The sequence below is a fragment of the Marmota monax genome, unplaced genomic scaffold (assembly GCF_021218885.2).
Source record: "Marmota monax isolate L192 unplaced genomic scaffold, Marmota_monax_Labrador192_F-V1.1 WCK01_AAM20220418_F8-fsc00084, whole genome shotgun sequence".
Lineage (NCBI taxonomy): Eukaryota > Metazoa > Chordata > Mammalia > Rodentia > Sciuridae > Marmota > Marmota monax.
This window is the reverse complement of record NW_026694575.1, coordinates 7,161,222-7,287,500: the sequence shown is the minus strand read 5'-3', so window position 1 is coordinate 7,287,500 and position 126,279 is coordinate 7,161,222. Positions and strand designations below refer to the sequence as shown.

At 53.3% G+C, this 126,279-nt stretch overlaps 2 protein-coding genes across 3 annotated transcripts; both read right to left on the bottom strand.

Moving 5' to 3' along the window:
- Window positions 1–25,267: 25,267 nt before the first annotated feature.
- Rpl26l1 (ribosomal protein L26 like 1) lies at window positions 25,268–31,652 on the bottom strand. Its single transcript, XM_046421404.2, has 4 exons — window positions 31,590–31,652; window positions 31,149–31,325; window positions 27,178–27,318; window positions 25,268–25,584 (listed from the first exon to the last, which is right to left on the bottom strand). The coding sequence occupies exons 2-4, from the start codon at window positions 31,314–31,316 to the stop codon at window positions 25,456–25,458; spliced, it is 438 nt and encodes a 145-aa protein (XP_046277360.1). The 5' UTR covers window positions 31,317–31,325; window positions 31,590–31,652; the 3' UTR covers window positions 25,268–25,455.
- Window positions 31,653–39,650: 7,998 nt separating this feature from the next.
- Window positions 39,651–114,612, bottom strand: Ergic1 (endoplasmic reticulum-golgi intermediate compartment 1). 2 transcript variants are annotated; one of them, XM_046421338.2, is made up of 10 exons: window positions 114,499–114,612; window positions 83,613–83,674; window positions 82,296–82,368; window positions 72,737–72,831; window positions 67,640–67,764; window positions 59,808–59,912; window positions 58,394–58,454; window positions 54,284–54,384; window positions 52,546–52,668; window positions 39,651–41,509 (listed from the first exon to the last, which is right to left on the bottom strand). In XM_046421338.2, the coding sequence occupies exons 1-10, from the start codon at window positions 114,516–114,518 to the stop codon at window positions 41,402–41,404; spliced, it is 873 nt and encodes a 290-aa protein (XP_046277294.1). In that variant the 5' UTR covers window positions 114,519–114,612; the 3' UTR covers window positions 39,651–41,401. The 2 variants fall into 2 exon arrangements, with proteins under 2 accessions (XP_046277294.1, XP_058427820.1); XM_058571837.1 differs by lacking the exons at window positions 39,651–41,509; window positions 114,499–114,612 and adding exons at window positions 47,325–47,579; window positions 88,383–88,533.
- Between the last annotated feature and the right edge of the window lie 11,667 nt (window positions 114,613–126,279).

Below are 126,279 nucleotides of genomic sequence, written 5' to 3'. Positions count from 1 at the left end.
TTGCACTGGATTCGGCTCCTGGAGGTCTATTGGGGTCCCATGAATCTGGCATTACACTTGAAGGGTTTACTTGCCCAGAACAGTGAAAGAAAAAACTGCTTGTATGTGAATTTCTGCAGACTGTGAACTTCTGAGCCCCTCCCCTTACATGCTGAGTATAAAATTCTGAAACTACCTGAATTCAGGGTTCAGGGGGTTGATTGATTACAGCAAAAGCTGTGCCCTCTGAACCTGGCTGCAGCCAAATAAAACTGTAGCCTGCTATCTTTGGTACCTTGCCTCATCTGTCCCTAGAACAGTGTCGATTCATAAGTAAAAAAAAAAAAGAAAAGAAGAAGAACTCTAGGACTCATCAGAAGCAAGGCACAAGCAAAGATGTATTTCAGAACAGCAAGGGTGTACAGACCTCAAAGGCAGAGGGTAGGCTACCCTTGCCTCTCAGAGAAGATAAGCAATGCTCTCAACATTGAGCCCTTGGGCTGAATATTTCTGATCACATACATGATTTTCATGGAAAGAAATGTACAAGTTTTTAGGCAAACTCTTTAAAAGTCAGGTGACAGGACAATCATATGATTACTGAAGTTTAGAATGTCTTTCTTTGGTTACAGACTAATCATAAGTCATTTGTGGGCACATTGTGTAAGTCTTTGGTGATGTTTAAATTCATTATGTTTCGGTACACGCATGTGATCTTGGTGACTTGGGAGGCTGAGGCAGGAGGATTGTAAGTTCAGTGAGCCTGGGAAACTTAGCAAAACCCTGTCTCAAAATAGAAAAGGGGCTGGGGATGTAGCTCAGAATTAGAGTGCCCCTGGGTTCAATTCCCAGGACCACTAAATTAACTAATTGTGGTCTTTGTTCTAGTTGATCTGTGGAAGCCCATGGTGGAGGATTTGATCATCTAACTATGCGGACAAACAGGGTTGGTTCTGCTCGTAGATCTGGGTCCATCCACTGATGGCTCTTTTTGTCTCTCCTGGAGAGCCCAAGCATCACGCTGCAACTGGGCTATGCTCCCAGTCCTTGAACTGTTTTAAAAACTCTTATAAATAATAATAATGAAGGGCTGGGGATATAGCTCAGTATATATGGTAGAGTGCTTGCCTTGGGGTTCAATCCTCAGCACCACAAAATAATAATATAATAATAATAATAATGAACGAGCTGGGTGTGGTGGCACCTGTTCAGGTATGCTGTGGAGACGGGCTGTGCCCTGCAGGGCTACTCTGTGATGTGGGGAGCAGCAGCGTCAGGCTGTGCCGAGTCACTCCATTGGGGAAAGCAGTAGTGCCATCTGCTATGACATTTCCAGCACAGGCACCAAGGTAGAATTGGAAGAAACAAGCTCACTATCCAAACCAGGAATAGACTGAGAGCCAAAAGTTACAGAGAAGCAAGGCTTTAACTGACCGTCTTGCAAGATCTGGCGTCTGGGTGAGCAGGCACCCCAGAGCAGCTACGATCAGCGTTCTGCCTCTCCCCGGTTCCTTGCTGGCTGAGTGCTGGGGGGTTCCCAGACTTCTAGAATGTCACCTAGGTTTTACTGACTCCTATTGGGTTATTTAAAGACATGTACCTTTAGTTGTCCCACCTCCTGTGTTCTCTGGTGACTTCTGGGACTGAACTGGTAGCAGGCAGTGGGTCTCCTTTGGTCAGGCTGGCCCCTTCCTGTCTGCCAAGGAGCTGTGACTCTGTCACACTCCAGTGTGACTTTCCATTCTGTTTTCCCTTCTTGCTGCCCTTCTTACATCCAAGTTTACATTTAAGGATCAATACTGTGCTCTGCACATGCACCACCAGACTCTACTTCTCACAGAAGGACTCCACTCCTTGTGGATAGAGTGCACAATTGCCATCCACTCAGCAGGACCGGGAAGCATGAACTGATAAATAACTTCCCTGTGTCAATTTGCCAATCTAAATCTAGGAGTGCACGGACATCCCATGTCTGGAACACCAGACATGGGAGCTTATCAACCGCCCCAGATGCAGCCCCCTCATCTAACCCCCTGCTCTTCCGTGTTAGAGGGGAGCTTGGGGACACCATGATGGCAGAGGCAGGGTCTTAGAAAGAAACTGCAGGAGGACAAGACAAGGAGACAAGTCCTGTCTATTTTCAGTGGTCCCGTTACCATGACAACTCCAGCCATGACAACTCCCACCAGGTTCAAATTTTAAAATGACTCATGGGGGTCAAGTGGGCAGAATTCTAATTAGGTTTTCTGAAGTAATCCATGGGGGTGGAGATTGGAAGCATTCTTATCAGGTACCATAGGGTAACGGGGGGGGGGGATAATGGGGTAAGGTCTTCAAACAGGTCCCGATAGATAAGAGAACGCACCATAGCTCAGGACATAAGACCCTAATTTCAAGTCCTTGGGACCTTGAGCCGCCCTCACGCTCTGCCCACGTGGTTCTACCTGATGGGTGCCATCTTCACCTGCGATATATCTGAACTCTGTTACTTCTGTGTGTCTTGCTTAGTTCTTTGTTCGGGATGCCAAGGACCTGGACTTCAGAAGATTCTGTAGAACTGGTTCATTAAAGTCCTTGTCTGATCTCCTGCCAAGGCTCGGACTCTGCATTCCTCCCTCTGCCTGTGCTCTAGGCTCAGCACCCTGTCACCCTGTGGTTGTCTCACCCTCTTAGTTTCTTTCTTTTTTTAAAAAAAAAATATTTATATGTTCTAATTTGTTACATATGACAGCAGAATGCATTTCAATTCATAGTACACATATGGAGCACAATTTTTTAAGTCACTGGTTGTACACAAAGTAGAGTCATACCACTCGTGTCTTCATCCATGTACTTAGGACAATGACGTCCATCTCATTGCACCATCTTTCCTACCCCCTGCCCCCTCCCTTCCCCTTCCTCCCCTTTGCCCTACCCAAAGTTCCTCCATTCTTCCCATGTCCCCCCTCTTCGTTATGGATCAGCATCCTCATATCAGAGAAAACAGTTGGACTTTGGTTTTTTGGGATTGGCTAACTTCACTTAGCATTGTATTATCCAATTCCAACCATTTACCTGCAAATGCCACGATTTTATTCTCTGTTTTGCTGAGTAATAATCCATTGTGTACCACAGATTCTTTATCCATTCATCTATTGAAGGGCCTCTAGGTTGGTTCCACAATTGAGTTATTGTGAATTATGCTGCTATAAACTTTGATGTGGCTGTGTCCCTGTAGTATGTTGTTTTTAAGACCTTTGGTGCCGGGTTTCTGTTCTCGAGACTAAAAGGCTCAGGGGTCACTCCAGGGAAACTGGGCTGACTGGGCTGCATGAAATAATCACACAAGAGACACAATACCTTTTTCTTTGGGGTCGCTGTGATGGCTCCTCTGACCTTAAGGGTCCGAAGAAAGAAAGAGAGAGCGAGAGCACGCGCTGACCCCTTTTATTGAGGAGAAGTTATTTAAATGAGGCAAGGGGTCAGGTTTCAGGGGGCTGAGTCTATCTTCATGATGTCCACTGTCAGCAGGTTGACTGACACCTGGGTAGGACACACCCAAGGGCATAGTAAGAGAAGGGGACACACACAAGGCACTTCCATGGAAGATTCTATCCTAAACAGGGCAAGGTGTTATATTACAAAGGAACAGATGAGCATAGCTTCACCCATGGGGCTGTAGCAAGACATACCCATGCATGAGACACCGACCCTCAGACCCAAGAAGGGTGGGGAAAACTCTGCCACATTTCTGCAACTGAGCGCCTCAGCACCCAACTGGGGAGTGTAACCCAGTCATGTGTAAGGTTGGTCTCCCACACTTTGGGTATAGACTGAGGAATGGGATAGCTGGGTCAAATGGTGGTTCCATTCCAAGTTTTACAAGGAATCTCCATACTGCTTTCCAGATTGGTTGTACCAATTTGCAATCCCACCAGTAATGTATGAGTGTGCCTTTTTCTGCACATCCTTGCCAACACTTATTGTTGTTTGTGTTCTTAATAGCTGCCATCTGACTGGTGTGAGATGAAATCTTAGAGTAGTTTTGATTTACATTTCTCTAATTACTAAAAGATGTTGAACATTTTTTTCATGTATTTATTGATCAATTGTTTTTTTAAATTTAATTTTATGTTTTATTATTATTAGTTGTTCAAAACATTACAAAGCTCTTGACATATTTATTGATCAATTGTATATCATCTTCTGAGAAGTGTCTGTTCAGTTCCTTGTCCCATTTCATGACTGAGGTTTTTTTTTTTGGTGTTTAGTTTTTCGTATTCTTTATATACCCTAGAGATTAGCACTCTTGATGTGTGATGGGTAAAGATTTATTCCCAACACATAGGCTCTCTATTCACCTCACTGATTGTTTCTTTTTCTGAGAAAAAGATTTTCAGTTTGAATCCATCCCATTAATTGATTCTTGACTTTATTTCTTTATTTCTTGCACTATAGGGGTCTTGTTAAGGACCTACTTTCTCATATCTTTAATGCAGGGTCTCTGTCTAATTCCTAGGTCCTTGATCTACTTCGAGTTGAGTTTTGTGCATGGTGAAGATAGGGGCTTAATTTCATTTTACTGCATATGGATTTCCAGTTTTTCCAGCACCATTTGTTGAAGAGGCTATCTTTTCTCCAATATATGTTTTTAGCACCTTTGTCTAGTATGAGATAACTGTAGTTATGTGGGTTAGTCTCTGTGTCCTCTATTCTGTATCATTGGTCTATTTTGGTGCCAATACCATGCTCTTTTTTTTTTTGCTATTGTTCTGTAGTATAGTTGAAGGTCTGGTGTAGTGATGCCTCCTGCTTCACTCTTCTTGTTAAGGATTACTTTGCCTATTCTGGGTCTCTTATTTTTCCAGATGAATTTCATGACTGCTTTTTCTATTTCTATGAGGAATGTCATTGGGATTTTTATTGGAACTGCATTAAATCTGTATACTACTTTGGTAGTATTGTCCTTTTGACAATATAAATTCTGTCTATCCAAGAACAAGGTAGATCTTTTAAGGTCTTCTTTAATTTATTTCTTTAGCGATCTATAAGTTTTTAAGAAATATTTTTAGATGTATGGACCTTTTATTTTATTCATTTATTTCTATGGATGCTGAGAATCAAACCTAGTGCCTCACACATGCTAGGTGAGCAACTCTACCACTGAGCCACAGCCTCATCCAGTGTTCTGTAGTTTTCATTGTAGAAGATCTTTCACCTCTTTTGTTGATTTCCAAGTATTTTTTTTTTTTGAGGCTATTGTAAATGGGGTGGTTTTCCTAGTTTCTCTGATGATTTGTCACTGGTGTACAGAAATGCCTTTGATTTATGAGTGTTGATTTTATATCCTGCTACTTTGCTGAATTCATTTATTAGTTCAAGAAGTTTTCTGGTGGAATTTTTGGATACTCTAAGTATAGAATTATGTCATTGGCAAATAGCGATAGCTTGAGTTCTTCTTTTTCCTATCCATATCCCTTTAATTTCTTTTATCTAATTCAAGAACTATGTTAAATAGAAGTGGTGAAGGAGGGTATCACTGTCTTGTCCAGTTTTTAGAGGGAATGCTTTCAATTTTTCTCCATTTAGAATGATGTTGGCCTTGGGTTTAGCATATACAGCTTTTACAATGTTGAGGTATGTTCCTACTATCCCTAGTTTTTCTAGTGTTTTGAACATGAAGGGTGCTGGATTTTGTCAAATGCTTTTTCTGCATCTATTGAGATGATCATATGATTCTTATCTTTAAATATTTTAAATATTTTTTAAGTTGTTGATAGATTTTTATTTTATTCATTTATTTATATGTGGTGCTAAGAATCGAACCCAGTGCACACATGTCAGGCAAGCGCTCTACCACTGAGCCACAATTCCAGCCCCTTTTAAGTCTATTGATGTGATACATTACATTTATTGATTTCTGTATGTTGAACCAACCTTGCATCCCAACCCCATTTGTTCCTGGTGCACTATCTTTTTAATAGTTTTTGTATTCAATTTGCCAGAATTTTATTGAGAATTTTTGCATCTATGTTCATTAGAGATATTGGTCTGAAATTTTCTTTCTTTGATGTCTTTGTCTGGTTTTGAAATCAGGGTGATATTGGCCTCATAGAATGAGTTTGGAAGTGCTCCCTCTTTTTCTATTTCATGGAATAACTTGAGAAGTATTGCTATTAGTTCTTCTTTGAAGTTCTTATAGAATTCAGCTGTGTGTCCATCTGGTCCTGGGCTTTTCTTGGTTGGTAGGCTTCTGATGGTGTCTTTTATTTCATTGCTTGAAATTGATCCATTTAACTTGTGTATATCATCCTGATTCAATATGGGTAAATCATATGATTCTAGAAATTTATCCATGTCTTGGATACATTCTATTTTATTGGAGTACAAATTTTCAAAATAATTTCTAATTATCCTCTGTATTTCTGTAGTATTGGTCATGATATTTTCTTTTTTTATCACAGATTCTAGTAATTTGAGTTTTCTCTTGCTGGGAGCCATTAGCCAAGTAAGTATGACAATTTCCTTGCCAGCGTACCCCATGTTGCTGACATGTTGCAGTGACATTGAATGTAAGTGACCTTGCTCAAGGACCAAGGCAGATTAGGGTGTTCCCGGTTTTAAGATAATCTTGTTTAGGGCGTTCCCAGTTTAGGTTCCAGGTTTAAGGTTTAAGATTATTCCTGCTGGGAATAGGGCGTATCCTGCTGCCTGAGTTCCCCTTGAGTTCTCACGGGATTCAGACAATATATTTTGGAGATAGAAGCCCAGTGGAGGAGAATTTGGGCAGAGAACGTGGATTTGGGAAGAGAACGTGGATTTCCCCAGAACGTGATTGTAGACGGCTGGTGTGAGTTCGGGAATAAAGAGTTGCTGTTTGAATCTACAAGCTGTGTGGTGGCTCGTGATTGTGTGCCCAGCCAGACTGTGGCATTTTGTGCCCAGCCAGACTGTGGCATTTGGCGGCTCGTACGGGGAACTTCTGAAGCTTAGAGGTAAGTGAAATTGCTCGCCCCTGAGGAAGAGCGAAAGAATGGGTGACCAACTCAAAAAACAATGTGTTATTGTTTTGATTTATCTTGTTTTTGTTTCAAGCTGCCTATCCCTAGAAATTTCTCAGGCAAACTGGAAAAAATGGTTGACTAAAGGTTTGAAGTTTGTCGGCCCTGAGGAAGAGAAAATTGATACAACGATTTTTTATTCCGTTTTTGTTTCATTCAGTTTCGGCTTTGTTTTGTGCTATCTTATTGGGTTGCGTTATCTTTATAGTAGATTAGAAATTAGTAAAAAACAAACCGAAAAGATGTTAAGTAAATTGTTAGAGGTTCAGACCATGGAGAAAGACATTTTAGATCAAGCAAAAGAGAAGGTCTCTCGAGCTAGTCAGACAGAGGAAGAAAATTTAAAGGAAAAGGGGTTGTTAGGAAAAAGGCCACAACAGGAGGCTGTTACTAACTCCATTTTATCACAAGAGGGCGTAATTCAACCAACAGCCCCACCGATGGAGACAGCTGAGTGGCCCTCAAACCCCGTAGTTGATAAATGGGATCCTGAGACAGGACCTCAAAGATTAGCATGCCCTGTACTTGAACAGGCAGGAGGGCAGCGAATTCACCGTGCTTTAGATTTTAAAACAGTGAAGCAGTTAAAGGAGGCTGTAACAACCTACGGGCCACAAGCTCCCTTCACGGTAAGCATGGTCGAGTCCATTACTAACTTGGACATGACGCCAGCAGATTGGGCTAGCATGTGTAAATCTGTACTAAATGGAGGACAATATTTGTTATGGAAGGTTGCCAATGAGGAATTTTGCACGGAGACAGCTAGGCGAAATGCAGCAGCCGGTTATCCTCAAAGAAATCTAGATATGTTGTTAGGAAAAGGACCTTATGAGGGTCAACGGCAACAAATTGAATATGATCCTGCTATATATGCACAAATTGCTGCAGACGCAGTTAGGGCATGGAAGACTTTACAAGGACATGGAGATTTACAAGGTCAGCTATCTAAGGTAATACAGAGAGCTAATGAACCTTACGCTGACTTTGTAGATAGGCTAATTCAAACGGCTGCCAAAATTTTTGGGGATACAGAACAAGCAATGCCATTAATAAAACAACTGGCTTATGACCAAGCAAATCGTTGCTGCAGAGAGGTTATTAGACCATGGAGACATGAAGATTTAAACACATATATTAAATTATGTAGAGATATTAATGAACAAGGACAAGTCTTGGCAGCTGCAGTACAACAGGCTTTAGATGCCAGGCCAAAAACATGCTATGATTGTGAACAAACAGGACATTTTAAAAGGAATTGCCCCATAGGAGGAGGGTTTAACAAAAGTAGGTATCAAAGGAATAGAATACCAGGTATTTGCCCACGATGCCGTAGAGGGAGACATTGGGCTAATGAATGCCGTTCTCAAACCACCATAGAAGGTACTCCCTTATCAAAAAACGGACAAAGACCAGGTATTTATCCAAGATATCGTGGAGAAAGGCATCAGGCTCCATTGCCAAAAAACGGACAGGGGGGCCCAATGCTCCGGGGCCCACAACCACAAATATACGGGGCAGTGGAGGATCCCAGCAACACCATCAGGGTAGTGCCCAGGACACATTGTCCATTAAATCCCTCATCAGACAAACCCGAGGGAGCGCAGGGTTGGACATCTGTGCCTCTGCCAGAGCAGTATTAACTCCAGAGATGGGAGTTCAAATCATTCCCACAGGAGTAAAAGGACCTCTTCCCCAAGGAACAGTAGGCTTATTACTGGGACGTAGTTCATCTACATTAAAAGGACTTATGATAAGTCCTGGGGTAATTGATCCCGATTATGTAGGTGAAATAAAAATTATAGCTAGTTCTCCAAGAGGTATATCAGTAATTTCACCTGGAGATAGAATAGCACAGTTGTTAATAATACCCAGCCTACATAATAAATTTCCTAGTCATAGTGTAGAAAGAGGTTCCAGAGGATTAGGCTCCACAGGTGTAGATTGGGCTATGTTGTCTTTAAATTTAGATTCTCGCCCAATGCTAAAACTAAATATTCAAGGTCATGAGTTTAATGGGCTACTGGACACAGGAGCTGACCTTAGCATCATATCTCGTCAAGAATGGCCAAAACATTGGCCATTACAACAAGCCACTCAAACGCTTCGAGGCCTAGGAGTGGCGACTAATCCCCATAGAAGTTCTATGATATTAGATTGGAAGGATCCTGAAGGATGTGAAGGAACTATACAGCCATATGTATTGGATCATCTTCCTATAAATTTATGGGGACGAGATGTCCTAGATCAATTAGGTTTGACGTTAACAAATAATATCAATCCTAATGTGCCCACTACTAGAGCTAGACAAGGCTTTAGGAAAGAAAAAAGATTAGGAAAACAAGGGCAAGGTATAGCAGCACCAGTACAAATAGATCAAGGAACAGACAGACATGGGTTGGATTTTCAGAAAGGGCCACTGAGACAATCAAAATTACTTGGAAATCAGAAAGACCAGTGTGGGTTCCTCAGTGGCCCCTGACTAAAGAAAAGATACAAGTAGCCCATGATCTGGTCAAACAACAATTAACGGAAGGACATATACAACCTTCCATATCTCCCCATAATACTCCCATTTTTGTCATCAAAAAGAAATCTGGTAAATGGAGATTATTGCAAGATTTAAGAGCCATTAATAATGAGATGGTTGTTATGGGACCTGTTCAATCAGGGATTCCTCAATTGTCTGCTTTGCCAAAAACCTGGCATGTTTTAGCTATAGATATTAAAGATTGTTTTTTTTCAATTCCAATTCATCCCGAGGATAGTCCACGTTTTGCATTTACTATCCCTGCATTAAATCATGAAGGTCCTGATCAGAGATATGAATGGAAAGTACTCCCTCAAGGGATGGCTAACAGTCCAACTATGTGTCAAATATATGTTAACAAAGCAATCCAGCCACTTAGAAATCAAAATCCTGAACTACAAATATTTCACTATATGGATGATGTATTATTGGCACATAAAGATAAAAACATATTGCTGGAATGTTATGCCACACTTACAAACTTATTAAAAAATTATAATCTAGAGATAGCAATAGATAAAGTACAATTAAATTTTCCAATTAATTATTTAGGAGTTCTATTATCCTCAACCATGGTCCGTCCACCAAAAATTCAAATACGAGTAGATCAACTCAAATCACTTAACGACTTTCAAAAGTTATTGGGAGACATAAATTGGATAAGGCCTTATCTAGGTATACCAACAGGAGAATTGGGACCTTTATTTGATATTCTAAAAGGTCCATCAGATCCAAATTCACCCCGCATGTTAACTCCTAAAGCAAGAAAGGCATTAAAAATTATTGAAACATATATGGAAAACATACATTTGGATAGAATTGATATAAGTTTGCCTTTATTATTTATTGTACTACCAACAAAAAATATTCCTACAGGAGTATTTTGGCAAGAAGGTCCATTATTGTGGATACATTTATCTTATTCTCCTAACACTATTCTTACTAGGTATCCTGAGGCTGTAGGACAATTAATACTCAAAGGAATAAAAGCAGCGAAGGGAGTGTTTGGAATTTCTCCCAATAAAATTATTACTCCATATACTATGGATCAAATTGATGAGTTAGCTAATGAGTTAAATACTTGGGCAATAATCATGTGTAAATCTAATGTTTCATTTGATAATCATTTACCATCTAATCCTTTGTTGTCTTTTTGGTCTAAGCATCCTGTAGTTTTTCCTAAAATGACAAGAAAAACACCTATCATGAATGCTCCAAATATATTCACTGATGGGTCAAATAATGGTACAGCAGCAGTAGTTACCCCTGATCAAACTTTTACATTTTTAGTACCCAAACAATCAGCTCAAAAGGTAGAGCTTAATGCAGTTTTACAAGCTTTTGTGATGTTTAAAGATTCTGTATTTAATTTATTTTCTGATAGTCAGTATGTAGTTAATGCTATAGTATCTCTTGAAGATGCTGGTAGGATTTCCCCTTCTTCTACTGTTTTCTCTTTGTTTTCCACTATACAAAGTCTAATCTGGGACAGAAAAGATCCATTCTTTATAGGACATATTAGGGCACATACAGGATTGCCTGGAGCCCTTAGTTTAGGCAATGATTTAGCAGATAAAACTACACATGACATACATATTTTCTCTACATTTGAAGAAGCTACAAATTTTCATAAAAGGTTTCATGTTAATGCTAATACTTTACAAAAGCGTTTTAAAATAACTAAGGAACAAGCCAGACATATAATAAAACAATGTCAAAATTGTGTGACATTTTTACCACAAGTTAATCTTGGAGTCAATCCTAGAGGACTGATACCTAACCATATTTGGCAGATGGACGTCACACACTTGCCAGAATTTGGAAAATTAAAATATTTACATGTTACAGTCGATACTTCTTCTGGATTTTTGATGGGCTCCCTTCATGCCGGAGAAAAAACTAAAGATGTTATAGCTCATTGCTTACAAAATTTTGCCACTGTGGGCGTTCCTAAACAGTTAAAAACCGATAATGGTCCTGGCTATACCTCTACCTCTTTTAAACAATTTTGCTCATCATTTGGTATTACTCATATAACAGGAATCCCATACAATCCACAGGGACAAGGCATAGTTGAAAGAGCTCATCAAACTATTAAAACATACTTATTAAAGCAAAAAGAGGGAATTGGAAGGGGGTATATATCCCCCAAAGATAAACTTAAAATAACGCCTTTTACTCTAAACTTTTTAAATTTGGATTCATCAGGACTTAGTGCTGCGGAAAGGCATATGTATCCAAAAAATGTACATAAGCCTAAAGTACTTTGGAAAGATATTCTAACAGGACAATGGAAAGGTCCTGACCCAGTGATTGTCTGGAGTCGGGGGTCTGTTTGTGTTTTTCCACAGGGAGAACAGCAGCCCATTTGGATTCCAGAGAGATTAACTAAAACAGTTTCTACAGATCGAAAAGAAGATGATTTGACTCAAATCCATAACAGCTGATATCCAGAGCTCCAGCTTGGCCATTCTTACATCTGCGACAGTGATTAACCAGGATGCTTTTTTCAATAGCTATTTTATTATTGCATTTTTCCACATCATAAGGTTCTATTTTTATTTTTTGAGCTCATACAAACCTAGGTTAATGTTTTTCTGATCAGTTTTATTTTTTGACTGTGGAGTTTTTAAACATTGCAATGGAGATTTCACCTAGGTAAAGCTACAAGGCCTTTACTATTTTCTTATGTGTTGTACGTTTGTGTACACTCTTGTGTGTTTTGTGTTGTATGTCTGTATATGCGTATGTCCATATTTCTTATATGAGGAGCGCTCATGAAAAAATGGATCCGAATTATTATTATTTTTTTATTCACGTGATTTAAATGGTTTAATTTAAATTAGGTAAACAGCTGTTAAGGATTGTTTTTAAAGGTGGTTAACAGATCTGTTTACTAATTTAAATTAGGTAAAAAGCTGTTAAGGATTGTTTTTAAAGTAGGTTAACAGATCTGTTTGTTTACTTTCACCTTTCCTTTTCATTATATTTAATAATTCTTTTCAGGATAATGTCTCTTTAGCATCATTGCCAGAATTCCTATCTCCATCCCAGTGCCGGTGAAGAACTCAACAAGTAATGCTCAAAGAGTCAACTTACTTTGGGAGGAAACGGATTTTGGGAGGAAATGGACATATTGATAGATTCCTCTGCTTTGAACTGCTTGCAGAACTTGCCTGGACTATGTAACTATCGTTTGATGGTGTCACTAGTGATGCAATTTTTATTTCCTTGCCAGCGCACCCCATGTTAATTGTGGTAGTGCTGACATATCTTTGCTGATGGTGTCACCAGTGATGCAATTTTTCCCAAGGAGCCGTCAATTGGCTTGGTGTCGTGGCATTTCTGTATCCTCCTCCCTTCTGCTAGTGATGGTCTAAAATTTGGGGGCCAATGGCTTATGCTGGACCGGTAGTCAGTGACGGGTATGATCCAATTGCAGTGGTATCAACCTAAGACAGGAGGCTGACGCCTAAAGGTCAGTTTTCCGATGACGGGTAAGAACCATATGTTGAATTGGACAACCTACCAGGCACGGTCCATAAGCCACATTAACCTCAATCCCCCACTGGCACCAAGGCCAAATTTGGGGGCCAACAGAGGTGAGGCAAAGAACCTCACCCCCCCACTGGTGCATAGACCTATCCACAAGTATGGCTGTATGCTGGACCGGTAGTCAGTGACGGGTATGATTCAATTGCAGTGGTATCAACCTAAGACAGGAGGCTGACGCCTAAAGGTCAGTTTTTCCCATGACGGGTAAGAACCATATGTTGAATTGGACAACCTACCAGGCACGGTCCTTAAGCCACATTGCTTGTTGTTTAATTAATCAGAAGGGGGGAGATGCTGGGAGCCATTAGCCAAGTAAGTATGACAATTTCCTTGCCAGCGTACCCCATGTTGCTGACATGTTGCAGTGACATTGAATGTAAGTGACCTTGCTCAAGGACCAAGGCAGATTAGGGTGTTCCCGGTTTTAAGATAATCTTGTTTAGGGCGTTCCCAGTTTAGGTTCCAGGTTTAAGGTTTAAGATTATTCCTGCTGGGAATAGGGCGTATCCTGCTGCCTGAGTTCCCCTTGAGTTCTCACGGGATTCAGACAATATATTTTGGAGATAGAAGCCCAGTGGAGGAGAATTTGGGCAGAGAACGTGGATTTGGGAAGAGAACGTGGATTTCCCCAGAACGTGATTGTAGACGGCTGGTGTGAGTTCGGGAATAAAGAGTTGCTGTTTGAATCTACAAGCTGTGTGGTGGCTCGTGATTGTGTGCCCAGCCAGACTGTGGCATTTTGTGCCCAGCCAGACTGTGGCATTCTCTCTCCTTCTTTTCATTTGCTTGGCTAAGGGTTTATCAATTTTATTTATTTTTTCAAAGAACCAAATTTTTGTTTTGTCAATTTTTTCAATTGTTTCTCTTGTTTCAATTTCATTGACTTCAGCTCTGATTTTAATTATTTCCTGTCTTCTACTGCTTTTGGTGTTGATTTGTTCTTCTTTTTCTAGGGCTTTGAGATGTAATGTTAGGTCATTTATTTGTTGACTTTTTCTTTTTTTTAAGGAACAAACTCCATGCAATGAACTTTCCTCTTCCTACTGCCTTCATAGCATCCCAGAGATTTGGATACGTTGTATCTATGTTCTCATTCACCTCTAAGAATCTTTTAATGCCCTCTTTGATGTCTTCTGCCATCCATGTTCATTCAATAGCATATTATTTAGTCTCCAGGTGTTGGAGTAGCTTCTATTTTTTTTAATTTTATCACTGATTTCTAATTCCATTCCATTATCATCTGATAGACTGCCAGGTAGTATCTCTACTTTTTTGTATTTGCTTAAGAGTTGCTTTGTGATATAATTATATGGTCTATTCTAGAAAAAGATTGATATGCTGCTGAGAAGAAAGTGTATTCATTTGTTGATGGATGAAATGTTCTACACATGTCAGTTAAGTCTAAGTTATTGATGTCCTCAGTTGAGGTCCCTCTCTTTGGGAACTTCTCAGACCTGGGATGATATCGTTACCAGAGACTCTGATGTGAGCTGAAACCTACGTGCTGGACCAGACCCCTTAATGGGGAAATACGATCTTGTTGGAGAGTTCCCAGTCCCAGGGAGTCCAGTCCCTTTGGATCATACATATTCTACCTAAGGATGTATCCTAATAAAAACCTGGCCCTAAGCCCTGCCACACATCAGGCTCGAGATAGCCTCGCTCTGCCCGGGTGCACACCCTCACCTCCCCGTTTCTAATTAAACTTTTCCTCTCTACGCTAAAACATGACACATCCTTAAGTTATTTTCTGTGATGTGTTCAAGAGCATAAAAAATCCCACTAGAGGTCTCCTCTGCCTCTAAGGGACCTCCTTGGATGCCTTACAAGGTGACAGTCACAGTTACTCGGGAGACTGAGGTAGGAGAATTATAAATTCATAAGTTCTTTTCTTTTAATAAGTTCGAGGTCAGCCTGGGCAACTGAGGGAGACTTTATCACACACACACACACACAAAGGCTGGGGATGTAGCTCAGTGGCACCGCACCTCTGGGTTCAATCCCCCGCAGTTAATTCACTAATCAAATAAGTAAAATAAAGTCATAATGAACAGAGGTCCAAGTCTACCCAGAGGGGAACCTGCTGAGTTGCGGGGTCCGTGGAGAGTGGTGGAGCCCTGCTCAGTGTCAGTCTGGTTCCTGGAAGGGTCAGTTGCTTGCCTACCCTCCTCGCATCAGAAGCTCCTGGCCATGCACCTCAGGCTAGGGGATGTGAAAGCAGACTTTGGAAGCAGTTATCAGCAGCTTCGCAGTCTGCAGGTTCCCATGGGAGCACAAGGCAATGGACATCGGGAGACCTGAGGAGGTCAGGAGGAAACGCTTGCTTCATTCATCCCAGCTACCAAGCAGGCACCCAGCTCAACAGGAAGGTCCCTCTTTCCTGAGCCTCCAGATCATCTCACACTGCCCCTAAACCCTCCTTCTCCTTCGGAAACCAGCATTTGTCTGAAGGCCCTTGAGAATCCTTCCCTGTGTTCCTGCGAACAAATCCACCACCTACCAACTTCCTGAACGAAGATGGTCAAACCTCCCGAGCTCTGCTTTATTTTCAGTGTCCTGGGTAAGCCTGGCAAACCACACAGTAGGTTCCAGGTTTGTATCCATTTCACAAGTGACAAAACTGAGGTTTTGAGAGGTTAAGCAATTTGCTCCAGGTCATGTACCTAGGAACTGACGGATACCTAGGGGCTGGGAAAGATAAGATTAGAACTGTTTGAGGTTGAGTTCCTGCCCTTTTTTGTAGTCCTGGGAGCTACCACAGGTGCTCATGCATGCTAGACAGGCACTCCACAGGGCTGCCAGCCTGAGCTCCTGCTCTCCTCGATCACGCCCTACTCGGCACTTGGCTCTGTATCAGCAGCCTGGGGTGATCTGGATGCCTCTGAGAGGATTACAGCCCCAAACCTGTTATCCACCATTTGTACTGGAATAAGTTGCTGGAGATAAGCCAAATCTGATTCCTAAATGTCATGATTTAAATTTCTGTAATAAATTTATGTAATGGCTGGAGCCTAGGGCTCAGATCAGGTGTTAGACTACACAGTAAAGAGCTGTTAAGTTTAATCCAGTATGAAATCTTTTAGACAACTTTTCTTTCTTTTTTTTTTTAAGCACTAGGTATTGAAACAAAGGCCTCATGTACGCTAGGCAGGCGTCAAACTGCTGAGCTCAATTGCCGCAGTCTGGCTGGGCACAAATGCCGCAGTCTGGCTGGGCACACAATCACGAGCCACCACACAGCTTGTAGATTCAAACAGCAACTCTTTATTCCCGAACTCACACCAGCTGTCTACAATCACGTTCTGGGGAAATCCATGTTCTCTGCCCAAATCCACGTTCTCTGCCCAAATCCACATTCTCTGCCCAAAATCACCTCCACTGGGCTTCTATCTCCAAAATATACTGTCTGAATCCCGTGAGAACTCAAGGGGAACTCAGGCAGCAGGATACGCCCTATTCCCAGCAGGAATAATCTTAAACCTTAAACCTGGAACCTAAACTGGGAACGCCCTAAACAGGATTATCTTAAAACCGGGAACACCCTAATCTGCCTTGGTCCTTGAGCAAGGTCACTTACATTCAATGTCACTGCAACATGGGGTACGCTGGCAAGGAAATTGTCATACTTACTTGGCTAATGGCTCCCAGCATCTCCCCCCTTCTGATTAATTAAACAACAAGCAATGTGGCTTAAGGACCGTGCCTGGTAGGTTGTCCAATTCAACATATGGTTCTTACCCGTCATCGGAAAACTGACCTTTAGGCGTCAGCCTCCTGTCTTAGGTTGATACCACTGCAATTGAATCATACCCGTCACTGACTACCGGTCCAGCATACAGCCATACTTGTGGATAGGTCTATGCACCAGTGGGGGGGTGAGGTTCTTTGCCTCACCTCTGTTGGCCCCCAAATTTGGCCTTGGTGCCAGTGGGGGAGTGAGGTTAATGTGGCTTAAGGACCGTGCCTGGTAGGTTGTCCAATTCAACATATGGTTCTTACCCGTCATCGGAAAACTGACCTTTAGGCGTCAGCCTCCTGTCTTAGGTTGATACCACTGCAATTGGATCATACCCGTCACTGACTACCGGTCCAGCATAAGCCATTGGCCCCCAAATTTTAGACCATCACTAGCAGAAGGGAGGAGGATACAGAAATGCCACGACACCAAGCCAATTGACGGCTCCTTGGGAAAAATGCATCACTGGTGACACCATCAGCAAAGATATGTCAGCACTACCACAATTAACATGGGGTGCACTGGCAAGGAAATAAAAATTGCATCACTGGTTAATCACTGTCGCAGATGTAAGAATGGCCAAGCTGGAGTTCTGGATATCAGCTGTTATGGATTTGAGTCAAATTATCTTCTTTTCTATCTGTAGAAATTGTTTTAGTTAATCTCTCTGGAATCCAAATCGGCTGCTGTTCTCCCTGTGGAAACACACAAACAAAACCCCGACTCCAGACAATCACTGGGTCAGGACCTTTCCATTGTCCTGTTAGAATATCTTTCCAAAGTACCTTAGGCTTATGTACATTTTTTGGATACATATGCCTTTCCGCAGCACTAAGTCCTGATGAATCCAAATTTAAAAAGTTTAGAGTAAAAAGGGTTATTTTAAGTTTATCTATGGGGGATATATACCCCTTTCCAATTCCCTCTTTTTGCTTTAATAAGTATGTCTATATCTAATAGTTGTCTTAGCTTTTTGCATTTTCTATCTGTGTAATACCTTACTTGACATTTTCAACCATTTTCTATCTTATTTCTATCTTCTAGTTTTTTTTTTCCTAAGGTTTGTATTTTTACCCTTAGTTGCTTATTTTCCTCCTAGTTTTTTTTTTTTTATTTTGTGGGTTTAAAATTCTTGTCTTCCTACATTTTTTTTATCTTTCTACATCTTCTTTATCTTTTTTCTTTTTAACTTTCTATACTTCTGTCTTTAAAGTTTTTCACTTTAAATTTTTAATCTTCTTTATCTAAATATCTTTTATCCTATTATCTTCCCATTTTTTTAAAGTAATGCCTTTAAGATTAACTAGGCTTCGAATGATACAATAAAGCAATCTTTTTTCCGCCATGAAGGTATCTCGACCACCTTCAATTTAACCTTTTAATTATCATCTATACTGTACTTTTAAATGTACTTTTTCACCACCTACAACTTCACTCTTTTAAACGAGGCTTAGATTTTGTTTAAATCGCTTTAATGTTAGTTTATATGGCTGCCCTTCAACCAAAGGCTTTTTTTTTTTAACTCCATTGAGAAGCTTTGTCTCAATCTGCCATGTACAAATACCTTTTTTTCTTTCTTCCTTTCTCAAGCTTTTAAAGTAAGTCTAGTTTCCTCAAAATCTTTTTAAATGGCATTTTACACCTTTTTACTTTACCACACAGAGATTATCTCATCTAGAAACATTTCTTTTTCCTTTAACCTTTTATATTAAAATATATTTCCACATCTTGAATCTTTTTCTCTCTTTTTTAACCGTTAACCCTTTTTACAAATTCATATTTTGAAACAACTCTTATAAAATTTCTGATTTAGACAAATTACTCCACTTTAATAAGATGAAAGACTTTCATGTTTTTTGATACTATAATACTACAATTGAAACCCAACTGAAAATTCTTATACTCTTTGTATATAAATTACACATGATAGAATCTTAACACTTAGTAACCTTGTTTCAGCAAAGACATAGACCAAAGCAATATTAAACCTTTTTTCCATTCACCAATTTATGAAAACACACATAATGTTTAAATATATTACCTTATGGAACTTAATAAGTAAAGAGTACTTGATCTTATATTTAGTGGTTGATTTAACACTTTACCTTTGTAAATTAATCAGATGTCTGTAAAAACCAAGATCTTAGACAAGTGTAGTAAACAGAACTAACCATCTTTTTCTTGAAGAAAAATCCTTCTATAGGATACCATGATGGTCCCATTGATATACTTAATAACTCGTCTTTAAAAAGCCATTTGCTACATTTTTGTATTTTATCAACATATGCCTTAACTGTTCTTGGTCTTACTGGGGTGCCTCCTTTCTCTAACAATTTCTCTTCCTCTGAGGCGAACAACTTCAAACCTTGAGTCAACCATTTTCCCCAGTTTGCCTGAGAAAGTTCTACGAACAGGCAACTTGAAATAAAAACAAAATAAATCAAAACAGGAACACATTGTTTTTTGAATTGATCACCCATTCTCTCGCCTTCCCTCAGGGGCGAGCAATTTCACTTACCTCCAAGCTTCAGAAGTTCCCCGTACGGGCCACCAAATGCCGCAGTCTGGCTGGGCACAAATGCCGCAGTCTGGCTGGGCACACAATCACGAGCCACCACACAGCTTGTAGATTCAAACAGCAACTCTTTATTCCCGAACTCACACCAGCTGTCTACAATCACGTTCTGGGGAAATCCATGTTCTCTGCCCAAATCCACGTTCTCTGCCCAAATCCACATTCTCTGCCCAAAATCACCTCCACTGGGCTTCTATCTCCAAAATATACTGTCTGAATCCCGTGAGAACTCAAGGGGAACTCAGGCAGCAGGATACGCCCTATTCCCAGCAGGAATAATCTTAAACCTTAAACCTGGAACCTAAACTGGGAACGCCCTAAACAGGATTATCTTAAAACCGGGAACACCCTAATCTGCCTTGGTCCTTGAGCAAGGTCACTTACATTCAATGTCACTGCAACATGGGGTACGCTGGCAAGGAAATTGTCATACTTACTTGGCTAATGGCTCCCAGCACTCAATCTCTAGCAGTCATATGCAACTCCTGGAGTCCTAGAACATGTGGGTTGACAATAAAGACAAAATTCAAATTAGAAAATACAAACTACAGAATTTTTGGGCTGACCTATTCATGACACCCCTTGATGTAGACTTCAGCCTGTGTTTAGTTGGCTTTTTCCCTGCTGTGACTAAAGGACATGACCAGAACAGTTTTAGAAGAGGAAGTGTTTATTTGGGGACTCAGGGTTTCAGAGGTCCATAGAAGGCTGGCTCCATTCCTCAGGGCTCAAGGTGAGGCAGGACATCCTGGCAGAAGAGTGTGGCAGAGGAAAGCAGCTCATGGTGACCAGAAAGCAGAGGGAGAGTCTGCACACCACTGCCCCCAATGAACCACGCCCTCCAGCTATCCCACCTGCCTACAATTACCAGTTAACCCCATCAGGGATTAATTAGCTGATTAGGTAAAAGATATGACCCAATCGTTTCTTCTCTAAATCTTCTTGCTTTGTCTCATATGTGAGCTTTGGGGGGATACCTCACATCCAAACCATAACATTCCCTTCCTGGCCCCCAGAAGCTCACAATCATCTGACAATGCAAAACATATTTAGTCCATTCCCAAGAGTCCCAAGAGTCTCAACTGTTCCGAGATTGCTTAAAGTTCAAGTCCAAAGTCTTCTCTGAGTTCAAGGCAATCACACAATGTAAACTCCTGTAAAATTAAAAGCAATTTACAAATATCCAATATATAAAGGTACTGAGTTAACATTTCCAATTGCAAAAACAGGGGCATAGAAGAAGGCATGGAGTGCTTTCTTCAAGACTGAAATCCAGTTGGGCAAACAAGTCCTACAGTTCTGCGTCCAGTGTCTGGGGACAGGGCATCGTGATGTTCTCTCCAAAGGGCTTGTGTAGCTCTGCCCCTGTGGCCCGAGTGGCCTTTCTGTTGGCTTGTCTCTGCTCAGTTCCTGCATGAGCAGTTCCCTAGGATGATGTCCCGTGTTACTGGCATTTCTTCATCTCAGGGGTCTCCGCTGCAGCTTCGGCTTCCTCCTCACATCTCCACACTTTTCCCTCCCGTGGGCCGCCCGAAGGGACTCCGACCCTGCTGCACTCTGCCTGGCCTCCCAGGCCTTCCTTTGAAATCTTGGTGGAAGCCTCCATGACCCCCTAACTCCAGCAACCTGCGTTCCTGCAGAACCAACCCCACATGGTTGACACCAAGGTCTGCTGCCATCTTGAGCAGTAGCCAAGCCTCCAGGGATTTTGGCTGCAGAAGTCTCTGAGTACCTGGGTGGCTGTGCATTGTTAAACCAGGACGCAAAGAAGAGACCACCGACTCCAATATAAATCAAGTTAAAGCAAGCTTGTAATTCCGACCGGCCGGGGCTGTCTCTTCCGAAACCCATGGGAATAGAAGACAGCCCTGCAGCTCTCTAGAAGCTCAGCTTTATAGCACAGAAAGTTTGCAAAAAGCAGGGGGGTGTCTTGAGAACTTACGGATAACAGGATTTTGACAAGCATAACACAAAGGCGGGTAGTAGGTTAATAGTCTAAATGGTCCAGCACTTAGGAAGTAAATTTAGATCCCAGCATCAGAATTTATGAGGCGCCACTAAAGTTTCAGAGAGGGTTGTTATCTGGTCAGAGAAAGCCAGGCATGGGTGAGTTCAAGGCATGGGCAGGCATTCCAAGCAAGTTTAGAAATCTCAGTAATTTATAGTTGTTATAGTTAAAACTTCGTCCTGGGGTTTCATAAATTGACTTCCAGACCACTCCCATATAATCAAATTTGGCATGAGGGTAGGAAGAAATGGATCCTGGACGAGCCCCCAGATGCTATAGTTAAAGCTTCGTCCCAGGGTTTCATATATTGACTTCCAGACCACTCACATATAATGGAATCAAGCCTTTATTAAAGCACACCGGTGGCGACTGACCACAACATAAAGCTGTTCCCCTGATCAGCCCCGAACAATAGCAAGAGCACTCCTTATAAGCCTGAAACCACAAAAGGGATGTTCGGGGGGTCTAACCAATGCAAGCAAGCCAGGTTACAGAAGCGGGACAGTGCAGTCAAGCGAAGGGAAGCCTAACCAATCACAGTTAGCCCAGTCACCCCAGTTACAGAAACAGAGCCCCGTTACCCTAGTTACAAAAACAATGCCCCTTAGGTAGTTCCTTGTTCTTAAAGGTTTCTATAGCAAAAGGAAAATAACATCTTGCCCCAGTCATAACCCTTCTACTTGGCATGGTTGTTTTACAGAATGAAGTTACAAAACAAAATGGAGTCACATTTGCTTTTACTATCACACAGTAAAGCCGAAATTAACTTTTCATGCCTTTGTGACAAGATGGCTCCCAATCTTAAGAGGGAATTAGGCTGGGTTTATCAAGCATGTCGAAAAACTTCCTAAGCCCTCTTGTGCATGAAGGGTGCCCCATAGATCTCTTCTCAAGAGAATTTTTACTTTTTCTCCAAAGAGCTTGAGATGGGTGTGGTCTTGCCAGCTTCTTAGATGCCCTCAAACTATCTTAGTCTCTGGGCAAAGTCTTTAGCATTTCTGCAGTGGCAGTAATGTCTTTAACAATTGCAATTTAGCCCTAGTTTTACTCTGGCCTTTCAAGTACACGTTTTCCAAATCTTTCTGTTCCAATTTATCACAATAAATTTGGCTAAAAGCTGCCAGCAATATCCTTGCTACCTAGAAAGTTCTTCTGCCAGATTAAGAAGTCCATTGTGGGCTGGGGATGTGGTTCAAGTGGTAACGCGCTCGCCTGGCATGTGTGGGGCACTGGGTTCAATCCTCAGACCACATAAAATAAAAATAAAGATGTTGTGTCCACCGAAAAAAACTGAAAAATAAATATTAAAAAAAATTCTCTTAAAAAAACAAAAGTCCATCGCTTTTAAAATCAGCCTTCGGGTGGGGTAGTGGCTCAGATAGGTAGAGCTCTTGCCTAGCATGTATGAGGCACAGGTTCGATTCTTAGCACCACATATAAATAAATAAAATAAAGGTCCATTGACAACTAAAAAATATTTTAAAATAAAATCAGCCTCACACAAAGTCTTAGGACACAGGCAAAATGTAGACAACTTTCAGCCAGAATGTACAGGAATGGCCTCTAGTCCAATTACCAACAGTCCTCTTTTTCCTCTAAACCCTCTTGAGCCCTGTCTTCACTGTCCATGATCATATTGGCATTCTGGTCTTCTGAGCTCCCTTCAGAACTGGCCATTAAGCTCCACTTAGGATAACACAAAACATTTCCAGCTTGCTCTGCTAAACATCTCAAAATTCCTCCTAACAATTCCAAAAAGCTCAAAAAGCTTCTGAACCACATGGTCAGTGATAAACCCAGCCTAATTCCCTCTTAAGATCAGGAGCTATCTTGTCAAAAGTTATACATGATTCACTTCTGTTTTCTGTAAAATATTAGGATTTCTATTTGGCTTGGCTGTTATTTTGATGTTTTAAACTTACTTGGAATGCCTGCCCATGCCTTGAACTCACCCATGCCTGGTTTTCCCTGACCAGATAACAACCCTCTCTGAAACCCTAATGGCGCCTCATACATTCTGATGCTGGGATCTAAATTTACTCCCCAAGTGCTGAACCATTTAGACTATTAACCTACCACCTGCCTTTGTATTATGCTTGTCAAAAGTCTGTTATCTCTAAGTTCTCAAGACACGCCCTCTGCTATAAAGCTGCACTCCTAGAGAGCTGTAGTACTGTCTTCTATCCCACAGATTTCGGGAGAGGGACAGTCCCGGCTAGTAGGAATTACAAGCTTGCTTTAATTTGATTTAGAATTGGAGTCCGAGGTCTTTTCTTTGCATCATGGTTTAACAGTCAGGTTAGGCACAGCAACACCTTGCTTTCTGCTTTAGTCAGCTTTTTCGCTGCTGTAACTAAAGGACATGACCAGAACAATTTTAGAGGAGGAAATGTTTATTTGGGGGCTCATGGTTTCAGAGGTCTTAGTCCACAGAAGCCCAGCTCCATTCCTCAGGGCTCGATGCGAGGCTGAGCATCATGGTGGGACAGTGTGGCAGAAGGAAGCAGCTCACATGGTGATCAGAAGGCAGAGAATCTTGCACTCTCCAAATACAAAAGCCATGCCCCCAATGAATACAAAATATATACCCCAAAGCTATGACCTCAATGAACTACTTCCTCCAGCCACACCCCACCTGCCTCCAGGTACCAGTTAATCCCATCATAGATTAATTCACAGATTAGGTCAAGGATATGACCCAATCATCTCCCAACCTTCTTGCTTGTCTCACATGTGAGCTTTCACATTCAAACCATAACAGCATGTGAATGATTACACAGTTATTGTGTAAACATTAGTACCACTGTATATGATGGGCAGCTACTATTTATGAGTTGTGTTATGATTTCCATGCATCCCAATTTTATTTTCCAAATGTGGTCATGACACAAAGTCCATATGAGACACATATGCACAAATCTCTTAAAGATCTACTGCAATATGGAATCTCTAGGCAAGAGGATAGGACTGATGTTAGCAAGCACCCAGGTGACTCAAAATCAGGCCAGTCTGAAATATATATATATATATATATATTCAATTTCCACAACTTTAAAGATAAGCATTTCTAACTTCTGAGATAAATAGGGAACAGAGGACCACAAAAATGGCTAGAGGTGGAGCTCAGGGGCAGTGTTTGCAGAGCAGGCACAAGGCCCTGGGTTTGATCCCAGCAACACATACACATACACACAACTTGATGCACTTTAAACAATTATTCTTCAGAGGTGTGTGGGGGAATTTTAGATGGATTTGGGGCTAAATCTCAGATGGAGGTGGGGGACAGGCAAGTTAAGACCACAATTGAGGGAGGGGTCAGCTCCTCAGCCCCACTGCCTCAACCAATGCAGAACAGGGCTCTATGCAGCCGGGTCAGTCATGTGGTTCTGTGGAGTCTCTTGGATTTTAAAAGTTGGAAAATATAAAAACTATAAAAATATAAGGACAAATGAAATGGGCCAAGTCTTGCTCACAGGTGGCTAGTTTTCTGAGTAAGGGGCCTTTCAGTTCCATGGAAAAGGTATTTGGGAAGGGACCAAAGCTGTGAGAGGTCTGGTTTGGCAGGTGCATGATGGAGGGAGCAGGGAAATAGGGATCAGCAGGCCTGAGACATGGCTACAAAGCAGTACCCAGAGCTTGGTCAAACCGTAAGTTGGTGTCCCAGCTGCTAATGAGGGCCAAACCCCTGCCTCTGGGACCAGCGCCCTACTTGGCCCTTCCCACTCGGCAGCATGAGAAAACAGGCAGGGAGGGCTGTCTTAACCCACCACTGCAGATCAAACATATGAAAGGCTGGCGAAAGGGAACTGATAAGATGGATTTCATTTATAACACGAAGAAAATATCCTTGAGTTTAGGAAACAGTTCCAATTTTTATTCAAAAAATTATTAATCAAAATTGCAAAGCAGATTTACAGAGCCATAGATTCATAACAAAATAGGAGGGCAATGGAACATTCCAGAGACCCCAAAAAGTTCCAGAGAAGCACATGCCAGACATTTCCAGTTCAACTGTGGTTGTATGACAGGCCACCTTCACTCCTGCATCTTCTCAATGAGCTCTTCTTTGTATTTGCCTTTCTCTTTTCCAACTTGCCGAGACTTGGCTTTGCGTTCAAGAATTTTTTTTCTATCTTTGTCCAATTTTAGCCTGGTGATAACTACCTGTCAGGAAAGACAACAAACATTTTTTTTTTTAGTTTTATTTATTTTATAGTACTAGGACCGACCCCAGAGCCTTGCTGAAGGATATGGAGTAATAACCCCCAGAGAAAAAGGATGGGCTCTAGACTTTCATCTCAATAACAATGGGTTTCCAGCTTTCACAGCTACTTTCCTGATTTAGACTTTAAACCTGCACAACTAGTTTCCTGACTGCCCAAGTCTCTAATGATTAAGTCACACTAAACATTCTGCTATGATTAATTCTCATTAAAACCTATAAAAAAGACCCCTCTTGTACCAGTTGCCATGTTCTCCCCTGAAAATGCGCCATTCCACCACTACTTAATAAAGACTAGGTGCTGATTCGTTGAGATCTGCTCCCGTCTTGGTTATTTTTGCTTATACTTGCACAAGGTGGTTCTGTGGTCCACCAATGACTATATCCCCCACCCTTTTAAAATGATTTTGAGATATAGACTTGCTAAATTGTGATCCTCCTGCCTCAACCTCCTGAGTAGCTGGGATCATAAGCATGTACCACCTCACACAGCACCATAGTTAACCACCATCACCCTGAATAGTAGAGGTTCCTTGGACAATAAACAGCAGCTCGGGTTCCTTGTGCTCGCCAGCCTTCCACCTCCTAATTCCTGAGGATCTCAGGAGGTCACTTACATAGTTGAGTGACATGTCCTTTGGTTGGGAAATTTTGTTCACTATTTCCATTATCTGGCAAGATGCATTGCTTTTAAAAAATCTGCACTGCACCCAGCTACTGGGCAATACAGAGGTCATAAGGATAAGCAAGCCCCTAACCATCCTGTCCTCAAGGACCTGAAACTTAGGAAGGAAAGACAGATCCTGTAATACAATACAGGACGAGAGTGAAAAGCAGAACACAGGTGTCCTGCTGAGTGGGCATGAAGGCCAGGGAGATGTTCCTCTCTGAGCACCGGTGCCTTCTTGTCATCAGCTAGGATGGCAAAACAGACAAGAGTCCAGACTCTTTTGGGGGGGCATACTCAGGGATGCTGAACCCAGGGGTGCTCTGTCACTGAGCTAGTTCCCAGACTTATCTTTTTTGTGCATGTGTATGTGGTGCTAAGGATTGAACCCAGGGCCTTGTGCATGCAAGACAAGCACTCTACCAACTGAGCTATGGCCCCAGCCCTATCTACCTTATTTTATTTTATTTTTTTAATATTTACTTTTTTATGTGTAGATGAACACAACACAATGTTGGTGCTGAGGATCGAACCCAGGTCCCACCCTGCTAGGTGAGCGCTCTACCGCTCTACCAGCCCCTACTTTATTTTATTTTGAGACAAGGTCTCATTAAGTTGCCCAGGCTGACCTTCAACTCTGGAATTTCCTGCCTCAGCCTCCCGAGTCATTGGGATCACAGGTGTGTGCCACCACGACAGGCTAGAGTCTCGATTTGGACAGTATTAAGCCAATGAACCAAACAAGCTGCCTAGCAGCCTGCCTCTAAGCCCTTACCTCACCCACCTGTGCAGAGAGCACCAACATGTCAATAACTAATGGCAACACTACACTAAATGGCTGTTGCCCCCCCCCTCAGTCAGGACATACCTTGCTTGGATGGATGCCCACGTGGACGGTTGTGCCATTAGCCTTCTCACGCTGCACCCGCTCAATGTAGATGACATACTTCTTTCTGTACACCTGGACTACCTTGCCGATTTGCTGACCTTTGTAATGTCCTCGAACCACCTAAGAGAAAGTATAAAAGAGAACCCCCTGTAATGGATGACATCATAATGAGGAAGCTGATTTTCAGGAACATGTAGGCTGAACACAATCTTTTGTGAAAAAGTCTTGGCAGTGAAACATCAGCTAGTTTATGGCATAAATCTGCTTTGTTATGCTAGCTTAGCTAGAAATTCTTCACTTAATTTTTTTCCTCCACTTGTCTGAAGAAACATCAAGATTCGGGGCTGGGGATGTGGCTCAAGCGGTAGCACACTCGCCTGGCATGCGTGAGGCCCGGGTTCAATCCTCAGCAAAGGATGATTGAACAAAGATGTTGTGTCCACCGAAAACTAAAAAATAAATATTAAAAAATAAAAAGAAACATCAAGACTCCTTGGGACTAGGACAGTCATCAGAGAATGAGCCTCAGCACTCCTAAGCTGTCCATCTGGAGTGTTCAGCATACATTTAAGAGTGATTTTCAGGTTGTAGAGAATCAGATGTGACTGCGTTACTATTACTGTCCTTGATGGAGTCTGCCTGCAAACGAGATATTCTGTCAAGGTATAGATAGGTAACAGCGGACATGCTTGAAAACGAGGTGTCTGCTGTCCTTGGGAGGGCCTACTCGCAAACAAGAGGCTCCTTCAAGGTTTAGATAAGGTAACGGCGGACATGCTTGAAAATGAGGTGTCTGCTGTCCTTGGGAGGACTTGCCTACAAACGGGATGTTCTGCCAAGTGGGCTAGGAGGGTGATGAGAAAAATTTTATTATCTGTTCTTAACAAGAGCAGAGCTCGGCATGCTCCAGGCCGAGAGTAGATTAGCCATGAGAAGCGGGTCACTTCTGATTAGAAAATAAAACTTCTGTATGCTCTGTTTAATTAGCTGAAAGACCCGATTTATTGCTGTTGGAAGGCTGCCTTCTTTGTTCACAATACTATAAAAAGATTGCTCGTACACGATAAAGGACTTTTTTTCTGCTGCTGCTTTGCTTGCTCTGCTTCTTCTTTCTTTCTCATGCTGACCTGCACGTGAATTACTGCAACACAGGTTGGAAAGAGGACAGCCATGCCTCACTGAAAAATTAACATGAGTCTATGTGACCAGAGGTTCTCAGGACAACTTGGGGGCTATGCCTTTCCCAGAGACAAGGAGCACAGATGCAGAGACAGATTTTAGGAGAAAATTGTTCAGTGTGGAATATGATGATTTTGAAGCACTGAGGGAACATTCAACAGACAGCAGAATCTGATACACCGTTGAAGGCCACATGAACCACCAACAGGGACTTGGGAGTCACCCACAGAGACGCAATTTGAAGTGCACTTTCATGAAGGGAAAGTGAAGGATGCAATGCTATAAAATGATTCAAGGATCTGGGAAGGATTCTCTGAGGAACTGACATTTAAGAACAGAAATGAGGAGTCAGCCGAGTAATGCGGAGGAGAGCACTCCAGGGAGCGGAAGAAAAAAAAATAAGGGGTATTTAAGGATCTGATAAGATAAGCGTGACTGAAATGCAGGGCCTGGTGGGGTTAGGAGATGAGCTGCAGGGGAGGACAGCCGTGGAGCACGTCGGGCCTTGTAGGCAACAATTTTAGACTTTTTATGGGCAGAGGTACTGGGGATTGAACCCAGGAGTGTCCTCAGCCCTTTCCTGAAGTAAACTGGAAATAGTCAGAATGGACTTCTTCTGTAGATAAAATCAACAGGACTTAGTAGTAGTGCAGAAGACAGGGTTTAAATAAAGTTGTTGAGGATAACTTAAAGGTTTATGGCAGCTGGGTGTGGTGGCCATACCTGTGACCTCAGTGACTCAGGGGGCTGAGGCAGGAGTACTCCAAGTTCTAGGCCAGCCTGGGCAACTGAGTGAGACTCTACCTCAGAAAAGAAAGGCTACGGGCTAAGGATATAGCTCAGTGTAAAGCAGCACTACCTTAAAAAACAGGTCTTTTCTTGGTTAAGAAACTTGCAAAGTCTATAAGATATCTAAACAGACATTCAGCAAATAGGTCTGTAGTGATTCAGGCTGGCATGTAAGAGGGAGGTGTTACAGAGCAGACATTTACAATTCTGAGAATAAAATATTACCTGTTACTGTACATACCTAGGCAGAGAATGCAGAGCAAGAGGAGATGAAGAGAAAAACAGCCAGCAGGGAGTCTGAGAAGCTGGAAGCAAACTGTGAACCTGAAGTGTCAAAGAGGCCAAGACTTCTTCAACTAACGTGGTGCTACCTACAAATAGTGCTGAGAAGTCAGAAGTGTGATGAGAGAAGATGTGTCCCCTGGATTTAATCACAAAGAGGTACTGCAGTCAAAGCAGATTTTATGAAGTAGTAGGAACAGGAATGAGACTGGAGAATATCCAAGAATGAATGGGAGATGAAATATAGACAGTTCTTCTGAGGAGCTTATTTAAGAAATGGGCAACAGACAGTAGAAGGTGGAAGGAAATGGGCTGGCAAAGAGAATCCAATTTTCCAGTTCTCTTGTAAAGCCAAACTCTGACAATACCGAGTCTGAGTTTCCTCTAGGCTGCAGTGGGTAAGACATACATCCTTCAAACAAGGAATCAACTTTTCAGGTTGACATGTCCTAATCAATCCACTTTTCTTATTTAATTTGCCAACCCAGCCCCTGTAGGCATTTGCAATTCCCAGTTTTAGAACATGACTGATAGGAAGAATCCAGGAGAGAAGAGGTTGAAACTATTGTTCCTGCCTCCAAGTTTTGCAGCACTGGGGGGTTGAACCCAGGGCCTCACACATGCTGAGCCACAATCCAGCCCTAGATTCTCCCTCTGAACTACCTCCAGAGAGCTCCAGTGTCTCAGATGACACATCAAACCCCTTCACTTCATCCCATTTCATTTCTAAACAATGGTTCTCAGCTGGGGGAGACAACTGGGGTCAGCTAGGGGATAACTGGCAATATCTGGAAATATTTTTGCTTGTCACAGTGACAAAGATGGGGAATGCTGCTAGCACCTAGTGGGAAGGGAGGGATGCTGTTAAGCATTCTATAATGTCCAGGGCAGTTTCCCCACAATTATTGGGTCCCAGATATCCACAGTGCTGAGGTTGAGAAGCCCTGCTCCAAAATGTGAGCTCTATGAGAACGAAGGCTTACTCAGTCTTGTTCACCGTTAGTGTCTAGAACAGTATCTGGGAAGTGCTCAATAAATATTCCTTCCAGGGGTGAATCCAGTCCAACCTATTTCATTCACCCTCACATTCTGAGCTCCATTCACAGGGAACAGCCTTTCATAATTTTTCACTTCTGACTTGCTGTGGCTTCTCCATTTTCCCTGGCAAGACTAGTATATTATAGGCCTGGCTCCCACAAACATCAATTCTACCAAACTCAAAAGGAGCATTTTCCCCTTCAAAGAACCACCCTGAACAATAGCTTACAAACTAAAAGCCACTGGCTAGACTGAAAAGCAGACTTTTCTTTGGCTGGAATATTTTAAACAGGGTGGGCACTCCAGCGGCTCTGCACCCCATCCCTGATCTGCACATCTGCAGACTGGGTACTTGTTAGGCTACTTTTTTTTAAACTCTGGAGCAAGCTGATGGCCCTCTGAGCCACATCCTAGCCTGTTTTTTGTATTTTATTTAGAGACAGGATCTCAATGAGTTGCTTAGCGCCTCGCTTTTGTCGAGGCTGGCTTTGAACTCTCGATCCTCCTGCCTCAGCCTCCCGAGCTGGGATTACAGAGTTGCGCCACTGTGCCCGGCTCTTACTAGGATCCTGAGCCGCTTGAGTGCCTGCGACTCCCTCACTCGGGCACAGGCAGTGGCCCGGAGCCCTGCACTTGGTAGGCTCCGGGGGGCGAGCGCGTACCTGGACCTCGTCGTCCTTGCGGATGGGCATGGAGCGGACGTTGTACTTCTGCCGCAGCTCCTTGGAGAGCGGGGAAGACATGATCTTCCTGCGCACGTGCGAGGGGGCATTGAAGTGGCGTTTGCGGTTTTTGCTGCGGTCCGAGGTCACGAAGGGGTTGAACTTCATGGTGACTGTCTGCAAAGAGCGGGAGGGAGGGCTGAGTGGGTGGAGGGAGCACAGAGGGGACGGAGCAGTCGGTGTCGCACTGTACCCCGGCGCCGCAGGCCTCAGCACAAGGGCCGGGAGCGGGGAGCCGCACTGGCCTCGAGGTCGCCCCGGGAGGGAGCCTTGGCTCGGGGAGCGCGTGGTGGAGGGCCGCGCATCTCTACGACACTGCGGGGAAGGGTCGCACAGGGCGGTGGGCTTCAGAGCCCAAGAAAAACACCATCTTTTACTCACCTAGCCGTACGGCCAGCTCGGGCTGTGACCGCGCAGAGCCGGAAGTGAGGTTTTTTTTCTTGGCGCAGGCGCAGAAAGCAGTGCCCCATTCCGCCGGAGAGAAGCAGAACGGCGCCCCCTGCGTCCTGGGGTGGGATTGCAGCGCCTCGCGCCACCCACCTGGGGAGACCCCAAGAATTTGAATCTCTGGGCAGAAAGACCTGCCTTTGTAGGGCCGGCAATAGGGGTTTATTGATGCTTTTTTTTTTTTGAGTACTGGAGATTGAGCCCAAGGCCTCGTGTATGTAAAGACCTTCGCCAATCCTGTCCTACACTCAGCCTTTTATTGATGCTCTCCTAGTGGGCACCTGTCAGTGATCTCTCACCCTTCCCGAACTCTGTCTTTACCCCTGTTGCCCGTCAGGGAGGAGCTCGTCTGAGTGCATATTGTATAACTGTCCTCGGTATCCTGGGGGATTGGTTCCAGAACCCTCTACAGATATCAAAATCCATGGATGTTCAAGTCCTTTATTTAAAAAAATGGCTTAATAGTTGCCAGGTGCAGCATCACACACCTGTAATCCCAGCGGCTGGGGAGGCTGAGGCAGGAGAATCAGGAGTTCAACGCCAGGCTTAGCAATGGTTAGGCACTAAGTAACTCTGTGAGACCCTGTCTCTAAATAAAATACAAAATAGGGCTGGGGATGTGGCTCAGTGGTTGAGTGCCCTCGGGTTCAATTCCCGGTATCAAAAAAAGAAAAAAAAAGGGGGAGCTGGGGATGTAGCCCAATGGTAAAGGGGTTTAAGTCCCCAGTAACCCCACCCCACACACAGACAAAACATAATAGCCTACACGCATCTTGCTATATGCTAAAAATCATCTCCAGATGTCTTATAACACCTAATACAATGTAAATGTCATGTAAATAGTTGTTATGCTGAATAATTTAGGGAATAGTGACAATAAAAATAAATCTGCACATGTTCAGTACAGATCCAATTTTTTTTTTCTAAATATTTTCCATCTGTGATTGGTTGAGTCAGTGGATGTCGAAACTTCTTGTATAGAGGACTGACTATATATTATTCAGGTGCTTTAAACACCATGATGCTCCCTCCAAATGCCATCTGCAGACAGGCTTCTTCAAAATCCCCAAGAAGCCTGTTCAAAATGCAAAATTTCAGCCCTTACCACAATCCTACAAAACTAGACAGTGTTAAGTTGGGGTCAAATCTGAATTCATTTATTAGTGCTGGGAACTGAACTCAGGGCGGCAGGCATATTAAGCATTCATACTCTCTACCCAGCCCCTGAAATATGAATTTAAAGTAAGCACTCTTTCCTCTCCTGAAAGGTTTTTTTGTTTTGTTTTGTTTTTTAGCAGGGATTGCTACCATGAGTGCTTAATCACTGATCCACATTCTCAGCCCTTTTTATTTTTTATTTTTAGACATGGTCTCAACTAAATTGCTCAGGGCCTCGCTAAATTGCTGAGGCTGGCTTTGAAGTTGAGATCTTTCTGCCTCAGCTTCCTGAGCCGCTGGGCTTACAGGCGTGCGCAGCTGAGGCCCACGATACTCCCCTCCCAAAGATTTTCAAAGCGCACCAATGTCTGAGGATCACTGTGAACGAAGCACCTGGCTTTGCAAAACTTATCCTCTGGTTTATCCTTGTCCACACGAGCTGGGGTTGCAGTCAGACACGGATCCACGCGCCTCTTCCTGTTGTGGACCCCCGGGGACAGCCGGTGCACATCCCAGAATCTCAGTTTTCCACCTAGAGTGATCCTAGTAGGCACCTCGTAGGGTTGTTAGGAGGCTTCAACGAGCTAACCCACTTAGAGTGTTTAGAACCGAGCCTGGTACAGAGCTCGCTGCAGTCAGACGGGATTCCCAGCAAAAGCAGAGGCCTGTGTGTGGGCCTCCCTTGGAGGAGGCCTCGCATTTCCATCGTTCATCCCGGGACGCCCACTGTTGGCGTCGGTGCTTGTCGTAAACCCCGGTAACGTGCCAGCAGGCTGGCGCGTGAGGAGCGCCACCTCGGCTGGTTCTCACTGTGACAGCCTTGGGGAAGGACCTGCTTCTGCAGGTGGGACTCCGCGGCCTCTGCCCCGCCCCGCCTGGCCCCGCCCCGCGCCGCCCCCGCCCCCTCCGGGTCCTTCCTAGGCTCAGCTCCAGGTGGCCAGCTGGCCGCTGGCCGGGCGCCACCTCAGGCCCGGCAGGGCTAATGCCTGGGCTCGGCATTAGCGGGGAGGGAGCAAAGGGCTTCGAGCCTCTTCTGGCCTCCAAGCTAGGGACCAAGGGGCTCTTTCTGTTCCTTATCTCCAGGCAATCCATTTATCTATTTGCCTGATGACCACTGAATCCTGCTTTATATCAGAGGCCGGATATGATGAGTTCGTGGTGCTCAGTTGACAGATGGGGATGATGGGGATCCTAAAATTCAGAGCAGAAGAAGTTGAATGGGCACGGTGAGGCTGGTCCTGGGCACTTTCCAGTTTAGCAGTGTTCCTCAGACAGGTAATGTCAGTGTTAGACACCAGTGTTCAACAGGACTCCCCCGTGGGCTAGGGCATCTGGGGTGAACCTTGGGTTTTCCGGGCCCTACCTGGGTCTCACCTCAGACCCTTGCAGTCAGTCTTGGAGATCTTTGGAGGAAGACCTCGCCTGGAGTGTCTGCAGAAGCCGGCCCGGAAGAGCAACAAGCTAAAATTGTAACAGTAACTGAAATGCCATTGGTTGTGTGCTGCGACCAGATTGCAAGGATTGGGGAGTTGGGGCCAGGCAGTCAGAAGAGAGGGAGACTATGCACAGTGACTTGGCTGCAAGGGCTGGTTCTCTTCTCAGAGCAGCCCTTAGGATCCACGCCAGCCCCCACCAGTCCATTCACTGGCCCAGAAAGGCCCATTGGTTTATTGTCATCCACCTACTCACTTGCTCCTGACCATTCATTTGCTTATTCATTTATTTGATACCCAGGTATAGAGCTTGATCACAGAGATCTGGTTCCTGCTTCCAAGAAGCACAGAGACTCACTGGCAAAGGGAGACATGGGGAGGACAGATCCTGACAACCCAGGAGAGCCAGGGAGTATCCATGACCAACCGAGCAGGAGAGGCATTTCTTAGCAGCTGGGTAGCAGTAAAATTAAAACAGGTGCAATGACATCACTAGATGGTAGGAGCTGGGGCTGGGTCATCATAATGGTGCAGAGAGACCAGCTACGGCCTTGCTTCCCACCCACAGTTGGGAACATACACAGGGCCTGGTATAAGAGCCCAGCACCAGCACAGAGGAGATGCCCCGTGAATAGCTTCCTCTCAGAGGCAGGTGTGGGGAGAACATGCACCTTGGCATCTGAATTTCTGGGGGTTGGATATCCACTATTTGCTTACTCTGTGGCTTTAGATGAGATATTAGCCCCTTGGTCACTCACTTTCCTAGTGTGAAAAACAGGAATAATGATATTACTTATCTCATTGGTTTGGGGTCAGGATTAAATGAACCCTTAGCATAATCCCTTGGCACACTGAATGTAACAAATGGTAGAAATTATTTGTTGAATAGATGAATGAAGACAGCTGACCTTAACAGCCTGTGGAGTCACTGTTGGGCACAGTGCCAACGGTTTACAAACATGCCTTATTTCATCTGTTAAAAAGTCCTCTGAAGTAGCTGGGCGCAGTGACACACGCCTGTCATCCCAGCAGTTGGGGAGGCTGAGGCAGGAGGATTGTGAGTTCAAAGCCAGCCTCAGCAAGAGCCAGGCGCTAAGCAACTCAGTGAGACCCTGTCTTTAAGTAAAATACAAAATGGGTCTGGGATGTGGCTCAGTGGTTGAATGCCCTTGAGTTCAATCCCCGAAATTAATTTTAAAAATTCCTCTGAATTATCCCTCTACCTGTGAGAAAACAGACTGAATGAGATGGGAGAAAAGGATGAACATGATCTATCATTAGATGCTCATTATAGTTATTGATCTTTTCACTATGGTTATTGATTATTGTTGATTACATATATATATATATATATATATATATATATATATATATATATAGAGAGAGAGAGAGAGAGAGAGAGAGAGAGAGAGAGAAAGTGTACTAGGGATTGAACCTAAGGGCACTTGATCACTGAGCCTCATCCCCAGCCCCTTTTTCTTTTTAATCTTTCATTGACTTTATATATATATATATATTCCAGCCCTTTTTATTTTTTAGTTTGAGAGAGGATTCTGTCTAAACTGCTTAAGGCCTCACTAAGTTGCTGACGCTGACTTTGAACTTGCAATTCTTCTGCCTCAGCCTCCAGAGCCACTGGGATTATAGGCATGTGCCACTGCGCCCGGCTGGTTATTGATATCTTGTAGACAATAAAGAAAATAACAAGATATAGGGCTGGGGTGTTGCTCAGTAGTAGAGCACTACCTAACAAGTACTAGGCCCTGCATTCAATTCCCAGAAACAAACACACACACACACACACACACGGCCAGGGGTGGGAAAGCGCCTTATTTATTGACCTGGGTAAATGTCTATATTTTTAAAATTTATTTCTTTTTAGTATACATGACAGTAGAATGGATATTGGCAGATTATACATACATAGATATTTATTTTATTTGGGATCCCACTCTTGTGGTTGTACAGGATATGGAGTTACCCTGGTCGTGTATACAAATATACGGCTGGAACAGTTATGATGGATGAATTCTATTGCCTTTCCTATTCCCCTCCCCTCTCCGCCCCCTTCATTTACCTTCGTCTAATCCAATGGATTTCTATTATTCCCCTCCCCAACCTCCCGTTTTTGGTTGGGTCAGCATCCACATTTAGCCTTTGGTTTTGGGGGACTGGCTTATTTCACTTAGCGTGATATTCTCTAGTTTCATTGATTTGCTGGCAAATACCATGATTTCATTCTTCTTTATGGATGAGTCATATTCCATTGTGTATATATACATTTTCTTTATCCATTCAAGTGTTGGAGGGCACCTGGGTTGTTTCCATAGCTTGGCCTTTGCCAATTGAGCTGCTATAAACATGGATGTGGCTGCGTCACTGTAGTGTGCTGTTTTTAAGTCCTTTGGGTATATTAGATGTCTACTAAATGAAGAAAAAAAGGAAACTGCAAAAAGATATGAACAGGATGATCTCATTTTGTTTACAGAAAGGCATCTCTAAAATGTTAATTATCACCTCTGGTTAGTGGGCTTATGGATGATTTAAATTTTTCCTTTTTAAATTTTATACTATTTTTTGTCTTTCCTGTAGTGGGTTTAAGAACATGTATTATCTGTATAATCAACATCACAGTTTAAGGGCTGGGGATGTAGCTCAGAGACAGAGGACTCACCTAGCATGCCTGAGGTCCTGGTTCCCATCCCCAGAATACTCACACACACAAAATCATAACTTAAGGGTCTCAAAATTTTTAGAAGGCCATGCCTGCCCAAGGGCACTGCAGATTTTCCTCACAGCTTGTTTTAAAGGAAGAAACAAAAGCTCCTCCTGCTCCGAACCTACCCCCTTTCCAGTTTTCTTTTTTGACATAAGGCAGTTCTTGGGTCTGAGGCAGAACCACGCGATTCCTGGCCACCCTGGAGTCAGGCGGACCCGGGCTAGGGTTCCATCTTTACCACGTGCTGCGGTGTGACCAGGACTCGCTGGTGAGTCTGTTTCTTCCTTCCTAAAAAGGCACTAACTCTGGGGCTGTGGCTAGGGCTCAGTGGTAGAGCGCTTGCCTAGCATGTGTGAGGCCCTGGGTTCGAGTCTCAGCACCACACATAGATAAATAAAATACAGGTATATTTACAACTAAAATAAATATATATTTAAAAAGAAAAAAGGCACTAACTGCCATCTGTAAGAAACAGGACCAAAGAGCAGTCACCACCCACAGAGAATACCACAGCACACCAGGCCCGAAGGAGACAGAGGCCAGCACCTCGCCCGGGGCGGGACAGTGGTATCTCTTCCCCAGTGTCCCCTTTCACATTATTGGATACTGTGTCTGCTGTGGAATTTGGAACCAGTTTCTTTCCATTATTTTTTTTGCTTTTGGTACAAGGCTGGAACCCAGCACGAAGCAACCATAGCACCACTGAACTGCACCCCAGCCCCAAAACCCGTTTCTTAAGAAGAGAGCAGGACTTCCAGTGGCCTGCCACATTGTTGCAGGCAAAGAAAAAAAATCATTTGTGACATAGTAATAAAACCCAAGCCAGTTTTCACTTAGGAGCCCTGCTGTGGCACCTGACTCCTTCCCAAGCTCCGCCCCGGGAGGCCCCATCCCAGGCCCTGGGGCTGTCTGCCTAGGACCCCCCTCTCCACCACCGCCTGCAGAGCTTTCTTATTCAGACTCCCCAGCTCCCAGCCTGTGACCCACCCTTCTGTGGGTTTGCTCTGTAACCCCACATTCAGAAATCTTCTTACGTGGGGCCACTGGGATCCACATTTGGTTAGATAATTGGAAAAGTTTATTGGAAGGAGAAATCATAAACGTGCCATTTATCCCTTCCTCTTTCGCCCTTTGAGAAATCCCAGTAGTTCTTCCTTCTCCTGACAGAACTGTCTCGTGACATAACCAGCCTGAGTTCTAGGGTTGGTTTCTCTGGGTGGAGTGAGACCTGAGGCACCTGGAGGATCCTTGCGGCCAAGTCTTCACGTGCGGACCTGTTCCAACGTGACTTAGGGGCCTTTGGACCTGGGGTGATAAGCTGGCCTTCATCAACCCTCGCCAGCGCATGCAACTTTGCTAGGCTCCTTTCCAGTTGTCCATCATTGACTTAACTAGGACTTCATTAAGTCACAGCAGGACAGATGAAGCACGTGGCAGCGCCCACGTAAGTGGCAGCTGGGTGGGTGTGCTCGGCTGGCCCACTGGCTTTGGGTGTCAGAGGGATGTAGAGAGCAGGGAGGGCTCGTGAGGCACCTCCTGTCACCCAGGTGAGCTTCTTGAGGCCCCGGTTGTCCCCAGGGTGTTGGTGGTGTTCTGAGGAGGCTTCAAAGGCCCGGAGAGCAGGACCTGTTGGAAGACAGCAGATCCAGGAACATTCTGCAGGAACGAAGGACTGGCTCCACCCCAGGGCCTTTACCTTTTGATCATCTTCTCAGATCTTTCCCCCGGTCCTGGTTGGGTTTTTTTTTTTTTTTGGTACCAGGGATTGAACCCAGGGGTGCTGAGCCACATCCTCAGCCCTTTTTTATATTTTATTTAGAGACAGGGTCTCGTTGAGTTGCTAAGGCTGGCTTTGAACTTGCGGCCCTCCTGCCTCAGCCTCCTGAGCAGTTGGAATCAAGGACGCAGGCCACTGCGCCTTGCCTGTTTTATTGTCTTGCAGCAGAATGTCCAGCACAGAACATAACTGCAGTGTTTAGCTGTGTACAAGCGGAGCTGGGGGCTGGTGTAACTTGGAGTACAGCACTTGCCTAGCATGCCAGAGGCCCGGAGCTCAACGCCCAAACTGCCCCCCTCCAAAAAAAAAAGAAGCGCTAGTGCTTAAGACTGAGCGGGAGACATTATTTTTTGGATAAATACTTTAACACAACTGGAGTCCTACAAGTGTGCAAGCGTCAGGTCTGTAGGTGTCTGACCCAGCAGAGGATGCCTGGCCTGTGGACCCTCTGTGATGTCATGATCGTCCCATTAATAGAACTGGGGTGCCAGTGGTCAGACTTGATCACAATGAGCCCCTTTTGTACAGCTCTTCCAAGCCCCTCTACAGATGTGATAAGGCCAGGCAGAGACAACAGGGAGGCGAGTGGTCCCTAACTGTCTTCTAGGTGCTTCTCTGGGTCCCCCAAGATCTTCTTTTCAGCCTTTCCGACTCTACTCTCTGGAATGAAATTCCATTCTGCCTGCTTTTAGCCTCCGGGCTCCCCAGCCACAGCCAGGGCAGAAAGAATCCCTCAGCAGGTCTGGCTGGGGCTGGGGCTTGTGGGTGGAGCCCTTGCCCAGCTCCTGTGAGGCCCTGGGTTCCATCCTCAGCACCACATGAAAATAAATAAGTGAAGGAAAGGTATCGTGTCCATCTACCACTAAAAGTATGTTTAAAAAAAAAAAGAGAGAAGAATCCCACAGCAGTACTTCTGAAAATCAGCCTTTTAATAATCTATTTGAACCCTATGAGTGGGGAAAGAAAACATTTTTTTTTTTTCCCTTGAGATTTTGTTTATAAGAATAACAGGTCAGAGGAAACCGACCTTCCATAGGAAACTGATGTCCCCTATGTCCTCAGAGTTTTTTAAAAAACGCATAAACGTGGGCTCACATCTCCCACCCGCCCCACCCTACCATCCTCCATGGGGCTCTGGGATTCATACACCAAAGGGATTCCTTTCCATAACTGGGAATGGAATGATTAAAAAAAAAAAATCCACCCAAGTGGCCACAGAAAACAGAAATAACCAAAGGCAGCTTACACACACATCAACTCATATGCAAAAGGGGAAACTTTGCTCATTGGAATTCGGAGCCAAAAATTACAAATGGCAGAGACTTGAGCTATCCATATAGATAATTTAAAAAATCTTTCTACTGGAAACTCCCCATTCATTACAAAAGTATGCAAACAATGTCCATACAAACGGGGGAAACAGGCGGGGCTCTGTGGGATGGAGGGCATAGCTAGAATTCCCTGGGTGGAATTCATGTCTGGACCACTAGCCTTCACTCTCAGGACCCAAAGGGAAGGATGAGGGGGAGCACAGGTAGGGGACCCACCTCAGAAGGAGTTGGGGGACACTGGGCAACCCCAGGGGCTAGGAACATATCAGGGTGTGGGCAGCTGATGGCAAGTGGGCCAGAACCACGCTGAAGAGGTCCAAGTCCTGGGACTCTCGGGCGCCCCAGGTGGAGGCCTGCAGGGCGGAGTCAGGCTGGTTTGCCTAGGGGCCAGAGGTGGCTGTCTGGGAGAGGCCAAGATGTCCTCCTCTGAGGGTTGCAGGAAGGATGCTTCTGTCTGGACAGTATGTAAACCATGACTATTTGCTCCTCAAGGGCGACTTCCCACATGAGACCCCACCCCACCACTGCAGATTCCAACAGGACAGTGGGGGCGCCTGGCAGGGGGAACCAGCCCCTCCACCAAGAAATGCCCTTGCCACACAGCACAGAGGCTGAGGCACAATGGTGGGAGGTTCCGAGGGACAAGGATAGGAGAGGAAGGGCAATCTGTGACCCTCCTGTGACCAGTGGGCAGATCTGAGACCCCACCGCTGCTGCCAAACAAACGGGCATCTGCTTCTTGGAAGAACAGGACAGGGGTGGGGACAAGGACCTGAGCCTGGGCTCCAGTTGGGGCAGGAGGGACAGGGCAGAAGAGAGAGTTCCAGCTACAGCGCCAAATCTCAGGGGCTTGCCTGGAAAGTGCCGTTCTGGGTGGATGGCGCCAGGTGGGAGGGCCTGTGGGCAGGCTGGTCCCAAGGCTGAGAGCCCACGGTGGCTGCCCAGACAGACACCAGGCGATCAGTGTGTCCACATGGCGGGGCTGCAAGATTGTCAAAGCCTGGATGGCAGCTGGCCAGGGGATGCTGGACTGTTCCCTCAGAGGCAAGGGGCCACAGCCTTCCCAGGAGGGGATCCCAACATCTTAAAGCATCCCCTTGCCTGACTCTGGTCTTGGGGCTCCCCAGGAAAGGAACACCACAACTCTAGGCAGTGTAATTTATCTAAAATGAAACACGGGGAAAGAGGTAGCTGCGGGACCTCGAGCCACTCTCGCCTCCCCGCCTCCCACACGCAGGCTGGGAGGAAGCCAGACCGGGTCGGGAGAGGGCCGCAGGAGCCAGGGCGACGGAGCAGGGCGGGCAGCCTCCCTGGGTCCTTGGAAGGTGTCAATGCATCTTGCCCAGCTGGATCTTCTTCCAGGCCTCAGAGGCTGTGAAGATGCAGGAGTCCAGGATGCCCGCCACAGTGAAGGTCCCACCAATGATGGCACAGATCTGAAAGAGGAGATGAGCGTCAGAGGCCAGCGCTGGAGGGAGCGCCAGCCAGACCCTCCCGCATCACAAGCTCTGCAACGCATTGCCTGGGACACTCGTGCTTGCTGCGTGGCCACCAACAGAGTCCAGAGAACTCAGGGCTCAGAGAGAACCACTTGTTAGATGACGAATTTCTTGTTAATCACGAAAGCAATGCTCGCCAACATCAGCTCCCTGAATTCCCACAGGAATTAAGGCCCTGATAATTCCATTGTGAGGAATTATTAGGCCCATTTCACAGGCGAGGAAACTGAGGACCAGCGAGGTCACCCCCAATTCACTAGGTAGCAGAGCTGTGACCTGAACACAGGTGTGCCTGCACCCGGGAGCCTGTCCTCCCAACAGCCACTCCACATTGACTGGTTATTTATAATCCCAGTTTCAGATGAAGGATGGCGGGTCTGAAAGGCAGTGCCACTGGCCCAAGATCTGACACAGCCAGGAGGTGGCAATCCTGGGACCTGAGCCTGGGTCTGCGACGTGGGGTGGGCTGTCGGCAGCGCTGGCCTGGGGGGCTGGGGCTGGAAACAAACCTCACACTCTTGGAAGCCTGGGCCATCTCAGTTGGGGGGCGGGTACTGGACAAATAACCACCCAATAAACCCACCCAGGGCAGGCATGGCAAAGCATGGAGAGGCTGATGGGGTTCCGGGAGAGCTGACATCAGGACCCGTCACAGCTCTCCTGACATCAGGAGAGACCCTATCTCAAAATAAAAAATATAAAAAGGGTTGGAAGTGGAGTTCAGTGGTAGAGAACCTCTGGCTTCAATCCATAGTGCCAAAAAAGAAAAAAAAAATCACATTTAATACCTGTAACCCACCCAACACCGTAACTTAGCCCAGTCTAAGTTATGGTGTTGGGTGGGTCACAGTCCTGACATCAGGACTCACAGCCCCTCGCATTTGCCAGCAGTTGGCTCATCACAGTGGGGGGCTGTCCGTGCCCTGGGGGGTGTTCAGCAGCATCCCTGACCTCTCCACATGTGACGCCCAGACTACATTCTCCCCCTTGTTGTGACAATCAAAATGTCTCCAAATATTGCCCGATGTCCCCTGGAGGTCAAATGTCCCCGGTAGGACGTAGCCTGTAGGTGTGCACTCCCTAACCTGCTGGCACATCGTGAAGACCACGGCAGAGTAGGCGACGCTGACAGTGCCTTCTCTGTACCAGGCAGGCCCAGACCTCAGGGAAGCCCCAGGTCACCCCTAGGATGCTGGACCCGCTGTACAGAGGCACAGAGACCCTGGAGCAGCTGTGCAATGCCACTGCAGGTGGCTGGGGTTCAAAGTGCGGAGCCTGTGCTCTGAGAGTGACATCCTCCTGCGTCGCAGACATGCAAAGCCCCACCCGCTGAATACTCAATGTAGGGTGGCCGGACCTCCTCACACTGTGAGTGTGTCCGTGCAAGCGTGCTGCTGGCCTTTCAGTGGGGTCTGCAGCAATTCCACGACAGTCCAGCACTGTGGGATGAGCAGCCCACGGCAGGCTAACGGGGCGTTCTGAGCGTGTTCTAGGTAGGCTGGGCTAAGTTATGGTGTTGGGTGGGTTACCGGTATTAAATGTCTTTTTTTTTTCTTTTTTGGCACTATGGATTGAGCCCAGAGGTTCTCTACCACTGAACTACACTTCCGACCCTTTTATATTTTTTATTTTGAGATAGGGTCTCGATAAGTTGCCCAGGCTGACCTTGAACTTGCAATCCTCCTGCTTCAGCCTCCCAAGTCACTGGGACCACACGTGTGCACCACCACACCCAGCTATTAAGTGTATCTTTGATTTGGTATTTTCTATCTACAGTGGGTTTATTGGGACATGCCCCCATCATGGGTTGAGGAGCATGTGTGTGCTAAACACACGTTCGTTCTACCATTGACATCCCCAGCTGAAGGTTTCCTGGTCTAAAAAATTGCTTTCTCATGACTTGGAGGAACTGAAACACAGATGACAGACAGCAAGAGAAGGTCACAGAAGGTCTGCAGGCTGAAGCACGGGGTGGACCCGGGGCTCTCCACACTGAGCCCCACTCCAATCCTCCTACCTCGGACACCACTCCCTAACATTCTCAGGCTGATCTTGACCTTGTGATCCTCCTGCCTCATCCTCCCCAGTACTTAGGTGTGTCCCGCCACCTCTGCCTTGCAAGAAAATGTTAAACGTCTTTTCCCTTCAGTACCCACTTCATGCCATTCAGAAGTACCAATGCCACCCATCCACAGGGCAGCAGGAGCACTAGAGCCCCCTGAGGGAGGGGCTCTTTACTGCTGAACCCATGGGGCTCAGAGGGGGAAACAGCTTGTCCAAGATCACACAGCATGTCTGTCTGCCTCCCAAGCCCCCACTCTTCTCCCCATGCCATATAAAATGGCATTTAAATGACCATAGGTCTCAGAAGAAGGCTATGTTGGAGTCTCGAGGGGGGGGGGGCGCTGAGGGGGTGGCCAGAGACTGACATGCAATCCTACGGGGCTCCGAGAGACGGCAGTACTTAATAGATGCACTGGTGCCAAGTGGCGGAGGCTGGAGCCAGCCACGGTGAGAGAGAAGGGTAAATTGAGCCGCGTTTATTTTTTAAGTGATATTTCCGTGGGATGAGCTAAGCAGAGGCCCAGGACAGACAGAGGAGGTCTGTGCGGATGGCTGGTAAGTGGGGCAGCTGGCATTCCAGGAATAACAGCCCCAGGAAACTGGAGCAGCCCCCCAGGGAGTGAAGAGGCTGGGGACGCTGGGGGATTATGCTGAGTGTCTTTAAGCGGCAAGGCCACTCCTTGCCAGCCTCCAAGCATGACGCAGGAGCTCTCTGAAGGGAAGGTGACGGCAGGGAGCTGGTTTTATTTTGGTGAAGTGGATCAGATGATGGGAGATTTTATACCACAAAATGCTTTTAGAGCTTGGATCAGAGGATAGGAAAATGTGACTTAAGTGCAATGGAGAGCAAAGCAAAAAATAGCCACGCCCCCCCATCCGCACTCAGCCTCAGTGAGGCACCCAAGTGCCTGTGACTCACACACACCTGGCACCCGGTCTGATGCCGTCATTGTGCACACTGGGAAACAGCCTGGGGAAAGCGAGGCCCCGGGACCATGGGGACTGCTAAGCACTGGCCCCACCAGCCTTAAGGCTAAGGGGGACCCTGTGGTGAGCTCCCTGCATAGCCATCAGTGTCACTCAATTGAGCAATGTCCCTGGCACCCTGCTTCTGAGGCAGGGGCTGGTCTCTGGACAACAAAGGAGGTGTGTAGTGGGTCCCAGCACATTCCAGGGGTTCCTCAAAACTGAGAGAATCTGGAGCCTGCCCCAGCCCCCCTTCATTACCGTATCTTCCCTCATCCTAGGGGACATGTTCTAAGACCCCCTATGGGTGTCTGAAGCCACGAATGATATGGAACCCCAATTACACTGCTTTTTTTCTATATATTCATATCTATGAGTTCAATTTATAAACTAGGCATGGCAAGAGATCAACAATAAATAACAATAAAATAGAGCAATGCTAACAATACACTGTAATGAATGCTACGTAAAACTCGTAAACTTGTTTACGTCTGAGTATTTCCTTTTAGTATCTTTGGACTGTGGCTGTCTGTGGGCCCTGAAACCACGGCAAAGGAAGCCATGGAGGGGGGGCCCGAAGCGTCTTGCGCCTCACCTGCTCCGCCACTGCGTTCAAGTCCGGACGCGGTGAGTGGCCTTCAGGGAGCTGTGCTTGTGACAGGTCAGTGCCACGCAGGCAGAAGGCCCAGCCCACACTACTCGGCTGATGTTGGAGGGAATAGACCTGCAGGGGTGATGCTGAGGCCTGAGAGGGTTTGGGGCAGCCCTGGCGAAACACAGTGGTGACCTGGCATCTCCCTTGCCTGCAGGATGGGCAGGATCCCCCCTGTGAGCATAAATGCAGATGGAGCAGATGCCCCATGACCCACGACCTAGTTCCCACAGTCTGCTGACCTTCCACACACAGAAGGGTCAGGAGAACAGGCCTTTCTCAGGGTGCAGAGGGCGAGATGGGGGCAGAGTGAGCAAATGCACAACGGGGGGCCCTGGGGAGCACGGGGCAGGGCAGCGGCAACTCCCCCTCACTGGCTCCTGCCAGCTGGGGCTGGGGGCTGTGCTGATGCCACAGGGACAGGGGGCACCCTTCGCCCACCTAATCTGGGTGCTGCCAGGGCGGGGCAGGTACAGCCTGGGCCCTGCGGGTGCTGCGCCATCCTGGAGATGGCCGGGCTTGCTCCTGTCACCAAGAGCCTGCATGCTCCCCTGGCTCCAGTGCCTCTCAGGGCTGGCAGGGCTGGAGTGAGTGTCCACTGCCTGATACACACGCGAATGCCTGTTCCCTTGGCCCCTCACACGACCGGCTGCTGTCTCTCTCCACCTGGCCCCAAGGCGGGGGACAGGCAGGCACAGGCGGGGCTGCTGAGCCAGAAGGGCCACCTCTGTCAGAAATTAAAGGACAGCAGGTTGGCATCCCGAGCCTCCATTTCCCCCGTCTGTGAAACAGGGTCTGCCATCAGCACTGGGACAGCCGTCCAGCCGGGGTGTGACCTGAGTGCCAGGAACTGTTCATCCCCTGTCCTCCCTAGTCAGTGTGGCTTTCCCAGCCTGCGGAAGAGTCAGAGTCTGAGGAAGTAAATAACGAACCTGAGTCCCATTAGAGGCTGCCGGCGGCAGACAGGCTGGAGCCTCCATGAGGACACCCAAGTCGAGGACAGGGGTGGGGACTGTCAAGGAAGGAACGCTGACTCCGCCCAGTCACATCACCCTGCCAGACCCCTTGCCTTCACCCCTGGCCCAGGGGGAACAGTGGGGTTCCCTCTCTGCCACCTTTATAATGGCTTCAGTCCCCACCCTCCTCCCAACTCCTTGGTTGAGCACCTTCTGTGTGCTGGGCCTTGCATACCCTTTTTCCTGGCCTCTTTACTCAGTCCTGGCAACTGTGCCCGCTTCTCACAGATGAGGAGACAAGAGGACCAGAGAGGGACCAGCCCGTCCAAGGTCACAGAACTACCAAAGCAAATCCAGGTGACCAGACCGGGGTCTGGGAGTGTGTGTGTGTGGGGGGCTGCTGTTCCTGTGACACTCCCTGGCTCACTCCCACGTAGACACCCTCAGTGCCTCTCCCCCTGGACGGGGGGCTTCTACAGGAGACCCTTCTCTGTAAGAAGGAGGTTTGCACACCAAATATCCTGGAATAAGGGACCCCACCTGCAGCTTAGGAAATAAGAAGCTTCATAACTTTAAAAATGAGCCTCCTCTTTACGAAGGAGCTTGCTCTGTCTTATGCTCCCTTTCCACCTCAGAACTGGGCACAGGAAAGCCAGGGGCTCCAATTCTGTTCCCGGGCCCAGGTGGGTCAACCTGTCCCCAGTTTACACCTGCGGCGAGACCTGGCTTAGCTCAGACGCCCCAGCAGGATCTGAACCAAAGCTTCTGCTCAGCGTAGGCCTCAGTCAGTGAGTCCTGCTGCGGGTTTTGTCCTACTACTCAGACAACAGAGGACACCTGGGAGAAGAAGAGCCAGGCCCGCCCACCATCTGTCTGATCTTTGTTACTTACCTATGTACAACCTGCCTGCGCTGTGCCAGGCCTGGAGAGCAGAGAGACTGAGGCAGAGGACAGAGTGGACAGTGTGCCCCTGCTCCAGTGTCAACTCACACAACCTTGGTGACTAAAACCTTGTTTATTGTGTGTGTGCGAGCGCATGTGTGTACATGGGCTGGGAATGGACCCAGGGCCTGGTGATGGCGAGGGCACACGTCCTCCCCTGCCTGCTCCCTAGGCCTCCTTCTCAGTTCTAAGTCAGTCTCTGGTTAGTGCTGAAGGCCGCCCCTCCTTGCTGGCCCTCCCTAGCTGCTACCTTTTGTTTCGGGCCAATGCACACAGAAACCCAAAGAAGCAAAGACAGGGAATGGGACCTGAAAGACGGAAGCCACCCAGCCTCGGTGGACAGCGTCTTCTTTTCAGGGTGACCTTGAATGCGCCTCTGCATCCTCTGAGCTTCAGCTGAAATCGTGCAACACATGGCCAGCATCATCTGGGGGTGGGGGGTCAAAGGGGATCCTTGTGAAACTACCTGCATACAGTAGGTATTTAATAAGGATACTCGATAGTTACTTCTGTAAGCAGTTGTCTCTTGTGTATTTGTGAGCACCTGTGTCCAGGCCAGCCCCCATGCTGGACGCTGGGGACAGAGGGAAATCAGGCCTGCAGGCCATTATCGGACCTGGCGACTAAGGAATGCAATCTAAATCTTGGGGGGCTCTTTTCCCAGTGAGGAAAGTGTCAGGGAGCATGCTGGTGGGCAGAGCGTACTCCAGCAAAACCCCCTGGTACCCTGGCTCTGCAGGATACCAGGTGCCACGGGCCATTCAACAGGAGCATGTGAGTGGCATCTGGCACTTTTTGGTGGGCCACAACTGTCACAGCTATGACTTCTGGGTGTTCCCCCTAAAATAAAACAAACCACACAAGCAAAGAGATCTGACACTTCCAAAGCCATCCAATCTGTCATCATGGGCCATTTGTAGCCATCTCAGAAAAGGGGCTAAAGCAGGTGGCAGGGGACAAGTGTGTGTGTGTGGGAGGGAGCCCCTTGCATGTCGTCAAGTACTATCTCTTTATTCCTTTGGTGGCAGAATTTTCTGGTAGAACACAGTGTAGGCCTGAGTAAGACACTGTGGGGTCGGTGGGGTCCAGGCGGGGAGCTGGGGACAGCCTGGCTGAGGGCTCAGTAGGAGGTTCAGGTGGGGGTCTGCAAGTCCTCTGCAGGCAGGAGCCCTGGGGGCAGCCCGGCTCAGCAGGCCCTTGGTGGCAGGGAGCACGCACCGCGCCCTGCCCCTCATTCCAGCCACCCACAGCTGCTCCTGCAGGCCTGCAGCCGCCACATGACGACACCCTGGCCTAAGCCCCCTCCGTCAGCAGCCCCTCCAAGGGGCTATTTGCAGAGGCCCCCCCACCTGGACTCGAAGGCTTCGCACGCAAGTGTTTGCTTTGAAAAGGGAGAAAGGGGAGGAGAGCAGGTGTCCCCCTCCTCCCTGCCCCACCCGCCCTTGAGGGCTCCCGGGAGCACGTGTGCCCTCCTGTCATCCCAGCATCTGCTGGCCTGTGACAAGGGCCTTTGAAGCTCCACAATGACGCCATCTGCTCATCAGGGCTGACCCCACGGTTGCTCTGGCAACCAAGATGGCAGCCTGGGGCCTCCAGAAACCCCCAGGCCCACGAACACTGACGGGCGGTGCCTGGGGCAGCACGGCCCCAGGACCAGGCTTCATTGGCCCAGTGGACGGTGCAGGTGTGGGGTGGCCCAGGGAGGAGGAGGGACAAGGAGTCCTGGAGAGGTCTGTTCTCTGGGTGGGGGAGGAGATCTTCCCAGGTGGCTATGGGGAAATGCCAGCTCTGGGAAGGACAGTGGCTCGCCTGACCCGGGAGGGGGTTTGTCCACGTGGAGGAGACTGAATGGTCCCCGCAAGGGCCCTTCCCTGGGCCCTCTCACCTGCCCTTGAGGCCCAGTGCCGGGGGCTTCCAGTGGGATCGGCGCCTCCCCTGGGCCCTGTGTCACTGGGCAGAGCTGCCTCCTGCACCTGGGGCTCAGCAGGGCTCATGGCCACTCAGCTGTTCCTGCCCAGCATGGGCCCTGCGTGTGGCAAATCCAGCCATGTTGAATGTACAAGTGAAGTGGCTTCACTTCTCAGCCACTTGCAGAGTGATCTGAGGGCCCAGCACCTCAGCTGCTCTCGGTGTGTGAGGAACGGGCTGGGGACATGGAAAAGCCTCCTCAGCTCTACGGTGAGAGGTGGGCATGGGAGGCTTCTCAGCCAGTCAGTGCTACAGACCCCAGGGTCCCTGAGGGGCAAGTCACTCCCGATGGACTTTCCAGGACACCCACGTGTACCCTGGCATCTGGCCTAATCTGGGCATGCAGTTGGAGCAGAATAAGAATACCTATTAGCACCCAGACCCACTTGGGGTATGCTAGCCTGTGGGACCTTGGGTGAAATCATTTGCTATCAGATCCCCTGATGGGGGTCAGAGGGCTTGTGTGTGTCCCTCCAGGGTGGCTGTGACAAGTTACCTGGGTATGAGTGGCATATGGAGCCCCCACTTCATACTCCCTTCTCTAATGAGAGGCAGGTTTCTCATGTCCCCTGTGTGCAGGGGCCACCTGGGTCTGTTGGTTTGAATCTCATTTCTCCAAGGTCTAGAACTCCACAGCCTAGTTACGCCCCTGTTTTTCTCTCTGGTTGTGTAACTTTTTCTAATAATCCGTAGTTCTCTGTATAGATTCTAAAGACGGTTCCTTTCTTGCACGTGTGGCAACAGTCTTTCCCCCATCTGCACGTGGAGTCCCAGCTTTGAGGCTGGTGCCATTTGTTTAAGGGAAGTCTGTCATTTCTGTGTAGTCAAAGAAGGGCAGAAAGCTAAGCACCAAAAAAACCAAATAACCCAATCAACAAATGGGCCAAGAACCTGAACAGACACTTCTCAGGAGAGGATAATCAATCAATCAACAAATATATGAAAAAATGCTCATCATCTCTAGCAATCAGAGAAATGCAAATCAAAACTACTCTAAGATTTCATCTCACTCCCAGTCAGAATGGCAGCTATTATGAAGACAAACAATAATAAGTGTAGGTGAGGATGTGGGGAAAAGGCACACTCATACATTGCTGGTGGGACTGCAGATTGGTGCAGCCAAAATGGAAAGCAGTATGGAGAGTCCTTGGAATTCTGGGAATGAAACCCCCATTTGACCCAGCTATCCCTCTCCTCCGTCTATACCCAAAGGACTTAAAAACAGCATACTACAGGGACACAGCCACATCAATGTTTATAGCAGCACAATTCACAATAGCTAAACTGTGGAGCCAACCTAGGTGCCCTTCAGTGGATGAATGTATTAAAAAAATGTGGCATATATACACAATGGAATATTACTCAGCAATAAAAGAGAATAAAATCAAGGCATTTGCAAGTAAATGGATGGCGTTGGAGAACATAATGCTAAGTGAAGTTAGCCAATCCCCCCAAAACAAATGCTGAATGTTTTCTGTGATATAAGGAGGCTGACTCATAGTGGTGTAGGGAGGGGGAGCATGGGAGGAATAGATGAATTCTAGATAGGGAAGAGGGGTGGAAGGGAGAAGGAGGGGGCAGGGGATTAGCAAGGATGGTAGAATGTGATAGACATCATTATCCAAAATACATGTATGAAGAATCAAATTGGGTGTCAACATACTTTATATACAACCAGAGATGTGAAAAACTGTGGTATATATGTGTAATAAGAATTGTGATGCAAAAAAAAAAAAAAGTGCATGTATAAAGAAAAAGGAACAAAAAGGGCAGAGAGCCGTTCTGAAGGGCATGTCATACCTATCAGCTTTTCCTACCTGCAAAGAGCGTCCCCTCTCATGAACTCCCTGGGTCCCACAGGGCCCTGGGGAGTAGCAAGAGCAAGGATTGTGATTCCTGTGTCACAGATTAGAAGACGACACCTTGTCATGCACATCTGACCGCTTGTCCCCCCCAGTACTGATCTGCCCTCCCTGATTTTCCTCCCGAGTCCCATCTTGCACAACCTTTGTCCTTGTGGTTTGAATGGCATTGGCTCTAGGGTGGGACAAGACTTAGGACTGGCCAACCAGGGGACTCCATTTTCCAAGCTCTAAGGACACTGGGGTCCCGAGCTGAGTCAACCAAAGCACTCTTCTTCTGAGAGTTGGGTGGAATTACCAGGGAAGAGGCATTTTATTTTTTTGCCGGCCTATTCTATTTGAGAATGAAGCCAATATGGAGAAAAGCAGATCACAAGATGGAGAGAGACCTATTCCTGACATTGTTTGTAGCTGGATCCAGCCAGGCCTGAAGCCTAGTACCCCTGAAGCCAGCTCCACAGGTTCTGTCAAAGTCCTGACTAATATAGACCTAGTCACAGCAGGAAACCAAAGCACAGGGACTAGACCCTGATCTTGAACCATTATGAAAAGTCTGAAGCCAGATACAGTACTATGTGCCTACAGCCCCAGCTACTCAGGAGGCTGAGACAGGAGGATCATTTGAGCCCAAGAGTTCAGGACTAGCCTAGGGAACACAGTGAGTCTGACTCTTAAAAAAAAAAAATATTTTTCACACACACACACACACAAATACGCGTGAAGAGGTACAGATAGGGCCTTCCAATGCTGTATTTACCTATAGGCCTCAGTTTCCAAATCTGCGAGGTAGGGATAATCAGCCCACCTCTTCCACCTCTGTGACTCCAGCTTCCCCAACACCTGAGCCTCTGGCTGAAGTGGGACACTGTGACCTCACGTTCTATCCTCAAGGACCTTTTGAATGGGAGACCAGAAACTGTACCTACTAGAAGTACTAGGCACATAAGAAAACAGATGTCAGCTCCAAGCTGCCCCAGGGGGTCTGGGCAAGGCAGAGACGATGGCAGGGGGAGGAGGGAGGAGGGAGGAAAACCTGGACCCACGAGCAGCTATACCCAGAAATAAGGCATGGAAAAAATGAGTCCAGGTTTTCATTGTGAAATCTACACAGAAGCCAGGTGCGGTGGCCACGCCTGTGATCCTAACAGCTGGGGAGGCAGAGGCAGGAGGATGGCCAGTTCACAGCCAGCCTCAGCAACCTAGCACCTCAGGGAGACCCTGACTCTAAATAAAATACAGAATAGGTTGAGTGCCCCTGGGTTCAGTCCCCGGTACCAAACAAACAAACAAACAAAGCCTACAGAAAAGGATAAACCCTGCTAAGAATAATTTCCACAAAAATAAATGTAGAAATAAAAAATAAACCAACAAACCCCTTGGAACCAGCAGCCCCTCTTGGAGCTGGATGGAGGTCTTTGGGAGGCGTCCTCCTGGAGAGTGCGCTCGGGTGGAGGGCCATTGCTGTGGACGCGCTCAACGTCCTCCCTGTCCTGGGGGCCGAGCCCCGATCCTAGGCAGGCACCCTCGGCAGGGCAGCCCCGCGCCCGGCGCCCGGCTACTCACCGTGGTGATGAACCTGTACAGCGGCTGCCGCCTCTCGGTGTACTTGACCGTGATGGGGCTGAGGTCATAGCGGAACCAGATGGCAGGGATGATGCGGCCCGTGTGGCTGTAGGCGACATACTCCTGCAGTAGGGAGGGGACCGCTGTGAGAATCAGAAGCACAAACCTGCCTGGTGGGCTGCCTGCCAGAGGGTCCCCGAGTCCTGGGGAAGGGCCTCTCCTGTTCCCCGTGGAGCAGAACTCCCCGGCCCCCTCTCCAGGCCCTGGACTCTGCCACTGGCATTGCACCCAGATGGCAGCCTTGGGGAACATTTTTGACTCTTAAGCTGTGGGAAATGGACCACATGACCGGGAAGCAGCACAGGAACTGAAATATGAATTTGAAAGCAGAGATGGAAAAGGAAGAGATTTTGGGTGGCTCAGGCTGAATAGAGGCTATTTTCCCCTAGAACTTCTGAGCCATGCAGAACCTTGCATTAATTCAACAACGGTGGGCTAGGCAGCCCAGACACGTAGGTGCTGGGTCCCTGAGGGGAGGAAGCCCCTTTCCCAGAGAGGGTCTCAGTCTGCAGCCTGCGGGAGGAGGCAGACCCCGGCCGTCCCCGATACTGCAGACCTGGACAGCCAGAGGCCCTGTCTGCCTCAGTTCCTGAGATGTGCATGTTGCAACCAGAGAGGTGCTAAGGGGCTGAACCTACAGAGTGGCTTTGGGCCAGCTCCTCCCTTCCTTGGGACCTTGGTTTCCCCATCTCAACTCTTAAGGGCCTGGGATGACGACCTGTAGAATCTCCAGTTTGGGCACTTCGGGTGCTGGGCACCTCTGGGCTATTGCCACTATCTACAGCAAACGGAGACCTAAACTGGGGGACCTCCAACCCCCATCTCGCACTGCTCACAGGGATAACAGGGAGAGGGCCGGACTTCCTGCTGAGGGCAGGCTGGGGCCAAGGTCGCACGGCACGCTGAGAAAGCTGTTTTGGCCCTGGGCACTGGCCAGGCCTGGGGACAGGAGCCTGGAGCAAGACACAGCAGCTTCCTCGGGGGAGAGCTGATGGGGTTGTGTCTGCCTGGGTCACAGCCAGAGCTGCGGACAGAGGAAAGGAGCAAAAAATAGCCACGGTAGTCGTCACTGACCCAAGGCCTTCTCCGTGGCTGAGCACTTTTGCACACCGCCTCATTGAACAGCAGTCCTATGACATCACCATCTGACAAATGAGTAAACCGAGGCACAGAAAGCTGACATGGCAGGTCCCAGGTCACACAGCTGGTGATGACGTGAACTGGGTGTGGTCCAGCACCCCTGTTCTTCCTGCTCAGACCACAACCATGTCCTGCATCGCTAAGTTGCTGTCAGAACTTGAGGGTCACAGGAGATGCTACTATTGAATGTGTCCCTCTAGGTCATATGTTGTTGGTGTTTGGAGGTGGGATCACTGGGAGGTTTAGAGGAGCTCATGAGAGTGGGGCCCCAAATGGCATCAGTGGCTTTATGAGAAGAGAGACCAAGGGAGTCTGCTTGCTCTGTCTCTCTAAGTGATGCCCTGGACTCTGAGACCCCCACGATGGCAAGGATTGGGTCTTTTCATCTTTACCCAGAGTCAAGCCTGGGGGGAGGGTCCCCTCGCCCCAGGAGCCTGGAAGAAATCAGCAGAAATCACAGGGCGCAGCCGCCCGCCACCTCCGCCTTCTGCCGGCAGAGGGCGCACTCGACCACGGCTGGCCGCCGCCGCCCACTCACCTTGTTGGCCACCGTGTACTGGTAGGAGTACCGCTGCTTGCCGTTCTTGTCCTCGTAAACCGTGGGCACGATCTTCAGGATGTAGTCGTGGGAGGCCAGGGCTGCGGGAAGCACGGGCAGGATGAAGCAGGGGATGGGCACTGCCTGGCTGACAGCTCTTTCTGTCCCTTTAGTCCTGACACCTTGGCACTGCAGGGGGCTCTTTCCCCAGTGTCACCACCAAGCACCGCCCTGGATGCCAGGGACCTGAGAGTCCACCATCAGGATGTTCTCCTGAACTGTACATAATATTAAAATTCTGGGAACTGCCTAATGTCTATCAATAGGGCAGCCTCTAGAGTGGGTGCCGGGAGGGTAGACTCCCAGAGGAGTCAGGCAGTGAGAAGAACCAAGGGACAGAAGAGGGCATACAGCACGTTCCGTGAGCTGGGACAGGAGGAGACATTCTCTCTCACGTGTGTGGGCACCTGTAAGAATTATCTAGAAAGATCCCAGGAAGCCCTGAGCAGCCTGGCCCTGGGGAGGAAGGCAGGGTTTGAGAGAGACCCCACTCCACCGCGGGCGCTGCTCACATAGTTTTACTTGAAAACAAACTGAGTGTTAGTTTTCAAAAGAAAAAGCTTGCCAACCAGAAAAGCCCAGTGACGGGAGCTGCCGATTCCTTTCCCCTTTGTCAGTGACTGGCCCTGGATCCTGCCACCTCAGCCCTGCCCTGCCCTGCTGACACAACTCTGGCCCCTCCCCCACAGGCCGCACGGGGAGGTGCCCGGACCTGGCCTCACTCATCTGCTGTTCCCCAGAGCCCTGCGCAGGGCCTGGTACGGTCAGATGGCAGCAGATGCTTGCTGCATGAATGAACGGATGGAAGCTGCTGGCCCAGCGTGAATGGAGGAGCGGGTGAATCAGCTACTGAGAAGCATGAGGTCACCAGGGTCCAGCACCCAGCCGCAGCCCTGAGGCACCAGTCTTTCCAGGGCAGAAAGAATCCTCCTGGGCCTTCTGGGATGCTAGGAGAGGCATCCAGGTCTGGGACCATGGGGCTAAGACAACATGGAGACCTAGGCCTGGGGTTCCAGCCCTGACTCACCAGGCCAGTACAGGCCTGGTCCTGGACTCACTGGTGGGGATGGGGTCCAGCCTGGCACACTTCCTCCCGGGCCCTGCAGAGTCTCCAGAAGGAACAGAATCAGGCCAACCCCTCAGAAAACCTGGGGAAAGCCCTGCAGCCTTGGAGCTGGACCCAGGAAGCCCCACCTGTGTCTAATGGCTCTCAGCCCAGAGTGTGAGGATGCCCTGGGATCGAAAGACCTCACCTGTGAAGAGCTGGGTCAGTGGGCCACGGGTGGGTCTCAGCATTTAATCCAGGAGTCCATGACCACCCTGGACATACGGTGTCCCAAATGCGCACAGCATTAAACTCGGAAGGAATGAATGCCTTACCCAGATCAGACCTGTACTGTCTTTGTTAGAACTTATGCAAAACTCGGCTGTCATAGGGAAACCTCACGGTCACCACCACATCCACCTTCCACACGGGACTGGCTCACGTTCCCATGTATTGACTGCAGATGGGGGTTTGTATGTGGCCGCCCGTCTTCCTCTAACGGGAGTCTGCAGCTCTCCAAGGAGTGAGCTTCAGGGACATCTTTTCAAGGCCAAGGCAAGGAACCCAAGCCCCAGGGAGCCTGTGTCCTCACCCGCATGTCCCCAGCACCTCGCCACAATAGGTGCTCAACATGCCTGACTGCCCAGGCCTTGATGGGGCCTCCCAGGACATGGGGACACAGGATGTCCTCGCCCTGCCCCACGGCCAGGGCTGACTGGCTCCTGTCTTCACTCTTCGGAACAGCGATCCCGCAGCAGCGTCTCCCTAGGTCTCTCCCAGCTGTCCTGGTTCTTTCCAGTGCTCTCCTCTAGCAGAACCCAAGGCTCACAAGCTTTGATGCAGTTCCCCAGATATCTGCCCACTAGAGGCAGGCACACGCGGGCTTGGCGGAGGGTTCCTGGAGACCACAGGCTCCTTGCGCCCCTCCAACACCATCAACACAGGGCCCCCTGGTTTCCTCTGCACCCCACCAGTGGGATGAGCTTCGAAGCTGCGCTTTCTTTTGTCTTTTTTGGGGGCTGGGGCCCAGGCCTTGCACACGCAAGGCAGGGGCTCTCCTCTCCCTGCACCTCCAAACCGCACAGTTAAACCAGCAGCCTGCGTGTGTGAGTCGCACACCATTCAGTGCCATGACACAGGACACAATTCTGCCTAAGAACAGCCTAGGTGTGGCCATGGGAACTGTTCCCAAAGTAGGCCACTGACACCGCAAAGGAGAAGGAAGAGAAGGGCTGGCACTTGCGCAGCACGACTCACGGACTGAGCCCTTGACACTCCCTTGCTGATTCTCATGGCAAGGCCCTGCGAGAGGTGGAGGGGACGCTCCCATCTTACAGATGAAGAAACTGAGGCTTAGGGGTTAGCAACTTCCAAGTTCTTCCCAGTGCTGCGGAGTGATGAAGCCTGACTCTGGAGTCCAAGGTCCCCCATCACCACACTGCCACCTGACAACTGCTCCTACAAGTGATGTCCAGGTGTGACAGTTCATCACTCCTTAGCATGGCTCACACACCTGGTGGTTACTGGCACAGGCTGAGTCCTGGGGACAGACAGTGGGCAAGGCAGAGCCCCCAGTTCATGGGCTTATGTTTTTGCTGGAGCCACAACCAAGAGCAACAAATGACTGAAGGGACAGGTCATTTCCCAGGCTGGCACGTGCAGGGGGGGAAATGGGCTCGTTCCTATGAGTGGGGACTGCTGGCCGGGAGGGACTCTCTGAACGGGTAGCGTCTGTGCTGAGACCTGATTGACAGGCAGGGGCCAGATGCCATTCTGGCTCCAAGCTGCATAGAGAACAGCTCTGCAGAGGCCTGGGCATAGGGGACAGAGGACAGAGGCCCAGCAGGTGGTCTGACCTGGGAAACGGAAGCCAGTCCTCCCGCTGGCTGGCTGAGGCCCGAGAGGACTTATCTCAGCCCACAGCCGGAATCTGGCCACAGCGCTATCTGCTCTGCCACTCGGGCCTTCCCAGCACAGATGGCCAGTGCGTCCTCGCTGCCCCACATGCCCCTGAAGTGCACGCTGCCCTCATGCAGGATGACAATGACCCCTCCACACAGATCAGGCCTCTGTCCAGACCCTGCACTCCAGCCAGAAGGCTGCACCTGCCTGTGAGGAAGTACTGCTTGTCCCTCCTGCAGGCAGCAGGAACGGCCACCCCAGAGGGACAGCACCTGCCAATAGCAAGGCCAGACCATCGGCAGAACCACGACAAACAGGTGGCCCGCTGAGGGCTAGGCAGTGCGGGGGAGAGCCCGGGTGGGCGCCCCCCTTCCCATCCAGGCGTGATGACGCCAAACAGAGCTCAACAGCTTGTGCTCTCTGCACCCCGAAAAACTAAAAACGACTTCTGCTCAAGGAGATGGACTTCACAGGGACACAGGGAGACGGGGGTTTGACTGCCTGGTGGGCAGAGAGTGGAGGTGTCTCCTTTCACTGCACCCTTGACTGTGGGAGGAATCAGAGAGCTCGGGTGAGGGGATGAGGCAGGTGACCCGTCCAGCATGGGGGGTGGCTTGAGCAGACAGGCCTGCCGGGCCCCTGTGTGTGAGCGTACGTGCGCGTGAGGTGTGCAGCACCTGTGTGTGGTCTAGTGTGTGCAGATGGCTGTCCTCTTTCAAGGGAGAAGAGGGGAGGAGCCACTGCGGGTTGGGAGGGGCAGGCAGTCAGGGGTGGCCACCTGGGCTACCTCCAGAGATGTTCTCGCAGTGGCCTCCTGGAGCGAGAGTGGGTTTGGGCCTGGCCATCACCCTCAGGCTACTGTCTCCACTCAGAAGAGCATGCAGTAGCGGTGACGATCCTCCCTGCCTCCCCCTGTCCCTCAACCTTCCCTCTATCCCCTCTGCCCTCCTTCTGCCTCCTCTGCCCTCCCCATCCCCTCTGACCTCCTTTGGTCCCTTCTGCCCTCCCCCAGCCCCTCTGTCCTTTGGTCCCCTCTGTCCACCCCCTGTCCCCTTCCACCTGCAGTGGGGGGCTCCCGGGGCCGAGGGCCGTAGGACACTCACGGTTGGAGTTGAGTCTGTCGGCTCCCCCAAGGGCATTGAAAGCTCCGTGGACATTCTGGACCTGTGGAGAAGCACAGTGAGCCATGGGGACAGGCCCTGGCCGTGGGGCACTGGCCACGAGAGCCTGGTCTGGGGTGCTCACTTGTGGTTGAGGGGTCCAGCAGGATTGTGGGGAGCAGGAGACAGCAAGGGCTGGGTGTGGGGAGGCAGCAGCCTTCCGCTGTGAGAGCCTAGTAGGCGCGCTGTCCGGCCCCCCGTGTCGCTCATTTATGGCCCTCACAATGTATCACTGGCCTGTTTCACAGAAGAGCACCCCAAGGCCCGAGAGGCACCCAGAGACAGACTTGTGGACAGACTCTTCCTGGGCACCTGGGCAGGCACCCACCAGGCAGGGGCAGTTACAGAGTGGGCTACGGCCACGGCCACCTCTCGTTAGGGCTCGGTGGGGAACAGCTGAGCTGAGGAGGATGAGCACCCTGCAAGTGGAGCATGCCACCAGGGGCCCCTAAGAGGGGACACGCAGCCGGACACCCTGGGCTTCATAGAGGAAGGGACACCAAGACTGGGGATGAGTCAGGCCAGCGGCCTGAGCCGGAGCCTGAGGAGCCTACAAAACCCCGGTGGCCCCAGGGTTAGGAGGGTGGCAGGGGGGCCACGGGAGCAAGGCCCCCACAGGGCAGGCTGCAGCCGGGCGGGCAGTGGGTGGGTGACACAAGATCGTCCCGATCCTCCTGGGCCCTCTGGCCGTGGTCACTGAGCAGCCCTTCAGAGCCACAGGCTTTAATCAGGCAGGAAGGGGAGTCTGCGAGGGAGGAGGAAGCCTGTCCCTGCGCTGCTCTGGGGCTGGGGTCCAAGTCTGGTTTCTGACCCAGGTGGGTGTGGGTGGAGGAGGGTGGAGGTGGGTGCCGGACGTTCTCTCCACATGGCATCTGTGGCTCATCTCACGATCACTCGCACAGTGACCTGGTGAACGTGTGTCATCCCAAAGGCTCCACCTGGGCAGAGGCCACGCTTGGCCTCCTGGTGTGAGCCACGCCAGCAGCTAGTAGGTGCTCAGTGGGCGGTTCTTGGACAGACAGATGGCAACCATGGGTGGACGGCCCTAAGCTGGGGGCGTGTTAAAGAATTTCTCACTAAGTCAGAATTCCCCACTAAGGACACAGTGTGGGCCGCTGTCCCTGAGTCCTGGCACGGGCACGTGTCGGGATGCTGCTCTCAACACTGCAGGCAGGCCCCCCAGAAACGAGGAGGAGGAGCAGGGCAGAGAGGCAGAGTCTCAGATGGGCCGTCCCCCCAGAAGGCATTTGCCTGTGCCCAAGGAGGACAGAGGGGACGAGGTGACACAGCTACTGTACCCTCACTCCTGGCCTTGCCACCCCGAGTGTGCCCTCAGGCTCCTCAGGCTCCGGCTCACCTGTAGTGTGTCCCCAAAGGAGAGCTTGTGGATGATGTGCGTCATGTCTGGGTTCTGTGGCTGGGCCGTGGCGCTGTGTGTGGACACGTGGAAGTTGCCAGGTACCTGGGAAAGAAAGGCAAGTTTCAGGATTGTGGCTGTACAGGGTGGGATTCAGGGGCTGTGGGATCCAGGTGCAGCACAGGCAGTCAGACCTGGAGTCAGACCTCGGTTTGGATCCTGGCTTATATCATTTCCAGCTGTATGACTTTGAAGGAGCCACTTCACCTCTCTGAGCCTCCGACTCCTCTCTTGTAGAAGGGGGGCTTACAGTACCTACCTGAGGAGGGAGCTGGGGTAACCTTGAGGGAGAATGTGGGTGCCCCCCCACCCCAGGGCAACTGGCACGAATCAGGACCCGAGACAGTGGCTGGTCCCCAGCACCCTCCACGGTCTCTGGGCTGCAGGACAAGGGTCTTCCTTGAACTCCAACCAAGACCTCCTACCCAAGGATGCCCACTGCCCTGGACAGGGGAGCCCTGAGGACAGACTGTGGCAGCCTCATTCCTTCCCTGGGTCTCGAGGCCTGGCAGAGCCTTGCCCCAGGGAGGCTTGAGACAAGAACCTGTGGGCCCAGAGCTGACAGCCACAGGTCAAGCTACGGACGGTGATGGCTCCCCAAGACCTCCTTGCTCCTGCACAAGGCTCATCTTCCCCTCCCAGCAATGCAGACCAAGGCCCTGGGGTCACACCCAACATCCCGGCCGTCAGGAGCCCTGTCCACCACCTTCCTGCACACCAGTGCCTGCCCCTCTCCAGCCATCGAGGAGGCCCTGGGCCAGGCTCTGGACAGACAGCAATGGCAGCCTCGCCCTGGGCACCCAGCGCCTGCCTTGTCCCCACCTGGTCTAGGCCCTTCACTGACCAAGTTGGCCTCTCAGCTCCTCCCCAGACCCTCCCCGGCTGGCTCTCTGTCTGTGGTGTGGATGTGGCTCATCTCCCAGGGCTCGAGTTGGAGGCTTGGGAGGTGGGGCCTTTGAAAGAAGGGCCTGAGTGGAGGGCCACAGGTCAGAGGGGACACTACCCTCCAAAGGGACTGGTGTAGTTCTCCTGGGACCCTGGTTAGTTCTTGAAAGTGGGCTATAAAAATAGCAGAGCCAGACCCTCGGCTCACTTTGGCTTCCTGTGTCACCACGTGATCCCTCTTGCACGCACTGTGATGCCACTGGCCAAATGGACGGGGCTGCCCAACCCTGGGCTTTCAGCTTCCAGAACTGAACCAAATAAACCTCTTTTCTTTATATCCATCCCAGCCTCAGGTATTTCATTATAGCATTGAAAAACTAATACATAGTTGAGTTCACATCCTCAAGTGCTGGGTTATGGCTACTGGCAAGCACTCTGCCCTGTCCTCTCTGCCACTGTCACCTGTGCTCACACATGTCTGCCACACCGGCCTCCCTGTTCTGCCTGGGACATTGCCCAGCATGTCCTACCTCAGGGCCTTTGTGGCCACCACTTCTTCCTGGAATCCTTTTCACCATGGCCGTCCCACCTCCTTTGGGTCTATGCTCAGGTGTCACCTCTTAGGCCTTCCTTGTTCCCCTGTCCACAAGAGCACCACAATCTTTAACTGCTAGAGCACTTGTCTTCTGTCTTATCTTGTCCCCACCTCCTCCCACTGCACGGTAAGTCCACACCAGCAGGGACCTGTCTGCTTCGTCCCCTGCTCTCTCAGACCCGACCTGGACAGGTGCTTCCCTTACTGAATGAACGAATGACCTCTGATCCTTGGCCTGGCACCTGGTCACTCCCTTCATATAGAAAAGGGAATTGAGGCTCACAGCAGTGAAGACACCCGCTAAGTCCCCAGGTCGAGAGCTGTGGTCTGACTCATGTCCCTGGATGTGCCCCTTCCTCTGGCTCACATGGGGTGCACCCCTCTCAGTGGCCCTCGGTGACAGCACAGAGTAGGGAACTAGGGGAGCTGGAGTAGCTGAGCCCTGAAAAGCAGGGGTGACGGCAGCAGGCCCGAGAGGGAGGCAGTCATGTGTCAAGGACCTCGGGTGTCACAGTGAGAAGGCCGGGGTCATCTCGGTGCTGACCTAGAGCACGTCTGCTCCAGGCGCACCTTGCGGAGCCTGAGCTTCAAGGCCCGGCCAGGGGGGCCGTGGACTGCAGTGGATGGGGCAGCCCATGGGGCCCGCCTGGGGCATGAGGAACAGCTTGGCCCTGCTCGGGGCCCAGAAAGCCAAGGGCAGCAGCAGCAGCTGAGCTCCACACCTGGGCTCGAGACCAGCCCCGCTTCCTGGGGCCTCAGGCAAGGTGGTGGCCGCCCCATCACCACCAGAAAACAGGGAGTGAAGGAGGTGGCACAGAGCAGGTGGCAGTCAGTGGCTTGGCTTTGGGGATGGGGACACCTGTCATGGGGGCCAGGGAGAAGGGCCCTGGAAGAGGGAGGGGATGAAGGCGCCAGGCTCGAGGGGGGCACATTAGACTTGAGGCTCTGCTGACTTGGCTTCGCTGACGTAGGGAATTCCCAGAACCTGTGCAGGGCTGGGGAGAGCCGGAGGGGGACAGAGCACCTGCCCAGCAAGCACAAGGGCCACAAAACCCAGCTGACCAGGACAAGAACCTCCACCCACAGGCCCAGAGCTCCCGCCCCTGTGGCCGGCCCTCCTGGAGGTAAGCAAGCCCCCAGCCACTCCTGGAGCTCTCCCCCCACCAGCACGGGCCTCCTGTGGACGGGCCACGGGCACAGCTCAGACTCAAGGCTCCCAAGGCTAAGCAGGTGGGGGAGGTTGGCTCCAGGCATCTGCCGCCCGCGGTGGCCTCGGAGGCTGACTCAGGGATGGGCCCCTGCTGCACACAGCCATCACAGGTGCTGACTCATGCCAGCGCCCGCCGGGCTGCAGAGGAGAGGACGTTGGTGACTGTGGCACCTGCGTCAGCATCTCTGATGCTTCCAGAGCTCAGGCTGAGCCGGTGCCTCCCCCTCCCCTCCCCTCCCCTCCTGGGGCTGCTGGGGGGGCCACCTGCGTCAGCCTCGGCCGGGCAGGGGCGGCTGAGAGCGTGGACCCCGCACGAGGCTGTGGTCCCCATGCACAGCTGCGCTTCCTGATGGACGGAAAAGGGGGCTGTGACACAGTCTGGCCGGAGGCTGGGGGATGAGGGCGCAGGAGGTGGCTGCAGGGTCTCTGTTCTCCAAGGGTCTGGGCGGAGGGTGGCCCAGAGCATAGAGATGCGCTGGCCACAGGACACAGCTGTGAGGCGGCAGCTGTGGGCAGTGGGCTCGGGGTCCTGGTGCCAGGCTGCCTGTGTCCAGATCCTGGCCGATTGTCCTTGAGCTGGCTACTAAACCCCCTGGGCTCATCTGCTCCAGACTCCTGTGGAAAGGGCTGGAAAGAGCCCAGTGGGGGTGGCCACAGCATGAGGACTGGTGGGACCTTTCAGACCGGGCCCAGCCTGCTGGAAGCCCTCTGTGTCCATCTATGCTCACAGTAACTTGCTTGTGCCAGGTGGTGACCAGTGTGGGGTGGCTCACTGTCCAAGCCCTGCAGGGTGTGGTCCTTTCTCACAGCTGGGAAGCGGGTGCTGACCCCCAGCGAAGGAAACCAGAACGCCGCGTCTCCAACCAGTGGGCACCCCAGCTCGGGTTTCTGAACAAGAGTCTGCCTGACCCCAAAAGGGCAAGTTCTGGTTCAGCCAGAGCAGCTGGGGCCCCAACGGAGCTTGTCCAAGGGAGCAGATGGCAGCTGGGGCACGGGTGCCAGGAGATGGAAAGGTTTGGCGCTTGGTGGTCTCCCGGGCACTGGGAGCGTAGACCCGAATCAACCCAGGCCCTTCCTGTCCCCTCTGGGGAGTGCCCAGGTTCCAGCCCTGGTGGTCACAGCTCCCAAGGGCGGCCCTGCGACTGGGGGGCTGTGAGCATCTTCAACTTCCAGGGCTGGCACAGGACCCCCAAGCCACTCGGAGCCTCATCCTGTGCCCTCCGCTCAGCACGTCCTTCATTATCTCCCCGGCTGTCACCTAAAGTACGCGTCTGCTTGTCTGAGTGCTCACCTGAGCGCTGGCCGTCTGCACAGTGGACTGTGGCCAAGGAGGGACCGTGGCCGCTCCTCTCTGCCCGCAGCCAGGGCTGAGCAGGGGGTAGAGGGCTCAGCAGCCTGGATGCATGGGAGAGCTAGTGCCCAGAGCAGCGACGAGAGCCCCTGGGGCAGGCAGGGAGGGGAGTGACGGCGTCCAACAGGGGCCCACCGCATGGGATGTGGCTGCAGTAGATCCCCAGATGGTACAGCGGTGGAGCAGGCAGCCCGGGCCCACCTCCTGTCCTGCCAGCCTGCCGTGGCCTCCCCTGGCCACCCCCTCTCTAGGCCACCCCAGCTTTGGCTTGGACCCCACTGTCCCTCGCCTCCCAAGAATGAGGCTCCTGCAGTGGCCATTCTCTGCCCTTGTGGCCTTCCCTGGGCCATCCACAGTGCACAGGTGAGTGGCCCCCGCCCTGTCCCCCTGCACCCTGTGGCACACCCTCTCTCTGACACACATTGGCCACGTCACCTGCTGGGTGTCTGAGAGGTTGACGCATTGCTAGTGTGGTCCCCCGTGTGGTAGTGCTGAGGCTGGTGGGGCTTGACAGGTGGGCACAGCGGCAAGTGGCCAGGTCATGGGCACTGCCCTCAGAGGGGATTAACGTGCTTCTGCCCCTCCCCATTGCTCCTGGCTTCCTGTCCCTTGACTCCACCATGGTGACGCCATCCACCGCGAGGCCTCCCCAGAGTTAAGTAGATGCCCACCAGGCTCAGATCTGAGAACTGAAGAGACCTTTCTTCTTTCCTTGTTCTGGGGGGGGCGGTGGTCTCACTGTGTCACCACGCTGGCCTTGAACTCCGGGGCTCCAGTGACACTCCTGCCTCAGCCCCAGAGAGCACATCTCTTTTTTTCTGTTTTTGGAAGAAAACTTGCTCTCCTCTGGTGCATGTTGCTCACGCACAGCGGTGGCTCCTAGTGACATGCTCATAGTACACGGGGCCACTTGCTCAGCTTCACTTCCCGCATCTCCCCTTTCCCTCCCCTTCCCCCGCCCCTTCCTTTACCCTCAGGGCCTCCCTTTGACTTTCCTGATGTCCCTTTTTTGTCCCCTCTAGATTTCACATGAGAGAAAACACGGGACACTGTCAGAGTCTGGCTTATTTTGTTTAACATGATATTCTCGTTTCATTTATTTTCCTGCAAATAACATAATTTCATTCTTGTTTATGGCTGAATAAAACTCCATGATGCATACATGCCACATTAAAAAAATCATCTGCTCCTCTATTGATGATCTCTTATCTTTCTGAAGTGCCCGGCCTCAGGTATTTCATTATGGTAAAACCGACTTAGCCCATGTGTTTTCTACATTCCAGAAACTGTCCAGCCCTTGCTGCCTCCTGTCTGAGCACCCATCTCATATCTTTTGTTACACTGCCTGTCTCCCCAGTTCTCAATGATGGGGTACACCAGAAATCGGTCCTCAAGTACATTTTTTTCAAGACCTTGTGTTCTCAACGGTTTTGGTGACCCTTCTGCCAGTCTGACTACCCTGTTTTAAAAGTTAAAATGTTTTTAATGCACAAAATTTCAGGATTACAAAGGAAAAACAATATGTTTAAACAAGAATTAAAATATTAAAAACATTTAAACATACTTCTTTAGTAATGCATCAAATAACAAGAGGGGGGAGGGGCATGTGACAGCTGTCATTTCAAAGTAGGGACGCCCCGATGTGGCACCACTGTCGGTTCACATCAGTGACAGCCACGGGCCTGCTGACAGCTAGTGTCCTGCCTGCACTCACTGCAGACAGAAGGGCTGAATCTGAGTCAGAGCTTGGCAAAAACAACATGCACTCGACCTCTGTCCAAGATCATGGGCCCTTGAGGTCACCCTGCTGTCCCTGGGGTACCTGCAAGTGAGTCTCCCGTCCTCCTGTGTCAGAGGACGCCAGGTGTGGATTGAGGCTCCACGCCATCCCCAGGTCAACTCCAACCTCGATGTAACATCTCCAGGGGACACTGGATGGACACCGCAGAGGACACAGTAACTGAACTGTGGACCCCCAGCATCACGGGCCCCATGTCAGGGAATCGGAACCGCCCGGCGGCAAGGAAACGCCTAAGAGGCTTCTTCGTTCTCGCCGGACCTGCTGCCCCATGCAGGTCATGTGTGGAGTGACCTGCCTGTCCACTCCACACCCCTAACCGACCGCGCCACCCCAATCCACTGACACAGCCACTGTCCCGGAGCCCCGCTCCAGGTCCCTAGGGCCAGCCCCCACAGGGCCACCAGGCTGACCCTTTCTGTAAGGGTGGAAACGTCCTGCACCTGCACTGACACGGTAGCCACCAGCCCCCTGTGGCTAGTGAGACTGAGGGACTAAATTTTATACTTTGTTGAATTTTAGCTAATTATGGTTTCAGTAGCCTTCGGGCCACTGTGGGGCGATTACATGGCTCCTCTGCCTGAACACGAGGACCACTGGACAGTCCAGATCACGTGCACAGGCGGACCCCGGGAAGCGGCCGACCTGCACAGAAGCCCCAGTGCACCAGGCCTCCCAGGATCCCACCCCTGTTGTCCTCTCCCACCCTGCTCCTGGGCTGCAGCACTGTAAAATCCATCAGAAGTGACAATGTCCCTACAGCAAGCTTCAAGAAGGCCCAGAGGAGGCAGAAGGTGGAAGGGCACTCTACCCGGGAGCTACACCTCTAGAGCTTTCTAGTTTTTATTTTGAGACAGGGTCTTGCTAAGTTGCTGAGACTGGCCTCAAACTTGTGATCCTCCTGCCTCAGCCTCCTGAGTCACTGGGATTATAGGTGGCCACTGTGCTGGCCAGAGGGTCTAACTTGTTTTTGGTACTGGGGTTTGAATGCAGGGGCACTTAACCACTGAGCCACAACCCAGCCCTAGAGTGTCTAACTTTTAAGAGTCAGAAATGTGGACACTTTGAATCTGTTGGTATTAGCTCTGGTGCATTTAAATGTGGAACAGGAAAAAAGCAGCTTGTTTTTCCGGCTAGATGTGGCCAGTGAGTTAGCAACCTGCACTCAGGTGATCAGGGGTCACAGGAAGGGCATTCTAAGCAGAGACAGAGAGACGCAAGCAGAAGCCAGGAGCCACCAGTGGCTGGCTGGGTGGCCCTAGGAAGGTGGCTGTCGGACATGGGGCAGCTGTGGGACCTGGGTCTAGGCATCCTGTAAATGGCTGCAAGGCTCAGGGTGAAATGCCAAGCTGAGCAGAGAGGGCTGTGCCTACCGCCCCCTGCTGGCTCAGAGCCCCCCATCCTCCCAGGTGCACCCTACATGGGACTGGGTCCCTGTTTCTAAGGACAAAACAACAGGGACTTTCAAACTCACCCCATCCACTCTTCCCTGGGCCTCAGCCCTCAGCACAGTGCTTGGCCCAGCGGACACTCCCAGCCCAGGGACCACTCACTGCCTGGCCCGAGACCAGCCCGAGCACAGAAGGTGCTGGATACATGTGTGGAATGAGGTGTCATTGTTACCCTATGTCCTCAACCTGAAGGAGCTGGGACATTGCGGGGCATGAGGAGGAGAACCAGAGCTGGGACCAGAACCCAGGGCCCCAGGCTGAAGGTTCTGGGGAAGGAGAAGTCCCTCCTGAGAGGGCCGCAGGGCTCAGGGCGGCGGGAGCCTGGAACTGCCCCAGGTTCTCAGGAACCACCCGGCGCTGGGCCCCGACTCCCAGCTCACCTGGGGCTCTGTCGGGGTCCAGCTTTGGGGGCACACAGCTCCCAGAGGGTTTCCAGGGGGAGGGTGCGAGGCAGGGAGCAGGCAGGGGCCGGCGTCTCCTACCTTGTTGATGCTGAACTGCCCCTCGAAGCGGCAGCCCACCCCGTTGTTGAGCGGGATCTTCATGGAGTTGTCGATGTGGCCCACCTCGTGCCGGCCCATCTCGTCCTGGATGTCCAGCCCGACCACTGTGGAGCCGAGGAGACAGTCACCCCACCAGGCGGCAGGTGGGGAGCAGCCCCTCACAGGAGCCCAGGCCTCCATTCCACGCCCAGGCCTCCCCTCGCTGGGTCGGCAGAGGACAGAAGGAGGTCAGCCAGCTGGGAGAGAGTGGCCCCAGGCTGGGAGGAAGCAACACCTGAACCTTCCCAGGCCTGAAACCCACCAAGCCACCTGCTGAGGGGGAGGAGCCTGGGGAAGCAGGGGTGGGTGGGTGGCTGCTAAAGCTAGGCCCATGCGGGCAGTGGGTGGTGGGGAGGGATGGACCCTGAGGCCTGGCGTGCTGGAGCGCTGAACCCCAGCCCTGCACTTTCCCAGCTGGGCAGGCTTGGCTCAGGCACTCAGGAACCCCTCCTTGCCTCTGTCACCTCCTGGGAAATGGGGGCGGTGAGGTTGGGACATCCCTGAAGATCAGGAGGACCAATGGTGCTTGGAGCTGGGGCTGCTAGGCGGTCAGCAGGACGTCCATCCAGAAGCTCTGACTCGGGTCACTGTGTGAACAGGCCGGAGCTCGCTCACGGCCCCCACAGTCTGGCCTCCTCCCCAGGGAGGCCCACCAGGACGGGGCTTCCTCCTGGGGCTCAGCTGCTTTCTCTAGGTTCCTCCAAACCCCACAGAGGACACCTGTGACTTGGAGTCTTTGCCTGACTTCAATGGGACTCTGTCACCTCAGTGTGACACGGCTTCCCCATGTGTAAAATGGACAGGCCAGTGTCTCCTGCATTCCCCGAGATGGTCCAAAGGGCAGGCAGGAGAGGTGGCTATGAACTACGGCAGCGCAGACCACCCCCCCGGCCCCCTGTAGGCAGGCCAGCTGGAGGTCTTAGACTCCATAAGAGAACCAGGGCCAGCCCTGCTCCCTAGTGGGCGGTGGTGTGTGTGGGGGGGTTGGGGGCACGTGACTGCCTGTCAAAGAGGACCTCAGGTCTATAGGACCTGGGGACACGGATGTTGTGATGGTGAGGCTGACAGCACCAAGCAGGTCCCTGTTGGACTCAGCAGATCACCCCAGCTCAGGTCCCCACACAGGTGTGAGGCCTCTCGGGGCAGCATTCCTTGAAATCATGACAACTGGAAGCAGCCCTGGGGGCAGTGGCCAGCGGCGAGCACTCCCTTGGCCATCCGTTGAGCAGCCCTGCGACCTCGAGCAAGTCACCTAACACCTCTGTGCCTGTTTCTTCCTCCGTTACAGGCTGGCTGTGAGGAGTCAAGAAAATTGAAACAGCACCTACTGTGTGCCAGACGCTCTTGTCAGGACCTGCCACTGGAAGACACCTGTGGGGACCGGCGTTGTCAGCCCCAGCCCACCCGGGGAAACCGAGGCATGGGGTCTCCCAGCTGAGAAACAACAAGACTTGGACCGGAGCCAGGAAGTCTTGCTCCAGAGCCAACCCTCAGCAGCCCTGCGGGACAATGATACCCAAATATGTCAACACGGTCAAGGGTTCAGGATGGGCCTGGCCCCGAGGAAGGGCAGTCATTTTTTTATTAATATTCTGAGTAATGTAAGAGCAGTTGAAAAAAAAATCCCTCGTGGGGCTCTGGCTCCAAGAGCCCTGGGGACACCAAAAGCTGAGGTTGCTCAAGCGCCACCTATAAAATGAGGCAGCATTTGCATATGACCCACGGCATCCGGCATCTGTCTATTCAAATCACCTCCCCAGGACTTACAACGCGCTCTGCAAACAGCTGCTACAGCTTGGACCTCAGGTGCCCCTGAGACCCATGTGAGAGAGCCTTGGTCCCTGGCTTGGCACTGTTGGGAGGTGGTGGAACACTCAAGGGGTGGAGCTTAGTGGGAGGACACTGTCACTAGGGTGTGCCCTTGAAGGGAAGGAGGACTACAGCCCCTTCCTCTCTTTCACTTCCTGCCTGGAGCAACTTTGCTCCAACACACACACTACCATGATGTGCTGCCCCGGCCCCAAAGCAACAGAGCTAACCAGGGAAGGACTGAAGCCTCCCAAACTGAGCCCCAATAAACCTTTCCTCTTTGTAAGTTGACTTTCTCAGGGATTTGTTACAGTAACAGACAACTGGCGGATACAGTTTTTATGCTTGTCCTTTAGGGAATAATGATGAGGAAAAAGTCTTTTTTTTTCCCCAATGTTTTTGATCTGCAGTTAGTCAATTCCCTGGATGTGGAACCGGCAGATGTGGAGGGCTGACTGTGTGTGTTTGCACATGCATGCACTGAGTGGTGGTAGGGAAGGGGCCCTACTGCCAGCGGGCTTCCTTAGGGATGATGGCACAATGGGGAATAATGAAAGGGAATAAGAGAGGGGCATTCCAATGTTTTAACTTTCTTCTTTACATATTTTTGTAAGTCAAATGTGTGTCTTTAAAACTGTGCAAAAAAATATTATTTTGGGGCTGGGGGTGTGGCTCAGTGGTAGAGCGCTCACCTAATATGTGTGAGGCCCTGGGTTCGATCCTCAGCACCATAAAAAATAAATACATAAAATAAAGGTCTAAAAAAAGAATATTATTTTTAAAATCAGGGTGTGAGGTCAGACATGCAGCATGATCTCAGCAGCATTTAGAAAGGCAGACGAGGGGCTGCCAAGTGGACAGAATGATGTCAGTGTGTCCACAGACACCGTCTCTGCTCCTCTGGGTTTGCCAACGAACAATGACAAACATGCATTTTTTAAAAATATTTTTTTAGTTGTAGACGGACATGATACTTTTATTTAATTAATTTAATTTTTTAATGTGGTGTTGAGGATTGAACCCTGGTCTTCACACGTGGGAGACGAGTGCTCTACCACTGAGCCCAGCCCCAGACCACAAGCATGCAGTCTTGGCTGTGATAAAAACGTGAAGTCTGCGGCTGGGGTCGTGGGCCAGTGGTGGGGCATCTGCCTGGCACGTCCGAGGCACAGGGCTCGAGTCTCAGCACCACAGATAATAAATAAAGATCCACTGACAACTAAAATATATATAAAATGTGAAGTCCCTCCCTCCCTCTCTCCTCCCTCCCCCACTTCCTCCCTCCCTTCCTCCTTACCTCCCTCCCTCCCTCCTTACCTCCCTCCCTCTCTCCCTCCCTTCTTACCTCCCTCCCCCCTTACCTCCCTCCCTCCCTCTCTCCCTCCCTCCTTACCTCCCTCCCTGCTCCCTTCCTCCTTCCTACCTCCCTCCTTATCTCCCTCCCTCTCTCCCTCCCTCCCTCCCCCTCCCTCCCTTTTACCTCCCTTCCTTCCTCCCTCCCTCCCTCCCTCTCTCCCTCCTTACCTCCCTCCCCCTCCCTCCCTTCTTACCTCCCTTCCTTCCGCCCTCCCTTCTTACCTCCCTTCTTACCTCCCTCCATCCCTTCTTACCTCCCTTCTTACCTCCCTCCCTCCCTCCTTACCTCCCTCCCCCTCCTTACCTCCCTTCCTTCCTCCCTCCTTACCTCCCTCTCTCTCCCTCCCTCCCCTCTCCCTTCCTTCCTCCCTCCCTCCTTCCTTCCTCCCTCCTTCCTTACCTCCCTCCCCCTTCCTTTCCTCCTTCTTACCTCCCTTCCTTCCTCCCTCCCTCCTTACCTCCCGCCCTCTCTCCCTCCCCCCTCCCTCCCTTCTTACCTCCCTTCCTTCCTCCCTCCCTTCCTCCCTTCTTACCTCCCTCCCCCTCCCTCCCTCCCCCCCTCCTTTTTATTCTGCAGTGCTGGAGACAGCCTGGGCCTTTGTGCTGGGCAGGTTACCCCGAGCTGCACCCCAGCCCTTAAGTTCTTCTAACAAGAAGCCAGAGGGCGGGCCTCCAGGCTTGCTGCTCCCATTCAGGATCAGGGGCCAATGTGGCCAGCAGCCTGAAGGTGCATTCTAGGCCACTGCTTGGAGCTGGGACAGAGCCCAGAACCACGTCCCCTCCCTGCTCCACTGGCCCCCATCCTCTGGCCTGACTAAGATTTTCCTTCATGATCAGCTCCTGAAGGAGAAGCTGCCAAATGAATTGTTTTCCAAGAGGAAGGAAAAAAAATTTTTAAATGAAAATAAATAAAACTGACCTATTTCAATAAGTTCTCTGGCTCGGGGCCACTGTGGATTCAAAAGTCTAACGTCAGTCTCACCAGAAGCAGGGACAGGGCTGACACCTCCCTCCTTCTGGCTGGGCCCTGGGCGTCCTGCCCTCTGCTGTGCCCTTTAACGGCGGGTCGGGCGGGGGAAGGAGGGGGCGTCAGGTGACGCGCCAGGCAGTAGAGGGCCAGTGGCTGAGGAAGCCCAGACCATTTTTAACAACGGTCACGGTTTTTGTGAATGAAGGAGCCAGGATCTGACCCTGAATCTGACCTTGACTGCATTTTGTTTTACAGGAGTAATTCACTGTTTTGATTAAAATACCCAAAGGAGGTTTGAAGTAAAAAGGAAGCTTCCTGACCTCCCCCATAGGGACATCTTTGAGGACCTCTTGCTGACGGTGCCCACCCTCTTCTGCAGGTGCTGGTGGCTCTGGCCACCCTTCTCTGGGCCACTGCTCTGGGCTACCTTCCCGAGATGCTTGGAGGCCGGTGACCCTAATGCTTCCACCCATAGCAGCCTGCAGCCACCAGCCAGAGACAGATGGCACCTGGTCCCATCGCTACTGCGGGAAAAACTGGACGGTGTCACCACATGGCACAGCTGCCGTGATGCCGGGCTGTGGCTGGCCTGTCACTAAAGACACATCGTGGCTACCTCCTGTCCTGCCCCAGCCTCTTCCTCCTCAACAGACCACTGTGCATGGACCCTCAGGCCCTGCCTCTAAAGACCAAGAGATCCGAGGGACTCCACCCGGCCCAACAGGCTGCTCTGCAGCGGTGACCCCGAGAGGAGTTTCTTATCCCCACAAACCTCCAAAATACCTTCTCCTAAAACAGAGAGCGGGGCCTCAGAGGCCCTGTCCCCCTGGCTCACCCTGGCCACCTGCACACACAGATCTGCCCACAGGAGTGAGCGCTGCAGCGGCCTCAGGAACACTCACGTTCGCAGTGCAGGTTGGGCAAACTGATGTTCAGGCTGACGTCAATTTTGCCCCCGCTGTCCTTGTCCGGGTCATCGACGTAGAGCTCGTTCACACTGAGGGCGAGACAAGCAGAGCCTTAACTGAGAGGGAGGCAGCGATCCAGTGCCTCGTTGGTAACCAGTGCTCAGATGACCCGGGCCCACCTGGGTCCAGCCTTTGTGTGCTCAGGCTCGGGGCAGCAGGGCTCTGGGCTCCAGCTTCTCCCAAGGCTCCCCACCAAGTGGCGGGAGGAGGGGTGCGGGGAGACAAGGGCACATCTTTCACATCAGACGGGTCCAAGTTCAAATCCTGGTGGTGGCACTTTCCACGCGCACCTCTGTGAGCCCATCTGTTAAATGCAGATACGCTGCTCGTTTCTAACGGGGTGGTTTGAACTCTGAAATGAGAACCACGGGTCTTCCTAGGGCTCAGGGCCGGGCACCAACGACCACCCAGTGCCATCTGCCTCCTCTCGTGGGATCCCTTCCCATCCAGCTGGGAACCTGGAATCCTAGGGAGCTCATGCTTATAAAGCCCTGGGGGTGGACCCCGGGTTGTGGATACAGGAGATGTGGCTGCTGGAACCAGCAGCAGAGAGCACGGCTTTGAACAGACAGAATGTGTCACCCTGCGCATACAGAGCTCTTTCCTGGCTCCGACTCCTGCTCCCCATGACTCCTGCCACCGTCCATTAGATAAGCCAGGGTCACCCAAGATCTGCATGTAATGGTGCCTGTAAAACTCCTTGTGCCACATAAGGACACAGCATGGATTGTAGGGACAGGGATGTGGATATCGCTGGGGGCAGGGGATCATTATTCTGCTGCTTTTATTTTATTTTATTGGTACTGGGGATTGAACCCAGGGGTGCTTCACCATTGAGCCACACCCCCAGCCCTTTTTATATTTTATTTTGAGACAGAGTCTCACCAAGTTGCTCAGGACTTTGCTAAGTTGAGGCTGGCTTTGAACTTGCAATCCTCCTGCCTCAGCCTCCAGAGTCTCTGGAATTACAGATTGCCCAGCTGCTCTGCTGCTTTTAGTGGCCACAGCTAGGGGACATGTGGCTCCAGACAGCCACATCACCTTGCTGACAGGGAAAGTGGCACCAGGTCGGGATCTAGTAGTAACACATTTATTCACAAACATTTTTGGGCACCTGCTACCTGTCAGGCACCAGAAGCAGTGACGAAGCAAACGGGCGTGGTCTCCACTTTTGTGGCACTTTCAGACCTCGTGCCTCCTAAACAAACACTGCCACCAGCTAAGATCAGTGCCGGGACGGAGGGCTGCAGGGCACCACGGGAGGGACACAGGGCGACAGGCCTCCAGGGAGCTGGTAGGGGGCTCCTCTGAGATGCAGGTAAGGTCTGCAGGGAGATGAGGCAGGTCCTGGCAGAGACGGGAGGAAGACCCCGCAGCTTGTGCCAAGGCCTGGCAGTGGGGAGGACGCAGCGTGTGTGGGACCCGAGTGAAGGTCACCGAGGCTGCAGCGTGGAGCAAGGGGAAACGGGGCTGTGACGCAGTTGGAGAGTGCCGGGCCACCGTCTTCAGAGTTGGTGCAGAGCACAGCCAGATGGTCAGGCTCGCACTTGAATGGGCACCCTCCAGAGGGACCATCCTGTGACAGGGACACCAGACAGGAGGCAGCCAGGATGTGGGGGGATGGACAGGAGGCCAGGCACCGTGCAGAGCAGGCTGGACTTGCGGAAGGGTGGCGGTGGGGTGGGCAGAGGCAGGCATGTGGGTAGAAGGCCACATTTCTTTCCGGGCCGGGAGCACCTGGGGAACTCGGGGCAGGGGAGGGACAGGTACTGAGTTTCAGGGGCTGTTCTGATCAGGAGGAGGCTGAGGAGCTGCTAAGAGGGGTTGGAGGCCCAGTCTGAGCCCAGTTAACTCCCCACAGGGAGAGGGAACAGACTCCATGGGTGTGGCCAGCAGGCAGCCCAAGGGGAAGGGCCACAGGGCTGGGCAGTGGTTACTTCAAACATCCGCAGGATGGGGAAGGGGAGACATCATCAGTGGGCACAGAGCTGCCCATTTAGATGGACATTCCCGGTCTCCACTGCACAGAACTGGAGTTAATAATAAGGGACTCCTGGGCTCAACCATCAGACACGAGATTGCAGACGTCCTATCTGGGGAAGACGAGTCAGGCAGAGGCATGAATCTCCTTTCCACCAGAACTCCATCTATTGCTCTTGGTACCTGCTGTGGCATAGCTGGTGCTCAATTAACACGGAACTGTGGGCGCAGAAAGGCAGCCCCTCTGCTTCTCTGTGGGGGCCACAGGGGTATTCCTGGGAACAGGCCAGCCACAGAGGTAGCTCAGATTTCAGTCTGCTGGACCCCCAGCTTAATGGGTTAAAGGGAAGGTGGGAAGCTAATTAGGGAGGCCTACTATGTGCATTCACATGATCCTATCTGCTCCTGTGAAATGTCCTGATTTTAACACCAGGAAACCAAGGTTCAGAGAGGGTGTGTCCCATCCCCGGTGTCACACACCAGGAAATGGCCAGGCTAGACATTTTTGGGGAGAGTACTGGGAATTAAACCCAGGAGCGCTCAATCATTGAGCCACATCCCCAGCCCTTTTCTGTATTTTATTTAGAGGAAGGGTCTCACTGAGTTGCTTAGGGCCTCGCTAAGTTGCTTAGGCTGGTTTTGAACTCGCCATCCTCCTGCCTCAGCCTCCCGAGCCGCTGGTTGGCTCCAGGTGTACACCCCACACCTGGCCCCAGCCAGACTCTTAATCGGCTCGGCCTTCCACCAGAGCCCAGGATTTCCACAGCTCACACTGCCCACCCGCCCTCCCACTCCTCAGTATCCAGGGTCAAGGGTAAGAATGAGGGAAGCCTTGGCCACTGGAGGCCATGGGGAGGCAAGGGCGTCCGCTGGGCAGTGGTGCTCACATTGTTGGGCCACGTCACACAAGTAGGAGGAACAAAGGCGCATGATGGGGGGGGCGCTGTGCACAGGGTAGGAGGACCGAGCCCTCTGGCCAGACGGACACCTCCTTCGCCCTGGGCACCCACTTTCTGCTCCTTGATTCACTACTCCAGAGGGCTGCTGAGTCACGAGCTGCCAGGTGAGCGCAGACACAGAGCCCAGCTTCCTCCCTGCCCCAGACTCTTCCCTGAAACTGCTCACCTTTCCCACCTGGTGAGGCTGGGCCTCCTCGAGACACTGATCCACTGAGGGATTATGGGATGATGTCATTTCTGGCAATCGCAGGGAGGCGACCTCAGCAAAGAGCAGGGTGAATCCCAGGTGTGGCCCAGGTGAGTTCACCTGCCAGGCACCAGAGGGCCTCTCCCAGGCCTGGCCTCCCGCCTCCCAACCAGAACAACCAGAGCAGCCAGCTGCCCAGGGCTCAGGGCCACCCAGAAGAAAGGGGCAAGGGCGCTGGGCTGGGAGGACATTTGGGCCAGAACTGGCTGCTCTGGGGCTCTTGCCTGGAGGGCCCCGGGCTGCAGGACAGCTGCAGTCCAGTCTCCTGCTCCTCCAATGATCAGCACAGCTGCCTCTGCATCCAAGGCAAGTCCCAGGCCTGCTGGCTTCCTGCCACCCCGCCAGGCCACAGCAGCCCCCTGGCAGGGCCCGCAGGGCAAACTGGCGTTGGGGGTTGGTAAAAGGCCCACAGGCTGCCAGAAACCAGCCCACCTGGAAGAAAAGCGAATGCTCTGTGGACCCACTGCAGTCTGGGGACTTTCACGGGACTGGCACCTCGTGGTTTTTAGCACAGGCAATGAGAAGACCCGTGGGGGCGGGGCAGACAGGGGTGGGCTCATCTCTAGGCTCTGCCACTTAGCAGCTGGGGCACCAGGGCACGCTGCTCCGCCTCTCAGAGCCTCGGTTTCCTCCTCTGAACAACTAGGGAAGCTTCTGAGGAAGTCTTATAACAGGCAAAATCAATCTATGGCCATAGGGGTCAGAACAGTGGTGGTAGGGGACACTGACCGCGAGGGGTGCGAGAGAAATGCACTGTCCTGGTCAGATGGTGGGCACGTGGTGCACCAAGCCTCACCCGCGAACCTGCACACTTTGCTGCCCACAAGTCCCACAGACCTCGGCTACAAAGAAGGAAAGAAAGTCAGGAGGGAAGGGAAGGGGGAGGGAGGAAGGGACAAAGAGAAAGGGGGACGAGAGCTCCGGCTACCAAGCGGAGGCTGCCCCACAGCAGACGCATGGGTCTGTGTCTGTCGCGCACAGCTCTCTTGGGAAAGACAGTTCAGCGTCACAGGGAAGCCCCCAGCTAGGGATCAGTCCTGGCTGCACCCCCTCCTGGCTGACCCTGGACAAGGGGCCTTGCCTCCGTCAGCCCCAGGTTCTCCAGATACAAAACGGGGCCCTCCCAGTACAGTGGGTCCTCCGAATCCCAGGTTTTACAAACTTGGGTTCAACCAACAAATATTCAAAAACAGAAGCTGACTCGGTTCTTATCAGACATATGTATTTTTTTTTCTTGTCACTGTCCCCTAACAACACAGTGTAACACTGAACACCAGGTCAGACTGCGCGAGGGGTCACGTCACACACAAGACATCTAGAGATATTGAAGTTCCCAGGAGGGTGGGCAGGTTCCCTGCAGATACTGCGCCATTCCACAGGAGGGACTTGAGCAGCCTCAGGTTTTGGCATCCTGGGTTGGGGTCTCAGTCTGGACCCCCCAAGGGCACCAAAGGACGATCTATAACAGAGCTGTGGGGAGGGTTAGTGAGAATGTGAGCAGGGGCTGGGGGGCGCTCAGTGGTAGCACTCCCCTGGCACGCACAAGGCACTAGGTTCGATCCTCAGCACCATGTAAATGTAAAATAAAGATACTGTGTCCACCTAAAACTTAAGAACAAATATTAAAAAAAAGAGAGAGAGAGAGAATAAGAGCAACTCTAAACATGGTCTTAATAAACAGTAAGTGCTCAATCTAGCTCCATGACTTTTACCATCATTGTGAATGATGGGGATGGTACCAGGACCCCCTCACCGCACCGTGAGGCATGAATGTACTGCTGCGGGTGGGGCTGGGCTCGGCCCCGTGGGACAGCAGAGCTAGTCCCTCTGAGCTGGCCTCCTGCTTGGGCCAGGATGACACCAGGGCCTTCACAGGGGCATTTCCTATCCTGCTCATGGCCAGTCCATGTGGGTCAAGGCCTCTGGGAGCCTTAGCACGGTGTGGTGCACTCACGGACTGCTCACAGACTCCTGTGGAATGACCGTGAGGCAGGAGGGACACCTCCGCTTGGGAAGTGGGGAGGGTGTGCCCACATTCCAGGTGGGGGACGGTGGGCGGCCAGCCAGCATGGCCTGAGTGCACAGGGAGGAGGCTGTGGAACTGACCTTGTAGGGGAGAGCAAGAGCAGGCCGAGGTGCGCGGGGGATGGGGGGTGTAGGCGGAGGAGCTAAGGGCCTTGAGATTCTGGGCTGAGGCTGAGCCCAGTGACATCTATGGAAAACAATTTTATTTGCTTTTAGAAGAGCACTTGAATAGTTGGAATTCCTGCCCAAAGTCACCGACCTCCTTCCTTTGATCCAATGGAAACTTACAGGCGGCAGTGGTGGGGGCTGGGGCAGTGGCTGGGGCTGGGGCAGTGGCTGCAGCTTATGTCAGCAGGAGCCCCAGACCTTGACTTTTAAGTCTGGACTCTTCCAGCAAGCAAGGCATCTATCACCTAGATGGATGGCCACCAAAACATGTCCCTTGACAGCCAGCCTCCTGCTGATCCTGGGCCACCACCTGGCTCCTCACCAGGGCCCAGGCTTCAGGGTCACCGGTCCTGGACTCACCTTTACAAGAGGTGACCTTTCTAATACATGAACCTGTCACCCAGCCCTCAGAGGCCTTGGGCCTCCCATTGCTAACAGCAAGGTCCTCAGTGCTCCTGAATGTGACCTGCAGGTTGCCTGCCAGCCCTGACCACACTCCAGTTTCACAGAGCCTTCTCTCCCCTCCCTCGGCTAGCGACTGTCTCCCTAAGTCTGAGTCTACCTGGGGAGGGTGGGGGAACACCTGAAGGTGGCCCCCAAGCTCCCCTCCCTGGGGCTGCAGCTGCCTGTGCGTCGCCCCCACCCCCAGCACCTACATCCTCCAGTCAACCAGGGGCTCCAGAGGGCTCAGGGCAGAGACAGGGGCATGGCAGGGTAGGGTACCCAGGCCGGGCTTCGGTGTCCCACAGACCTGGGCTTGACTCTGGCTCTGCCACCCACCAGCCTGGTGGGGTCTCAGCGCCTGGTGCCTCAGTGTCCTTGGCTTTAAAGTGGAGCTAAAAACACGCAGCCACAGGGTTTTGTGAAGGTTAAAGGAGACGATTATCATACAACCTGGACGTGTGTACTGGGCGTCAGCACGTCCTTGTCCCAAGCCAGCCCAGCCTAACCTGGGCACGCTGACCGAGGGGTGGTCGTTCAGACAAATCCTACTGGACAGAGCGCCAGGGCACCATGAGCGATTGGCGGAGGCTCCAGTTGCTGCATTTTATCACTAAGTCCTCGTCGGGTCGATTGTCACTGAGCCATCAGAGCCTGGTCACCCAGAGCCTGAACAGTCTGGGCCGCTTTCTCCAGGGAGGGTGCTGCCCCCTAGAAACAGAGTCTCAGGACATCCTGTGGGGCCACTTTCCCAAGGATAGTCACTGGCCTGTCCAAAGCCCAGGTTGAAACCCAACCACCCAGACAAACATGCCTCCTCCCTGTGGGGCTGGGCCAGAACAAGTGCCTTATGTCACTGGGAACCACAGGCCGGGCTGGAGCAGTGCTGCTCCAAGTGGTGGTGACCTCATTTCCTTCAGCTACAGGCTCATGGTGAGAGGGGGGTGCTGACCCGCTGTGGTCACCAAACTACCCGAGAGGGCCAGCTACCCAGAAAGGGGGTAAATGGTCACCCCCAGCTCTTCCCAAACCTGCAGGCCTCCCTGGGGCTCAGAGAACCCTCATGAACCTAAGGCCCCAAAGGGCTGGTGGTTACCCGCCGGCTGTGCCCAAGCCCTCGGTCAATGGAGGCAACTTCCTGCAGCATGGCAGAGGCAGCAGGAAGGCAACTGGCATGTTCATGGTGGCACCTCCGCACAGCCCTGTCCCCTCCCCCAGCTCCTTCCTCGCCCGGCTGCGATGCTGAAGACAGACGCGTGTCTATCCCAGGGCTGGACGCGAGGCCAACCCCCTATAGGTGGACCCTGGTGTTCTCCTGCCCCCTCGACCCTTCTTCCTCTCCAGGAAGTCGTGGAGCAGGGAGGACGGCGGGGACACACTGTGCTCCACAGAAGCAGGCCGCCCCGCCCTTGGTAAACGGCACGGGCTGCCTGGGCTTGCCTGCGGGCCTGACGGGGCAGCGAGTGGCAGGGGCAGGCGCACACAGGTGGGCCCGCCCGCGCCAGCTCAGGCTCTGACGTCAAGTTCCTGGTCTGCGGCCCACTGCCCAGCGCCTGCCTCACCATGACTGGGCTGAGTAACGCCACCACCAAGTTGTCCGTCAGAGGCCAGAGAGGGAGGAGGGTGAGGAAAGGGACACCCAGGGCCCGGGTTACACACCCTGGGCACAGCAGCCCTGAAGCCCACCAGCGCTAGATGGGCCACGAGAGGAGGTGCGGGTTGGCCCAGCCGCCAGGCCAGGCGGAGAGCCCGGCTCTAGCCTCGGAGCACCACCTCCCTGCAGCCCTCGTCCACCACGCAGACCCTGCTCGGGGCTTCTCTTCCGCTCAGTGGTCATTGATACGCAGCCGACCCCCAATCGCGGGTCCCCTGCCCACAGATTCAGCCCACCCTGGACTGGGAACATGGGAGGCTGGGGACGCCACCTGCCCAGCACCAGAGGCCCTGGGTTCACTCCAGCTCCAGGTCGTCAGCGGGGCAGACTTGGTTCCTGGGTCTCCCTGTACCATACGGTGTGACAACCACTCACAGCGGGGACACTGTATGGGCAGCAGGAGGCAGCGGGTTCCAAGCTTAGGTGACGCCCTGTGACGGTAGGAACGCCAGCATCTCAGATGCTGTTATGTTTGGGGATCCTGGTCGACCCCCAGGGACAGTGTTGTCTGTCTGCTGACGGCCTGGGTCCAAGGCCCACTTGGGCTCCTCTGAGAATGGACACAGGGGCCGAGAGGCTGGCCCAACGAGGGGGGGCCCATGGTCAGCCGTGAGCCCCGCAACATGGAAGCCACCCTGCAGGACAGCTCCTGCCTCCCTCAGATACCGCAGGTCTGCAGAGAAGCCCCCACCCCAGGGAACAGGTGAGCCTAGAGCCTGGCACTGCCAGCCGGTATACAGCAGGTGCTTCACAGTGCAGCTGGTCTCCACCTCTTGCTTCCACCTCTAATTCCTAAAAGCAGCCCCTGAGATCCCAGCAGCCCAAATGCTAAAGAGGGTGGGGGAAACGTCCTTTCTTGTCCCCTGTTCTCCCTGGAGGGTCACGGCTTAGAAAGCAAGGCCTCTCCCAGAATCAGGGGGGAGCTTGCCCTTATTCAGTCAGCAATACCGAGACTCAGAGAGGTTCAGCAGCTTGTTCTGGGTCACACAGTAATGCAGCGACTGCACAGACCCAGTCCTGGGTCCCCCCACCAGTCTATGAGACCCCTCGGCTTTGGTGCCAAAAGGTCTAAGAACAGAATCAGAGTGACAGCAAGGCAAGCTGCTCCACCCCAGGAGAAGGTGGGAGGCTAGGGGCAGGCCCTACAGGTGCCTCGGTGGCCTGGAGACACCGCCCAACCGCATGGCTGTGGTAAGTCCCTCCACTTCTCTGACCCTCCGCTTCCTCTGTAGCGAGAGCGTGTCTGCCTCCTGGGGCTGAGGGTCACCAGGTAGTGACGCTATCTGCCATCCAGGGCCACCTAGGCTAGGCAGCTGGGTTTCTACCCTCCATTGTTCTTGAGAGGAAGGCCAAGGAGACAAGAAATTCCACAACCGGAACCAGAACATTCCAGGCTGACTGGGGGGGGGGGGGGCAGCTCCCAGTTCTCTGGTGTAAACACAGGAACAGCACTTTGAAGTCTGAAGTCAGTGCCAACAGCAGGAAAGTGCTGGTCTTGTCCCCGGGGGCGCTGAGAGGGGGTGGCCGGCTCCACACACTGTGCAGGCTGGGGGTGAGGGGACAGCGGGTCACTCTAGCAATCAGATGGATGGCTGGGTCATGGCTGCCAGGAAGCCCACGCGGACCCCGCCCTGTTTGGGCCTGGGGAGCAGTGGGGGAGCCTGAAGTCAGCGACCCCCACCCCCAGGAAGCTGCCCCATCCTCCCAACAATTCCAGCTACAGCAGCAAATGACCCCGAGGTGACTCAGAGAGACAGAGGCCCCGGCCAACCAGGAGTGCAGAGCTGAGCAGGTCCGTTCATCCTCGGACCCAGGAGCCCCGCAGGACACGGAAAACCGTCCTTTCACGTTGACCAAGCCCTGCTCACTTGTGCTCTCAGTTCAAAGGCACTTTATGAAACAGAGCAGTGGGCGGATGGACAGACGGACGGACGGACAGACGGCCGGCGGGCAGGGGCCCGGAAACTGACGTGAGACAGCAGGGAGGTTTCTGTCCCGCGGGGGCTCAGAGTGACTTACACTTCTGTCGTGATGAAGCCAGTGAGTTCCGAGAGGAAGAGGAAGAGGATGAAGAGGCAGCAGCAGATGGAAACTGCAAGAACAGAGCGGGACGGTCAGGGTGGAGGCTCCAGAGAGGAGGCCGCCCCTCAGCCCTCCTTGGAGGCCACGGACACCGTCGGGGAGGTTCCCTCACTCCCTCCAAAGGCCCTTCTCCCCACGGCCTCAATGAAGCAGCCCCACCCCAAGAACGGAAGCCTGTGGTGGAGACTGAGCTGACTCTGGGGTCAGGGTGGCCCTCCCTGCGCAGGGTGGTCTCTAATGTCAAGGCCAGCCTCCAACACAGGTTGCACACGGGCGGCCCACACAGGTATTCTTCTGTTGGGCTTGAGTGACATGCGCTGGACAATGTGGAGTCCACATGGGGGAGATTTCATGTTGAAATTGAAACTTCTGCCTTCTGCAGAACACCCAGCCCTGTCCCACGGGGGTCTGACAGAGGTTTACCCTGGACCCCCACATTCCCTCTGCCTCCTTGACCCCAAGGCCGAGGCAGAGGGAGGTGACACCCAGCCTGTCTCCATGAGAGGCGCCTTCTGCTCCACCTTGGGATAGTGAGGTGGGTCCCACCCTCTGGAATCCCTCTGTCAGGAAGCCCTGTCTTCTCTAGTCCACTCATCAGTGTCACTTGCAGGCCACTTCTAAACTCTCTGGGTCCTAGACTGATGCTATTATCACTTCCACTCCAGCTTTGGCCTCGGGTGGTCCTGGTTCGGAGCACAAACCCCAGGCCACGGCGTACTGTCCACTCTCACTGGAATCGGGCTTCTCTCAGGACTCCTGCCCCTTTTATTAGCGTGGCCTTCAGAGTCCCCACTCCAGGTGCGTTTGAGGCTTTTATTAAATGGATAAAAATCCACCGTGTGTCTTGGGCACCTCCACACGGGGCCCGGGCACAAGGCCTTCACTGCACTGTTTGGCTGGCTCACCCGGGGGCTGCCCCTTCCCACTCGAGGTGCCACGTGGATGCTCAGAAGGACTGGACGGTGAGACCGGGGTGCGGCTCGACGTGGGGAGCGCTTGCCCAGCAAGCGGGGTTCCAACCCCACACCACAGAAAACATCTTGGAGCATTTGGGGTTTCAGATTAGGGCTCCTCAATGGCGTGGTGAGTCCCTGGGCACCCTCTAGAACAGACCCCGCCTGGCCCCGCAGGGCAGGGCGGAGAGGCCCGTGGGAGGCGGGGAGGGCACCCCTCTCCTCTCAGTTCTGCAGAGGGGGCGGGCGCAGGGGGTGGGGGGCATGCAGAGTGGGGACAGGGGTCAGAGGGGCTACTCACTGATGGCCCCGGTGTAGGTGGGCTGTGTGAGGTCCTTGGGCACCTTCCTGTAGATGTCAAACCTACGGGAGGAACAGCAGCATGAGGGCAGAGCGGGGGTGAGGGCGGGCAGGTGCCAGGCCCGGTGGGCAGTGAGCCGCAGCCTCCCACGCCAGGGCCACCTCCTCCAAGCAGCCTCACCCTGCGTCACCTGTGAGGGTACCTCCGTCCTGAAACTTGTTGCCCAAGGTTACTCGAGTGACCTTGTGGGCTCACTGGGTTGGTCGGCCCTTCCAGGTGGGTCTCCCTGCATCACAGTATAACCTCCCTAGGGGCAGGGACCTTGTTGGTGTGTCCCTGCCATGTCCCCAAGCCCTGCCACATAGCAGCCCTGCATAAGTAACTGCAGAGTGACTCAGGTGACCCTGGAGGAAACAGGGCGGCCTGCAGGGTGAAACGGAACTGCTGTCACCTTCCCTTTCCTGCCCTCCCCTCCTCGTCTCCACTCTCCCCTGGAGCCCTGGCCAGCGCCTGCTCCACGTGCACGAGGTGAATGTGCGTCCGCCTGCAGCCCAGGGCCTGGCACCAGCTGGTGGTGGCCATCTCCTCTGGTTCCTCCCAGAAACACCACTGCCCTTCCACACCAGGGTCCCACCACAGCTCAGGGAAGTCACGGGGTGGTAGGAAAACCCAGGGTTTGGAATCAGGTGACATGGATTTCACCCCCGCTATGAGAGCTGAAGCCTGGGAATCATATGGCTCCAATCTCGCCAGTCCTCTTCCTTACTGTGTGACTATAGGCAAAAGGCTGTCCGTCTCTGATCTCAGCATTCCTCCTCTTTGAGACGGGCCTCCTACTCCTTCGAGGACTGAGCGTGTGGGGAGGCTCCGCGCCCGGCCTCCTTCCCTTCCCTTCGGCACAGAGGTAGTTCTGCCCCACACAGGTCATGGCCTGCCCACCCGTGCCAGGCTCTGGGGGTGGGGCCTGACTGGTGGAGAGGCTGAGGACCAGGGGACTTGGCTGCTCTTTGGTGACTGACTGGGAAACAAAAGCATCTTGCTAAACCCAAGGTTTGGGCTGGACAGACGTCTTGCCTAAGGGCTGGTCCCTGGCTCTGCCAGCTACACTAAGACCTCAGGGGAGAAGGACTCCTGTGGGGGACCGGGTTCAAAGGGCAGCGCTTTCTCTGCTGCCTGCTTGGCAATGGAGACGAGGGCTGGGGGAGAGGGTCCCCGTGACTGCCCCTCTCTGAAAAGGTGGGCCCTGAGCTTGGAAGCCATGTTAGAGTTCCAGAGTCTGACTGTGGAGTCAGTCTGCTCAACTGTGACTTCGTCCCTGCGTGACCTTGGGCCCATTGCTTGACCTCTCTGTGCCTTGGTTGCTTTGTATAGTGGGGGCAATGACAGCGACTACCCCACAGAGCAGGAGTGAGGGTCAAATGCCTGAGTGCATAAAAAGCACCCAGAAGCGGGGGGTGGGGGTCCCTCGCTCCTGCCGTCAGCCCCTGAGGCCCTTGTGAAACTTCCCGCAGGGGCTGGTGTCTGAAGGGGTTGCAGCTGGTTCAGCTGGGATGCCAAGCCACCCCGGAGGAAGTGCCCTTGAACCTGACCTTCCCCAGGCTGGCCATGTTTGTGCAGAACCTGCCCAGCCTGGGATCTTATGCTAAAGGACACCAACTCGGTAAACTCCACAAGACCCTCAAGGTCCTGTCACAGAGCGGGCTCCGTGTGTCTGCTGGGCCCAGGGTGGGCTGGCCTGAGTCTCCGAGCATGCACAAGGTCGGCCAGTGGCACTGGGACAGGGACATCCCAGGTGCAGACACTGTCTTCAACTGGGGATGGGTTTACTGGACGACACACACACCCTCAGTCAGCGGCACCCTGAGAGCAGTCGGCGTGGGTGGCCGGGATCAGGGTGGCCAGGACTTCAGATTTTTTAAGAGAAGCCAAACATTTGGAATTTTACATGGAGTTTCCCAGTTCTTGTGGGTCAGTCGCGAAGGGGCCATGGTCAGAGGAGGCCCAGGGCCCGCCGGTGGCCCTCTGGGTGAGAAGCCCTGCAGAGCTGGGGGGGACACAGATGGCCACAGGCCTGGAAAGGCCACTCGGGGCCAGGTGAGAGGCACGTGCATTCTCTAAAGGAGACCAGAGAGCCAGCAGCAGAGTCACGTGGGGGACAGCAGCAGGAGGGTCCTTTCTCTCTGACTGCACCACCCAGGCTGCCGTGAACAAGCGGCTTCACTCTGATCATGAGGAAAGTCCAAACTGACTAAGCAGACGGGTCAGCTAACCCTGAAGGGGACCCTGGCTCAGCAAACGGACAATCTCTGTGCAAGCTCTGCAGATTGGCCAACAGGTCGGCCGCCGGCCACTGCCGCCTTCCTGGGTGGGATGGTGGGTCATTAGGCAAGAGGAGCCTTGGGGACCCCTGGACAGCGCAGGAGGGGACTCTGAGCTCGTTTTGTAATTTGGGGGTGAGTCTGAAATCATTTCAAGAGGAAAACTTAAACAGCTTTCAAAATCCAGGGGAATTATTTTGGAAGTTGAAGGGAGCATCCAGGTCCCCCCCCACCCCCCGCAGGTGTCTGTCCTGAGGGCTGGGCATCAGGGCCTGTGTCTACTGGGGGCAGCAAAGGGCAGGAGAATGGGTGAACAGAGCCACAGGGAGGAAGACGAGGACATAGACAGCAGGTGACCTGGGGCGGGAAGTGCTTCAGAGAGGAGGAGGTGCTGAGCTGGATCCCCTCTGCCTGGCCGGGCGCCTGGACAGACATATTTGCATCTAATTCCCACAATGACCCTGGCATCCCATTTTTTCCAGAAGAAAAAACTGAGGCTCAGGTGGAGGCAACATGCTCAGGTCACTGATCCAGGGAATGTCGAGTGGGATTCACACCCAAATCTCCGTCCTAGCCCACTCCTTCCACTGTCAGGGGAAGGAGTTTAGAGATCGCCTGCTGGTCAGCAGCACCCAAGTCTCCAGGAGGCAGGGTTTGTTTCTCCAAGCCTGAGCCCTGGAGCGGTGGGAACCTCTGGGGGACAGGCCCGGGGTGACACACAGGCTTTCATGGACTCAACAGGTGTTTACGGACCTCCACCCCATCACGGGAAGGCCCCTCCCTCATGTAGCTGCCATCTGACAAAGCTTTTGGCTCCTGGGAGGGACCACCTGGACACAACGAACGTGGACAATGACTCTTTTCCCACGCTAGAGCCAAGCTGGAGGTTGGTGGGGCAGAGAAGGAAGAGCTGAAAAGGATCCTGATTTCAGAGCTGACCACAAGCCAAGTGAGTCAGCGGTGAAGGTCACTGAAATTGGGCCACCAGGAGGCTGGTGAGAACCCAGGCATGTGACGGATCAGGAAGTGAGCCGTCCATCCTCCTTGCTCACATTAGTCAGCCCCTCACTGTGGTGATGTGATCAGCAGTGGCCACCCCACCGCCAAGAGAATGTGGCGGAGAGGGTAAAGAGAATGGGGAGGGAAGAGGGATGCTTGGTGTGGACCTACTGTGTGCTAGGGTCATGCTATGCCCTTGAGTGGCATGTTCTCATACAGTTCTCTTGAGGGACTTGCAAGTTAGAGACCGTTGTCCCACTTTACAGATGAGGCTGAGAGGCCCTGGCCTTGGTGCCTGCCACCATCAGCTCTAGGTTGAGACCAGCTGAGGTCACGGTCCCACCAGTTCACCAGTTGGTCGGAAGACCGACTCGGCAGTCAGGGGGTCTCAAGCACAGCTGGGCACAGGGCACACCTGCAGCCCCAGCTCAGGAGGCTGGAGGGTCCCTGCGCCCAGGAGCTGGGCAGCCCGGGTAACACAGCGAGACCCACCTCGTTTTTCTAAAAAAAAAAAGGATTTAAAACAAAACAAGCCAATGAAAAGCTATGAACCCCTGGGCCTCTCGTGTCCTTGAAAAGTCCTGTGTCAGAGTCTCAGTCAGGAGTCACTGTGCCTCCTGGGACATAGTGACATCCAGAGACACGCGCCGTCACGGCTGGGGCTGGGGTGCCATCAGCACGAGTGGGTAGAGGCCAGGGGTCTGCCACACAGGACAGGATGCCACAGGAGGGCTACCAGCTCCAGGGTCCACAGTGCTGGCACGGAGGTAGCCTGCCATGTGCAGGGACACCTGCCCACGGGAGCCCCTGTCCCCAGCCGTCCCCATTCTCCCTCAGAGGCCCGCTGCTCTGCTCCTGCGGGGGGAGTCAAGGCCCCGGCCTGCGTGGCCCCCAGTGACAGGACCTTCGCTTCAGACGGCCTTCCCTGTCCCTTCTGATCTTCACCCGGAGAGAACACTGGGCAAGGAACCCGAGAACCTGAGGAGTCCACCTGGACCTGCCCGGGGCTCAACTGGGGTGGCGTGGTGAGCACAAGGTCAGGGCCAGGCAGAGCACCCGGTGCCCATCTCTGGCTTCACGCCTCAGCCACGGGCACTCACGGCAGCCTGGGTGGTGCAGTCAGAGAGAAGATGGAGGCCAGGCTGCCCCTGGCCAGCGAGGTGAGGTCAGCTCCCTAATGGCCCAAAGCAAACACGTCTTTCCCAGTTAGAAGCTGGGAATATCCGGCTCCCCCATCCCCTCCCCTCGCTCCCCAGCTCTATGGCTTTAACTCTGACAGCAAACCTGACGGACCTGCAGACACGTCTTGGCCAGCTCTGTGGACCCCTGTGGGTGGCAGGAGGCTGTGAGGTCACCAAGGCTTTAATGGAACGGATGCCTCTTGGCAGCAAGTCACTGGAAATGGGGGTCACTCATCTTAAAATAGCCATCGAGGCTCCCAGCGGGCACTCACCCTGGTCAGCCCTGCCCACCAGCCCAGGGCAGCCCGGTGCCCAGCCCAGGGTGTGGGCAGGAGGCACGCGTGCTCTGTCCCCCGCCGTCCCGCTGACCACCACCAGCACAGGACGGTGCTAAGCGTGTGCACTCGCCTGTGTGAGCTGGGCACGGGGTGTGGGGGCAAGGCCTCTGCCGAGAGGGGCAGGCCCAGAGAGAGCCCTGGGATTCTTCCCTCCCCTTGAATCTCGACCTTGACATTCAAGCTGCTGATATGCGCTCACACCACCCAGCGCTCTGTCAGCTGGGCTCTGTCAGCTGGAACCGTCTGTCTGCCCCCCAGGTGCAGGAGCCTTGACAGAGGAGGATAGCAGGGGACCCCACGTGAGGCTACCCTGCACCTGGCCTAAACTCAGCCTTTAGGTCCATTACCCCACAGTCTTGCGAAGCCCTGTGTGGCAGATAGCATCACTGGCCCCATTTACCTGCCCAGGGGCAGGGCCGAGCCTGACCCCTGATGTCGTGCCTCCCCAGGAGCGTGGGGCTGGGCTCATGGGAGGTCTGGGAGAAGCCCAGGCACACAGCTGCCTGACGCCCATGTCACCAGTGCACACCTAGCGCCCCCACGGTGGTCCCCCGCCCCGCAGCCTTGCTTCTGCCCTGTCACCCCACAAGTGACCGCAGACCAGGAGTCCTGGCTGATCCCTTCTACTGCCCCCACAAGAGTCGGCTGGAGAGGAGGAGGGCGGAGCTGCTGCTGTTCTCTCCCAGGGCCGGCCACCGCTCCGCGGCCCGAGAGGCCTCCCTGACCCCGGGCTCTGCACACAGGTTCCTGACCAAGGCCTCAGAGAGCTGCAGGTCTTCCGTTCTGACTGGGCAGGGCCAAGGTAGATTTGTCCTGCATCATCTGCAGGGCTGACACCCAGCAAATGCCAGGTGAAAGTGCAAGGAGACGTCCACACAAGGCCCTGTCCACAGCACCAGCCCTAACAGCACAGGCCGGAGAGAGGCCACCCGTGCAGGTGCAGGGGCAAGTGCAGGCACGGCCCCCTAGACACATAGCCATACATGGAGGGCCCACCCCGCCCAGTCTCTCCCTACAGCCCAGAGCTGTGCGCAGGAGGAAGCCGGCCTTGGCTGAGTCAGGCTTCCCACCTGCCAAGGACACAGGCCGCCCTGTGGGGTGACCGGTCCCCAAAGCGTTTCCAACTCACTGGAAACTGGAAGCAGCTGGCAACACACCTCCAGGGCAGGACAACAACATCCCCTGTACAGATGCTATAAATGGAAATGCATCTCAGAGGGGCGGGGCGGGGGCGGCGCCCTTGTCACAGTGACCCGTCATCGTCATGGGATAAAAATACAGCAGGCCCCAAATGCCAGCAGCCCAGGCTGGGAGCTATTCAGGGCCTGGACTCCCTGCCAGGCTGGCCCTGCACGGAGGTAGGAAAGGAATGCACTGGTGGCCTTGGGGGTATTTAAGTTTAGGAGCAAATCAGGGGAAGCAGCCAGTCCCTATGGAGGGCATCCCGAGGGACGGCCCCTTCCCTGCCCTTGGGGTTCCATCTGCTCCCAGCTCTGAGGGCACCTTTGACAATGTTCCCAGTGGCCTCGGGGGCAGTCACAGCTGAGTCCTGCCCACAAGCAGAGGGCGGGAGGAAGGTCTTAGGAGGGGAAGGAGCTTCACCACTCCACTGGTCTCAGGTGGTCAGCACCATCCAGGTGCAAGAACTAGTCCGGCCCCATTTTCACGAAAAAGAAAACAAGTTCAGAAAGACCTGGAAAGGCAAGTGGGAAATGCAGAGGAAGGAGGAGCGGCTTCCAGAGGCTCCCACAGAGGTTCACATCCAGAGCCCAAGGGCAGCGGACACGCCCCCTCCCTAAAGGGTAGGGGATGGGAAGGAGTTAGGAAGCAACAGAGAGCAGGCCCAGGGCCAGCGAGGCTTTTCTTACAACCCCTAGCAGAGGGCAGGAGAAGGGGACTTGAGTGTCCTCTGGCTGGCCTGGCCGAGGGGGCACTTGGTAATCATTTTCATGATCACAAGTTGCTAGTTTTAGGGGGGCTGTTTGAGGTGGGCTGTGGGGGTGCTAGAGAAGGCTAATCTGGCAAGGAGGCATATAAATGAAGATCTGAATTAGGGAGATAGCATCCATAAAGGCCTTGGGGCAGGGAGCAGAGGCCCTGAGGTCTTACCATTTAAAAATAGTACTGACCACTTAAAAAAAAAAAAAAAAAACTATGCAGAGCAAACGCCCCAGGGTCAGATTTGGCCTGGAGGTGATCAGATCTGCACTTGGCCTTGAATCTTGAGCCAAAGGGCAAAGACACTGGAGAGCTGCAGAGCTGGAGGGGTGCTGGGACCAGACCCCCGCCACACACATGGTGGCCAACAGGGTTTGTCCCAGGGATTCCTGGAGGGGCACCTGCTGCTGCCACGGAGCCTGACTGGGAGTGCGCCAGCTGAGATGTCTGCCCAGGTCACAGGTGTGGGGACAGGAGTCACACCCTTTCTGGGGTCTTGGGGCTGCTGTCGTCTAGACCCATTTTGAAGACAAGAACCTGGTGTCAGGCGAGCTACACTGAATCACCCATGTCACAAGCAAGGACCAGAGTTGTCCTGGGGCTCTCCCCAGGACGTCCAGATGCCCCCAAATCTGCAGGCTTTGGGAGCCGATCTCCACCAGACTCCTCCTGCACTGACCCATCTCTAAACCAATAACACAGAGTAGGAAAATCGGATTTTGCAGTGACTCACTTTATCCATGGCTGAGAGGCGAACGTGGGGGTTTGGCCTGACGAAGCCCTCTGACGATGTGCCCGTGGCACATGCTGTTCAGCGAGGGCCCCGAGCTGCCCTGAGCTGGCAGAGGGCCCTGCCGCCAGCTGAGCCCAGTGCCTGCCTCCCAGCCACCCTCCCTCCTGCTAGGTGTGAGTCACGCCTGGAGACCTCAGTGTGCCGGCTGCAGAGCCTCCGCTTTCCTTGGCTCCTGAGCAAGATGTACTTTTCCAAAGGACACTGATTCAGCTGAGCCTGGAGTTTGCAATGCCCTGCAGCGGTGAGGCCGGCCTCCCCTGAGCCCAGCCTCCTCTGAGCCCGCACTGTCCTGGAGCGGGGACCACAGAGGGAAGCTACTACCTCCCTCGCCTTCTTCCTCCTCCTGCCCAAATGGCAGGAGCGCCCACCTCCTGGGGACCCACCCAAGCCAGCCAGACCCCTAGTGGCCTCCCTGGAGCCCCCGTGGCCGTGCACACCTGCAGACAGGAACGGAAAGGAAGGGCCCACGGTGGCTGGCCAGGGACCCTCCAGTGTGGAGCCAGGACAGCCTTCCCATCAACCTGGTGTCCTGGCGGCTCAACACCAAGTGCCCCGTGGACCTCGTTTCCGCTGGTACAAAGCACTGTGCTTGGGAGCAGCTTCGGGTTCACAGGAACACAGAGCAGACGCAGAGTCCGTCCTCCCTGTCCCACACATGCAGAGCTCCCACTGTCCACACACGCTCAGAAGGCACATCTGTCATCCACAGGCACCAGCCAGGCTGCCCATCACGCCAAGTGCTTGGTTCCACAGGGCTGAGTCCCGGTGCTGAGCGTCCCTGGGCTTGGATGAACATGTGATGGCATCTGTCCACCAGGACAGTGCCCAAGAGCGGCCTCTCTCCTAAAACCCACGCCCCTGAAGCCCCAGCCCCCATGTACGGCTGGTCTTTTCCTGTCCCCAGGTGGCCTTTCCTACAGCGGGGACACAGCTCCACAGCTGCTGGGGTCATCTTGGTCAGTGTTGTGCATGCCAGGTGCCCCTTGCTTCACAGGTTCGGGGTTCCTCCTAGTTGGCACCGGTGACCTCCGTGTCTGCAGGTAGCTGCGCAGACTTGTGACTTCTGTAAAGTGGGGGTGAAAATCCTGCCCACCATGGGACTGCAGCCAAAAGCTGGGCCCTACCTCGGGAGTGGCCAACTCGCTGCACAAAGCAAGCAGTGGTCGGCCGTGACTGACCACACCGGTACCTGGCCATCACCACTGGTGGGCTAGCCACACAGTTCTCCACCAGAGCAGCACAGGGAGGGGACAACCTCCCTGTGGGTTCACACCAGCCTCTGCTGACCCAGGCGGCCAACCCTCTCCAGACTCAGCCTGTTCACATGCAAAATGGGGGCAGGGGGGCTGCGTCTTTCCTCTGGGGGGTCGGAGACAGAGCAGATGACTGACCGGCTTGCAGGAGCCACGGGCATCTGACGGGCACTGTCAGAAGGCCAGGTTCTGGCTGCAAGGTCTGGAGGGGTCCCTGGCCTTTTCTGGGGCCCAGTGGACAGCCACGTGGGTGACACCACAGACGTGCTACGGAAGGAAGAAGTCCCACGCACGGGCCATTCACGTGGCAAGGAAGGACACGCAGAACTAATGCCTGCAGGAGTCAGGAGCCCGCTCACCTAGCGGCCTCCCAGGGTGCTGAAAATGGGCTGTACCCCCATGCACGTGTGGCCACCGCGCTGCGCGTTTCAGGAGTGCTCTGTCATGAGCCACAGTTCAATTTAGAAATTAAAATTTAAAAACTAAAGAGAATCAAGTCGTCAGCCAGGTGTGGGGCTCCTCTGCACCACCTGAGGGTCATGTGACAGAGACGGTTTCAGGGCTTCTTCCCTTGGATTCCTACTGCCACCTTCCCTGGGTGCAACCCCAAGCAAGCGGCAGGACCCAGGCCAGCATTCGAGAACTCCTGAAACCTGCCCTCCCCTGCTGTGTGAGTTGGGCTAAGTGATGTCCCTCTCTGAGCCTGGTGGCCTGGTGTACAAAGTGTGCTCAGGATGAATCGGGAGTGTCCAGCACTGTGCTTAGCAGATAGCGGCTGCTTAAAAAAGGCGACCTGTTCATAGGATTCTCACTGAAACCCCCCAGAACGTCTTGCCAATTGCAGGTTTGGGTGGGTTGAAAAATCTGTCTAGTAGACTGCAACCAGTATAAAAAAAAAAAAAAAAAGAAGACTAGCGCAGGAAGGAGAACTCAGTCTGCGCTGCTGCCTACTAGAGGCACACAACCCCATTCTGCTGCGCCACTGTGCCACAGCCTAGGGGCACCTAGGAACAATAACACACTGTGAGAAAAGTTCCAGGAAGGTCACGGGTGGCACTTCCCTGAGGACGGACAGACCCGCCCCCGCGGCTCCGGGAGGGGCTCCTGGAGGAAAGAGGCTGGACAGGCATGACGGTGGGTTGGTGTCTGTCCCTCAGGAAGGAGGCAGGGGCCACCTTTCCCTTCCCTCGACCAAGTCCAGGACACTCACTCAGTGACGCAGCCTTTTAACACCTACATCCCACTGTGTTGGCTGGACCCCAGCCTCGTGGGCCAGGTAAGCGCTTCCCGCGGAGCCACGCCCAGGTGGGGTGATGCTAGTAGTAAAAGGAGGAGCAGGCTTCCACACAGCCTCCAACTAGCGTAGGGCCTTCTAGAACCTTCTTCTCCCCTCACGGAGTCTCGTGAGTCCCCTGGGCTCACGGCGGGTGAGGCTGGCTTTCCACTCCCAGGGATGAAGACAGTGACCACCTTTTGAAATGCATCCGTCCGAATTTTTAAAAGTGAAGCCATTTAATCAGCCACATGGGCCTGACAGGTGGTGGAAGTCCATGTGGCCTCGATGGTGGTGGCCGGTGGTGGCTGCCATTTGGGTAGCACCCTGAGGCCGGGGAAGGTCCTCTCACTGACACCAAGTTGCCGGGGAGATGACTGCTGAAGTGGGGTCTTAGAGCTGAAAGGTGTCCTGTCACTATACACACATCCAGTTGTGACGTGAACTAATGAGCAGATGAAGATGAGGACTAAAGGCCGTAGTCGTGTGCCCAGGGCACTTCCTCCCTGAAGACTTCCAATCTGGGTTGGCCCAGGGTGTGCAGGTGGCGCCCACAGGTGCAGGTGCGGGTCTGGGGGCTGAGGCCACTCATCTGTGTGGCCCTGACACGATGGCGAAGTCCCCGCTACCGTTTTCTCTGCTGTAGTCCTTCCCCTGGGTCAGTGCGAGCTCAGAGAAGCTGGTCTCATGAAAGTCTGTACCAACAGCACAGAAGGCTCCCTGCACCCTCCACCTGGCTTTCCGTCACATAACGTGACCAGAGAAACCTCCTCGGAACTCAGAGGTGTGCGTTGGCGTGACTCTATCAGCTGAACGCACATTTGCGTGGGTTTTCCCCTCAGGCTGTTTTCTGGTCTGGGACCTCACACTACATTTAGTTGTGTCTGTTCCAATCTGTGATGGTTTCCCGATCTTTCATGGGGACGCTCCCAAAGAACACTTGTTCATCATTTTCCAGTATGTCCACCGAAATGGGTGTGTCTGAAGTTTGTCCTGGTCCGTCTTCGGGGGTCCTAACAGATTACCTGAGCCTGGCTAACTTAGGAAGAAGAGAGGTTTACATTGGCACAGGTTCTAGGGGCTGGAAGTCCCAAGTGCCAGCACCTGCTCAGCTCTGGCCAAGGCCACGTGCTGCTTCTCCAACCTGTGGCAGGAAGCAGAAGGGCAGGTGGGCATGGTGAAGGGGACAAGGCACAAGGGGCAGCCAGCTTGCGGTCCCTGGTCCAGTCCTGTGAGAGCAAGAACTGCCCAAGATGGACATGAGCCCCTCTCACTACCCAGGCAGCCCCTGACGCCCGCCCCCAACACCACCACAGTGAGGAATGGGGCCTCCGCGTGAGCTCAGAGGGGACAGACCGTGTTCAGGACACAGACACCGATGATTCCCAGCTCAGGGATGAGGACACAGGTCCTTCATTCAGCCAATGGCAGTGTGGAGTCCACAGGGCCAGGGCCAGGGGTGGCACCAGGCAAAAAGAGTAGACGAGATGGCAGAGCCAGGCCTTTGAAGACTGGACCCTGTCAGGCAGACGCTGGTGACACAGCCACAGTTTGCTGGAGGCCAGGAGGTCAGGTGGGCCTCTGAGCAGACCTGAAGGGAGGGACGAGGCCACCACGGAGAGCATTCTGCACAAGCCTCCTAAGTGAAGGACACACCAGAGCTCGGCAGAGGCCCCACGGTGGGTGTGAAGGGACCTGGGTGAGAGCAGCCTGGCCACTGTGGCCAGAATACAGGAGGCCACACAGGATGAGGTCAGCCAGGGGGCACAGCACAGAGCGCCCAGGACCTGTAGGCTGTGGCAGGAACTCTGACTTGCTTCCGTGGTGGGTCTGAAGCAGAACACTGAGTGCCCAGGCACAGCGACGAGTCCCACCCGCAGGTTCAACCTGGCCAGGTAGTAGGCCTCTTTGTGCCCCACTTCCCTGAATCAGCAGTTCCCGACATCAGGCTTTGGGCGTAACTGAGTTGACAGGTGTGTGCAGGACACGCAGGCAGACTGGGGTGCTGGCCACTGTTTGGCTTCTGTGTTTTGGGGTTTGTGTACGTGTGTGCTGGGGCCAGAAGCCAGGCCTCAAGCATGCTAAGTTTGTGCTGTACCACTGAGCCACACTCCCAGCTCCGCTGTTGGCCACCACCATCACTACTATCACCACCACACCACCACCACCACCCCACCACCATCATCACCACCACCTTACCATTGTCACTACTACCATCACCACCACCACCATGATCACCACCATCACCATAACCAACATCACCATCATCACTACCATCACCACCAGTCCTTCAAGGGTTGCTAGGCCTCTCCCACCCTCTGCTGCTCCCCAGGTGGGTCATGAGCCCACTGCCTCACATGCCTGAGCTGCCTGAGGACGGGGGACACATCCTGTTCACCTCTGTCCCTGACACAGAATGGAGGCTGTTGAATAAGTAATGAACCAACCTGTAGCGGAGGTGGAAGGGACAAGTGTGGGTCAAAGGCAAGATCCAGGGCCTGGGATAACCCGGGACAAAGGCTTCCAACAACAGCCTCTGGCCAGGCTACAGCATTCGGGAGAGGCCTGCGGCCGGCTGGGCACCGCACAAACCTCATGCACAACAGGAAGACAGCAGCAGGCACCCGCTGCAGCCCAGCCCCAGGGCTGGGTGTTAGCGTTGGAGAAACCTGGCTTCCAATCCTGAAGCCACCACCTCTTACCACTGTCGGCTGGGCAAGGCCACCGGGGGCAGCAGGTGGGCTCTTCCCTGCTCACCGGCACCTGATTGAGGCCCAGGCCCACCCCAGGAGGCATAAGGGGTGCAGGGGCCTCAGGAGCCCACAGAAGGCAGGCTGTTACAGTGATCCCCAGAGCTGGCCGAGGGTGACCTGCACCAGCCTCTGACCTTGACCTTCAACCTGCACGCAGAGCAGGTGAGAGCAGCTATGCTTCCTGGCGGGTGGGCAGACTGCTTCCTCCCAGAGGTTTTCTGTGGGGCTGGGGATGGAGCCCAGGGACCTGTCCCATCACTGAGCCACACCCCAGACCTTTTCAGTTTTATTTAGAGAAAGAATCTTGCTACACCACCCAGGCTGTCTTTGAACTTGGGATCCTCCTGCCTCGGCTTCCTGAGTTGCCAGGGTGCAACCACCCCCTCTTTATGCCCTGTGCTAGAACCACACCAGGCACATAGTAGATGTTCAGTGCATTTGTCAAACAAACCAAGGGGCTGAGGCGCTGAGCAGGCACCAGCTGCCCTCTTCCCCACAGGCAGCACATTGCGTCCTGCCCAGGGCACGGGCTGACCTGAGCCCACAACCTCACAGCTTAGCTGGAAGGAAACAGAAGGGGGGAGGCCGACTCCAGCCTGGAATGTGCCCTTGTCAGCCAGCTGGGACAGCGACAGTCAGAGGTGGTGACGGTGGGAGGTGCTGGCCTCCTGGAGTGTGGCTGGCCTGGAGCTGAGCCCCTGAATGACCAGCCGGCTGCCTGCGATCAGGGCCTCCGACCCCTCCCGGGGACCTGCACAGCCCAGAGCAGTGTCTCATCTGGACAGGGAAGTCACGCAGGAAGAATGCGCACGTCAGTGGACTGGTATTTACAGGGAACGGCCCTGCCGCAGCCCAGGATGGGGTGCACGGGGTGTGGGAAGCCTCCCACAAAGGCCACCCACTGCCCACCCAAAATCAAACACCCCAGCTGCTACGAAGGGCGTCTCGGTGGTGGCCTAGCAGAGCTAACAGGAGCCTCCCGTGCCTGGAGTGTCTGCCTGGGTCCAGGCCTTGTGGCTGCACAGGCTGCGGCCCTGTGTCCAGCAGCCCCCGTGTTCCCGTGCCCTCCCGCACGCCCTGCGGCTCAGGAACACCTGGCACAGGCACCTCGGGGCCCTGGGCAAGCTCCTCAGCCTGCTTTTCCTCTGGACAGCGGGAAGCCACTGCCCACGTCACAGGGCTGGCACTCGGCAGGGTCACTGCACAGACTTCACCTGTGTCCTCCGAAGCAAGCTGGGTTAGAATGGTCACAGTCACGTGACAGCAAGACACTTGGCAAAGCCCCCCCCCCCCCATTTCCGCCCCAAGCCCTGGGACACACAGTCCTGGCACCCGCTGTCTTCTGCATCATCACTAGGTGCCAGGCAAGAGCCAGGCCCCAGGGACCTGGTGGGTGGTGCAGACCACCTGCCTCGCCCCCAGGCTGCAGGCGCTGCTCCGTCCACACCTCCTTCTGTCCAGGGTGAGCTTTCCACGAGGATCTACTCAGAAGGCCTCAGGGGCCCAAGGCGGCACAGGATAGAGGGCAAATTCCTCCCTGGGCCTCTGAGGTCCTCATGGCCCAAAAGACCTCTCCTGCCCGGCGCTCCCTGGCTGTCCTCCAGTCACTTCTGCCCCGACCAGATCCCACTGTGCCAGGGGACCTCTGTCCCTGCTCTCCCTCCACCTGGGCCTCCCTCCCCCCAGGGACTCAGTGAGCCTTACATATCTTTCAAGTGTCAAGGCATCGGCTCCCTTGGAGGCCCTGCAGATGCAGGCTCCAGGTCCCCTGTGACTTTTTTTTTTGGTACCGGGGATTGAACTCGGGGTACTTGACACTGAGCCATATCCCAGCCCCTTTTCTACTTTATTTAGAGAGAGGGTCTCACTGAGTTGCTTAGCGCCTCACAGTTTCTGAGGCTGGCTTTGAACTTCAATCCTGCTGCAAAGAGGGAGACCCCCCACCTGCCTGCGGCACCCCTCGCTCTTCCCCACCTCCCTCGCTCTCCTGAGCCTCTGGTCCCTGTGACTTTCTGAGAGTCCTCTCAACAACTGAGGACGGTAAGCGTAGCTGGGTGTTGACTTCCTGGCTGAAACTCGGGCCCCTGGGGTGGGGCTGCGTCCCTGTTTCACCACCAGACAGCGCGTGGTGCAGTGGCCAGCGGGAGCATTTGTGAGTGACTGAGGATTGGGCAACCAGCCAGACGGCCTGGGGGCCAAAAGTGAAAGGGACGCAAAGCAGAAGCAGAGGGAGACCCAGACTCCATGTCCCCACTCTGGGGGCCACAAGGGAAGCTGGAAGACAAGAGCACAGGGGGACAGAGTCACGTGCCTCGGGTTCCAGGAGCAGTGGGGCCCTGGAGGACCGGTACGTGGCTTGGCAGCTGCAGCGGAGCCTTACCGGCAACCCACACACACGATCTTGTTGCCCCCAAACGATGCTGGGGACCGAAGGCACCTTCAACGCGACCTTCGACATTCATTCCTAAGGCCTGTGAGAGGCCCTGGGGCCCCAACACCCACAAGCTTTGCAAGGTCCCAGCTGTGACTTTCCTGTTGTGGGGTTTTCAGGGACCCCGCCTTTCGCTCCCCCACCCCCACCCCATGTGCCTGGAACTTGCTTCAGGCACATCCTGTGCAGGATTTAACTGTGCACCCCGGAGCCCTGGGAGGTCACTCTGCTCCAGTGTATAAAGGGGACATGGAGGCAGGGGCAACGGAGGCAAGCTGGAGTCCCCCAAGATGGGCCCCTAGTCAGGTCCTGCTCCACAAGGGTCTGCATAATGAGCATGCATCCTGAGGCGGGAGCAGTCACCCAGGGGGGAGCACGTCCCCTCCATGTGTGAGGAGCAGACCAACCCCCGCTGTGGGCTCCTGCTTCCCCTTCACAGAGCCCTAGGGGTTCCATCACTTGATCCCTCTAGTCTCCTGAAGCACCACATCTGCTCAAGAACCCCCCGGAGTGCCGCACAGGGAGACCCCCTTACCTGCCCACAGCACCCCTCGTCTTCCCCCTCCCGGTCTCACTGACCCCCACAACTCACGCCTAGAGTGCCCCTCCCCCAGGAGGCCTGCTGCTTCACCCGCACCCCCACTCTCCTCCCGCCTGGGAGCCCTCTGCCTCGGGGCTCAGGGCTCAGGTCCAGATCCTGCTCGCTGCCAGCTGCCCGGGCCTGGCGTCCAGCCCACCTCGGCTTCTCTAGCCCAGCCCTCATGGGAGTGGCCCGGCCACCTGGGGACGCAGGACTAAGGCACATGTCTCCCCTCTGGCCTTGAGTGCCTCCAACTGAGTCACCCGTCATTGTTTTTTAGTTGATGGGATATGACTTCCAATCTAATAAGGGCCACTTGATGAATCAAAGGTCAACATTTTCAAGACGTCATTTGATGTGGAAAATGTGAATCGGAGACGCCGGCCAGAAGACTGGGCAGCGGGAGCGGGCAGCGCAGGCCCAGTGCAGGCTGGAGGCCCCAGCCACGCCCCCAGGTGTCCTTCCGCCTCACCCACACGGGTTCAGTCCTGCTTTGGCCTCTGGACTGCCCTGACCCCTCGCCCTGGCTCTGAACCAATCACTCAAGGTGAAAGCATGGGACAGGGTCGCGGGGAATCTTCTTCACCCCTGCCCAGTTGCCCCTGCCGTCCCCAGAGCTCTCAGGGCCCCTCTGCTCAGAAAACTGTCCCTCCCACGCCTGTCCTTGTTCCCCTTGCCCTGTAAGCCCCCCAGAGGGGACGCCAGGTCCATCATGGCCACTCCATTCCCGATGCAGGGCCCAGCAGTAACTGTTATATACCTCAGTGAGCAAACGCGCTCATGGGTGCCCACCAGCAAGGAGGCCACTCAGCCGCAGCACTGGGCGCAGGGTCGGTGGCCCCACTGAGCTGCCAGGAGAGACGAGGACTGCAGAGGCACAAAGGGCACAGGGCTCTCTCTCCAGGTGCAGAGCGGATGGAGGCGGGTGGGCACGCTCCCCTCCCCCGCCACCGCCCTCCCGGAAACTGGTGTCACCATCCCCACCCCGTGGTGTGTCCTAGAGTTCTGGGAAATGCCACCGGGCGGCGGTGCAACGACCCACAGGGTGCCAACACACCTGCCCCACCAGGGAGCCCGGGACACCTGTCCTGCCCGGCAGCCCAGGCAGCTCACTGAAGGGGCCCATCGTGGGAGCCCAGAGCCCTGGTGGCGAGTGCCTGCCGAGTCCCCAGGCATCAGTATTTCATCCCCACACTGGGGCAGAGTGACCCCCGCAGCCTGCGAAGCCCCTGCTTCAGAGATGAGAAGACGGGCTGCACACGCAGGGTCCGTGCCTCTTAAACTGCGTGGACCAGCGGCTGTGAGTCAGTGTCCACTGAATGCTACCCTAAAGTCCCAGCTCCCGCGTGGCCGCTCCAGCTGCCCTTGGAAAGGGCTACTGCTCCTCCCATCTCCAGTGGAGGACCAGGGTCCAGGTGCACGACCCTGTCGAGTCTCAACACGGAAATACCCAGGCAAGCCCACCAGCCACCCCAGCCCCTGTGCCGAGAACTGACCGGGGCTGGGTGCCTGTGTCACCTCGGTGACCCCTACCGACCCCAGGGAAGGTGTCCCCATTCCTGCTAAGGTGCCACCGCACTGGGAGCCCGCAGGAGCAGAGCTCATCCTACCCAGGGAGGGAGCTCCTGTCACTTGCTGTGTGGTGCCTTCAGTGTGCCTGACGCTGTCCTAGGCCCTGGGGACACCACGACAAACACAGCAGAGCCAGTCTCTGCTCTGGTGGGGGCCTCTGGAGACCCAGCTCTTGGTGGCTGGTCCCTACTATTTCCCAAAGACCAGCTCCCTCCAAAGGGAGACCTCCTTGCCCAGGTCCCAAGTCCACTGCCAGCAAGAAGCCCAGAAGAGGACCTGAGGAGCAGTGGCCTGGTTTAGAGGCCAAGAGGCCTCCTGCACACCAGCCAGCAAAACCAAGTCCTGGGCACTGGTCAGTGGCCAGAGGCCCCCAGGCGGACTGCGCCTGCTCGGGAAGACTGGACACCACCTCCAGACCCTTCCCATGGGCCGGTGGCCTGGCTGGGCTTTAATCACTGGGCTCAAAGTGGAGGCACCAAGACATGACCTGCCCTCCCGTGGAGCGGTGGCAACATGCCCAGCGCCTGGAGCCGTCCTGTCCGGCTCTGATCCCACCAGGCCCAGTGGAGTCTGCAGACACCGGAGCAGCTCCTGCTCCTCCTCGGCTGGGTGGCCCAGCACCCACAGGTCCATGGCTTGCTCTCAGCGCTAAAGGGGAAAAAGACTTTGGGCAAGTCTGCCTGGGGAGGGGGCAGGCCAGGTGGTCACTTGTCCAAGGTCACAGAGCAGATAAGTGGGGCACTCTCAGGTAGGGAGTCAGCCTCGGGAGCCTGGGCTCCTACTGACCTCTTTTCTATTAGGTCCGATCCTTGCAGTTTCACTGCCAGACAGTCTTCCCATTCCAGAGAGATACAGGCTTCAGTGGCCTCCGTCCTCTTTCCCAGGGACTCCTGCCCAGTTGCCCCAGGTCAGCACCGAGCAGCAGCCACAGAAGGAGGTGAGTCCCAGCGGCCAACTTGATATGCTCCAGTGGGTGAGGCCAGTGAGGGCCACCTGGGGTGACGTGCCTGCATGGCCCAGGGACCTGGCCGGACAGAGCAGGGGACCTTCTCATGGCCCTTGACTCAGCTCACTTATCTTGACACACACCCCAGCTCTGCGGCAGAAGCCGAGCTGCAGGTCCCCCTGACACCCGGGCAGGTGCTCCAGCCTTCTGAGCCTGGTTCCCCCGACCCCACCCAGGGCGGCCTCACCCACCGCGGGCCCCTCCATATATCCTGACGTTAACCTGCCAACGCTGGGACAGCCCACTCCACCTTGGCGTTTGCCCCTGTGGAGCGGGCAGAAGCCCCCAGGTGGCCCACCTGTGAGAACGGAATGCACTGATGTGGGGACGGCAGCTAGCACTCCTCTGGAGACCCAGAGATGTACAGCGCTTTCTCGTCTACCGTCCCTGCCCGCCAAGTGCCCAGTGCCTGCCACTCGCCCCCATTCCCCCTTCCAGAAGCATGTGTGAAGATGCCCACCGGTCAGGTCTCACACCAGGAGCAGGAGGAAAGAAAATCCCACAGCCAACGTGACCAGGGTGAAGCCAAAGCTTCTCTGCTAAGGTCTGGCATCAGACGAGGAGGGCACGTCTGGTCCCTCCACCTGCACCACGGAGCACCAGAGGCACCGGCCAGAGCAACCAGACAAGGAAAAGAAACAGGAGGTGCCCACTCCAGGAAGGAGCAGCAAGATTCCTGACACAGCAAGCCCAGGATGTCACACGGTCTAGAAGCCACACACAACCCGCGTGTCCACCACAGACGGCGGCCTCCCTGAGACCAAGAAGCAGCCCCGCGCGTGAGAGCCACACCAGGACAGCTCAGGGTTAAACTGAACAGTTTGTCCAGGGAGGCGGACACCTGAGAGCTAGGGAACGTGACAGAGACTGAAAAGGACACAAAGAGACCGCAGGCCTGCCACCGGCGGAAGCAGCCGATGGTCAGCGAGTAGACTCGGTGCGACCCCGCCCAGGAATCCCATGCCACCACCCCTAAGGCCTGTAGGGGCCACAGGACACCCGGAGAGCCAAAGCAGTAGAGAAGAGGGACGTCGAAGACACCAGCTTCCTGACTTAGGGTCACATTACAGAGCCACAGTCAGGAAAGAGCACGGCCCCGGCAGGGTAAACCAACAGGCAGACTGTGCAGCAGGACCGAGCCTCCAGATACAGGGCCGCTAACCTGACCAGGCACCAAGAGGACACAGGGGAGCAGGCTCCTCAACCAATCAGGCTGGGAAAGCTGAGCATCCTCGTTCAAAAGAGTGGAACTGGCCCCTTATCTTATACCATATGCAAAAATCAACTTGAATAAATAAGAACCCTACGCGTAAAACCCTAAAGCACAAAACTGCTAGAGGAAACTGGGAGCCCTGGACACGGGCTTTGGCAATGACTTCTTGGATGTCACACCAAAAGCTCAGGCCATAAGAGCAGAGATAAACAAATGGGATATACCAAGCAGATGGCATCAAAGGAACGGAAAGGCCGTGGCTGGGAGAGGGTCAGATTTACCACTCGGGAGCAAGAAAACGTCATCCCATTAAAACTGGGCAGGGCTTGAACAGGCACTTTAATGGCCAGCAGGTCTGTGGAAAGATGCCATCAGACACCAGGGAAATGCAGCCGGCCACCACCTCACGCCTGCTGTCCAGACGACAGAGAGCAAGCGCTGGAGAGGAAGTGGAGTGGGGACCCTGCACACCATGGGGCTCAGACGGGCCCACCATGGGGAAAGAAGCAAGGGGGTGCCCAGCACCCTGCGGGCAGCCATCTCTCTGGGCACACACTCAGAGGACACAAAGCCACACCTGGCAAAGGTGCCAAGTTATGTAAACTCTGTGAGTGTCCCTCAAGGGCCAAGTGGACACGGAAGCAGGTGCAGACACAAAGAGACAGTGCCACAAGCCATGGGCCCAGAGGACACGTGCTGGGGGGAAGGCTAGACGCCCAAAGGACAACCTCGCACTGTGACCTCTCCCAGGCACTCTGTTTTCTACTAAAAAGGTCAAAGACACAGGGAGTAAAAATGGTCCCCAGGATCAGGTGCAGGAGGAAACAGGTCAAGAGGCAGGAGGAGGTCAAAGGACACAGATATCCAAGTGGACCCACTGGAGACGAGGGACCACGGGTGGTGACGTGTGCGTGTTCAGGGCCCATGCCACGTATCCCTCACAGCGGCTCTTGCCCCTGAGGAGCGAGGCATGGGTTGATTGGGACCTGCAGGGGGCTGGTCCCCAAGGTTCACGTGAGGGAACCGGGTCCCAGCTTTGGCAACACGAAGTGCTGGAACCCTTAATAGGTGTGGCCAGGAAGGAGGTCACTACCAGTGCCACTCCCAAGAGAGGTTAAGGTAGTTCTCCTGGGACTAGTTAGTTCCCGGGGGAGGGTTGTTATAAAAGCCCCTCCCATCCACGGATCTCTCCATGTTGTTTGTTTTCCCTGTTTGATCTCTGCCTCTTGCACATGATGCCATTGGCCACAAAGTGAGGTGGCCAGGGGCACTCATACAGAGCCAGCGCAATGCCATCTGAACTCTCAGCCTGGAAACTGTGAGCTAAATAAACCTCTTTTATTTATAGGTTACCCAGCCTCAGATGCTTTGTAACAGCCCTGGAAAATAGACTAATCTAGTAACTGTGTGAGATGATATTTCACTACAATAACCATTTTACTATGTGTGTGTCTTACAAACATCACGCTGTACATCGTAAATATACACGATACAATTTTTTTTAAGAAAAAGACTTGGAATCTGGAGTCTCCACTCCTAACACACTACAGTGCTGGGTGAAGTATTCCCTTCCAGGTTTCCCTTGTGACGTGGGTGCTGGGCCCTTGTCATCGGCTCTGCTTACAAAAGGTGCAGGGTGCAATAGAAGGACCGCAGGGTGGGTGCCAACTGCCACGCCCACTCCAGGCACGGATGCCACCTCCTATCCCACAGGTCTGTGTCTGTGGCCACAGACTGCCTTGCGCCCTGCAAGCCTGTCCCCACATTGCCATAAGCTGCGAGGCCCAGAGGCAGCCAAGCTGCCCCTGCCCTGGGTCCTGCTCATGTTAAGTCATGTGACGTCACACGGGGACTATGTGGTCTCCTTCCTTCCAGGAGGGTTGGTTTACAGGGAGAGGAGGGAGAACAGGAGCCACAGGTCAGCTTCTCAGCTGGATGAACACGTCACGGCAACGTGAGGCATGGACCGTGGGGACACAGGACACGGGGTATGTGGCAACACAACTTTTCATACACTTAAAATCATTTCTGAATTAAAAGTTCCCTTAGTTTGGAAAAATGAGATGCACCAAGCCTGCGAGGCGGGGGCAGGCCCTGCCTGGTCGGTGCTGACCCCCGTGTCCAGGCCATGCCTGATGGCAGAGCTTCAGTGAACACGGTCAGGGGGCAGCCAACCGTCACCCAGCCCGTGCCTGGCCTGCAGCTGGGGCTCTGGGGACCGGCCAGAGCTTCCTCCTCAGGAGGCGGTGGCACTAACCACAGCCGCTCCTTGGGCTCCCGGGAACTTCCTGCCTGGCAGCTGCGCAATGGGAAATGGCCACCAGCAGCCTCCTCCCATTACCCAGAGGCCCCAGGCTCCCATGACAACAATGACAAACACAACCAGGAGGACGGGATGACGTCAGTGTCCGTGGGGTGTCCCCGAAAAAATGCCAGTGTTAACCTACCCCCAGGGGCTGAAGCCGTGGTCAGGAAGGCCAGCTCTGATGTCACAGCATGCCAGTCAAAGCTGTGTCACCTGTTTGTGTGACTCTGCCGAGTCCTGTCCCCTCTGTACCCCGGCATCCTGCCTCGAGGGTACGCGGAGGAGTCCAAGCCTGACCCTTGGTAACAGCTGGCTACGTGGACACCCCCGGTGGTACCAGCACCTCGGCAGGAGGTTCCTAATGGGGACACCCTGGGAGCAGGAGGTATGACAGGTCCTGCAGAAGGGCATGTCCCTCAGGAGGGACTTCCGCCAGCCCTACACCTGCCCAGGGAGGCAGGAGCAGCGGTAAAGGCAGTAGTGCCATCCCAGCAGGTGGGCCTGGAGGAGTCAGCCCCTTGGGCCAGGCCAGGCCCAGGGTGGGACCTGGCCCCAAGGCTGCCTCTGTCCTGCTGCAGGTCTGCGCCCACCAGGCCATCTCTGAGAGTCTAGGGCTCGGCCCAGAGCTCTGTCCATCCGCCCAGCGAGCACGGCTGGTCATGCACCACACACACGGGGCCTGCACACTGCAGCCATCGACGACCCTTGGAAAGGCTGGTGACTGTGGTGTTGGACAGAAATAAAACCGGAGTCGGCGCAAAGCACCTCCACACACGTCATGAGGTCTTCGTCAGGGCCGCATGGGGCCCTGCTTCCTGCTGGGGCATCGCCGCCACTGGCCAGGGCCTGCACCTGCTCCGACCGCTCACTGAGGTCTGGCGTCTATGTCCCTGTGGGTGCCACCGAGGAAGCAGAGTCCACTTCAGGACTAATCACGAGGTGTGCTCACGCGAGCCTCTCTGCAAACCAGGGGCCAGGCTTTCCCAGAGCCGTCTCCAGATGACCGGCGGCTGGGGTCAGGGGCGCTGCGAGGACCATGGGCTTGTGCTGCAGGCAAGACAGAGGGGGGGACGCGCTCCTCCTTCCAGGCAGCGCATCTCACAGGCCACAGGAGCTGGTCCCATCCTCCCCAAACCCCTGCAGGGACAGTACGAACACCCCAATTTGCAGGCAAGGCAAGCCAAGGCTTGTGGACAGTCTCTCGTCCAGGGCCCCCGGGCGGAGAACAGCGAGGCAGGAATGCCGATTCAGAGACCCGTCAGGTCAGCACACAAGGGCCGTTCCCAGGGCGGCCTGGCTGTATTCCCAGTTGCGGGATTTACAGTGGGGAACCTTCTGGAAGGTGGACAGGGTGGACCACCATGCAGCACGTCCCCCTGAAGATCTGGAGGCTCTCTCTGCACACACTGAGTGTCACCTGGACCCAGGAAACATTAAAGCAGGCTGGGCAGCGCCAGGGCCCCCAAGTTCTAGAGGGAGACTGTGGCTAAATTCTGTGCTTTCTGGCATGAGAGCCGGTGGCAGCCAGCAACTGGCCAGTCAGGAGTCACTGAGGGGAGCCACCAGCCCCTGGGGCTCCAGCCGCTCTGCCAGCCAGTGGTGGCTTGGCCATTCCCAGCCCTGGACCGGCTTCCTACTTTAAAACTAAAGCCGCAGGAGTGAGTGGGCAGCCCGCGGGGAGGGCAGACACCTGCAAGCCGCACGTCCAACAGGGGCTCACGTCCAAAATACACGAGGGGTCCTTCAGGTCAACAGCAAGAGAACACAGGAGCCCATGAGAAACCCAGAGGACAGGGACAGTCATGTCTTCAGAGACGAGCGGCCACTGGTCTATCAGATGCTCAATTGCTTATCGCCAGGGAAATAAATGCCAGTCCCTGGGACTCAGCCCACGTGGGCTGGGTCAGCTGTACCAGAAAGCATGACCAGTGTTGGGGGGATGTGGGGAAAGGGCTCCTTATGCTCTGCTGGTGGGAGGGGATCACAGAGCAGCCACTGCAGAGGACACTTTGGAGGCCACTGGAAAACCCATAAGTGGACTACCACAGGATTCAGCAACCCTATGACAGGGCCCTCTCCAAAGGACTGAAATCAGGATCTCAAAGAGACGTCACACCCCATGCTCACTGCAGCCCACTGACAGAGCAAGACGAGGAATCAACCTCAACAAGTGAATGCAGGCATACACACGTGCTGGAGTACTACTCAGCCTGGAAAAAGGAAGGGAATCCTGTCGTTTATAGTGAGACAGATGAACCAGGAGCATACTAAGTGAAATGAGTCAGGCACAGAAGGCCAAATACTATCTGATTCTAAGACATGAGGCTTCCAAAACAGGCAAACTAAAGGAATGAGGTCACAGGGGCGGGGGGGAGAGGGACGCTGGGAGATGTTCCACAGATACAAGGTTTCAGGCCTGTGGGACAAGCATGTCCCTAGAGATCTGAGGGGTGGCACTACCTGTGATCCACCCCACTGCATCATGCACTGGAGTCTGTTAAGATAGCAGACCTCAAGTGTTCTGGCTGCACTTCCAAAAACTGAATTAACACAGTGTGACTGGAGAGGAAGCCTGAGGGGTCTGGGGGCCCGGGGCTGGTTTGTACTGGCTGCGGCTGGTGATTACATGATAAACATGTCTAACATTTCAAAGTGTGCACCAAAAAAAGAGCCAAGTTTATTATATGCTAACTCAAAAAATTAAGCAAAAATAAAATAAAGTCCTAACAGCCTCTTGTCACGCATAAGGGCAGCGTGATTTCAGTCCAGCGAGGTGCCCGGCGGGACGCTCGGCACAGGGCTCGTAAGCTCAAGAACCACAGGCAGGAGCAACAAGGTAGCGTTGCCCCCTCCTCCAGGGACCCTGCCACCTAGACCAGAGCACGAGGAAGGGAGCTCATGTTGCAGGGGCCGCTGGGAAGCCAGCAGCCAGCCACGTGTCCGGGCACATGGATGAGCTGCGACCCTAATTGCAGCCGCCCTTCGTCCAGGGCGCCCACAACTAGAACACAGCGGACTCGGTCCAGCTCAAATGAATCTCGCTTCCTGAGCAGCTGCACTGCAAGGCAGGCTCCAGGAGGGGGCTGGTGACAAGGACCAGAGATGGCACTGTCAGGTGTGCCAGGTCACCAGGGGGCCCCTTGCTGCACCAGCCAGGAGACCCAGCATTTCTTTTTCCTTTTACTTTTTGAGCTGGGGTCTCACTATGTCACCAGGGGTGGTCTCGACCTCCTGGCTTGGGTGATCCTCCTACCGCAGCCTCCTGGGTGCCGGGGTCAGGCAAGCACAGAGCTGACACCCAGAGTTTCTGAGGGCCGATTTCCCTGGATGTGAACAGGACTCAGCGTGCCTGCTCAGAGGGCACAGAGGAGCATCCTACGGAGCTCCTACAGAGTGCGGGAGGAGTCCCTCCTGCCTCTCCCTTGGGCCAGGATTTTTTATTTTTTTTATTTTTTTTTTTTTTAGAGAGTGAGTGAGAGAGAGAGAGAGAGAGAGAGAGAGAGAGAGAGAGAGAGAATTTTAATATTTATTTTTTTTTTTTAGTTATCGGCGGACACACATCTTTGTTTGTATGTGGTGCTGAGGATCGAACCCGGGCCGCATGCATGCCAGGCGAGCGCGCTACCACTTGAGCCACATCCCCAGCCCGGGCCAGGATTTTTTAATGTGGAGCGTGGGAGGTTTCTGCCCTCACACAGCCAAGGTAATTAGGTTAATAGGCCTAAATGTTAAAGCTGCAACAGACAATTAGGCTAATTACCACTCCTAAAGGACAATTAGGGCTGTGTTTCCCAAACTGGGTTCTAGGCACTCTAGCAACAGCAGGGCGCCTCGGAGGACTCATCTGGCAAAACTGGGCTGAACCAAGAGACCATGGGTCCTCCGTGCAGGATGCCTGGGAGCTCTGAGTGAGGCAGCCTGACAGTGGTGTGCACAGGCAGGACTCCGCGTGTCACCGTCTCCCAGAGCCAGGACTTGTGCTAACACACGCTCTTGATGCAGGTGGGCGCTGAGATTACACAGGTTCAAGAGCTCCCGGGCGACGCTGGGGCTGTTGGCCTGGGACCTCTTGGAAGATAGAGGATGTTAACAGAAAAGACCCCCTGCCCACCACTTTACTGGTGGCCTCTGCCCTGCTGGCTATGGGTTCTCCCAACACAGAGCGCTGGAATCACAAAGGGGCTTTCAAAAGTACCCAGGCCCCACCCTGGGGTCCGGACCACTGGGCCTGGGGTATAGCTTGAGTTTGGGGATTTTTACATCTTCTCAAACGATCCCGATGGTAGTGGGGTTCAAGCGCACCATTTAGAGGTACCAGCTCGGCCTCACCCCAGGGCCCTCCTATGCCCTGCCTGGCTCTCCTGGGTCTGTAGAAACCGCCCAGCAACTACAGGGGGTCAGAAAGGAACTCAGACAGGGAATGCAAGGCCACTGCCTGCTAAAGCACGGTCACAGCCACCAGGAGATCAGAGCCAGGGATCCAAAGGCCTGGGGGAGTGACTCCCCTACACACCAAGCCCAGAGGGGCAGGTACACATGGCCCCGTGGACAGCATGCAGACCTGGCCTTCAAGAGTGACGCCATCAGCTGGTGTGAGGGCTTTTGAAAACGCTGATTCCAGAATCAGGGGTCAGACTGCATGAAACCAGTTTTAAAAATAGAAAGAAAAACAAGAAAAAGACTGAAAGTTCTAAGCTTTGTGAGGAGCCCTGCTGGACGGGGTCAGCCAAGAGGAAGCCAAGGAATCCAGTTAGAAGGGGCTCCGGCTCGCTCTCAATTTAGTGAATGGAAGAGAAGCCTATAAGGCGGCAATGGGCCACCGCTGGCTGATGGGCCCTGCTCCTGCCCTCTGCTACCTCAGCAGGCCCTGTGTGTCAAGGAACAGTGCAGTGCTGCCTTGGAGAGCTGCCAGGTTCTTCCAGCCGTCCTGAGCTAGTAAGTGCTCAGTAAACACAACACACGGGCTCCCGCATTCCCTCCGCTCTGGGTTTTAGGCAGGCTTCCATTTTCGCACACGGCTGTGAAGCGTGTGCTATGGTCGCTCCCAGGAGCTCCTCTGGGACGAGGCTTGCTGGGCATGCAGGCCTCCCTGCTGTCACTCTGCTCAGGGTTAACTGTGCTCACAGTCCCCGCGGGGGCTGGGGCTCAGCTGGGCGCAGGTGCAGGGGCAGCCGCAGTCTGCAGGGCCTAGCACACAGGCTGCGGGATGCACGGGGTCCAGACCCGAGGGCCAGCACCAGGATGCGAAAGTATTCCTCCACCTTGGAGAGCTCCTGCTGGGTCCTGAAGAGGTCTGGGGTCTCCCAGAGGGCAGAGACCACTTGGAAGGCCAGAGTGAGAAGTGACCCAAGGGTCCGCACAGGGCCAGCACCACAGGCTGTGGCCCCTGTTGTCACACAGGGTCCCACGCTTGCTGCACACTTGGCTCAATGCTCTGCGGCCACCATCTTGAAATTCCTAATACTTTTCCAGAGGGGCAGCACTGGGCCCCACAAATTATGTGGCTGTCCCTACAGTGCAGGGGTATCCCACTTGTCCCTACAACTCTCATCCCCTTGAAGGGGAGAAATGAAGCTCCAAGAGGTAAGTCCATTGTCCCAGGGCAGGGCACGGGTCAGGTGGGGCAGCAGCAGCCCCCAGGTCTTAAGGTTTGAACTTGGGCTTTGTGGGGGCGTCAGCCACCTGTGCCTCCTTCCTGAGAAAGGGTTCAGGCTCCACTGGCTTGGGGCATGGGGACGCCACGTGCTGTTCTCTTCCCCCACCTCCCAGGCTCAGCAGCAGAGCTGGCAGGTGCCTCTGGTCCTGGGCCAGCCGGAACTAGGGACAACACCCACGGATCTAGGTCACAAGGCCAGTTCCACAAGTACATGCCCAGCTATCAGTGGACCCGTGGGCAGGGGCAAAGCAAACACAAGACACCACCTCAGGTCCAGGGTCCCTCCTCTGGGCCCACCCCCTCCCTCACCCAAAAACAATGCTGAAAGGGAAGGGGCTGGGGTGGGGGTGGGGGGGCAGGCACTGGGTTCCATCCCTAGGGGAGGAAGGAAGAAGGACGCAGACCTGCTTTTCATCGCTAGCTGCCAACGGCCCAGTGCCCAGCAAGAAGCTGCAGCAATCACAGTGGCTTGGCCCAAGCACTGCCCTGGGTGCTGGACATGGCCTGAATAAAGCAGATACAAATCCTTGCCCTAGGTTGCCCACGGAGTAACGGGAAGGAGAAGAATAAGCCTCATAATTAAGCAAATGACGGGGTGCTGGGTGAAAGGTGTTAAAATGAAATGACAAGAAGAACAATTGCAGCAGCTGGAAGCTCCGGCCGCAGCCTGCGGCACCCTGTGCTCGACTTCCCCGGGACCTGGCCTGGACCCTATCCTTTCCCTGGAGCTCTATAAAGTGCACAAGGTCCTAAGGGCAGGAGAGAGGAGCGTGGCAAGCTCAAGGTTTCTGTTTCTTCTCCTGCTACAGGAAGAGCACCAGGAAGCTAGTTTGCCCCTGGCCTTGAACTGGGGCTGGGGAGTCATGGCAGAGCACACCCCTCTGCCCCTCCTCCAACTGGGCGGTGGGAGCCTTCGGGTCTCCTCTTCTCCCCAGCTAAGGCTCTGAAGCCCATGTCAAGGCCCAGTCACTGCCTCTCCCGCTGCCCAGGACAAAGACCTCCCACCCAAGGAGTCTCCCCCTCCTTTATCTAAAGTGAAGATCAGCCCCCTCTCCCAGGTGGCACGGAGATGGGCCTCAAGTCTGCCTGTGCAATGCTGGATGGTCCTTGCTCGCTGGCTGGCACCTCCAGTCCTCAGGCCCCATTAGCCCTCCTCCCTCCTCCTCTGGGGCCACTGAGCAGGCTGGGCCACCTGCCACCGGCCTCCCCACAGTGGGGCACGTGGCAGAGGGCTGAGCATGGTGCAGGCACTCAGTGAATACTTGATAAGCAAACACTGAATAGGAGGAAGGTGCGTGGGGACAGGGGACCTTCCTCAGCACCCGAATCCTGGACCCTTTGGTTAAGAGGTCTTAAAAAGCACAGGTCGCCTGGGTGCACAGGGCCCATCCTCCAACGTGCAGCCACTAAGTGTGGAATCCACCCTCAACCATGCTGCGGTGGGCCCCAGGGCGCTCAGGGCCAGAGGCATGCCCACGGAGCTCTGGGCAGCTGCCAGAGGGCTGCACCAGTCCCCCTTAAACACCAATGCCGGTGACAGCAAGCGCCTCCAAGGCCAAAGGCTAGCACTGGCTCACTTGGTTTCCTTATTTCACCCTTCCTGTCCCCCAAACTTCCAACCAGGATCCAGGCCCACCCTTCCCTGCAGCACCCAGGAAGCCTAGGGTAAGCCCCTCAGCCTCTACTTCCTCCTCTGTACTATGGGGGTGCAGAGTGAAAGGATTAAGTGACCAGAGGAAGCGATTTCTCCAACAAGCTCAAAATCATTTGACAAACGAGGGGGCAGGAATCTCGTCGGTCCAGGCAAGGGAGGTGACTGGAACTAGGAGTGGGTGTGCAAACGGCTCCAGTGGCCTCATCTGTCGGCATGAGGACTGCCCTGAATTCCATCAGTGGGGCGTTCTTTGTTCAAAGTGCCCTAAGTCTGCATGCATTTGTATCGGAGACCTCAGTGCCAGCCTCAGGGCTGCCCAGAAGGAGCAGGAAGCTGGCAAATGTTTGCCAGGTGGCCCCGGTGCCCATGTTGAGCAGGAAAACCACATCAGCTGGTCAAGAGGTTCAAAGATGATGTCCTCTCCAAACCTACACCCCAGCATGCTCCCATGCCATGGTTCACAGCAGGCTAGGACCTTCCCTTCTGGGGGACTGTCACTGTACTACTTCACCTGTGCTTGACTCTTCCTGATTCGGACAGCACAGGCTGGTACAGAGAAGCCCCTCCTGCACTAATGCCCTACTTCAAAGCGGTGAGCCGTGCAGCTGTTCAGCCCTCTCCTGAACCCCGGCCTCACAGGTGGGGACCTTATTTTTAGACCCAATTTGCAAGTGGTGAAACCAGAAACTGAGAGGGTTCAGACACTTGCTGGGGTCAGGTGGCTGAGCAGTGAGGGGAGGTCCCAACCTAGAGCCCTTGTCCCTGATTTTTGGAATACACCGCCGGCTGCTCAGTGTGGGCAGCAGGCCAGGACGCTAATCCAGCTCCTCCTAAAAAGCCCTGCTATTTTCCCCGGCCTTGGCCAAGGGCATCCCCTGGAGCTCCACACCTCAAGGGAACGTGTGGTGGAGACCCGGCAGACTTCCAGAATGCCTGGTCGAGCACCACAGGGGCCGGCGAGGCAGCTGGACCCCACAAAGGGCCCATTGTTGTGACTGCAGAAAGCCAAGGCCAGACCCTGCTGGCCCCTCTGCAGAGCCCTTTCCAAGCCTGCCAGGCCTCCTTCCCTTCCCGTAGTGCCCCCAGCCCCGGAGCACAGGGACTGGGCTGGGGACGGGGTGGGGGTGGACGGGGTGGGGGTGGGGACAGGCCTTCATCTGGACAGGCCTCCTGATCTGCCCTGCCTGGGGGTGCCTCAGGCTCTGGAAATCCAGCCCTCTCCCGCTGCTGCGGGGCTGGCTGAGGCTGCAAGCCGCTACGGATCCCAGGGGCCCACGCGAGGTGCCCTGGCCCCACCTGTCACCTAGGGTGGGGTCCACTAAAGGAGGCCGGGAGAGGGAGGAGGGGATGCTCGCGGGTTCCCATCTGGGGGTTGGGGGAGGGAATGCAAGGGGTGCGGGCGGCTGGGGAAGGGGCTCTGCGGTCGGCGGGAGGGTGGGCCGGCGGGCTGCCCGCGGGGCCTCCGCGCCTCCGGCCGGTTCGCTGCAGGGCGGGGGTCCCAGGGCCTGCCAAGGCGTGCATCGCGCGGGGGCTGCTTTGGAGCGCAGGGCGGGAACGTGCGCGGCTGCCGAGCGCCGCGGAGGGTCCCGGGGGGTGTCCCAGGGGCCGGGCCGCCCCACTCACCTCCTGAAGTCAAAGGGCATCGTGCCGCCGCCGCCGGGGAGGGAGCGCTGCAGGCCGGGCGGGCCGCGCGCCGCGTGGGTCCAGCCCGTGCCGCTGCCTCCTGGCCGCCCCGCCCCCGCCGGCGCCCCGCCCCCGCCGCCTCTGCCGCCGCGGGAAGTGACGCTCCGCGCAGCCCATTGGCCACCGCCGCCGCCGCCGCCCCTTCCGCTCGGTGAGCCTGGCCGTGGCTGCAGGCGGGGCGGAGATCGAGGTCCCCAGCGGAGGGGAGCCCCGGGAATCCCGCACCCGTCCCTTAGAGCCTCCGCTGTTTCTTCCTCCTCGTTCCTCCAGGTGGCCTGCGGCAAATGGCTCTGCCCCTCCGGGGCCCTGATCTTTGCATTTGCAAAACAACTTCTTTGAGCTGTGAATTAAATGGGAAGGTCCCCGTTTGGTCCGTACAAGTGCCCAGCTCCAAGTGAGGGCCTGGTATTAGAGGAAGGCAGGATGGCTGAGATGGGTAAAGTGGACCCACTGCCTACCCTGCTGTGCCTCTCTGGGAAAATCACTGTCTCTGATCTCCCCTTCCACATCTGCACAAAGCAGCTGATGACACCTGTTCACCGGGAGGTGGGGTTTCTTGGGGATCAAGTGAGAACATTTGGGAGGCTGGCTCCTCCCCAAGCTAGGCGGTTGGCCAGGTCGTCTTCCGCTTCTCATTGCCCCACCGGGTATTTGCAGAGTGCCAGGCCATCCAGGACTTGCAGGGCTGCCAGAGGCAGAAGGTCAGCTCAGTGGCTTGGCCTAAGGTGGCAATGCACATTGTCACAGAAGGGCAGAGTGATTGTGGGGCTGAGGGGATGGCAGTGGGACAGACACAGGCCGGCCATGGAAGCTCGTTCTGACCTCTGACCTCTCCCGGGGTTCTGGCGCTGGCCCTTCCTCCAGATGGTGGTGCCATGAGAAAAATCCAGGTGGGAGGTGGGGGCTGGTGCCCCAAGAGCTGGGCTGTTAGGTGGCAGTCAGGGACACCAAGGCGGTGGAGCAGGGTACAAGAAAAGTGCTGCAGGAGGGAGACAGGGAGGTGAGTTGCCATGTCCCTGTTTACCAGGAGCCCACCACCCAGGACTCACTGCCCAGGACTCCCACCATAGGTTAAGCCTCTAGAATAACCAAAGTGCACAGTGTTGTACTTAGGTTTTCTGAAGTAACCGTGGAGGAAACTGGGCACCATTCTAATCAGGTATCCTAAGGTGACCAGTGAGAGCGGATGGGTCACTGTCTTCAATCCATCCTCATAGGGATGAGAGGGCCTTTGCAGCTCAGCCTATGGGACAAGTGCCTAAGCAGTGGCTCAGTGCAGAGGACAGCTGGCCCTGTGTAGAGGGACATTCTGTGCAGGTGACATTTGACCTTGTGTCCTCCCTTTTCCAAATGTGGACCACAGACAAGGTACTTGGGTGTCACAGGGCAACAGAAGCTGGGTGCCATCCCTGTCCTCAGATACCTACCCAGGGTTTTACACAAGAGAGAAGTGAGAATCTCCCTGTTTAAGCCCCTGTTGCTTTGGGGTTTTGGACCCTCATGCCTGAACCCAGTGCTCACAGCCTTCCAGCCCAGTTAATTACCTGACTGCTCAATTACTACGTGTGAAACAGGCCTGTCCCCTGTTACACAACCATGGAGTGCCAAGGGTTTCCTTGGGAGAACTTGGCACAATGTGTGATTAGATTGTTACTAACTGGTTAGTACCTACCTCCCCACCTTGAGTGGATGCTGCAGAGGGAGGCAGGGTCTGTTTGCTGGCCATCGTAGCCCAGCATCCAACCGGAGCCTGTTGTGGAGGGGTCACAGCAATGCATGTTGAAGGGACGGGTCTTCCCCCAGAACAGGGGCCACCAGAAGGCCCACCCACAAAGGTCTCTGCAGGGATCCTTGAGGTCCAGAAGCAGAACAAGCTGTCAATCCCAGATGGTCCACGCTCCCCGGAGATGGCGGGAGGTGGAGCCAGGAGGGGGCGGTGTGTGGTGTGTCACGGCAGCAGGCAGGGATGCGGATCTTTGGGGGGGAGTGAACTTCATAAGAGCTGAGCTGCAGGACTATCAATCCTGTGGGTCCTGTGGTGGCCAGAGGTCCTCAGAGCGTCCAGTGTCCTCATCCCCTGACACTCCCAAGCCCTTGGGTCATCGCTTCCCACATTGAAGAGGGCTGACCTGTGAACCAACCTGCAGGATGCTACAGAGGTGACAGGGTATGACTCCTAGGTCTCAAAAGACACTGAGCCTCCTGTGGAGCTCTTTGGCTTCTTTGTTCTGAGGCAGCCCAACACCCTGTCCTGAGCATGCCTGAGCTTGGCTGTCACGGGGGTCTACGTGGCGAGGCTCCCGGGCCCTGGGACCCTGCCAGGGGCCTCGTGGGTGATAGGGCCCACAGCTTAGCCACAGCCTCCGGGGGACCCTGAGTCAGAACCACCCAGCCAGCTGCTCTGGGCTCCAGACCCATGGAATGACAAGAGAAATGCTCATGTCAAGCCACTAGGTCGTGGGTCACTGGTCACATTTCTTTCTACCGGCATTTTCTTCCTACCTTTCTTTATCTCACCCCCAACTGGCTTGGGGACTTAGAGTCAGGAAACTCTCGAGCTGATGAGCAGATAGGTTGCCAACCACCGGGGATCTGGGCGAGAAATGAAGGGGGTAATGCTGGCTCCACCTCCCGCCATCCCTGGGAGTGGAGGCTGGACTTACTGACTGGCTTCTAATGAGCAGAATATGGCAGGGGCATGGGCAGGCTGTTTCCAGAAGGAGGTTGCAAGGCTGTGACCTCTGTCCAGGACACTGTCCCTCACTGTCTCCAGGATCAGTGGCCCAGGAGCAGAGCGCTGTCTTGGGGAAGCCACCCGAGTGAGCCCACGGTGGATCTTCCAAGCCCCCCACAGCTACCTTCAAATGAGCCTGGAGACGATCCCTGAGCCCCAGTGGGCCCCAGGGTGGCCATGGACAGCGTGCCTGACTGCAGCCTCTGAGACATTCTGACCCAGAGGAGGCATCCAGCTCAGCTGGGCCTGGGTTCCTGTTTGCTGTTTTAAGCCCCTAAGCTAGGAGTGGTTGGCAGTGCAGCCAGATATAGCCAGTACTGTGCCCGGAATGCTGGTCAGGAGGATGAGGTGCACGTGCGTCATGCCTGGCGCATAGTAGGTGCCAATTAAACGCTTGCTGAATGAACCAATCAAAAAATAAAAGAATGTCCTACGATGCAGAGTTTCCTGAATCCACAGGCTCAGTCCTTTCCACCCAAATGTCACTGAAAGTTGTCTTCGGCAGGGGAATACCTGGGCCAGATTGGTTTTTCTGTGTTGGGAGACTGGTTTGTGGTTCATGGGTGGGGCTGGCTCAGCCATGGTCCTGATGAAGAGAGATTAAAAATAATAATCCTTTATTGTCTCAGAGAGGACTCGAGGGTGACTTAGGTCTGTAGCAATCAGGTCTCTGAATGTGTGACTTCTCACTCTGTTAAGGTCTCCAATCAAGCAGCATTGTGTTCACCACAATGACTACAATTATTCACTGAGCATATCTCTGGGGCAGGTGCTATGGAAGGAAACTGGCCTTGCTCTGAGTTCAAGAGCAAGGGGAGGAGGTGAGCGAACTCTGAAGCAAATACCAGCAGCAGGGTTACCAATGTCTGTTGCAGTTTCATGTGGGAAGTTCAGTCTCATGGAAAGCATAAAAGTCTGGGGTCCCTAGAATTAGGTCCCTGATTCCAGCAATGAGGATGAATTGGTCTGAACTTTCTCAACTGAAGGTGACAGATATCACCTCGAATCTATACACACTTTCCATAACAGGGAGAGCAGAGGAGTGGAGTAGATGTGGGTTTCAGGCGTAGCTGAATCCAGATCCTTCAATGGTCACTCAGGAATCTGTCTCTCTCGGGCTCATCTTTTTTCTTCCAGCTACATCTGGAGGTGGGCTTTTACCCATGCTGGCAGAATGTAGCTCCAGGCTGACGTTTTTTCTACCCAGAAACGTCCACAGACAGATTTTATTTTTCCCAATTCTTCCTGCAAAGGCTCCTACTCTGACTGTCAAGGGCCTGGCCTAGGTCACACAGCCCTAAATGGTGGCCTCAGGGGAATGAGCATACTGACTGGCCAGGCCTAGGCTGACCATCAGCCCCCACAGCCTGAAGAGGAGCCAGCCCCGTCCAATGCATACAGATGAGGAGCGGTTCCTAGAGTGGACTGCGGGCACTGTTGCCGGAAAAGGTGGAGAGGATACTGAGAGGCTGAGCTTAGGTGTCCTGGACATGGGTCTAGGGCAGGCTTCCAGGAGGAGGGAGAATCAGAGCCAAGACCAAGCAGGAAGGGAAGGGCACAGGCTGGGTGCGTTAGCCCTCCAGCGTGTGACCAGTTACCCAGCACTTATCACTTAAAAAGCGACATGGTGGTGGTAAAAATGGGAGTTCATAACCCACTTGAATCAAATGTATGAAACATGATATGTCAAGAGCTTTGTAATGTTTTGAACAACCAATAATAATTAAAAAAAAAGCGACATGGTGTGTGAGAGTTGGGAATCTGGGAGCAACTCAGCCAGTGCTTCTGGTTAATGGGAGCTGCATTCCGAAGGCACCCAGCGATGGAAGATCCAGACTCCCTCCTGAGGCTGCTGGCTGGAGGCTTCATTTTTCCCCACGTGGACTTCTCCAAGACGCTGCTGTGACAAGGATCTCCTCTCGTGTGAAGAGGGGGAGAGAGACTCCTAAAACAGTCTCCAAGGGGCTGTCTGCGCGCTGGGTGAGAATGCAGGTGCACGCCAGCGGCAGGAGGGCAGGGTGGCTGTAGCTTGGGCTGATGTCCATCCAGATGGTGAGGTCAGTGGGGTTGCTGGCTTGTCCAGACTTTGAACTTTCTTCTGTAGGTGGTTCGGGGCCCTGAAGTCAGGCTGCATGGGAGCCTTTCACTCTTGGAGTTGGAGGGAGGGAGCCCTATGCTGCCTTCTTTTTCCTGCTGTGTCCTGAACACAGCAACTTCTTTGGGGGAGGGGGATTTCCTAATGGTGAACCACAGAATTCGGCAGATGGACCCAAACAGACATAGGAGGGGCAGAAGAAGCACAGGTCCCCTGGGGCATGGTGTGGGAGGTCAGGGCAGCACATAGCTCCCTGCCTCTGCCCAGAAGGAAGTAGCAAAGAGGAGCCAGCCCCTAGTCCCTAACTCAGAGTCAGAATTCACCCTCCACCTGCGGGATGTCAAGGGGCCACCAGAGTATTAAGGGGAAATCCTTCTTCATAAAAACCAGAGGAGTGGGGAAGCACAGCCTCGTGGGATAATTTGCAATTTTTAGAAGGCTTATTGGTGGCCAATGTGAAGGCTGGGCAGTGGGAGGCCAGGCAGAAGGCCATTGCCATCTCCAAGCAAGAGAAGGGAATGGACTCAAATCTGTGGGCTGGGAGAGGGTCTGGAGGCAGTGAAGTGGCCTCTTGTCCAGCTACCTAGGAGAATTCCAGGAGTCAGGAGGTTCAAAGTTAAAGGGGCCTGGCAGGTAATTCCTCCACTTTCTCAAATGTGTCTCACTCTCCCAACTCAATTGTTGGCAACTCCATCAACTTCCAACTGCCCATATTCTTCCATCACCCATGACTCCTCTCTGTATCTGCAGGGTCATGGAATGAGTTTAGGTGTGAATTGAGTTTCCTCAAGCTCCAACCTGTGGGTTTCTCAAATAGAATTTGTGAATTGATTTTTTCAATGCTCTGGAAAATTATCACCAATCATATTTTTAAACATTACCTCTGCTCTATTTCTCTTATTTTGTGTTGCTTTTGATCTCTGTTTATTTTTGCATATTTTCTTTGAACCTATTTTCCAGTTCACTAAGTCTCTCTTTGGCTATGTTTAGTCTATTGTTAAACTTATTCATTGAATTATTTATTTTAATTATTGTACTTTTCAGCTCTGAAATTTGAATTTGCTTCTTTTTCAGATATTCTGTGTCATCGTCTCAGATGCCTTCTGTGCAGGCCTCCAGAGCAACTCTTTTCTCCTGCCTTCTCTGTGTGCTGGGAGATTGACCGACACTCATGGCCTCTTATTCTCTGGTTGATTTCAGCCTGTGGAGAGAGCCTGTAGTAGACTGGAAGGAGAAAAATAGTCAAGTTTTGATATGTGTCCCTCAGCTTCACTGCAATTGGTGACTCTACTGGTTCTCTGTCCTTCAGTAGACACCCAGTTCCTATCAGGTGGCCTTCTCCACCTGGCTCCACCCTTCCAAGTTCCAGCCACCACTCCCTCTGCCGACACTTTCAGGCCTCCAGTGTGCCTCTGCTACTAGCTCCAGGGTCCCAGATCTATTGAAAGCACCTTTTGTAAGTTCTCCTCTAACCACTACAGTGCGCCATCAATTTCAGGCCAGGAGATCAGAACACTAACAACTTCTTTTTCTTATCTTTTCTCCTCCCCCTCCCCCTCCCCCTCCTCCTCCTCCTCCTCCTCTTCCTTCGTCTTTTTTTGTTACTGGGGATTGAACCCAGGAACACTCCACCACTGAGCCCCACCCCCAGCCCTTTTTAGATTTTCTTTAGAGACAAGGTCTCACTAAGTTGTGGAGGCTGGCTTTGAACTTGTGATCTTCTTGCCTTAGCTTCCCGAGCCTCTGGGATTATAGGCATGTGCCACCACACTCAGCAACAATTACTTTGGAGGCAGGTACTGGGGATTGAACTCAGGGGTGAGTCACCTCCCCAGCCCTATTTTGTATTTTATTTAGAGATAGGGTCTCACTGAGTTGCTTAGCGCAGAGGTGAGGAGAACTCATGATCCTCCTGTCTCAGCCTCCTGAGCCAATGCTATTGCAGGTGTTCGCACTGCGCCCCACAACACCACTGCGCCCAGCAACAGTTACTTTTTATGGATTCCAGTTTCCTACAGAGTTCTCAGGCATGGCTCCTGAATGTGGCAAGCACAATTGCATCATTGTTGCTGTCTGATGATTCCATGTCCGCCGTCCCTGAGCGCCATTCCTGCTTGGCTTCTCTCATGGTGTCCTGTCTTTTCATGGATCTAGTTACCTTTGACAATGTGCTGAAAATTGTGTTTGAAGAATAAAATAGGTATAAAAATAATCATAGAGCTGAGGTGATTTTGTGTGGCTTTGGCCAGGTACCCGGGGCAAACACGCATTCCAGAACCACCTTATTTCACGCTCAGAACTTGAGATTTACGAGGGCCACAGATGACATGAAGCTGCAGTGTCCCCAGGAACTGCTCTGCTATGATTCCTCTCCTGCTCCTGGGTATAGTGCTTCAGGGTCACAGCCCAAGGAACAGGGAGATTTGCCAGAGTCACCAAACGTGACTATCAGAGTAATCCAGATCTGAGCTCTTGTAACCCCTCATGCCCTAGGTTTTCTGAGCCTGATGAGCCCAGGACCACGATGACACTCACACAGACTAAATGGAGCACAAGAGTAAAAGATGCAGCCAAGAGCTGCAGGGGACACAAGACCCAGTCAGCCGCCACCAGCACGACAGCTTTTATGAACTTGTTTTAAGTAAGTAGAAGTAGTAATGGTGAAGTCACACATAAGCCAGAACCAGGGGCTCCCTGTCATCATCAAGTGTCATGCACTGGGCGTATCTGTCAGCATCGTGCGGTGGGTGACGTGTCGAGACCACCTTGTGAGGACAGCTGCATCCTCTGCAGGCAGCAGAGATCCTGTGGGACCTCATCATCCAGGCGGTCCTTCGCTGATGGAGGTTGGGGACAGTGGGAACAGAGTCACAACACAGAACCCTAGAAGCACGGGATTCTGAATAGGCATTGGAGATTGTCATCAGCATCTGTCACTGTGACAGACACCTGAGGTCTTGGGCTCACACAGAGAAAGCTTTGCCTTGCTCAAAAATTCTGGGGGCACCTTCCGTGATCTGTGGGCTTGTTCCCTGTACACCTGGAGTGACACAGGAGGGTCTTCACAGCAGAAGCAGCAGTGACATCCGGGTGCCTGCAGCAGCTCCATCCAGAGGAAGAAGCAGCTGGTGGGAGCCTGGCTCCAGTGTATCTGGATCCTGTCTGGACCACTCACGGGTGTCCCTCTCCCCACTCAGCCCCCAGTGTTGTCTTCTGCAAAGCGGAACTGGTGCCCCTGTCCAACGGCCCTGGGGGGCCTGAGGTGTGGACCTGTGGTCACCGGGCACCTCCTACACACACTGCTTTGGATCTGGGCCTGACCGGATCCTGAGTCTGTCCCGTCTGGGTGCCGAGACCTCTCTGAAGTCAGAATGCTGGCCACGGCTTCCTCCCATTCTCTCTCCAAATGACTGCCCTTCTCAGCTCGGCCTGGACACGCAGACTGAATTCAAGACAATTCTCAAGCGAGTCCCAGAGGCGTTTTAAGTGTTAGGTGGAGGAGGACTGCACCCTGCCCTCCTGGGAGGAACCCCCTTGTTCAGCCAGAATCCCCAGCACCTGCCTGCTCCGTCCACTCTGTCCCCAGCGCACACGGCCCCAGGGACTCTCATCTGGCCTCCGAGTCGTGAAGAGAGTGTTTGCTCTCATGAAATCTATTTTTTGTTTGTACCAACCAATTATTTAATTAAAGGAATAGTAATCGTTGAATTTCAGAAGTCACACATGTAGAAAGACACTAAGCAGGAATGTGGGGTTGTAGTGGAGAGCTGGTGGAGAGCCACCAGCCCTGCCTTGACCCAGGCGATTGCTGCTGCTGGGTCCCGGCACGAGCCCGGGCCCCTGGTGTGCTGGGAGGCCTGGGCCTCTAAGGGGAAGGCCAAGGAGGAAGGCTCTGCTCTCCCTGCAGGGAGCTCTGAGTCTAGAGCCAGGGGAGTGTTCTGAGGAGTTGAAGGGTGGAGGGAGGCAGCTCCTCAGGGCCCCTGCTGACCCCCCAGGAGTCTTGGAGTGCCAACACCTGGGCACAGAGGTCTGCATGAGAGACCTCTGACCCGCTTCCAAGAGAGCCAGGGGTCTGGGCAGAGAAGCTCTACAGATATTCATGGAGGGATTATAACAGGCCAAAAATAACTGCGGCCTCAGCCCAGGGTAGGAATTAGGGCGAGTTAGGAAATGGAACTGAAGAGACCTGTCTCCCAAGTCATGGAGCCAAAGAGAGGTAACAGTGAGCACCTGCCCGCTGCCCAGGGCTCTGGGCCCCCAGTTCACTGTATTTAGTTCACAGGTTGCAGAGAAAGCCACTTTCCTTGGAAGAGGGCCCAGGAGGCTGGGTTCCCCTTTGGCCCTCCAACTCCAAGCCTCCTTCCTCCACTTCAGCTGTGACCCTGTTTTCATTTTGGAGTGAGCACTTCCAACTTCTTCCCTCTGCGTTTTACGTGTGTGTCTGTGTGTGTGTGTGTTCGCTTGTCCTTTAAGGCTGATAGTGTCACGTGTCCCATTCTGCACTGCTTTTTGGATCAGCATAGACCTGGGGGTTCTCTCAGGTGGTGCAGGCGCCTGCCGTCCTCCGCCCAGGTCTCCCATGGGGAGTGTCAGAGGACGTTCAGAGGCTTCATCTGCAGACCCCACTCAGATGAATGTGAAGCAGCGCCAGGTGGGACTTGTGCCTGAGTTGGGAGCGTGTGTGTCTTCTGTGGTCTGGTTCTGGAATGTTCTCCCAAAGGCTCGCAGTGTGCGCTCTCAGGAGGTGGAGTCTCATGGGACACAGTTAGGTCACGGGGGAGCCCTTAGTATTGGGACCCCAGCCTGTCCTGCCTTTTTTTTTGCTCTCTGGCCACCGAGAGGTAAACAGGCCTGTCTGCCATGTGCTTCTGCCATGATGTACCATGTCACCACAGTCCCAAGACAACGGAGCCAAGCCACCATGGTCTGGAACCAAGAGCCAAAATAAACCTTTCCTCTTTGCAAGTTGTTTGACCTCAGGTATTTTGTCACAGGGACAGAAAACTGACTAACACAATGCCCTTAACCTAATCTGCCATGGTGGTTACCCTAGGTTTCCTCTGGCCTATGATATCATCATATGGGCTGTTTAAATGGCAGATTGATCATGATGGAAGGGACTTATTTGCCCCTCCCTTCCCTGTAAAATACCTGCACGGCTTCCAGTGCCCTGGGGATATAGTCTAAGGCCTTCTATCTGGTGAGAAAGGACCTTCAAAGTATGGTTCCTGGTCATTTCTCCACCTCCCCTGGCCAGGTCTGCCTCGAAACAGAGTTTCAGGGTAAAAAACAAAAACCAAACAACAACAATAAAACCCCCAACAATTTGTGGCCCTTCACGCCATGTGTTTCCTGCTCCCGGTCTTTGCCTGGCTTTTTTCCTGGAAGGCCTTCTTGTCCCCGCCTCTTTACCTAGCTCACCATAGCTCACCTGTCACAGTGACAGGGCCCTCTCCTGTGGATCGCCTCCCTGATGCCCAGGCTGGTTCTGTGGCCCTCCTCTGGTCTACAGTGTCCTGTTGTGTCACTATGGTTCTGTGGGTGCTGGGGATGGACCGGGGCCTTGGGCCTGCGAGGGTAGCGCTCCAGCCCTGAGCTACACCCCAGCCACGGGGGACCTATTCTTATCACAGCATTTCTACTCTAAGGGCCACTACTGCTGCCTCCCTCGTGGAAGGGAGGGTTGCTGCGTCCCTCCTCTGCGTCTCCAGGCCCAGCTGGTGGGTGTGCCTGTGTGGTGAGGGGAATGGGGGCCTTGGAGGCTGCTGGGAGAGACCAGGTACACAGATGGAGGGTGGGAAGAGAAACCCAAACCTCAGGAATAGACTTACCCAAAGGCAGTCTTCTTTTTTTTTTTGGTACCGGGGATTGAACTCAGGGGCACTCGACCACTGAGCCACATCCCCAGTCCTAGTTCGTATTTTATTGAGAGTCAGGTTCTCACTGAGTTGCTTAGTGCCTCACTGTTGCTGAGGCTGGCTTTGAACTCACGATCCTCCTGCTTCAGCCTCCTGAGCCTCTGGGATGACAGGCATGAGTCACCACGCCCAGCTCAAAGGCAGTCTTGTTCCCAGCTGTGCCATGTCTACAAGTCCCTGTGTTTTCCTGAATCATTTCCTCACTCAACAATGTCACTCAGGTCTGTCACATTCCTCTATTTCATCTTCAGCAGTGAAAAGGGGATTTGTGCGGTTTTGTTTTGTTTAATCTAAAATCAGTCCTGGCAAGAGCTGGCTGAGCCCAGTGGCTTCATCTCCTTATCACACCCTCTGGTTTCAAGACAGTCTCCAAACCCTCTGCCCACTCCAGACACTGGCAGGGACTTTTGAGAAGAGGTGAGCTCGCCCTTTGGAGGAACAGTCGCCCCCTCCAGATAACAGCTAAAGCCCTTTATCTCTAAGAAGCGCTCTGTCCCCAGATCCCAATCGCCTTGTTACTGGTAGAATTGGGGGAATCCCAAGGCATTCACCTCACTCCTCTCACTTCCCTTTTCTCCAAACAACTTGAGGGAAAAGCTCTCTTTGTTTCTTTTTTCTTAACATAATTTAATGCTCTTTTCCTATAAAAGTACAAGAGATTTTCAAGACCCGCCTTCGTATTCAGAGCACTTTCCAACTGTCTTCCACACAGAGGATTTTTAAAAAATTATGTAACTACGTGTATGGACCAAAAGGCGTAGATGACACACATGTACAATTCAAAGACCAAATATGGAATGAACACCCATGAATACATCACCCGGGTTAAGAAACAAACCATCATCAACAGCTCAGAAAGCCCCTGAGGCCCTCTCTGGTCCCGCGTCTCTCCCAACCCACCTAGAGGTAGCCGCCATCTTGAATTTTGTGGGAGCTACTCATTCCTTTGCTTTTCTTTAGTGTATGTGTGTGTG

What these genes read in the sequence shown, in the direction of transcription:
- Ergic1 (XM_046421338.2), bottom strand. Translation starts at nt 114,518, where the DNA reads ATGCCCTTTGACTTCAGGAG. An exon ending in GGCTTCATCACGACAGAAGT is followed by an intron (nt 72,832 to 82,295) that starts GTAAGTCACTCT and finishes TCTCGCCCTCAG; the next exon opens with TGTGAACGAGCTCTACGTCG. An exon ending in GGCAGTTCAGCATCAACAAG is followed by an intron (nt 59,913 to 67,639) that starts GTAGGAGACGCC and finishes TTTCTTTCCCAG; the next exon opens with GTACCTGGCAACTTCCACGT.
- Rpl26l1 (XM_046421404.2), bottom strand. Translation starts at nt 31,316, where the DNA reads ATGAAGTTCAACCCCTTCGTGACCTCGGACCGCAGCAAAAACCGCAAA. An exon ending in GCAAGGACGACGAGGTCCAG is followed by an intron (nt 27,319 to 31,148) that starts GTACGCGCTCGC and finishes ACTTTCTCTTAG; the next exon opens with GTGGTTCGAGGACATTACAA. An exon ending in TGGGCATCCATCCAAGCAAG is followed by an intron (nt 25,585 to 27,177) that starts GTATGTCCTGAC and finishes CTTTCCTGACAG; the next exon opens with GTAGTTATCACCAGGCTAAA.